Raw genomic sequence first — 144,179 nt, 5'->3', positions numbered from 1 at the left:
TTAACCTTTAATTGGCTCGCTACCCAAGATCCTAAAATGTCAAGTTGATTGATGACTTAATGCAACATGCTGAGTTGCACGTAGCAGCTTTGACCTGGGGTCTGTGAATTTTCACAGCCTGTCTGAATGCAGCCTGTTTGAATTCTCTATCAATGAGTTTATGACCTGTAATGGCATCAAGCATGTCAGGTCTGCCCCTTTCAAACCCGCGTCTAACGGGCAAGCGGAGCGGGCTGTCTAAACCATTAAGCAAAGCCTAAAACGCATGACTCACGGCTCGCTACAGACCCGCTTGTCCCGCATTCTGCTCAGTACCGGACGAGACCCCACTCGCTCACCGGGGTCCCTCCTGCCGAGCTGTTAATGAGGAGAGGCCTCAAAACCAGGCTCTCCCTTGTACACCCGGATCTCAATGATCATGTCGAAACCAGAAGGCAACTGCAGCAATGGTACCATGATCGCGTGGCCTTATCACGTGACATTGCTGTTCATGACCCTGTGTTTGTCCTGAGTTATGGTCATGGTCCAAAGTGGGTTGCTGGCACGGTTTTGGCCAAGGAGGGGAACAGGGTGTTTGTAGTCAAACTGTTAAATGGCCAAACGTGCAAAAGGCACATTGACCAAACCAAACTGTGATTCATAGACAACCCAGAACAAATTGAAGATGACATCATTATCGACCAACCAACACACATCCAACCATCAGTTGATCTTTGTGTCATTCATGAAGACGAACTTACCATCATCGACAGTCCTTTAATGACCGACTGCTCTGCAATGCAGCAATGGTCCTACTAACTCACCCAAGCTTGGTTTCGAACTGAGAAGATCAACCAGGGAGTGGAAGGCCCCGGACCGTCTCAACTTGTAAATAGAACCTGTACCAAGGACTTTGGGGGGAATGATGTTATGTATGTTAACTGGGTTTTACCTGCCACCAGAGGGCGCGACTGTCTGAGTCCTAATGGTCACTGGCAGACAGGTGCAAGCCGTGTATATAATGTTGGCAGCCATGTTGAATCCTCACTTTGAGAATAAATCAACTGGAGTAAGGTCATGCCTGAACTAGCTCACCGTACTTAGCCATATGGAGTTATTTGATACTTAACAGATATGAGGGGAAATTGCTTCACCAGAGGGTGGTGGGGGTCTGGAACTCACTGCCTGAAAGGATGGTAGATGCAGAAACCCTCACCACTTCTAAAAGATACAGGGCTATGGACCGAGAGCTGGAAAATGGGATTAGGCTGGATAGATCTTGGTCGGCCGCGCGGACACGATGGGCCGAAATGGCCTCCTTCAGTGCTGTAAAGTTCTATGATTCTATGATATTTATCCCTCAATCAACATCTCTAAAAAACAGATTACCTGGTCATTATCGCACTGCTGTTTGTGGGAGCTTGCTGTCTGCAAATTGGTTGCCGTGTTTCCGACATTGCAACAGTGACTACACTTCAAAAAGTACTTCATTGGCTGTAAAGTGCTTTGAGACGTTGAGTGGTTGTGAAAGGCGCTATATGAATGCAAGTTTTTGGTGGTGAAATTTGGTAGTGCCCCATTTGGGGCATTAACTTTGAAAAATTAGCGGCAGGTGCAAACAACTGTTAGTTTTTGATAAATTGGTCTTTAACGCCGCTGGAAGGAAGTGGGGTGGTAAATGAGGCGCTACTGACCTCAGTGGGGTGCTGCAGGGGCGTTAACAGCAGAGCGCTACCCAATTTCATCTGACTTGTATTCAGCAATCATCCTTCATTCCCTCACACTGGCTCATTTCAGCTCTTAAAGGGAAGTAATATCAAGCTGCAACTGCTCATTTTCAGCATTGCTGCATTTGAGGGAGACCTGTGAGCGACTGAGAGAACTTTGTGGGGTGGCTGGTGGAAATCCTGCTGCAAGGGAGAGGGCCAGGCACTTCAATGATGGGCAGTGGAGGGAGGGAGGGAATCGCTGTTCCCCACATCTGGAAGGAGGCCATTGCCCCATGTCTTCAGGGCCATGTGGAGAGAAGTGGCCGAGGAGGTGTCAGCCAGCACTGTTGTGGAACAAACCCCGACACAGTGCTGCAAGAAATTCAATGACCTCAGTCGGGTGGTGAAGGTGAGTATATAATTCCACACCTCCCACATACCAGCCTCTGAACCTCTGACTGTGCACACTGAGCAAAGCAGCACTCCCTCACCATTCAACCACCAAACATCTGCAGCTATTCAAACTCACATCCTCATCTCACGCCTTGCCTACATTCACAGCTGTTCAACCACAGCAGGCATAGCTCCCACATACATAGCTGGGCTCTTACTCACACAAGTTCCTTTCTTTTGCAGGCCAAAATGGCACATAATAGGAGGGAGCAGCAGAGGACTAGCAGGGATAAACCTCAATTGCAGGAGCTCTTGACTTGGAGGAGCGAGTGCTGCGGCTCATTGGCCCGCAGGTGTGGGCGCCATGGCTGGCGGAGATGTCAATCCCGTTGGGGGCAACAATGGTATCTTTATACCCTCTCTTTTTCTCATCCCACTCCCCCGTCACACCAAAAGGCTTTGATACTGTCCAGCTCCTGATACTGTCTGCACAGGACTCAGCTGAGGACCTCGAAGGGGGGGCATTCACAAGTAGAGTGATGGCCATGCACTCTGTCATGATAGGTGCCCGAGAGCCTCTTGGCTATGGTAAGGAGCATGGAGGAGTCCACCTCCGGCATTGCACAGAGCTCTGCGCACACCATGGAGCCCATCATTTCCAGTCTGCAGACGATAGTGGACTCCCAGAGAGACCGTGCGGATCCAGGCCTCATGACGCGTGTCATGGGTGACGTGGCAGCTTCCATTACAGCGCAGGCGGAAGCAACTCAACGTCTTTGTGCTGTCATGCAGTTAGTGACTGCTGGCATCAAGCCTCACACTGCTCACACGCAGCCTCAGCTGAATGCCACATATACTCTGACTGCTGCCATCGTCACTGGGTCCACCACAGTCCACCGGGGATCTCACGGTGTCGCAGCAGCCCACCCAACTGTGCTCCAGCAGACTGGTGGGGATGCTGAGGTGCTGCCCCGGGGGAGTGGTAGTGGGTCAGTGGAGCAGGAACCTGCTGTCCTCTCTCAGGACGACAGCATTCCTGAGTCCGCCACTGCCACTCCGCCACTGCACTTGTCGCTGCCTGTAACCCAGCCAGCCCAGACTGCCGCCGCCCAGCCTGCGGTGGTGCAGTCTACAGCCGGGCCTTCCAGGCCCAGAGCTGGTCGAGGGCATCCTGCAAGGCCATCTGTAGTCTCTGGCCCTGACACACAGCAGCCTTCCATCAGCCCTGCTGCAGCCACAGGGGACACAATGCGGAGGAGATGTAGAATAGTTAAACTGAGCGTGATTGTTAAATATATTTATTCTTTATGATCATGACGTATATTTGAATTGGAATGTTTCATCTGTGGTGCTGTCTCTCCTTTCAGTTTTGGGGCTGTGGTATGGAAGGGAAAATTGATGCGCTGATGGGGACACCCAGAGAAACCGGGAAGTGGGATGGAATTAAGTGGAACCGAAGTCTGATGCGACGGTCACGGACCGCCCTTACAGAATCGCGATTGTTTCCCTGCCTCCAAGGAGGCAGACAAAAAGCAGGAAACTATAGACCAGTAAGCCTAACATCTGCGGTTGGGAAAATGTTGGAGTCCATTATTAAAGGAGCAGGAAAAGCAAAATTCTGTCAGGCATAATCAGCATGGATTTATGAAGGGGAATTCATGTTTGACAAATTTGCTAGAATTCTTTGAGGATGTAATGGACAGGGTGGATAAAGAGGAACCAGTGGATGTGGTGTATTTAGACTTCCAGAAGGCATTTGACAAGGTGCCACATAAAAGGTTACTGCACAAGATAAAAATTCACAGGGTTAGGGGTAATATATTAGCATGAATAGAGGATTGGCTAACAAACAGAAAAGAGAGAGTAGGGATAAATGGTTCATTCTCGGGTTGGCAATCAGTAACCAGTGGTGTGCCGCAGGGATCAGTGCTGGGACCCCAACTATTTACAATCTATATTAACGACTTGGAAGAAGGGACTGAGTGTAACATAGCCAAGTTTGCTGACGATACAAAGATGGGAGGAAAAGCAATGTGTGAGGAGGACACACAAAATCTGAAAAAGGACATAGACAGGCTAAGTGAGTGAGCAAAAATTTGGCAGGTGGAGTATAATGTTGGACAGTGTGAGGTCATGCACTTTGGCAGAAAAAAATCAAAGAGCAAGTTATTATTTAAATGGAAAAAAATTGCAAAGTGCTGCAGTACAGCGGGACCTGGGGGTACTTGTGCATGAAACACAAAAGGTTAGTATGCAGGTACAGCAAGTGATCAGGAAGACCAATGGAATCTTGGCCTTTATTGCAAAGGGGATGGAGTATAAATGCGGGGAAGTCTTGCTACAGTTGTACAGGGTATTGGTGAGGCCACACCTGGAATACTGCTTGCAGTTTTAATTTCCATATTTACAAAAGGATATATTTGCTTTGGAGGCAGTTCAGAGAAGGTTCACAAGGTTGATTCCAGAGATGAGGGGATTGACTTTTGAGGATTGGAATTCAGAAGAATGAGAGGTGATCGAATCGAAACGTATAAGATTATGAGGGGGCTTGACAAGGTGGATGCAGAGAGGATGTTTCCATTGATAGGGGAGATTAGAACTAGAGGGCATGATCTTAGAATAACGTGCCGCCCATTTAAAACAGAGATGAGGAGAAATTTCTTCTCTCAGAGGGTTGTGGATCTGTGGAAATCGCTGGCTCAGAGAACTGTGGAAGCTGGGACATTGAATAAATTTAAGACAGAGATAGACAGTTTCTTAAACGATAATAGAATAAGAGGTTATGCAGTGCGGGGAGGGAAGTGGACCTGAGTCCATGATTGGATCAGCCATGATCGTATTAAATGGCGGAGCAGGCTCGAGGGGCCGTGTGGCCTTCTGCTGTTCCTATTTCTTATGTTCTTATGTTCCTCCATCACTGGTGTTGTTGCTCCTGCTCCTCTTCATCCTCCTCCTCCTCCTCCTCTTCGTCCGCCTCCAGCTCTTCCTCCTCCTGAGGTGGTGGTAATGGCTGCACCCTTATGATGGCCAGGTTGTGCAGCATGCAGCAGACACTGACAAATAGGGACACTCGTTCAGTCGAGTACTGGAGGACTCCTCCCGAGTGGTCAAGGCAGCGGAACCATTGCTTGACCACTCCGATGGTCTGCTCAGTGATGTTCCTGGTGGCAGCATGGCTTTCATTACATGAGTGCTGGGCAGGAGTGTTGGGGTTGTGGAGGGGAGTCATGAGCCAGGGGGAGAGCGGATAGCCCTTGTCTCCGACCAGCCAGCCGCGATCTTCATGTGATGGCTGGAAGAGAGTTGGCATACCGGTCTGGCGACACCAACTGCACATTCAGTGGGTGGTAACCTTGTGGTTACGGAATACCTCAGGACTGTGATGCGGTGCCCGCAAAGCGGCGTGGGTGCAGTCAATGGCGCTCTGCTCCGTGCGGAAGCCGCTATCCTGGCAAAGCCACATGCCGCTCGTGCTGCTTCTCTCTGGTGATGGGGAAGGAGATATAGTCCCTCCTCCTTCTGTACAGAGCATCTGTGACCTCGCGGATGGAGCAATGGACGGCAAACTGGGAGATGTTGGAGATGTCTCCTCTTTGCACACTGAAAGGGTCCATTGGTGTAGAAATTGAACATGATGATCACCTTGACTGAGGCTCGAGGTCTGGTTGCCGCCGATGGCAGAGCTCTGTGACCACGTCTTTGCTGAAGCGCAGCCTTCAAACACACCGTTCCTCAGTGAAATTGATGTAGGGGAACTGCTACCGGAATACCCTGGGAGGGTGAGGCCTCCTGTTGAGAGTCCTGTTGGTCCTCCTCTCTCTGGCCACATTTTACTATCGTTCTCCCTGCCTTTCTCCCTGCCTTTCTCTCTGCCTATATTGTCTCCGACAGTGATGTCGGAGTAGGAGTTCGAGTGTCAAAATGGCCCCCATGAAACGATATAAATGTTGTTGTTTCAAATCTGCCCTCAATGAAAGACAGGAAGGATTAAGAACCAGAACATTCCTTCAACTGCAAATCACTCAAATCTGTCAAACACCCTGTCTATTTATGTGTTAGTAAGCTGTAAACAATAATGGCCGACTAAACCTTTTGCTAAAGATGGCTGCTTTAAAAAGCGCTCCTCCAGCTGACTCCTGTCTGAAACTTGACAGCTGAAGCTGTCGTTGTCAGCACCAGGCGATAAGACCGAATTTAGCATCCGGGGCAATAACGGGGCGCTGTGCACGGCGATGACGTCATCATCGGGCGCTAACGAGAGGCGCAAAGTACCCAAATTTCAGCCCCTTTATTTTTTCTTTTTCTATGGTGTACTATCCTCTCACACGATGCTTTTATCTAACTAAGATGGCTTGTACTTTTTTTAATGATCTGATTAAAGGAGAGGTCCTTCCCATGAAAGATTGTTTCTCTTTAATAAGAGAAGATGCATAATTTCCTGAACTTTTGAGGCTCTAAATCACACTGCCTTGACCTTTCTAGTTAGAGACAAACATATTCACCGACCTATCTTTTTGCAGCTCATGTATTTTGACATTCAAGAGCATCCCTGTTTCATTTCACAATCATGGTACGGATGGATTATTGTGCGAAAGTCAATAGACAAAAATAAAAACAGAGTAAACTGTGGCATTAACTGACTAACCTGCCATTCAATAAGATCATAGCTGATTTTCGACCTCAACTCCAGTTTCCCGCCCGATCCCCATCTTTTGATTCCCTTAAGGTCCAAAGATCTATTGATCTCAGCACTGAATATAATCAACGACTGAGTATCCACTGCCCTCTGGGGTAGACAATGCCAAAGATTCACAACCCTCTCAGTGAAGACATTTCTCCTCCTCTCACCTAAATGGCCGACACCTTATCCTAAGACTATGCCACCTAGTTCTAGACTCTCCAGCCAGGAAAACAGCCTCTCAGCCTCTACCCTGTCAAGCCCTCTCATGTTCTTATGAAACAAATAAGATTCTAAGAAATAGGAGCAGGAGGCAAGTCATATGGCCCCTCGAGCCTGCTCCCCCATTTAATACGATTCATGGCTGATCTGATCATGGACTCAGATCCACTTCCCAGCCCGCTCCCCATAACCCCTTATCTCCTTATCGGTTAAGAAACTGTCTATTTCTGTCTTAAATTTATTCAATGTCCCAGCTTCCACAGTTCTCTGAGGCAGCGAATGCCACAGATCCACAACCCTCTGAGAAAAGAAATTTCTCCTCATCTCTGTTTTAAATGGGCGGCCCCTTATTCTAAGATTATGCCCTCGAGTTCTAGTCTCCCCCATCAGTGGAAACATCTTCTCTGCGTCCACCTTGTCAAGCCCCCTCATAATCTGATACATTTTGAGAAGATCACCTCTCATTCTTTTGAATTCCAATGAGTAGAGGCCCAACCTCCTCAACCTTTCCACATAAGTCAACTCCCTCATCTCCAGAATCAATCTAGTGAATCTTCTCTGAACTGCCTCCAAAGCAAGTATATCCTTTCGTAAATATGGAAATCAAAACTGTATGCAGTATTCTAGGTGTGGCCTCACCAATAACGTGTATAACTGTAGCAAGACTTCCCTGCTTTTATACTCCATCCCCTTTGCAATAAAGGCCAAGATTCCATTGGCCTTCCTGATCACTTGTTGTACCTGCATACTAACCTTTTGTTTTTCATGCACCAGAACCCCCAGGTCCCGCTGTACTGCAGCACTTTGCAATTTTTCTCCATTTAAATAATAACTTGCTCCGGTATTTTTCTGCCAAAGTGCATAACCTCACACTGTCCAACATTATACTCCATCTGCCAAATTTTTGCTCACTCACTTAGCCTGTCTGTGTCCTTTTGCAGATTTTTTGTATTCTTCTCACTCATTGCTTTTCCTCCCATCTTTATATTGTCAGCAAACTTGGCTACGTTACACTCAGTCCCTTCTTCCAAGTCATTAATATAGATTGTAAATAGTTGTGGTCCCAGCACTGATCCCTGCGGCACCCCACTGGTTACTGATTGCCAACTTGAGAATGAACCATTTATCCCGACTCTCTGTTTTCTGTTGGTTAGCCAATCCTCTATCCATGCTAATATATTACCCCCAACCCCGTTTGAATGAGATCACCTCTCATTCTTCTAAACTCCAGAGAGTATAGGCCCATTCTACACAATCTCTCCTCATAGGACAATCCTCACATCCCAGGAATCAATCTAGTGAACCTTTGGTGCATCCCCTTTAAAGCAAGTATATGCTTCCTTAGGTACAGAGACCAAACCTGTACATTATACTCCAGGTGTGGTCTCACTAAAGTCCTGTACGATTGCAGCAAGACTTCCTTACTCTTGTACTCTAATTCCCTTGCAATGAAGGCCAACATACCATTTGCCTTACTAATTGCTTGCTGTACCTGCATGCTGGCATCCTGTGTTTCATGTGCATGATCGCAAATTGTGCAACCCCTTACCTGCTTCAGTCTTCTCTTCCTCCAGGAACCCATCTTGGCCTCACCTATCCACTGCTTCTTTATTTATCTCATATTCTCTTCTACGCTTTGCAGCTGTGGCAATGTTCTGCTTCATGTCCCTTTATTCAGCTTCCTCAACAATGGAGAAAAAACAGCTGTAATGGATGACTTGTCTTTGATGTGACTGTACAACGCTGTTAATATTCCATTCGCGCACATTGTCAATCTTCACTATGTTGTGGGCACACTGGATGTGTGGCGGAACATAATAGACTAGAGTAGTGTTACTCATGTTCATGGCAAAGGCCAACCAATGATTTGCTGAGGGTCATTCTCAGGAGCACCATAGAATGATTACCCACATAGCGAGCTCCTGATTTCAATCGTCGCTGTGGCTGGTTGCCAAATGGAAGTCAAGCACTTCTCTATGAGGAGAAGGAATAAAAACACAGGAACCAACTTCAACAGAGTCCTTTCATGCAATAGGACACAGTGTGATGAGTCTTGATTTTAAGACAGTGAGAATAAATTGAGAAAAAGCAGTATGTAGGATGATATATTTGGAACTTTGGGCGAATAAGAAAGTTTGGCAGAGAATGACCATAATGGGGGTGATACATTAGCGAGGGAGGGGAAAGGGTTCAACAGAGAGAGGAAGAAAGGGTTCATTCATTATCTGAGGGAAGCTTTTGTTGTGCCTCGTTGTTACAAATTTAGATCTGCCATAGACACCTTTTCAGGTTCATTGGTGTCAGTCACTCCCATAACCTGTCTGACTGTCTTACTTTTATAGAATTTGACTAACACTTCCCTCTATCCACTTGCGGAGTGATTATTTGCAACAATTCTTTTGTGTCCTTCTGCGCATGTGCATCTTGGACTCCGTCCCCTTTTTGTGCATGCGCGGCTTGGACTCAAGGGGACCCAATCAGAGCATTTTGTTGTTGCAAATAAGCGTGTCCATTTACTTGTAATGTAGCAATACCTGATCCAGATATCCCTGTCCTTTGCATTTTAAAGGCTCCAAATGGTGGACAGGGTGGACATTAGATAAGACAAGCTTAGTTCAAATTTTCCCTGTTTTATTCCATAGTAAGCTGAATGTATAGAGCAATGGTCATGAACAGATTCACTTAGTTCAATTACTGCAACTTATCTCCATGCAATAACATGAAAATAGTATACACGTTACATCACCCACTTCAGCCGGTCATCTTGCTTGATGTAGATAGACTAACTCCTCTGAATTCTGCCTTTTTGAGCTTGCCTTTTCCAGCTTACGTTGCAAAAGCCAGACTGCATTTACTGTATCTGACGTTCTACTTTATTCCTGACTGTTCATTGTCAGTAAACACAATGGAGTAGATTTTGACTTTGTGCGCCAATGTAAAATGGATGTAGCAAGTCGGCAGCCCGTTTCACATTTCGACCTTTATTTCCATTGACGTCAATTGGGAGAAATTTAGAACACAGGAGAAGCCTATTTGCAACCTGCACAGCTCTCTGAAAAAAACATCTAAACCCCATTCCCCTGCCATTTCCTGATACCCTTTTACATTTTTCTTTCTCAAATATTTATCTACTTGCATTTTAAAACGAATGAAAGATTCTGCTCACATCTTCAGTTAGAGCATTCCATGTCCTAACAATTCTCCCAACCTCTCCCTGTTTCTTCTCACAACTAAAACCTCTAATCCTTAGAATCGTTTTAGTGAATCTCTTCTGTACCCTCTCTTTGACCTTGACATTCTTCCTAAAATTTAATTGAATCAAGGAAACCAAAATAATCAGCTTCATACGATAAAACCTTTGAACAGTTGAAGCAAATAGGTGTTGTGTGCCATAATAGTAATATGTTATATGATGTGCCTAGAATATACTGTGCCATGCAGATAAGGACCTAGAATTGACTATTCCGACGCACTCCTGGCCAGCCTCCCATGTTCTACCCACTGTAAACTTGAGGTCACCCAAAACTCTGCTGCCCATGTCCTAACTTGCACTAAGACCCCTCCCCTTCCCCCATATCCTTTCAATCCCTATTCCTTCATCCACCTCTGCAATCTAACCGAATGTTGACATACTTTTTGCCTCAATCATTAACCCTGGAAGTGAATTCCTCAGCCACAGAACTCTTTTATGTAAACAAGTTTCTCTTGCTCTCGTATCTAAATCTATTATATTTATTTTTTGCATCTATAGCCCCTTGTTCTTGACTACCATCTGCTTCTAACTACCCTTTCCCATCCTTCCATAATTTAAAATGCCTCTATCATATCACTCCATAATCTGCAGTGTTCTAATGAAAAACACCCAATTTTTCAAGTGGACTTCAGTTATGTGGATAGACTGGAGAAGCTAGGGTTGTTCTCCTTGGAGCAGTGAAGGTTGAGAGGAGATTTGATCGAGGTGTTCAAAAACATGAGAGGTCTGGACAGAGTAGATAGAGAGAAACTGTTCCCATTGGCGGAAGGGTCGAGAACCAGAGGTCACAGATTTAAGGCGATTGGCAAAAGAACCAAAGGCGACATGAGGAAAAACCTTTTTACGCAGCGAGTGGTTAGGATCTGGAATGCACTGCCTGAAAGGATGGTGGAGGCAGACTCAATCGTGGTTTTCAAAAGGGAATTGGATAAGTACCCGAAGGAAAAATATTTGCAGGGTTACGGGGAAAGAATGGGGAACTGAGACTAGTTGAAGTGCTCTTGCAGAGAGCCAGCACGGGCATGACGGGCCGATTGGCCTCGTTCTGTGCTGTAACCATTCTATGATTTTAAGTCTTTCTTCATATTTGTATTCCCTCATACCTAGCAGCATCATAGGGAATCTGCATCGTATCCTCACTAAAGCCTCTCTTCTTCCTATAGTGTGGAGTTCAATTCTATACAGAGTATTATAACCAAGTCTTATTAAGGTCCTATAAAGGCTTCTCATTACCTCGTGGCTGTAATATTCTATTCATCTTGGGCTAAAACCTAAATTCTGTTAGCTTTTTTACAACATTATCAACCTGAGGTGCTGCCTTTAATATCCCGCAAACCTGTATCCCCAAATCCCTCTGGTCTTCCACAACCCAAAGCCTACCTCCATTCAGAGTATAATTACTGCTGGGTTTTTAAAAAATCAAAATGCATTACCTCACACTTACAGACATTGAATACCACCTGCCACTTTTTATTCCATTCCCCCATCTTATCAATGTTCTCTTTGCAGCTTCTTTTGTTCTTCTATATAATTAACTATATCTCCTATTTTGATATTATCTGCAAATTATGATACCTCACCCACACAGGCTGTATCCAAATCATTGATCTACACAGTGAGCAGAAGTGGTCCCAGAACTGAAACCTACGGGACACTGCTACCCGCTTCCAAGCACTCTGAAAAACTGTCCTTAACTGGCCTCTCTGTTTTCTCCCAGCTGACAAATATGCGCTCCAATATTCAGTTCTCCACCTGTTTCCATACACCTTAAACTGAAGCACTGTCTACCTGTTCTGGCGGATGTGGCAATACGTGAAGAAAAGCAAGCAGTTCTTCTGATGTCTTGGCCAACATTCTTCACACAACCAACAGCATTGAAAACACATTAACTGGTCATTCAACTCATTTGCTTTCAGTCGATCTGTGCAGTGTGCAGATTGGCTACCATGTGTGCGTACATAACAACAGTGACTATACTTTGCGGTATTAAATTGGCTTTCAAGTGCTTTTGGATTTCCTGAGCATGTGGTAAGGTGTTATATAGAAAGAACTCACATTTATATAATGTTTATCACAACCTCAGGACGTCTCAAAGTTCTTTACAACCAATGGCAGTGGAGTCACTATCCAGGCATCATGAATGTGGAGAAGCCTTGATGGACCAACTGGTCTTTCCCTGCACATCATTTTCCTATGTTCGAATGTTGTTATGTAGGCAAACATAATAGCCAGTTATAAACTCAAGTTCCTTCTAATCAGTAAGACATTATTTAAATTCTACTTATTATTGATTCCAATCGGATATGAGAATCTCCCAACTTCTTTACCTGTGCAATATATAGTTGGTGCTACTCATTGCATACTAACCCAGTGTTAGGATGGTAGCCTCCATTTGACAACTGATTTGCATTTGTCGACACTCACTGCCTTCACTCGATTCTGGAGGCGACAGGCCGCAAACACAGACTGACACTTTTAAAAAAAGAGATAAATACTTTTAACAGATTAATACTTAATGGCCTTGTTGAACACCCAATAACTGACTGTGACTATATAATTACCATTTCATTCCTTGACTAAAACGGATTTTCTGAGAAAATGAGATGTCACCCAGAGAAGCCCCGATGTTCAAAACTCTTGGTTGTCTTGACAACCAACAATTGCAGAGAATAACAAGGTACTATAAATGCTACTTGAGACCTGCTTAACACCAGAATAAGATCCATATTCACTTAAAAGTTCATTGGAAGTAAGATATTTACTTTAAGCTCATCTGTAGGAATCCAGGGCCTTGTTTTTTCATGGCCAGCCTTAATTCATCCTCATTAAGAAAAGGCTGACATAGGTTTCACTTAAAACAGGTGTGATCATTAAACGGGCAGTCAGGCTGGAAAACAACATATGGAGGGCTTAATGTAAGTTAACACATGTCAAGTGCTAAATTGAAATTACGATAGATTTCTGAAGACAGACCTTGAATTTTTAACCGAAAGATTCAGGATTGATTCCTCACTGCTAATTTTCTTTCATTATCTTTGCTTCTTCCAACAGGAGCCACATTGAGACATCACTGTGGCAACTCGTACCCAAGGCTGAGATTCGTCATTTGTTTTCTTCCTTGCCTTCAGACCCTCTTTTCTCTCTTCCTCAAATGTTCCCGTTGCACGATCCCATATCCTGAATTCCAGCCCGCAGTTTTGCTGGTCAAAAGCTGGCCTAAGACACCTATCTCAGTGCATGGCCTCTTTCGATATATATTCATATTGTTTTCTTTGGTAAATAAAATGCCATAATGTTTCTTTTGCTGTTTGTATCTTAATTGTCTGCATTCCCATCCCCAGGACTTTGGCCAAAATTTGGGACCTGGCAACAAGCTGAAAGTATTCATTGATTCACCACGGGTGTGGGAGGGTGAAAGAGTTGCTCCATTATGGTGGATAACGGGTCTTTGACTGTAAATACCACACCAGCCATTTTCATTATCATGCACAGCAATGCAGTCTTCTCCCACCAACACACACACACACACAAACGCTATATTTTAATTGAGAAAATTTGGAAGAGGGCCAAGTTACAAAGTGCTCCTCAACTGTCCTGATTTCATTGGAACTCCGCCATTAAGAAGAAAACATCGAAGTTTATTTCAACTTGCCACCCAGGCATAAAACCATTGTTGTGGGTCAACTGCCCATTATAGAAACCATCCGATTTTCATTTCCATTGATCCCAGCTGATTCTCCAGTGCTGTACTGAGGGAGTGCTGCACTGTCAGAGGGGCAGTTTTGAGGGAACTCTGCACTGTTGTAGGGGCAGTACTGAAGGAGTGCTGCACTGTCGGAGAGGCAGTACTGAAGGAGCACTGCACTGTCGGAGGGGCAGTACTGAGGGAGCGCTGCACTGTCAGAGGGGCAGTACTGAGTGAGTGCTGCACTGTCAGCGGGGCAGTACTGAGGGAGCGCTGCACTGTTGGAGGGGCAGTACTGAGGGAGCACTGCACTGTCAGAGGGGCAGTACTGAGAGAGTGCTGCACTGTCAGAGGGGCAATACTGAGAGAGCGCTGCACTGTCAGAGGGGCAGTACTGAGGGTGTGCTGCACTGTCAGAGGGACAGTACTGAGGGAGCTCCGCTACACTGTCGGAGGGGCAGTACTGAGGGTGTGCTGCACAGTCGGAGGGGCAGTACTGAGGGAGCGCTGCACTGTCGGAGGGGCAGTACTAGGATGTACTGCACTGTCGGAGAGGTAGTACTGAGGGAGTGCTGCACTGTCAGAGGGGCAGTACTGAAGGAGTGTTGCACTGTCGGAGAGGCAGTATTGAGGGAGTGCTGCACTGTCAGAGGGGCAGTACTGAAGGAGCGTTGCACTGTCGGAGAGGCAGTATTGAGGGAGTGCTGCACTGTCAGAGGGGCAGTACTGAAGGAGTGTTGCACTGTCAGAGGGGCAGTATTGAGGGAACTCTGCACTGTCGTAGGGGCAGTACTGAGGGAGCGCTGCACTGTCGGAGATGCCGTCCTTCAGATGAGATGTTAAACCGGAACCCAGTCTGCTCTCTCAGGTGGACGTAAAAGATTTCATGGTATTATTTCGAAGAAGAGCAGGGGAGTTCTCCCCGGTGTCCCAGCCAATATTTATCCCTCAACTAACATAACTAAAACAGATTATCTGGTCATTATCTCATTGCTGTTTGTGGAACTTTGCTGCCATGTTTCCTATATTACAACAGTGACCACACTCCCAAAGTACTTCATATGAATGACTGAATGAGTGAGTGAGTGAGTGAGTGAGTAAGTGAGTGAATGAATGAATGCTTTCTTTCTTTCATCTTCTAATTATCAACAAAGTGACATTTTAGGACTATCCCTTCAAGAGAATCTGCCCTGCTTAGTCTGTTGGTAAATTTGAGGTAAATAAATAATTAAATTTTCAGCTAAATTCATCAGGTAGTACTTGTAGAGTTTTCATGACATCTACTATATTACTTACTGACATCTTGGCTTTCACCTAAAACAATATTGACTCACAGAGGTAAGTCAAATATGAGGAGGAATCAGCCATTTTCTTTATAGCAAACACATTTGGCCTTTCAAAGCAGATAGGTATGAAAGCAATCATGAACAAAGGTCACGATCCTACCTGAAACTGCTTTGTGCATTTGAAATAAAGAAAGACTTTCATTTATATAAGCCTAGAAATGATGGTGGGTGAAATTAGCAGATGAGCATTTAATATGTCGGCCATTTAAGACAGAGATGAGGAGGAATTTTTTTGGGTGCTGTTGACTGAGGAAGGACTTTAGGCCACGGTACCAGGCAGATTCCCCACTCTTCTTTCAATAGTGCCATGTGATCTTTAATGTCTGGCTGATTGCTAGTGAGTCACACATGCCCAAAAGCATGCACCTAAGGCTCTTTGGAATTCTCTACCCCAGAGGGCTGCGGATGTTCAGTCGCTGAGTATATTGAAAACTGCAATTGGCAGATTTTTGGACACTAAGACAATCAAGGGGTATGGGGATTGGGCGGGAAAGTGGAGTTGACGTAGCATATCAGCCATGATTTTATTGAATGGTGGAGCAGGCTCGAGGGGCTATATGGCCTATTCCTGCTCCTACATCTTATAGTCTTATTGGCTGAGGACAGGATTGGGATTGGCTGGGATCTCCCACCCTCTTCCACATGTCAAATAGCTGGTTCGTGCTCAATGATGCACAGAACTCACTTGAATGAAGCATTGCAGGGCTGTCGGTGCCCATGGAACCAAGTTTCAGAATAAGTCCCAGGGGAGGAACGGAAAAAAGAAACATTTTGCCGTGCGCTTTTCCCGTGACGTCAGTGCCCCTTTAAGTTATGTTCCTTCGCGGCTCCTACGCCTTTTGATGCGTACCATTGATGTTATCAAACATAATTGTGGGAGACGGTTGCATTAATCTGCTTTTGAAGTCTGTACACTGGACTGAAACAAGTGTAATAAGTAATTGTTAAACTCCAGGCTTCTACAGTTATCAGAACCAAGATTTATCATCACACCAGGCAATGCCATTGGTCGGAAATGTAATCACATTCACATAAAAAACAGAGGCAAACAGAGGATTTAATTGTGTTACAGTTATAAGGAAGCTCCAGATAAGATTAGGGAAATTGCATTTGTTGCCCAAAGGGTAAATCGAGTTTGCAATGGAGTTTAAATCTACTCAAGAAACAAGTATTTGAACTTTCCTGTTTGCACTTTAGTTGGCTGAAACTCATTTTGTGCATGTTAAGGTCCTTAGTTACCTATTCAACCTCTGGGCACTAAACCCGAATCCAGGTTAGCCAGCTGCTGTATAAGGTAGTGTCCAGCCAGGCATGATGTGACAGAACTCTGGTATAGATTGTTGGCCATGTATCGTCATGGCGACCAAGGTGATGCTGTAATAAAGAAAAGAAAGACTTGCATTTATATGGCGCCTATCATGACCACCGGATGCCCCAAAGTGCATTACAACCAATGAAGTACTTTTGTAGTAAAAACAGAAAATGCTCAAATCTCCACAGGTCTGGCAGTATCTATAGAGAGAAACAGAGTTAACGTTTCGGGTCGATGACCCTTCATCACAAACCTGAAACGTTAACTCTGTTTCTCTCCACAGATGCTGCCTGACCTGTGGAGATTTGCAGCTTTTTCTGCTTTTATTTCAGATTCCAGCATTCGCAGTATTTTGCTTTTGTATAAGTACTTTTGAAGTGTGGTCACTGTTGTCATTTAGGAAACGCGACAACCAATTTGCGCACAGCAACTCCTACAAACAGCAATGTGATAATTACCAGATAATCTGTTTTTGTTATGTTGATTGAGGGATAAATATTGGCCAGGACACCGGGGAAAACTTCCCTGCTCTTCTTCAAAATAGTGCCATGGGATCTTTTACGTCCACCTGAGAGAGCAGACGGGGCCTCGGTTTAACGTCTGATCCAAAAGGCGGCTCCTCCGACAGTGCAGCATTCCCTCAGCACTGCACTGGAGTGTCAGCCTAGATTTTGGTGCTCAAGTCTCTGGAGTGGGACTTCAACCCACAACCTTCGGACTGACAGGTGAGAGTGCGATCCACTGAGCCACAGCTGACACTTATGGCTGCAAAACTCAGGCCTCCCAATTCTCCTGCATTTGGTAGGAGTTTCACAGGGCAGATTGGGATCTCCCACCATCCTGGCTTTCGGACAGCGAACTCACGCCTGTCTGTGCTGGTCAAAGCCAGCATTTCTTCTGCTTTCTCTCAAAGGATAATTTCAATACAGGGTTTTCTTTACGATCTCGGGATATGTCTGCCCCCAGAGTTGCCTCTTGTTTTCTCTGATGCTCCATGTGACAATGACCAGATAATCTGTTTTTGTGATGTTGATTGAGGGATAAATATTGGCCAGGACACCAGGAAAAGCTCCCCTGCTCTTCTTCGAAATAGTGCCATGGGATCTTTTACATCCACTTGAGAGGGCAGACGGGGGCCTCGGTTTAACATCTGATCCAAAAGACAGCTCTGACAGTGCTTTTCTTCGAAATTCTGACTAGCACAGACAGGCGTGAGTTTCACTGTCCAAAAGGGAGCAAGAGACAGGGAAAAGATTCCAATACTGTGTGAGATCGCACATAATTTCGTGCTAGCACCCAATATGACAGATTTTCTTTAAATAATGCAGGTAATATAGAAGTGAATGGATTGGTAGCAGAGGTACTCACACGCTTATCTACCCGTGCAGTTAATTGTTGTTAGGAAATGGCAGGTAAAGATGTGGCTAAGGTTTAATCGGGTGAGGAACAGTCATGGAGGCTGTAGCAACTTTTTTGTAGAAGGTGATTCAGAAAAGTCAACATTTTTAAAATATGCATAATGTGATTTTTTGTGGTATGTGATTGGTGACACAACCAGTTAGAAAGCAGAAATAGCCAATTGGAAAGAGAACCCCCCCCCCCACCAGATATTAAAGACACTTAACCAATCAGAAAGAAGAAAAGTGCCCCCTTCAAAGGTAGCTTTTGAAACAACACTAATTTCAATAGTTGGATATGCTACGTATGCAACCTGAATCAGAATAGGCCACAACCTAGTAACCTGAGATACCCTTTGCGTGTGATGCCCAAGCTACGGCTGTGGATATATAACCTTGTAGTGTCAGCTGTGGCTCAGTGGGTAGCACACTTGCCTCTATATGTCAGAAAGTTGTGGGTTCAATTCCCACTCCAGGGCCTTGAGCACATACATCTAGGCTGACACTCTGCTGCAGTACTGAGGGGGTGCTGTCTTTTGGATGAGGCCCTGTCTACTCTCTCAGGTGGACATTAAAGATCCCCTGGCACACTATTTCGAAGAAGACCAGGGGAGTTATCCCCGGTGTCCTGGCCAAAATTTACCCCTCAACCAACATAACAAAAGCAGATTATCTGGTCATTATGTTGGTGGGAGCTTGCTGTGTGCAAATTGGCTGCCGCATTTCCAACATTACAACAGTGATTACATTCCAAAAGTACTACCATTGGTTCTAAACGCTTTGAGACTTCTGGCGGTTGTGAAAGGTGCTACATAAATGCAAGACTTTCTTTTCTTTTTCTTTCTTGCCATTAAGCCCATGAAGCTCAGACAATTCAGTTTCTTTGTGTGGTTGTATTTCTTACTCTGTTTATTTCTCCTGTTTGAATTTCATGAGCCTGAAGGTTTGGAAAGATTTGCTCACTGCCCTACCCACTCATTGGAGGATACATGCTAAATCAGAACACCAAGATCTACTCCTATTCGTAGCTGGAGATACATGCAAATTAATGAGAACATCTATTTAAAATGTTATATGTCGCCCACAGGGATCCATAAATGATTCATGATCACTCCTCCCCTATACATTGATCCTTATCTATCACAATCATAAGGCAAGAATTGTAGACCCACTGAACTTCCCCAGCCTCCAGACACAATAGAACGACTTTATTTCCCTTGGCAGCTAAGAATGGAAATATCTCTGAGCTCAGAACCAAGTGAGGTTTTGGTGCTGAGGGAGACAGAAAGCAGGAAACTATAGATCAGTTAGCCTAACTTCTGTCGTTTGGAAAATGATGGAGTCCATTATTAAGGAAGCAGTAGCAGGACATTTGGAAAAGCATAATACAGTCAAATAGAGTCAACATGGTTTTATGAAAGAGAAATCATGTTTGACAAATTTGCTGGAGTTCTTTGAGGATGTAACGAGCAGGGTGGATAAAGGGGAACCAGTGGATGTGGTGTATTTAGATTTCCAGAAGGCATTTGACAAGGTGCCACATAAAAGGTTACTGCACAAGATAAGAGCTCACAGAGTTGGGGATAATAATATCATAATTGGATAGAGGTTTGGCTAACTAACAGAAAACAGAGAGTCGGGATAAATGGGTCATTTTCCGGTTGGCAAACAATAACTAGTGGGGTGCCACAGGGATCAGTGCTGGGGCCTCAGGTATTTACAATCTATATTAAGGGACCAAGTGTAATGTAGCCAAGTTTGCTGATGATATAAAGATGGGTGGGAAGCAAATTGTGAGGAGGACACAAATAATCTGCAAAAGGATATAGACAGGCTAAGTGAGTGGGCAATACATTTGGCAGACGAAGTACAATGTGGGAAAAAGTGAGGTTATCCACTTTGGCACGAAAAATAAAAAAGCAAATTATTATTTAAATGGAGATTACAAAATGCTACAGTACAGAGGGACCTGGGAGTCCTTGTGCATGAAACACAAAAAGTTAATATGCAGGTACAGCAAGTAATCAGGAAGGCAAATGGAATGTTGGCCTTTATTGCAAGGGGGATGGAATATAAAAGCAAGGAAGTCCTGCTACAACCGTACAGGGTATTGGTGAGACCACACCTGGAGTACTGTGTACAGTTTTGGTCTCCTTATTTAAGGAGGGATATACTTGCATTGGAGGCAGTTCAGAGAAGGCTCATGATTCATGAAGGGGTTGACTTATGAAGATAGGTTGAGTAAGTTGGGCCTATACTCATTGGAGTTTAGAAGAATGAGAGGTGATCTTATTGAAACATATAAGATACTGAGGGGGCTCGACAAGGTAGATGCAGAGAGGATGTTTCCACTCATGGGGAATCTAGAAATAGGGGGCATAGTTTAAGAGTAAGGGGTTGCCCATTTAGAACTGAGATTAGGAGGAATTTCTTCTCTCAGAGGGTCGTAAATCTGTGGAATTCTCTGCCCCAGAGAGCTGTGGAGGCTGGGCCATTGAATATATTTACGGTGGCGATAGACAGATTTTTGAACGATAAGGGAGTCAAGGGTTATGGGGAGCGGGCGGGAAAGTGGAGTTGAAGCCAAGATCAGATCAGCCATGATCTTATTGAACGGCAGAGCAGGCTCGAGGGGCCAAATGGCCGACTCCTGCTCCTATTTCTTATGTTCTTATGACTCCTTACAACTCCTCAAATTCAGTGAGCTTCCATTTACTGGGTGGTTGTCCTCCTGCGTGCCCCAGTATATTTGATCTGTAACTATCAAAAGTGCTTGGATTTAGGTGACCTAATGTTTTTCTTTAGCTTTTCAAAAGAGCATAATTTCACATACAGTCCTGACCGTGACAAGTCTTTCCTCCTTTTACCCTTCAATGCAAAAGGTCTGATTGTCTATCAGTAGGAAAGGATGCCCCCACAGAAGATAATTACCTGGGCCACAATCATTAATCCCTTCAAGAAACACTCCATAGCTATTATATAGCTGCAGAGGAATGTGCTGACCTCATTCTCCAACCTGCTCCCCTGTAGATGAGAAGGAGACAGCATTTAATCAAACCCCTTCAAGCCTGTCATCTTTCTCGGTGGCACACTATAAGCAACTACCTGAGAGCAATTTTCCCATTTAGCTACATCCTTGAAGTTCAGAGCTGTACCAGAAAGATAGAAGTTAAAAAGCCCCAAGCTTGTGTGGTTCATGAATATTTCATCACTATACTTCTCAAGGTCCTTCCACACAATTTGAAGTCACCCACAGGCATGTTCCTTACTGTATCAAGGTAGGTTACTATACCGTAGCAGCTACCAAGCCACTTAGGTATAGATTCCAGGAATAGTACCATCTGATGCACAGACTGAGCAATTAATATATAGCACTAGTTATCGTGTGAGCTGGGTGCAGTGCCTGAGGCAGTAAAAAGTTATGCTGAGTGTTCTAGCTTGGAAGTAGAGGCAGTTACTTCTCATTTTCCCCTCCTATTTCTCATTTACTTGTTGCCCCTCGATGACATCATCCGGAAACACAGCATCAGTTTCCACATGTATGCTGATGACACCCAGCTCTACCTCACCACCACTTCTCTCCACCCCTCCACGGTCTCTGAATTGTCAGACTGTTTGTCCGACATCCAGTTCTGGATGGGCAGAGATTTTCTCCAGTTGAATATTGGGAAGACCGAAGCCATTGTTTTCGGTCCCCGACGCAAACGCCGTTCCCTAGACACTGACTCCATCCCTCTCCCCAACTTCTGTCTGAGGCTGAACCACACTGTTTGCAACCTCGGGGGCCAAAATTAATGAACTTACCGCCCACTGCGGCCGACTGCCGCCCACTACCGCCGACATTCTCGGGGCCTGGAGCGGGCGGGAGGGGAGAACCGCCGGGAAGCACTCGCCGACGTCAGCGGACGGCCGATGCGTATAGGTAGACTCCCGCCCGCCGAGATGCCAGGTTGGTGTGGGCGGGAGTCGGCGGTGGACCGCTGTGTGGAGGCTGCTCTGTCCTCAATGGCGAGTGTCAAGATCCTGTAAAAAAGGTAAGTGGAATGTTTTTAAAATTAGTTCTTTACAGGTACTTACCTGGATGGGGGTCCCCTGAAGGTCGTCAGATGTTTTTTGTTTGTTGGTGATGATTTTTATTTTGACCAATTCGACCCTCTGTGGGCCCGACTCCATCCTCGGCGGCACTTGAGCGGCAAGCACCTCTGCCGCCGAGAATGAGATCTCCCGCCTGCTGCCGCCCAGATTTGCCGCCCGCCGACCTTCGAGGGACTTCAGCGATGAAAACCCCGCTGAAAGTACCATCCGGTACCTCGGCGACCATTGGCGGCACTTTGGCCGGCACTTGGGCGGGCGGATCCCTTGAGCTTTCAACCACATATCCGCAGCATAACTAAGACCGCCTATTTCCACCTCAGTAACATTGCCCGTCTCTGCCCTTGCCTCAGCTTATCCACTGCTGAAGCCCTCATCCATGCCTTTGTTACCTCTAGACTTGACTATTCCAATGCACTCCTGGCTGGCCTCCCACATTCTACCCTACGTAAACTAGAGGTGATCCAACCCTCGTCTGCCCATGTCCTAACTCGCACCAAGTTCCACTCACCCATTAGTCCTGTGCTCGCTGACCTACATTGGCTCTCGGTTAAGCAACGCCTTGATTTCAAAATTCTTATCCTTATTTTAAAATCCCTCCATGGCCCTCGCCCCTCCCTATCTCTGTAATCTCCTTCGGCCCCACAATCCCCCGAGATGTCTGCGCACCTCTAATTCTGCCCTCTTGAGCATCCCTGATTATAATCTCTACCATTGGTGGCCGAGCCTTCTGTTGCCTAGGCCCCAAGCTCTGGAACTCCATGCCTAAACCTCTCCGCTTCTCCACCTCTCTTTCCTCCTTCAAGACGCTCCTTAAAACCTACCTCTTTGACCAAGCTTTTGGTTACCTGCACTAATTCCTACTTATGCGGCTAAGTATCAACTTGTTATTGTATAACACTCCTGTGAAGCACCTTGGGACATTTCATTACATTAAAGCCGCTATATAAATACAAGTTGCTGTTGTTGTTGAAATGTAACAAACCAGAGTGATAAAATACTTGCAGCCAGGTCTTGCCGTGTGGCACTGGAGAATGTTATCTCCATGGACACACCTCAGCGGTCTCAGTAACCAGTGCAATGCCTCAGACAAACCCCCAAAGTCCTGCAGGAGTTTCTGACAGGTTTAACCAATGATGTAATTTGTGTAAACACATATTTAAAAAAAAAAATATTTGTATAAAGTTATAAAATCAGAAGAAGCTTCCCAGATAGCTCATCCAGGCTAAGAGGCCAAGCCCGACAGAACAGGAAGGTGCCAGGGCACACTCTGATGTGTGATGGGACAAGTGATGGATACAATTGGCTCATCAGCCTGGGCTAAGGACAGGGAAAATATCAGCCAGGGTTCCCACTCCTAGTTACTATCCAGTGAACTTGTGATAAACTTGTATGAACAGTGTATATGAATGTTGGGTGTCAGCTGTGGCTCAGTGGGGAGCACTCTTACCTCTGGGTCAGAAGGTTGTGGGTTCAAGCCCCACTCCAGGGACTTGAATGCATAAAGGCTGACAATTCTGAGTAATATTGAGGGAGTGCTACACTGTTGTAGTGCTGTCTTTGCATGAGCTGTTAAACTGAGACCCTGCCTGTCCTCTTAGGTGAATGTCGAACCCATGGTACTATTCAAAGAAGAACAGGAGAGTTTGTCTGGTGTTCTTGCCAACATTTATCCCTCAACCAACACCTAATGACACCACCACAGATGATCTGTTCATTTATGTGTCTCTGTGGTGCAATCGGTTAGCGTGTTTGGCTGTTAACTGAAAGTTTGGTGGTTCAAGCACACCCAGGGATGGTGCATATTTCCAGGTTTTCAATATCTGTCATTTGGCTGCAAAAAAATGGGTGATAAACTGTGCCAGATGGAGTTCAATGGCGAAAAGTGTGAAATTTAACATTTGGATCAATGAAAGCCATTTTCAACAAAAGAGTTGTAAAGTGCAGGCAGACCCGACACTTGGGAAACTGACATGGAGGCGGGTTCACAACAGGATCCCGCCCCGCTGTCAATCTTTTATATTTTGACAGCAGACCCGCCCTCTGAGTGCCAGCAAAATTCCGGCCGAAGAGTCCACCTAGTCCTGCGCCACACAGCAGCCAGTGCTTGTTGAACAGAACTGCATCGCCCAGGGATCAAAAGTTTAATCATCCCCCGGTTAAACTCATCAGATATAATCACTTTTTTCCCAATATCTAAGGACCTGAGCAGTGTCGGGTAACTACAGCTGGGTTTTTGACTGAACCAATGTATTTGTGTTAAAAGGGCGCTAATCCTAACACTGAAGCCTTTGGCCTAAATCGCAAACCAATAGAGCTGCTCACTGTAGGGTTGTCTTCTGTAGCTGAGATGATTGATCTGCCAAAAGACTGCTCAAGTTCATTGAATTTAGGACCCTAATATTAAAATCCAACACATCACTAATTTTCCAGTGCACCTCCGCTAATCAACTCAAACACGTCACAACCCCTCTGCTGCCCAACTTATTACCCCCATGAACGGTCCACCACACTTTCTCTACCCAACTCTAACACACACTGACGCTCCAGTGTACCCCCACTACCCAACTCTAACACACACTGTGCTCCAGTGTACCCCCACTACCCAACTCTAACACACACTGTGCTCCACTGTACCCCCACTACCCAACTCCAACACACACTGACGCTCCAGTGTACCCCCACTACCCAACACCAACACACATTGACCCTCCACTGTACCCCCACTACCCAACTCCAACACACACTGACGTTCCAGTGTACCCCCACTACCCAACACCAACACACACTGACCCTCCACTGTACCCCCACTACCCAACTCCAACACACACTGACCCTCCACTGTACCCCCACTACACAACTCCAACACACACTGACCCTCCACTGTACCCCCACTACCCAACACCAACACACCACTAACACTCAGCAGAATTCTGCTGCCCAACATAAACATACTGCTAATCCTCCACTGCACCTCTGCCAGTGACTTCAGAAACATCACCATCCCTGCATTTTACCTCCATTACCAACTCAAACGGACCACTGCCCTCCACTCTTCCTCTGCTGCCCAACATAAATACACCACTAACCCTCCACTGCACCTCCGCTACCTAACTCAAACATACTACTACCCTCCACTCTACCTTTGTTACCCAACTGAAACACGCTACTACATTCAATTATTCCTGTGCGACCCAACTCATACATATTGTTGCACTGTACCTCTGCTAACCAGCTTAAAAACAGCACTCACCCTCAAATACCGCCCCACAAATGGCCGACTACCCAACTCAAATACCCTAGTAACCTTTCTTATCCCATCCAGACACCCCACAATCTTACAGCTACAGTGCCACTCCCTAGCTTTGCTAGTACACCGCTACACTACTGGTACCCAGACCCAAAACACTACTGACCCTACTCTGCACTCCTACTACCCATTGTGGACATCCGCCAATCCTTCACTAGACTCCTGCTACCCACCCTGGATACCTCGCTTACCCTAGTGTACATTGGCAGTACCAGAACCTCATGAATCTTCCTTTACCCTGCCACAGTCTATGCCCAGATACAACATTAGCCTTCTATTAACACAAAACCATCTCCATCTCCTCACCAGAATGAGAAAATCACTTGGCCTGGTTAATATTAATTCAAAAGGAAACATATTACACCTGCATGGGTCCGGAATTGTCCCTTTTCTTCGGGCCTGTTCCCACCACAAATCGGCAGCCACGCTGTGGAATGGAGTGCCCGGCGATTTTTCGTGGAATGGCTGCTGATAGCTCGACTGCTCTTCCAAGGTTTCCCTAGGTGCCCCGATTCTCACCCCCCCCCCCCCCACCGCTCTGCTGCTGCCGATCCGTGTTTACATCATCACCGTGCGCATCGCCGATCTACGACCCCCCCGCCCCCCCAATGACCCCTGACGGTGACATTCCCATCTGAAAATCTTCGGCCCGCCCGGTGGTGCCAAAACCTGTTTTTTCCCGGTGGTCCAGTGAGGCTGTGGCCTTCTACAACGGCGGTGCAGCTTCCCGTAAAGGGGAGGGCGCACTGCCGCGGCCGCCATGGTTTTTTTTGTTGGCCGACTGCCATGTCGGTCCGACAATTATGCTCCCGGGTTCGGCCGGGCCACTAACAGGCAACCTGGCACCCCCTCTTGAGTATCAGGCCACTGGCCCGGCCGAAACCCTCCCTGGTGGTCCTGCGGGCCGAAGTTTTAGAATCGTGGAGGCTCTCCCCTTTAAGTGTCGGGGGAGCCGTGGTGACACGGGGCCGTGATGACGTCATCGCGGCGGTCACTCCGCACCCGCCCCCCCCAACTTCCGCCCCTCGGGTGTTGCCACTGCCACGTATCCGCCCCTCTCGTGTAGTCACCGCCCCCATTAACAGCAACTTCTGGATCCGAATATAAAAAAAACAACAAAGAGCGGAATTTCGCTCAAGAGGTGACCCCCAAAGACAGCTGCAGTAAAAACCATTGAAACGGGGTGCATGTGCCCCGTTTCGGGCGGGGGGAAATTTCCACCCCCATGTTTTAAAAAAAAAATGACACTCATTCTTGGGACATGGGCGTGGCTAGCATTTATTGTCCATCCTTAGTCAGCTTGCCGATTGTTCGTTTATGGGGAACTGAAAACGTGCAGACAACGCATTGCACGTGATTGTGCTGCAATGAGCAGACAGATCTCACAGAGCATTTGCCAGATGGTCAGCCGTGTGTTTATGGGCTCAGGTTTGCTCCACGGACCAGTGATCACTGTGCTTCAGGCCCTCGTTCTTCTCTGGAACAAGAAGCTTTCGCAGTTGTATCTTCCAGCTATCACCCACCAGGGCCGTGCATGTCCCCGTTATAAGCTGGACAGATAATCTCCAGTGTGGGGGGTTTATAGTAATTGCTATAAGTGTTTGGACAAATGGAAAATGAATTTACACTTTGCAGATGCACCACTAGCTCTGAGGGTTAGAATGCAAAAATACAGAATCAACTCCATTTAATAAACTATTGTTAAAAACTGATGCAGAACATTCTGAGCAGCAGCCAATTTGAAAAGTGCTCAGTTATTACCCCCAGGGCCAAGAGCTAGTTTTCTGCTCGAAGAAACCTTGAAAAAGTTAGTGATAAAATGCTATTTTTTTTTCATCTCACTTCTGACTGCGTCAATTGCTTTCATTACTTTTGAGGTTTGCTGTGCCTGGTCACCTCTGACTCTTGTCAATTATTGTTCATTTCAGGCTTGTAGCTTTGGAGATTTGTACACCGCATGACTTGTGATAAGGAAATGCAATTGCTGCCCTTTTGTGTGCAGGGCCTCTTTCTTCTCTGCAACAACAAGCTTTCACAGTTGCGTCTTCCAGCTATTTTGAAATGGGAAGTGGCAGGGGTCACGGGGTGCCCGTGTATAGACTTACCGATGTGCTTCAGTGAGCAGTGTTTCTGCACACTCTGCGGATAAGTTATTCTTGTTCTCAGCGTGAATTCCGCTTATGACTTTGTGGCTCACACCTCGGGAGGAGGAACCCCGTGAGCTGAATTTCACAGTGAGCTGGGCAGTGAAGGATGGATGCGAATTTCGACCCACATTCATTCAAACTTCACAAAAATACGTCCCAGGCGCTGGTCGACAAGGAATGTTCCGGCAGATTTCAGACATCCGGGGGGGGCAGCTCTGCCACTGGCTCAGGGGTTAAATACCACCATCTGGTCAAATGACACTCACTTTCTGGGCGAGGTGACTGAGGTGCTGCTACCTACGTCAGCTGTGCCAAGAGGAAAATAAATTGCCGTGAGGTGCGATATTCATTGGTGCCCATGCTTAGCTCATCTTTTGCTTGCTTAATTTCTCCCCTTCTCTCTTCTCGTTTCCTCTTCTGTCCTGCCTGAATTGAGTCATACCAGGGTAAGGATTCGGTAGACATTGAGCCCAGCCAAGCCCAGTACAGCCCAACGAGGAGCAGTGCAAAATACCAAACGGCGTTTTGATTGAAACTCGGGATTCCCACTCACTAGCGCTAATTTTTTTGCTATTATTATTGTTAGAACTTATCAGTTCCCTTCTCCCCCCGCAATTTGTTCCATTTGCTTACAGGGGTTGAAGTTGCTGGGGCACAGCTCCACAAATGGCACTAAGGAGTGAAGTCTAAATATTGTGATTGATGTTAATTCATCACTGGCAGCACCAATGGTGTTAAAATACCATGGGGTGGAAATCTGGTCTGTGGCCACCTCTGTTCGCGGCCCAGAGGGGCGGTAATAGCGGCAGAAAGCATTTCCGGGGGTCGGCCAGCTTCCACCCCCCCCCCCCCCGGGGACATTAGGTGCCGGGTTTGCAGGGGCGCGGAGCAGTACCGCCCGGGAGAGGTGAGCTGGTGTATAACGCCCCCGGTTGTGACACCATTCTTAAATATGTTTCTGGGGGCCCCGTAGTGGCCCGTATCGCCCTCTAGTGGGGCGCCTGAGCTGTTCTGGCCGCAGTGAGGGAAGGAATGAATACCTGAGGTAGGTGTGAGTGTTTTTTATTTTTTCAATTTTGCGATGTATGTTTATGTGGCGTCAATAAGGAATGTTTTGGATGTTTTTGCTGATTTTTGTTTTCCCAGGGAAGCCTCTCTCAGGGCGCTCCAAGACCGGCTCTTTAGCTCGGGACTTTCAGTGGCTCAGCTGGCCTAGCGCCCTGAAAGAGGTGTGGAACGCCTCCTTTACCACTCCGCTCCACACTCTGGGCCCAGCTGATGAATTTTTGCGGCTGCCGACACAAACCATTTCCTGGCGCAAAATTTACCGCCCCGCCGCCGTTAGTGCCCGAATTAGCCCCCAGCCGAATTTCCACCCCCGGTGAGTTAGAAAGTCTAGGCCTGAATGTTAACAGGCTATTCAACTGTTGTGGGAAATCGCAGCCAAGTGCAATCGTGTCCTCATGTGACATCTACACCTGCACACTTTCCTACAGAACTCACTGGGATCAGGAATGGGAATCTTAGCTCCGTTTTCCCCTTCTAGCCCACAAACATCCAGCCCAGTGTCGTGCCTCCATCACCATGCCAGCTGAGATCAGCCAACTCTGGTCAAAGCTTGGATCAAAACTGGAGCCCCTTTCAGCTGCAGGGCTCCGCTGCTCACTGGGTGGTGCCTTTACCCACGGCTCAACCGCGAGAGGAACTGACTGCTGGAACTTTAAACACTACCTCCTGAATTTCAATTCAGTGCAGAGGCAGAGCTGCAACATCAGGGAGTGCTGCGGAGATAGGGATAACATGTCCAAGTCTCACTTTGTTCCTCTAAAACTAAACATTTCCGTTTGAGGAAAAAAAAGAACCTTCAAAACAAAAGAACCTTCCCCTCTCCTGAAATGGTCACTGGTCACCCTCCAGCATCTCGTCCAAGTGGCCATTAATCATGTGAGAGTTGACAGGCTATTTTACCGTGGACAGCATCACAATTGAGCCCAATCCTCTGCTCACCGGGTGCCCACAGTCATGCAATGCCAGTAGGAAGGTCACCAGCTAGTGATCAGGAGCAAGAACTGTGCCCAATTCTTCTCTCGCCTAACTTAGGGAATCCATAACCAAATGTAATCTAATCTGTAGCCTCGACTCGTATTCTCTTGAGTAAAGAAGATAAAGGGGTGATCTAATTGAGGTCGTTAAGATGATTAAAGGATTTGATAGAAACTATTTGCTGTGGTGTGGTAACAAGGGGGCATAACATTAGTTATCACTTCGAACAGTGCAGCACTCCTTCGGTAGCGCACTGATGTGTCAGCCTAGATTATGTCTTCTCTTCTTAGACAGTCCCTCGGAGCCGAGGATCACTTGCTTCCACACTAATATGAGTTCTAAGGTGCTTGGGTTGTTGTGCGCTCCTTCTGCTCTTTGCGCTTGGTTTCCGCGTGCTCCCGACGAAGATACTCGAGGTGTTCGGCGCCTTCCCGGATGCTTCTCCTCCACTTTGAGCGGTCTTGGGCCAGGGATTCCCAAGAGTCGGTGGGAATGTTACACTTTTTCCAAGGAGGTTTTGAGGGTGTCCTTGAAGGGTGTCCTTTTTCTCTGCCCTCCTGGGACTCACTTGCCGTGACATAGCTCGGAGTAGAGCGCTTGTTTCAGTGTAATCTAGAGTGCTAGATTATGTATTCAAGTCCTGGAGTGCGACTATGACGTTGCAACCTTCTCACTCGGAGGCGAGAGTGCTACTATTGAGCCAAGCTGATACTAAGCAGCTGCATTGCAAATTTATTATGGGACCTATTTGTATCCATTAAAACTTTGGAGGCAGTAATTAGGTCTGTGCAGACTTACAGCATGGCCTCAGAGTTCAGTGCCAAATATGCTTGGGCCTAGCTTTGTGATTCCATTGGCCTCACATACCCCAGATAGGAGGCCATTCATCAGTGAATTGGCTTTGTTAAGCCCAGACACATTGCAATCTAACGCATAGGCTGAGCAATTAACTTCATTCACACACCCCGCACCAGCCAATGTGACAGGGCTGCTCCTCGGTTCTTGGTTGAACTTCAGTCCCACGTTCCTGATCTTTGGGCACCCTGTCTGGGGGGAGGGGGGGGGAGTGGGCAGATCGTGGAACTTCTTCGTGGGACTGCTCCTGGGCCTGACCAAGATGACCATCAATAGGTTCAGGCAGCGGGGCAGTCGAGTGGGTCGTTCGGCCTGACTGAAGTGCGCCCTGACTTCTGTGCCTACATTCACGCCCGGGTGTCCCTGGAGATGGAGCACGTGGTGTCCATCGGCACGCTCAAGGCCTTCCACGACCGGTGGGCACCGGAGGGACTGGAGTGCATCATCACCCCAAGGAATAGTATTTTAATTTAATTTGTTAAGTTTCCTTTTAATTTTTTGTTAAGTTACAGTTTTTGTTGGTTGTACACCTCATGTTTAACTTTAAATAGGCAATTGCCCGATAGAAGAAGAGTCAGCCAATGTGACGCCTCTTGGGAGTAATGACTTTGAAATATAAGCTAAGGCTTTGTCACATCCATCTAAGGAAATGTAACTGGTACTCTGATGCACAACCATGTTGTATGTTCACACAACATCTCATGCTAGATCAGCTTGTGCACTAACATATTTAACGTGGGTTCATGTTTTTACTTATACATTATTATAACTAAGAGAAACAGTGCGATGTTTTATCAGGTGTAACCGTTAAGACTAATTGGCAAGGAAATTGAGTGCATTTGCTACCCAACCAATGACATCCAACTATTTTGTCATGAAGAAACCCAGTGAAGGCCAAGACCCAGAATGCAGGAACCTACCAAGGTCAAAAAGGGGAAAAATTGAGGTAAATCTTAAAAGAAAGACTTGCATTTATGTCGCGCCTGTCACGACCACTGGATGCCTCAAAGCGTTTTACAGCCAATGAAGTAGTTTTGGAATGTAGTCAGTGTTGTACCGTGGGAAACGCAGCAGCCAATTTACATGAACAGAGCATTTTTGCCAGAGGTTGGGATGGAAGTTGAATCATGTAAATGAATCAACTCAACAGCTCTGTGCAATTTTGCTTGACCTTTATGATCAGATTTTGATGGTTAACAGAGAAAAATACAAGGAAGGCGTGTTGAATGTGTGATACATGACAGAGAGCCCAAGCATGAATAATAACTCTCATTTATATAGTGCTTTTAATGTAATAAAATCTCCCAAAATTAAGTCAAGGAATTTCTGAAAGGATTGAACAAATTCTGGAGTCCCAAAGTCATACTTCAACAGCACCTTGGTCTTGTGAAGCTTGAGCAAGAACAGCCCAAGTGCCTAAACTATAAAGGAGTCTCAAGGAAGCACAAATATCTCAAAGATATAGGGGCTGAAATTCATCACCTCACCGCCCACCGCCCCCAACGTTCCTCGTCAAGATCCGCCCAGTGCCACTTTGGACGTGGGCTGGAGTGGGCGGGAGGGGAGAGCCGTCGGGAACCGTCCGCTGACATCAGCGGGCGGCCGAGTGGCACAACTAACCATATTCCTGCGGGCGGGAGTCGGCGGGACTCAGCGGCAGAACGGGGGGGGGGTGAACCGCTGGCAGGAGGCTGGTCTGTCCCAGGCGGTAACCCTGAAGAACCTGAAAAAAAGGTTAGTGAACATTTTATATATTTTTTTTCCACAGCGACTTATCTGGATGGGGTCCCCTGAAGGTCTTCCGCTAGCTTTTTTACTTTTTTTACTGTTAATTTTTTTTTTCAGGTCTTCGACCCTCCGTGGGCTCGACTCCATCCCCGCCGGCACTTGGGCGGCAAGCGCCTCTGCCGCCGAGAATGAGACCTCCCGCCCACTGCTGCCCAGATTGGTGGCGTACATCCTTCATTTGCCGCCCGTCGACCTTCGAGGGACCTTGGCCATGAATATCCCGCCCAAAGTACCGTCCGCTATCTCGGCGGCCATCGGCGGCACTTTGGGCGGCACTTGGGCGGGCGGGAGCCTTGCTGAAAATCGGCCCCATAAAGTCTTACGTCAAGACTGAAGATGGGCGAAAACATGGGTTTGGATGTCAAGCACCAAGTGGGAGCAGTGGGAGAAGGAGGACCTTGCCATCTGCGGGTTGGATTAGGAGCTGACAACATTAAGCAGGAGACATGTGAGTACGCCATTTAATGGGAATGGACATTGCCAGTATATTCATTCTAAAATATTAGCTACACGTGATTTATAACAGTGCAAAATGGAATAGAACAATATGTTACAAAAGCAAAATACCGCGGATGCTGGAATCTGGAATAAAAACAGAAAATGCTGGAAATCTCAGCGGGTCAGGCAGCATCTGTGGAGAGGAAACAGAGTTAACTGTAAAGTATGCAATAAAGTTTCAAACTGAGTACTGTTTAACTAAGCAAGGTACAACACTGGCTCTGCTTTATTTAGGCCCAAAGTGCCTGATTCTCAAAATGGCTGGCCTTTTATACCTGAGCAGCACCATGTGCGTGCTGCTCAGTGGCCTCCAACAATGACACCATCTGGTGGCTACAAGCAGAATGTACATACATGACATTAGCGTTTCGGGTCGATGAGGAAGCTGAGTTAATGTTTCGGGTCAATGACGCTGGGTCACAGACCCGAAACATTAACTCTGCTTCCCCTCCACAGATGCTGCCTGACCCGCTGAGATTTCCAGCATTTTCAGTTTTTATATTAGAACAGTATGTTACACAGTAATACATACAGGGGCCGAATTTGGTGGAAGTTGCACCCGTAGCCGCCCGAGGTTCCGCCGGCAATGTCGTTTTTTTGGGGGGGGCCGATTCCTCCGGAACCGCCCATCTACCTTCCACATCCCGCCCGGCGGGAGATTGGTCATGGTGGTTCCGCCAACATCACGTCCTGCCACCCGCCCGTGCCGGAGGCTGGAAATCCAGCATGTTTCTCAGGGTTGATGGACTCAGGTCGACTAGCCGCCCGCCAGAAGGACCGCTGACTAAAAGCAGGTGTGAGCTGGCTGTGAGTCGAGTGGCACGGAGAAGGGCTCCGAGTGCTGCAGCGCTGCACATCGCGGGTATCGAGCACATGCTGCAGCTTTATCAGTGGCACTGTTAGAAAAAACTTTGTTGGGTGTTGTTTTATTTTATTGGTAATGCTTTTGTTTTAAGTGGTATCTGATAAAGGCAACTAACATGTGTGTAAGCTCAAGGTAGCCATTTTTTTTTGTCACCTTGCTGAAACATCTTCATTTAAAACCACAATGGCCAAGGCCAAATAATGACCAATAACAGAAAAGTATGCAGCATGTCACATTTTGTCAAGCCAAGCTCATTAATAAATTCTGTGACACAGTCATTGTAAGAGTTCTCAGAGAAGAACTAAAGATAACATAGAAGGTCAGAGGCACAGACTTAGAATGATCTATTGTAAGCATGAGACAGCTGCAGACTCTCACAACATTTGTATGGGAGGGAAAGGGTATAAAAAGTTACAGCTATTCGACTTTGGAGGTAGCACCAGTACGGAGGAATTTGAGGAAGGACTACTGTGAACAGAACACAGCAATAGACAAGCAGTGACTCAGTGGCCTACCGTTGAGGTTTCAATGAATATACTGTCACTATTGCCTTGTTAAGTTTTATTTCTTTGTACTGCAAGGAAACTACTTATTAAAATCTGTTCTGCTTAATCACAAAATGCCCAGCGTGATTTGTTGTGGTCACGGACATAGTCTATTCTGAGAGATGTAATAAATCTGACAGATCGACTAACCCTCACAGCATATAAAGAGTAATGTGATGGACCTTAACCCGCACAGAAAGAGTTCAGAAATGTTATTCCATCATCATAGGCAGTCCCTTGCAATCAAGAAAGACTTGCTTCCACTCTAAACATGAGTTCTTAGGTGACGGTACAGTCCAATACAAGAGCCACAGTTCCTGTCACAGGTGGGACAGACAGTCGTTGAGGGAAAGGGAGGGTGGGACAGGTTTGCCACACGCTCCTTCCGCTGCCTGCGCTTGATTTTTGCACGCTCTCGTGATGAGACTCAAGGTCTTTGGCCAGGGACTCCCAGGTGTCAGTGGGGATGTTGCACTTTATCAGGGAGGCTTTGAGGGTGTCCTTGAAACGTTTTCTCTGTCCACCTTTGGCTCGTTTGCCGTGAAAGAGTTCCGAGTAGAGCGCTTGCTTTGGGAATCTCATGTCTGGCATGCGAACAATGTGGCCTGCCTAGCGGAACTGATTGAGTGTGGTCAGTGCTTCAATGCTGGGGCTGTTGGCCTGGTCGAGGACGCTAATGTTTGTGCGTCTGTCCTCCCAGGGAATTTGTAGGATCTTGCGGAGACATCGTTGGTGGTATTTCTCCAGCGACTTGAGGTGTCTACTGTACATGGTCCATGTCTCTGAGCCATACAGGAGGGCGGGTATTACTACAGCCCTGTAGACCATGAGATTGGTAGTTACTCCACATGACTCCATGGAAGGAAAGGTGTGGTAGAGGAAGCAGCAATGAGTAGCGAAAGATGGTAACGGCTCAATGGAGATGCCCTCCAAGAGTTTTGAGAGCATTTAATGCGGGACATATTTAGGGACATATTGTGACTGCGCAGATGGTATGGGATTATGTCAGGGTGAATAAGTGAAAGTTAGAAAATGTAAAGATATGGCACCTCGCTGTAACTGATAGTCAGAAGAGCATTACATGAGGTATGAAAGATGGGAAAATACATTTAACGGAATGCAATGTAACTGATCACCATGTCCTCAGGGGTGGCACTGCCATGTTTGGCTTTGGAAAAAGTGGGTTGAAGTACAAGCCTTAAGGTCTGCCCTGCAAGTAGGTAAAGTGAGTGTCATTGAATGGCAGCCTTCCTGCATTGGTGACCCTTCCTTGTCGTGTTGCAATGGCCTGATGACAGGATCCATTATACAGTGCAGTCAGATGTGGATGGGAAGATATTTGTGATAAAGCTGATTACCTGAGAGACAGATGTGTGTTTCTCACAAGGCACCACACATGACGTCAAAATGGGACACTGACAAGGAGAGGGTGAACAAGGTGAGTGTATTTACAAGTGCAGAGTTACAAAGGTTACATAACATTATAACATTTAGGAACGTTTACACCACCAACACCCACCCCTCTACCCAGCACCACCACCTCTCTCCCCCACCCTTGAAGCGAGGCCCAAGCTCCTCTTCGCCTCGCCTACAACACGACGTCCCGCTCCCCTGCCCCTCACTGCCTCTGGTTGACGAGGTTGTGCAGGAGGGCAGCGGGATGTCTGCAGACATGTGCGTATTGGCGAGAAGGCAGCGGGTGTGACTGAAGGTGCCGAAATCTCCTGCTCCTCAGGATCTGTCTGCTTGAGGGCGTAGGGTCAGGGGCTTGCACTACGCGGCCAGAAGCCATCTCTTGCCTCATCGCCTCCACAGACTCGGTCGTGTGCTCCAACACAGTGATGAGCCGATCCAGCCTGTCATCATGCTGCTGGGTGAAGGTAGCAATGCTGCCAGCTATCCCAGCCATGGTCAAGAGCATATCGCGACCTATGTCCACGCTCGTCCTGGATAGCTGGACCATCTGAGTAGCTGAGAGCCCTCCTGCACCCTCAGCTGGTTGCTCGGTCCTGCTGGGTTCCAGGCGCCTTGGTTGCCTTCGCGCCACGGCCTCTGCGCTTGGAAACGCTTTCTCATGTGATCCGTTCCAAACCCCATGAACTTGGAGCCCGACGCTGAGGGTCTCCGGGCAGTTGGCACTCATGGCAGGAGGCTGGTGTCATCGTCTTCCAGCTCCTCAAGTTCAAGGGGCTCAAACACGGGCCCTCCGTCCTCCTCTCGTCTTCTTCGTGGCTCTGGGTGGCGGCGTTGGGAGCGGTGGATATGGGTGATTGGTGGGTGGGTGTGGATGAAGGACTTGCTGACTTGGGGCTGGGGACAACGCTGTGTTGGGGCCTGACGGCTCCTTTGAATGCCAGAGGTGGATGGTGTGCCTTGATTCGTGCTGTCCGACTCATTACCTGCAAGTAGCAGACGACATTTCAGTCTGTGGGGGGGAGGGGGAGGGAGGGGGGTGGTGCTGGTCAAGCTGACATGTGAGCCATGCCATCTCACATTGTGCCAGCAAGGAGTTCCATCTCTACATGGGCACATCAATAATGGCCAACAAAGTGAGCGTAAAACCGCGAGTGCATTAGCATTTGCATGATCTTTCATGCCATGAGCGTTGCTCACACCGGAGATTAGTTTAACCTTACCATGCTGTGGCACCGGATCTGCATCATCCTTTGTGGTGGCACAACAATGGTCACCCACCAATGCCAGCGCACGCTCTTCCAGGCTGCTCAATTCTATCACCTCTGCTGGGCCCTCTCCCGTGGCACTCAGGCTTGCTGCCTTGGATGTATTTTTCTACTGCACAAAGAAACGTTGCAGCCTTTAGCCCCTTTGCTGATGCCCCCCACACACACTCCCACACACACACACACATCAGGCGCACAAACTTTTTGGAGTTGGACAGGAGGGGCGCAGTAAATTTGTACTCACTCTTGCTGACACCGCCAAATCGTTCCAACGTTTCCTGCATTGGTCACCATTCCGTACAATGTTGCCCGTTGAGGACACCCCCTTACCAATCTCCCTCCAAATGCGTCTGTATTAGGGTGGTGGAGGCTTTCCGCAACCATCCCGGGTGAAGTCTTTATGTCTGCGTTCCACCACCGATAATGGCTCCTCCAATTCCTCCTCATTAAACCAGGGAGCTCTGGGCCTGGTTTCGACAGTCTTCATTGAAGCGTTTTTCCCCACTCATCCTCAATGATCAAAGGAATGGCTGCTGAAGACTTTGTGGCTCTCAATTTGCACATTCTCCCCTCTCCAGCTCGCAGGTGTAGGAGAGTGCTGTGCCTTTAAGTGCATGCGCAGATGTCCCATGAGCCTCAAACACGGCCAATCTCCGAAATGCTCCGATTCAAGAGGCCTGCAACTGCCGCCCAGTTCTGCTGAATTTTGGTGGGGGTCATGAAACAGGCGTTAGGCCCTTCATTAGCATATGCAAAGGACCGCATGCCTGTTTCAGGTGGCTGCCAGTGATGTCTAGGTATTACCCGAACCAATATGGTGTCCCGTACTCCAGGTGCCATTTGAGAGTGGGACGGAGCATTGCCACATTGGTACCTTATGCCCCTGTTTTGCACCCGAAAGATGGACAGAACGCTTCCTTTGTTTCTTGTCCATCAACCAACTTCCTACCAAATCTGCAACTTATTTTATTCCAGCTGAGCCATTGACAGAACAAAACAGAGATGATTTTTAATAAATGTTATGTGGGAGGTAGAAAGACGACACACTGTCGGCTGAAATTACATCTCAGACAATACCCAGCCCCTCGAAAGGAGATGATTTCCTTTGTGAGCTATCTGCAGCAAAATCGTAAACATGTCCTATCCAAGTGGGCTTACAATTTCATTATCCAGAGGGAACCTTCGTCCTGAATTTTATAATGTCTTCTGGCAGGCAGCCCTTGATTTAACGGCAATCGGCTGCATTCGTCCAGCAACTCAGCTGCTTGTACTGACACCTGGTGGTGAATGTCAGTCATAGCGCGTGCAAGGCAACATGAATAAAGGGATATGTTTTTTGTCCCAGGCCTTTGCTGCACGAATACTTAAATAGACTAAATCCTACTGTGTGCTTTTTTAAACTCAGGCATCAATTTGTGTATTTGACTTATATGAGTGCTGCACAGTCAGAGGTGCCGTCTTTCAGATGAGATGTTAAACTGAGGACCCGTCTGCCCTCTCAGGTGGATGTATAAGATCCCATGGTGCTATTTCGAAGAAGAGCAGGGGAGTTCTCCCCCTGGTGTCCAAGTCAATATTCATCCCTCAATCAACGTCATTAAAACAGATTATCTGGTCAGTGCCGCTTATGGGAGCCTGCTGTGCACAAATTGGCTGTCATGTTTCCTACATTGCAACAGTGACTACACTTCAAAAATACGAAGTACGTCATTGGGACATCCCGAGGTTGTGAAAAGTGCTATAAAAATGCAAGTCTTTGTTTCTAGAGAGGGAGTTAATACAAACATGTTAAGTTTTCATGTTCACACTGTGCTGGCTGCACAATACACAGCCAAGTCTGCAATGCTTGTCAGCACCTTGTGCTGATATCTCCTCCTGATGTTTTCTGGAAGACATTTTTGATATTGTGCCAAATTCTCCACAGACACTCCTGTGTGATTCCCACTATTTGTGTAACGTTCGGAATAATTCTGTGCTCGGGCTCTTCCAGCGGTGGGCTGAAGCTCGTGGGGAGCAGCACTCTGCGGAACCATATTGCTGGAAATTGCAGGTGTGCAGGCATTGTCTTTCCATTTTTCCCCGTGCTCCCCATTGAGAGCGTCAGAGCAAGGAAGCATCCCTTCGTGAGCATCATTTCCTCACCAAAACTCACTATATTTTAATTTTCCACTTTCTCTTCTCCAGGGTACCTCACAGAGTAAACATTCTTCATGTTCAGAAAGTTGTGGGTTCGAGCCCCACTCCAGGGACTTGAGCGCAAAAAATCTAGGCAGACACTCGAGTGGACCTCTGACACTGACAGATGAGACGTTAAAGCGAGGCCCCGTCTGCCCTCTCAGGTGGACGTAAAAGATCCCATGGTTCTATTTCACAGAAGAGCAGGGGAGTTATCCCCAGTGTCCTGGCCAATATTTATCCCTCAAGCAACATAACAAAAACGGATTATCTGGTCATTGTCACATTGCTGTTTGTGGGAGCTTGCTGCCGTGTCTCCCACATTGCAACAGTGACAACACTTCAAAAAGTACTTCATTGGCTGCAAAGCGCTTTGGGACGTCCAGTGGTCGTGAAAGGCGCTATATAAATGTATGTCTTTCTTTCTTTATGTGTGAGCCCAGACAGTGTTCACACTTGCGTGTACACACACACACACACACACCCGTACACACATTCACACATAGCGCATGCCACTCCGCTATTTAAGAAAGCTGAGAGAGGGAAACCAGGTAATTATAAAGCAGTTAGGCTAACGTCTGTTGTCAGGAAATTACTGAAGTCTATAGCCGAATATAGAAAGGATAACTCAGTGTCGACCGCAGATCAAACACGAGACGTTTCTGGGCTGTGTGGGTCAGTTACTCACTGAATAAACTTGCTGGGCTTTCCGTGGAACTCCCGTATTTGTTGAAGGCTTCAGGTTTCCTTCACCATGCAGCTGCGATGGCCGAATGGATAAGGTGTTGGACTTGAAATCTTCTGGGGTTTCCCCGCGTAGGTTCGAACTCTGCTCACAGCGGATCTACTCAGTGTTACACGCAATGCTTCAAATCGTTCGTAGGGATGGGCAATAAATGCCCACATCCCAGGAACAAATTTTTAAAAAACCTCTTGAAAGTTTTCTCTTGCAACGTTTCCACTTTTTGGTTGATATTTCTAAATATCGCGTCTTTATTGAATTGTGCCAGGCTTTCAGGAATTCTTGGATCACAGCACATTCCACACTAACTGCTAACTTGCAGTTACATTGAGGATCTCACTTTGACTTGGCAGCAACAGGAAATCAGAAGCTAAGTGTAAAATAGAGCTTCCCCCTAGTGGATTACTGTGGTAATGCAACGACTGATGTAAATAATAACAGGATCTTGTGGCAAAGTCACATGATGACAGGGTTTCCATATTAGATCCATCTTGTACAGCGTGTGTGCTAATGATGTCGTAAGGATATATCACACTGGCGAACGAGGATAGGATTTCTGGATTTTCCAGCTGAAATTTTTGTTGGTGGATAATCCAGCCAACCGACAGAGAGACTGTGAGAGGTTCTTTGTTTTGCAGAACAGCTAAAACTCCAAGGTAAATTTCAATCACACTTGGCTGAACTGTTGACATTGCCAGAGTCCTATGGCTATGGGAATAATAGGGCGCTTGGGTGAGTTCCAACATGACCGAGAGACTTTCAGAGCATATATGGAGCGGCTAGAAATATTTTTCACTATAGAGTGTGTTAGTTAGTGATGTAGTAAGAATATATCACACTAAGCACACAAGCTGTTATCTGTAGGGACCACAGGTCATGGGTCAATGCGTCACGTGATGTTACTACACCTGACACGACAGCGAAATCCATGGTTCCACCACGCGGCTGTGCTGAGTTACGGCTGCAGTTAAGGTGCTACACTAAACCGCAATGCTCCTGGGCCGGGGAGGGGAACGAGCAGCCCAGCCGGATTACTGCTCTTGACGGATAATGGATTTTGAGCGAGGTTAGGGTTGGGCTCGGTTATGAAGGCCTCCCCCCCCCGTGGTCGAATATCCGGCCAGCGCTCGCCATCGAGGCTCACACATGACGAAAAGCCTCAACTTCACTTTCCCGCCCGATCCCCATATTCCTTGATTCCACTGGAGCTCAAAATGCAGCCCTGAATATACTCAACGACTGAGCATCCACAGCTCTTTGGAGCAGAGAATTCCAAAGATTCACAACCCTCTGAGTGAAGATATTCCTCCTCATCTCAGTTTTAAAAGCCCTTATCCTGAGACTATGCCCCTACTTCTAGATTCTCTAGCCAGGGCAAGCAATCTCTCAGCATCTACCTTGTCAATCCCCCTCAGAATCTAATATGTTTATGTATGGATCTGTAATAAGAGCATTGAGGAAGGTTGGTTAAAGATGGGAACCCAATCAATGATTGCTTAGAGGCACTGGACAAGGTGCAAAAAGGATGTACAAAGATGATACCAAAACTGACAGGTTATAACTATCAGGAAAGACTAGAAAAGAGAAAGGGTGAGCTAAAAAAAAAAGGCCTTTGAGATTAAGAAGGGGTTTGATAGAGTCGATGTCGAGAAGTTGCTTCCACTTGTGGGGAGTCCAAATAGAAGATAAGTCCAATAAGGAATTCAGGAGGAATGTGTTTATCCAGAGAGGGTTAGAATGTGGATTTGCTATCACATGGAATGGTTGAGGCTAACAGCAAAGAGGGGTTGAAACTGGGTTTTGTACGTTGCCCATTACCGCGGTGGAAGGCAGATAACGGGTGGCAAAGGCCTAACATAGAAACATAGAAAATAGGTGCAGGAGTAGGCCATTCGGCCCTTCTAGACTGCACTGCCATTCAATGAGTTCATGGCTGAACATGCAACTTCAGTACCCCAGTCCTGCTTTCTCGCCATACCCCTTGATCCCCCTAGTAGTAAGGACTTCATCTAACTCCTTTTTGAATATATTTAGTGAATTGGCCTCAACAACTTTCTGTGGTAGAGAATTCCACAGGTTCACCACTCTCTGGGTGAAGAAGTTTCTCCTCATCTCGGTCCTAAATGGCTTACCCCTTATCCTTAGACTGTGACCCCTGGTTCTGGACTTCCCCAACATTGGAAACATTCTTCCTGCATCCAACCTGTCTAACGTTGGCGGAGATGCCAAGAGGTAACGCTGTGCCAGCTAACACCACCCCCGTGGTGACGCCATCCAGCGTGCAATGCCTCTTTGACGCGACATTTGCTTTGTACGGCTGCAGTAGCGACGGGTGGCCGTACAGCCAGGAAAAAGTGGTCGGTAAAGAGCGGACCTCAGGAGGAATCGCCCAGAAAGGAAGGTAAGTTTTTCCTTTTATTTATTTCTGCATGTTTTCATTAGTTTTAAGAGTGGGGAAGTGTGTGTGTTGGATCAGAAAACTTTTAATTCTTTTTTTTCCTTCCTGTTTTTTTTCCAGCATGGCGGCAGCCTCCCGACGGGAAATTCAGTCGGCCTCCTGAGCTCCCGCCCGAGGATGAGTGCGCAACGCCACTTTTTAGCGCTGCTCTCTCATCTTTGGGCGTCAAAACTGAATTTGGCAGCTGGAGCCTGCACCGAACGCCCGGCGGTAAAATCAGCACTCAGGCGGTTGACACCGCCCCAAAAACGGCGGGACCGAATTGCGACCCCAGAGTTTTAAGGGGAAGCTGGATAAACACACGAGGGAGAAAGGAATTGAAGGATATGCCGATAGGGTGAGATGAAGTAAGGTGAGAGAAGCCTCGTGAGGAGCATAAGCACCAGCATAGATCAGTTGGGCCGAATGTGCTGTACATTCGATGTAAAACTGGACCAATACCTGCATTAAACAAGCTCCACCTTCTCAGTGGAGTGAGCGTCCAAAGGATACAGAACTGATATTTTCCACGGTGACCTACCCCTGACATGGTGGCCTGGATTTCTTTTTGCTACAGGTGGAGTTCAGACCTGAATGGCAGGCGGCAGGTTTCAGACGGTTGGTGTTTGCACAGTAAGCCCTCACTGCAAAAACTCAAGGGGATAACCGGTGTAGGCATGTACATAGAGTACTTGCACCTGGCTGCACCTCCGGCCCCAGGATTGGGTTTCGGACATTGCTGCATTAGCAGTCACGTGAATGGACCTCCCTCCCCCTTTAAAGAAAAATCTAGCAGGAGCAATTTTAAACTGACTCACCCATCGGGAACCTCAAGTGTTCAGGTGGAACGCTGGGTTACACCCCACCCAATATTACCGGCGGAGCGCAAAACCAAGGTTGTACCCGATCCCGTCAGTTCCCCGACAGGCGGGTTAGTTTAGAGTTACCCCCCACTCTAGAATAACATGTTTCGGAGAGAGCAGGTTATTCAATCCTGAATAGAATGTTAAAAGCAGACAGGACGTCGTGCTGCTCAGTAACTGGGTTGGGGGCCAAGTAGCCGATAAAGACATGCCTGGATTGGAACTGGACTGCCTGATTTGTGGGTGGTTAGACTGGAATTTGTTTCAAAAAGTAAACCAGAAAGTTTTTTAAAAAATACCACCCTTTATTTCCAATTATTCCTGCGTCCCATGACGTGGAGACATTATTATGGTTTTCAATGGATTGTCACGGCAGCTAACCTCAGAACGACTCTGTTTGCTGGACTTGGCAAAAGGTGCTGCCTCAGTACTGCACTGGCGAGTCGGCCTACGTTATGTGTTGGAGGAGGGGGAGAAGTCTGCTGTTGCTAAACAACAACAAAAACTTCATTTATACAGCAACTTTACGACAGTAAAATGTCCCAAGGGACTTCACAGGAGCATTATAAAACAAAATTTGACACAAACCACATAAAGAGATAGTAAAGTTAACGTTTCGGGTCGATGACCTTTCGTCGGAACTGGAGAAAGTTCGGAAAGTACACATTCTTAACAGGCACTGAAAAGGGAGGGGAAGAAAGAACAAAAGGAATGGTCTGTGACAGGTTGGAAGACAGGAGAGATTAGAGAAACAAAAGGGATGATGGCCCAAATTCAAATGGTAATGCCAGGAGTTAGAAAACCATTCGTCACTCTCCAGTTCTGATGAAGGGTCATCAACCTGAAACGTTAACTCTGCTTCTCTCCACAGATGCTGCCTGACCTGCTGAGATTTCCAGCATTTTCTGTTTTTATTCCAAATTCCAGCCTTCACAGTATTTTGCTTTTGTAAGGAGATATTAGGGCAGGTGACCAAAAGCTTGGTCAAAAGAGGTAGGTTTTAAAGAGCACCTTAAAGGAGGAAAGAGAGGTAGAGAGGGGGAGAGATTAAGGAAGGGAATTCCAGAGCTTGGGGCCTTGGCAGCTGAAGGCATGATCAACAATGGTGGAGCCTATTGAAATCAGGGATGTGCAAGAGGCCAGGATTAGAGGAGTGCAGATATCTCAGAGTGTTATGGGGCTGGAGGAGATTACAGGAATAGGGAGGGACGAGACCATGGAGGGATTTGAAGACAAGGATGAGAATTTTTAAATTGAGGCGTTGTTTAGCCAGGAGCCAATGTAGGTCAGCGAACACAAGGGTGATGGCTGAACAGGACTTGGTGTGAGTTAGGACATGGGCAACAGAGTTTTAGATGACCTTAAGTTTACGTAGGATAGAATGTGGGAGGCCAGCCTGGAGTACATTTAATAGTCAAGTCTAGAGGTAACAAAGGCATGGATGAGGGCTTCAGCAATGGAATCGGGCGATGTTGCGGAGGTGGAAATAGGCAGTAATGGTGATAGGGCCGATATGTGGCCGGAAACTCATCTCAGGATCTAATATGACACCAACGTTGCGAACAGTCTAGTTCAGTGTCAGACAGTTGCCAGGGCGAGGGATAGAGTCGCTGGCTAGGGAATGGAATAGCCAACTCAGACTGTGGCTGCGGAACCTCTGTAGTCAGTTCAGACGTTACCCTTGGGCCTCAGCACCAGCAGGCTGCAATCTCCCACTTAACTTTATTTGGCAGCTCATCTCCTTTCAGCGCCGGGGAATCTAATGGTCTAATGCTGCCTCTCATTAAGACTTCATTAGAATTTCGGACAAGCACCTGTGACACAGCGAAGTTCAGAGACAGTCGAATAGGCGACTTCTTTCAAAAGCAATCATCTTGTAATCAGGCTGTCCACTAGCTGCTTATATCAAAGAGAGAAAGACAGGTTGGGAATATTCATGCTGAGTCCCTGCGCCAAGCTGAATCTGAGCCCAGTGCACCTTATTATCTCAATTATGGGCTATATTTCTAACTGGGGCAGTTCTCATACAAACTCAGAATGCACTCGGACTAAGTTGCTCCGTGTGCTTTTTAATGCCGGTATGAAACTATTTAAAATAGCTTCAACTGTTAAATAAACACGCTGAGCAAATTAGTGCAAGCACTGAAGAGTTCATATTGGAACAGTGACAGTTCAAAGTGTATCCCGTGGTGTTTGATATCAAGTTGTTAGCAGATCAAACATGATCGACTTGTGCTGGTTAGACGATGAAATGGAGAATGGAAACATGAAGGAACCAACGAGGCAAACTCCCACAAACAGCAATGGGATAATGACCAGATAATCTGTTTTAGTGTTGTTGGTTGAGGGATAAATATTGGCCAGCACAGCGGGGCGAGCTCTACTCCTGCTCCTATTTCTTATGTTCTTATGTTCTTTGAATCGTGCGGTGGGATCTTTTATGTCCACTTGAGAGGGCAGACAGGGCTCGGTTTAACATCTCATCTGAAAGGCGATGTGCTGAATTTTCAACTTTTGATGTTTTGGGGGCGGTAATGACGGTGGGGCAGGAAAGTTAGCGGCCGGGAATAGTTTGCGCCTCAGTAGGTAAGTTTGGGCAGCTGGGCTCTGAGTCAGGGGGCGCAGCGCTAAGGGAGGCATTGTACATCTCTCCCGAGCTAAAGAGCCAGGCCGGGAGTGCTCCGAGAGACGCCTGGGGTGGGGTGGGTGGGGGGCCAATACCTAAAACAAATACCACAAAAACATTCCCAAAACATTTCCCATGCCGCCGCAACACAAATCAGAAGAAAAATTAAAAGAAAAACCAATCACACTTACCTCAGGAGTCCATTGCTCACCTCTTCGCCGACAGGATGGTAGGACCGCCCTGATTTCCCAGGCGGTGCGGGGCGTACGGGTCGGGCAACAGTCCAAACTCGCGCCGGCGTCACAACCAGGGGCGTTGCACACCGGGCACAGCTCTTGCGGGCGGTGCTGCTCCGCGCCGCCACCAAACCGGACCCAAGGATCGCCGCGGGGCGCTGGAGGCTGACCGCCCGGCCAGAACACCTCACCACCGCCATTGCCGCCGCTCCGGGCGAAAAACGGAGCGGAGAAGGCCCGAAAATCCAGCCCCACATCTCTGACAGTGCAGCACTGCCTTATATTCCACTGGAGTGTCAGCCTGGATTATGCCTTCAAGTCTGTGGAGTGGGACGGGAGCCCCTGACCATCTGACTTAAAGGTGTGAGTGCTATAAACTGAGTCAGAAAAAGATCAGAGGTAAAAGCAGAACACTCCAGAAGGACACAGCAGTTCCATCTGAAAAATGAAGACAGGTTAAAGCTTTAGGTGTGGACCTTGCGTCGGCATTTTTAAGTGAAGCTCCCTCCACTTTGTGCCTCAGAGGAACATAGCCACCTGCAGCTTCTGGCTTGCTCCTGTTATGTATGTATGTATGTAGGCCTTACCCAAATGTAAGACTTGCCACCAGGGGGCACACCTGTGGGAGACCTAAGGGTCACCTGTGCACCCTGGGGCAAGCAGGTATAAAAGGTGATTCACCACGCTGCTTCCTCACTCTGGAGTCTGAATAAAGAGACCATGGTCACAACAGTTTGAGCTTGCAATATAGTCCTGTGAATTTATTCTGAACATAACAGTTCCCAATTGCCAGAGGGAAGATGGTGCCTCTGGATACATTCCCCAGTACTAATCAGGAGTGGTGATAGGAAAATTAGAGGTTCTGAAGTTACTGCTAAGCTTTTATACCGTGCTGAGAGTGTGTGATTGGTGCTGGCTCCCAATGCACAGGCCTTGTGCAATCAGGACCTAAACCTGCAGCGATTCGCTAAGGCCGGTGGCCGGATAAACTCGGAATTCAGTCGGGAAGTCATGAATGGAACTCTGGACAAAGTCTTCCGCAGTAAACACAAACCAAAATGGCACAGCTTTTGTGAAGCAATCTTTGTCAATCCATTTTCTTCAAGAGCCAGGAGAGCCAGTGGTCTTTGACATATGAAAAATGATGGATAGGAAAAGACCTGAGACGTCTTGCACATCATAATACCGAAACTACTCACCCCACCCAGAGCCATGTAATCTCTTGGGGGAAGCAAAAAACAAAGAAATACTCAGGCCAATTAAGGAAATAAATCTGGAAAATTTCTCTCCAGCCCCCTTCAGCAATCAAAACTAGTCCAGGAGATCATTCTGGCTCTGAATAATGTCTTACAGCACCGAGCTCCTGTACAAGGTGAAATCCTCCCAGCAAGAAACAGGTCCAACTCTCACTTGAAGGAATTCAGTGAATCAGCATTCATCGCAAGAGCCAGCAGCCTGTTCTAGAGACCCACTATTCTCTCCTCACACCCTGTTGCGGACTTAGCTTGAGACTTCTGGTCCTCCCTAACCTATTTAGTTGAAACAATTTGTCTACACAAACACAATCTAATTCCTTCATCATTGCATAAATCTCAATCAAATCACACCTAAGTTGACGCTTCTCAAAAGCTTCTCTGTGAGTCTATCTGGGCACTGAGATGCTTTAGACATCATGCACAAAAATAAGGAATACTGAGAGAGGCCATCTAGTTCATTCTTCCATGGAAACCCTTCTTCCCCATCACAGTACCACACTGCCTCTGAAATGATTGGAATGTTTTTGCCTCACACTCTACTCAGAAGACCATTTCTGATATTAGTTACTGTTTGCCTGAAGAGTGTGTGAACTGCTGTGTAAAAAGAAGAATTTTACAAGGACCCATTAAGGAGACGGATACACTTCCGGTGTCCCTGACGACTACGTGTGTGGGAAGTGTATCTGCCTCCAGCTCCTGACAGTCCGCGTTGCGGAATTGGAGCTGAGGGTGGATTCACTCTGGAGCATCCACGATGCTGAGAATGACGTGAGTAGCACATGTAGCGAGTTGGTCTTACCGCAGGTGAAAGGTCCACAGCCAGATAGGGAATGGAAGACCAGCAGGAAGAGCAGTGCAAGGAAGGTAGTGCAGGGGTCCCCTGCGGTCATTCCCCTGCAAAACAGATACATCGCTTTGAGTACTGTTGAGGGGAATGACTCATCAGGGGAGGGCAGCAGCAGCCAAGTTCATGGCACTGTGGCTGCCTCTGCTGCACAGGAGGGCAGGAAAAAGAGTGGGAGAGCGATAGTGATAGGGGATTCAATTGTAAGGGGAATAGATAGGCGTTTCTGCGGCCGCAACCGAGTCACCAGGATGGTATGTTGCCTCCCTGGTGCAAGGGTCAAGGATGTCTCAGAGCGGGTGCAGGACATTCTGCAAAGGGAGGGTAACCAGCCAGTTGTCGTGGTGCACATTGGTACCAACGATATAGGTAAAAAAAGGGATGAGGTCCTACGAGACGAATTTAAGGAGCTAGGAGCTAAATTAAAAAGTAGGACCTCAAAAGTAGTTATCTCAGGATTGCTACCAGTGCCATGTGCTAGTCAGAGTAGGAATCGCAGGATAGCGATGAATATGTGGCTTGAGCAGTGGTGCAGCAGGGAGGGATTCAAATTCCTGGGGCATTGGAACCGGTTCTGGGGGAGGTGGGACCAGTACAAACCGGACAGCCTGCACCTAGGCAGGACCGGAACCAATGTCCTAGGGGGAGTGTTTGCTAGTGCTGTTGGGGAGGAGTTAAACTAATATGGCAGGGGGATGGGAACCAATGCAGGCAGACAGAGGGAAACAAAATGGAGACAGAAGTAAAAGACAGAAAGGAGATGAGTAAAAGTGGAGGGCAGAGAAACACAAAGCAAAATTCTAAAGGGTCAAAGTGTAATAAAAAGGCAAGCCTGAAAGCTCGGTGCCTCAATGCGAGGAGTATTCGGAACCCAGGAGAGGGCTCTGAGCTAGTTAGAGTGGGTGAGAGCTCAGATGAACAGGACCCCAAGAAAGAATGCAAAAGGCAGGAGGCAACAGAGCAGAGTAGCACAAGGGTAAGTGTAAACCACAAGGTGATAGGAAGGGACAATATGTATGAATATAAAGGGGCTGCAGGAGAGGGGTCAAAACTAAAAGTCATGCTTTAAAAACTAGTATTAAAACACTCTACCTAAACGTACGCAGCATTCAAAATAAAGTAAATGAGTTGACGGCACAAATCATTACAAATGGTTATGATTTGGTGGCCATTACAGAAACGTGGTTGCAGGGTGGCCAAGACTGGGAATTAAACATACAGGGGTATCTGACAATTCGGAAAGATAGACAAGAAGGGAAAGGAGGTGGGGTAGCTCTGTTAATAAAGGATGATATCAGGGCAGTTGTGAGAGATGATATTGGCTCTAATGAACAAAATGTTGAATCATTGTGGGTGGAGATGAGAGATAGTAAGGGGAAAAAGTCACTGGTGGGCGTAGTTTATAGGCCCCCAAATAATAACTTCACGGTGGGGCGGGCAATAATCAAGGGAATAATGGAGGCATGTGAAAAAGGAACGGCAGCAATCATGGGGGATTTTAACCGACATATCGATTGGTCAAATCAAATCGCACGGGGTAGCCTTGAGGAGGAATTCATAGAATGCATACGGGATTGTTTCTTAGAACAGTATGTTACAGAACCTACAAGGGAGCAATCTATCTTAGATCTGGTCCTGTGTAATGAGACAGGAATAATAAACGATCTCCTTGTAAAAGATCCTCTCGGAACGAGTGATCACAGTATGGTTGAATTTGTAATACAGATTGAGGGTGAGGAAGTAGTGTCTCAAACGAGCGTACTATGCTTAAACAAAGGGGACTACAGTGGGATGAGGGCAGAGTTGGCTAAAGTAGACTGGGATCACAGACTAAATGGTGGCACAATTGAGGAACAGTGGAGGACTTTTAAGGAGCTCTTTCATAGTGGTCAACAAAAATATATTCCAGTGAAAAAGAAGGGCGGTAAGAGAAGGGATAACCAGCCGTGGATAACCAAGGAAACAAAGGAGAGTATCAAATTAAAAACCAATGCGTATAAGGTGGCCAAGGTTAGTGGGAAACTAGAAGATTGGGAAAATTTTAAACGACAGCAAAGAATGACTAAAAAAGCAATAAAGAAAGGAAAGATAAATTACGAAAGTAAACTTGCGCAAAACATAAAAACAGATAGTAAAAGCTTTTACCGATATATAAAACGGAAAAGAGTGACTAAAGTAAATGTTGGTCCCTTAGAAGTTGAGAAGGGGGAGTTAATAATGGGAAATGTGGAAATGGCTGAGACCTTAAACAATTATTTTGCTTCCGTCTTCACAGTGGAAGACATAAAAACCATGCCAAAAATTGCTGGTCACGGGAATGTGGGAAGGGAGGACCTTGAGACAATCACTATCACTAGGGGGTAGTGCTGAACAGGCTAATGGGACTCAAGGTAGACAAGTCCCCTGGTCCTGATGAAATGCATCCCAGGGTATTAAAAGAGATGGCGGAAGTTATAGCAGATGTATTCGTTATAATCTACCAAAATTCTCTGGACTCTGGGGAGGTACCAGCGGATTGGAGAGCAGCTAATGTAACGCCTCTGTTTAAAAAATGGGGCAGACAAAAGGCAGGTAACTATAGGCCGGTTAGTTTAACATCTGTAGTGGGGAAAATACTTGAAGCTATCATTAAGGAAGAAATAGCGGGACATCTAGATAGGAATAGTGCAATCAAGCAGACGCAACATGGATTCATGAAGGGGAAATCATGTTTAACTAATTTATTGGAATTCTTTGAGGATAGAGGTGTACCGATGGATGTGGTGTATTTAGATTTCCAAAAGGCATTCGATAAGGTGCCACACAAAAGGTTACTGCAGAAGATAAAGGTACGCGGAGTCAGAGGAAATGTATTAGCATGGATCGAGAATTGGCTGGCGAACAGAAAGCAGAGAGTCGGGATAAATGAGTCCTTTTCGGGTTGGAAATCGGTGGTTAGTGGTGTGCCACAGGGATCGGTGCTGGGACCACAACTGTTTACAATATGCATAGATGACCTGGAAGAGGGGACAGAGTGTAGTGTAACAAAATTTGCAGATGACACAAAGATTAGTGGGAAAGCAAGTTGTGTAGAGGACACAGAGAGGCTGCAAAGAGACTAAGATAGGTTAAGCGAATGGGCTAAGGTTTGGCAGATGGAATACAATGTCGGAAAATGTGAGGTCATCCACCTTGGGAAATAAAACAGTAAAAGGGAATATTATTTGAATGGGGAGAAATTACAACATGCTGTGGTGCAGAGGGACCTGGGGGTCCTTGTGCATGAATCCCAAAATGTTAGTTTGCAGGTGCAGCAGGTAATCAGGAAGGCGAATGGAATGTTGGCCTTCATTGCGAGAGGGATGGAGTACAAAAGCAGGGAGGTCTTGCTGCAACTGTACAAGGTATTGGTGAGGCCGCACCTGGAGTACTGCATGCAGTTTTGGTCACCTTACTTAAGGAAGGATATACTAGCTTTGGAGAGGATACAGAGACGATTCACTAGGCTGATTCCGGAGATGAGGGGGTTACCTTATGATGATAGATTGAGTAGACTGGGTCTTTACTTGTTGGAGTTCAGAAGGATGTGGGGTGATCTTATAGAAACATTTAAAATAATGAAAGGGATAAACAAGATAGAGGCAGAGAGATTGTTTCCACTGGTAGGGGAGACTAGAACTCGGGGGCACAGCCTCAAAATACAGGGGAGCCAATTTAAAATTGAGTTGAGAAGGAATTTCTTCTCCCAGAGGGTTGTGAATCTGTGGAATTCTCTGCCCAAGGAAGCAGTTGAGGCTAGCTCATTGAATGTATTCAAGTCACAGATAGATAGATTTTTAATCAATAAGGGAATTAAGGGTTATGGGGAGTGGGCGGGTAAGTGGAGCTGAGTCCATGGCCAGATCAGCCATGATCTTGTTGAATGGCGGAGCAGGCTCGAGGGGCTAGATGGCCTACTCCTGTTCCTAATTCTTATGTTCTTATGTTCTAAACTAGTGCACTAGTAGAGGAAATTAATCCTCCAGGAAGGCAGTGGAAGAGAAAAGGGAAGTGTTAAAGGGGAATTCTATAGGAACCTATATTACAACAGGCAGAGGTAAAGGTTAAAACAAAATGGGGGGCCGATGAAAAACAGGAAAGAAGGGGGTTTTCACAAGGAAATATAGAAAGACTGCAAGGACTGATTGAAGGATTTAAAGGGGCAGTGTCTTCAATGAAAGTGTTTGACAAATCTATTATTTGGGAGAGAGAATCAGAATAGCTGTGTGCATTTTTTTGTTACATTATGCATAAGGTGTACCATGTTGCATTTTAACATGAATTATGTAATTGTGCTTATAAACAATTGAGAGGAGGCTTACTGAGGACAAGAAGGCAGTGCCCCTTTAAGGAGGCCCACTGCTGTGTTTACAGGGGAGGTGATAGTGGGGTTCAGTAACCTCAGGTACAGCAGCAAAAGGTTAATCGGACAGTAAACAATTTCACCACTTTTGTTAATGTGCACACATCACAGGGACTCACGGAAACCGGGGGTCTAGCAATGATGAGGAGAAAAATGCAGAAATCTCTGACAGTGGGGTAAGTGAAGCAGAGGCAACATTAACAGGGCAAGAGTGGTCAGTAAAACTGCACATCAACGGACAGGGTCTGAGCTGGAAGGAATTGCAGGCTTAAAATAAAACGTTGATTTTAAATCTCGTGCAAAAATCAATCTGTAAACGGATTTTTTTCTCTCTCTCTCTCGTTACAACACTAAACTAATTGTATTTACTGGGAACTGTCCGGTAGCACGAGTTAGAAAATTGGAATTTCACCTTGCTGGCCTGGTTTGAGTCGAACCCAGATGGATGGTGTTAAGTCTGCAATTACCATCGACTAACCCCATGAGGCCTTGTACTGTGGGTAAGAGCTGTGTGACTTCAGCCCAGTTAATGTGAATGTAAAGTGAGGGGAAGCATGGCTGACTGCTTTTTATATTCCCCTGCACACCTGGGCAAGTAATCCCTGGGTCCTCCAACAGCAGCGCCCTCAGGTGGTACATCGTACATAGTTACATAGTTAATACAAAGAGTTTGCATACATGACAGATGGGACAGGGGAATGACCCGGGGGGGGGGGGGGGGTGGGGGGGGGATTACTAATTTGATAGCTCTTTCACAGAGTTGGCACGAGCACAATGGATGAAATGGCCTTTGTTCTGTGCTGTATAGTTCTCTGCAGTAGTTGGTATTCCTCTTAGATTTGGGTAAGGAACGTTAATGAAGCAGAGGGAGCTTTACATTAGACCATTAAAGCTTGGTGCTGGCACTGGATGCCAAAACTGGAAAAGTACTTCATTCCCAGTCTTCAATCTAATGAACAACAGAAACAACAACTTGCATTTATATAGCGCCTTTAATGTAGTAATACAACAACATCAACTTGTATTTATATAGTGCCTTTAATGTAGTGAAATGTCCCAAGGTGCGTCACAGGAGTTTTATGCGATAAAAATTTGACACCGAGCCGCATAAGTAGAAATTAGCGCAGGTGACCAAAAGCTTGGTTAAAGAGGTAGGTTTTAAGGAGCGTCTTGAAAGAGGAAAGAGAGGTAGAGCTGTAGAGAGGTTTAGGGAGGGAGTTCCAGGCAGCTGAGGCCACGGCCACCGATGATTGAGCGATTACAATCAGGGATGCTCAGAAGGGCAGAATTAGAGGACGCAGACATCCCGGGGGGTTGCGGGGCTGGAGGAGATTACAAATATAGGGTGGGGCAAGGCCATGGAGGGAATCGGAAATAAAGATGAGAATTTTGAAATCGAGGCGCTGCTTAACCGGAAGCCAGTGTAGGTCAGCGAGCACAGGGCTGATGGGTGAGCGGGACTTGGTGCAAGTTAGGACACGGGCAGCCGAGTTTTGAATCGTTCCAAGGCACTTCAGAGGAGTATTATTAGACAAAATTTGACACCGAGCCACATCAGGCGATATTCAGACTGTGACCAAAAGCTGGGTCACAGAGGTAGGTTTTAAGGAGCGTCTTAAGGGAGGAGAGCAAGGTGGCGAGATTTAGAGAGGGAATTCCAGAGTTTAGGGCCCAGGCAGCTGAAGGCACGGCCACAAGTGGTGAGAAAAAGAAAACCGGGGATGTGTAAGAGGCCAGAATTGGAGGAGCGCAGAGCTCTTGGAGGGTTGTAGGGCTGGAGGTGGTTACAGAGATAACGAGAGGTGAGGGCAAACATTTATCAAAGCTAGTTTCTCCCATTCCAATTGCTACCGCCTATCAAAGCTAAGTGGCACACTCAGTTATGTTCATTCTTTCTTCCCAGGCTACTCCTGTGGGTCTTGGCCCTGCTTCCAGCAGCTTTTGGCTTTCAGTTGAATGACATGTTTGGGGAATTCCAATCTCCTGGTTTTCCAGCAGCATATGGAGACAATATCTACCAGACCTGGAACATCTGTGTTCCCAGTGGATTTGCGATAAAACTGTATTTCTCACATTTCAGCCTTGAACCATCCTACCGCTGTGACTATGACTACATTAAGGTATCACTACTTTAGTTGAATAAAATGAATTTACTCCAAATAACAAACAAAATATTGGGCCAACCAAATTAAACACGGATCATTCACGTCTGGCGGATGATAGGACAAAAGTCTTGTCCACCTGCCGATTGTGAAGGTTCTGTGAAATATCTCGGAGCAGCTTCAATCCAGTTCCCAATGGGCATGGGCTTATAGCACAAAACGGCCCTAAGGACTTTGTGTTAAATTGGCAGTCTCACTCAGAGAGGTGACAAAATGACCATTGGGGAAATGGGAAGTATCGCATTGGCAAAATAGGAACTCTGTCCTAAAGTTGGATTCAGGGGTGATTTTTAATGTAAGAACATAAGAAATAGGAGCAGGAGTAGGCCATTTAGCCCCTCGAACCTGCTCCACCATTTAATAAGATCATGGCTGATCCGATCATGGACTCAGCTCCACTTCCCTGCCCGCTCCCCATAACCCTTTATTCCCTTATCGCTCAAAAATCTGTCTATCTCCGCCTTAAATATATTCAATGACCCAGCCTCCACAGCTCTCTGGGACAGAGAATTCCACAGATTTACAACCTTCTGAGAGAAGAAATTTCTCCTCATCTCAGTTTTAAATGAGCAGCCCCTTATTCTAAGACTATGTCCCCTTGTTTTAGTTTCCCCTATGAGTGGAAATATCCTCTCTGCATCCACCTTGTCGAGCCCCCTCATTATCTTATAAGTTTCAATAAGATCACCTCTCATTCTTCTGAACTCCAATGTTTATAGGCCCACCCTACTCAACCTATCCTCATAAGTCAACTCCCTCATCTCCGGAATCAACCTAGTGAACCTTCTCTGAACAGCCTCTAATGCAAATATATCCTTCCTTAAATACGGAGACCAAAACTGTACGCAGAATTGAGAGCGAGTTTCGGGTGGGCGGGGTAGAGGGAGTGGGGTGACGGTCGGGTGAGTGTCAAACACGCCCAACATCATCAGTTTGAAGCCCAGGCAATTTTAACTCCCCGGGACTCATTTGCATTCCACCGGCCAGCTGCCTGCCCAAAACAGGCAGGAAGAGTCAGCTGGCCAGGTCAAAATAGCGGGGCCTGGAGGCCACCTGCTGAGGCCAAGGTAGTTCAGAAAGGGGCAAAATCTGGGCTGCTTTGTGGATGGGCATGGGGGTGAGCTCGGGCCAGCAGAGGCCAGACTCTCCTTGTGGGACCCGATGCAGCACGCTTGCTCCTCCTGGTCCCACTAAGGAAAGTCTTTGACTTACTTTTGAGGGCCTTCTCTTCTTCCCCTCACAACATAGGCTTGGATATATTTATAATAAAACTTTATTGTCTGATTATTCAGCTTTCGATGAGGGGGTCCCTCTGCACCAGGCCTTTGAAATGCCACTGGCGTCCTAATGACATCCTCGGACCCTGATTTGCATGTATTAATGAGGCACTTGCCTAAGTCAGGAGGGCAGCTCTTTAGCCTAAAGAAAGGGGCCAGTTATGATGGCGACAGGCAGGAATCGAGCGGAAAGGGAATGGTAAATCTTTGCACAACTATTTTAATTGCGTATTGGACAGAGTGGGTTTAATTTCCCCCCAGTGGGGCAGGATAGAAGAAACTTTATTTTGGATGTACCAAACCTGGGAGTGCTGAATTTTGCTAGGTGGTTGGGATAGTAAGTGTTCCATTCATCAGCGCTGGCACTCCTCAACTTCTGTATTCAAAAAAGCTAAATATTATTTTAACAATGATCTATATATAGTGCGTTCTATAAAGACAGACAGCTACAAATCCTCTGCCTGTCTGAATGTAAATCCAGTCACTGTCCTTCCTCCACAATATGTTTCTTCAAATATCGGTATAGTGGAATATCTTTTTACATTTGGTCACCAAATAACAAGATCCAGCATTTCCAGGCTGAGCTGAGCAGAAGCCCAACGGTGTATCTCAGACCCAGCTAGAGGAGAGTGTCCCTCCCCATGGTGACGTTTTCCATTTGCCTCACCAAGTATCCTTTAGTTCTCACTAAAACAAAAGCCAATTACTGCGGAGGCTGGAAATCCAAAATAAAAACACAAAATGTTGGAAATACTCAGCAGGTCACACTAGCATCTGTGGAGAGAGAAACAGAGTTAACAGGGGGCATTTTTAACCCTACTCGCTCAGCTGAAACCTGGCAGGTGGGCAGTTAAAATCGCCCTGGGCTCTTACCTGTCTGAAAGCCACCATGCGATTTTAACCTGCTCTCCTGAGCAGGCAGCAAAGACGGGCGCCCGGAGCCAACGGGGTCCTTCTCTACGTGTTGCGGCTCGATGACATCAATGAGACCTGGCTATAATTTTAACTCAGGCCTGAGCGGGGAATCCGCCTGGAGTTAAAATCAGGTCCTGTTTCAGGTCGATGTGCTTTCTGAGCTATCAATTTGGTGCAAACATTTTCATCGACTGTCAGTAATTTGGGGTTGTGCATTAGGGTGCAGTAGGAACAGGCTGAGACTGTAAACTCATTCCACTAAAGGCTCTTACAGCCAGCAGAGAGTGGAGAGTTATCCGGTCAGTCTGGGCTGGATTTCTAACCTAGATACCAGTGGCGAAAATGAAATGTTCTTAATATGTCCTTACTATACAGTATAAATGCACACGAGGCCCATACTTGAGAGAGGGTCACTCTGTGACCAGTAACCTTTATTAGCCAGCACTGAAGTGATGAAGGTGGGTGGAGTTTCCCCTTTTATACCTGAAAGTCCAGGTTAGGAGTGTCTCCCACAAGTTCACCACCTAGTGGCCAATGTTCTCACGGTGTACAACTTAGCTTAGTTTATACATGGGTTACAATGACAGTTGAATACATGACATCACCTCCTCCCAAAGTCTTATTGGGATCACAGGTTAAGTCTCTCTGGTGGTTTACGCTCCCTTGTAGAGCGCCTGAGTTGGGGCTCCGGTTGTTGGGCGCTGGCCTGAGTGTCTGCTGTTTGCAGTGCCTCAGGCCTGTCCGGACTGCCCACAGTGACTGGGCTCTCCTCCACTTGGTTCGACTGTTCGGTCACCTGTGGTGGAGTAAACTCTACATCGTGTTCTTCCTCTGCTTCGTCTATGGGGTTGCTGAACCTCCTTTTTGTTTGATCCACGTGTTTGCGGCAGATTTGTCCATTGGTAAGTTTAACTACCAGAATCCTATTCCCCTCTTTGGCAAACACAGTGCCTGTGAGCCATTTGGGCCCTGCAGCGTAGTTGAGGACAAAGACAGGGTCATTGACATCAATACATCGCGCCCTCGCATTCCTGTCATGGTAGTCACATTGTGACTGGCGCCTGCTCTCAACAATTTCTTTCATGATGGGGTGTATAAGGGATAACCTGGTTTTGAGCGTCCTTTTCATTAGCAGCTCTGCTGGTGGAACCCCTGTGAGCGAGTGTGGTCAGGATCTATTGGCCAACAGGAGGCGTGATAAGCGGCTTTGTAGGGAACCCCCTTGGATTCTGAGCATCCCCTGTTTGATTATCTGCACTGCTTGTTCCGCCAGGCCGTTTGAGGCCGACTTGAACGGTGCCGTTCTGACATGGTTGATACCATTTCCTGCCATGAAGTCCTGGAATTCAATGCTTGTAAAGCACGGGCCATTGTCGCTGACCAAGACGTCCGGTAGACCATGGGCAGCGAACATTACCCTTAGACTTTCTACCGTGGCAGAGGATGTGCTTGAATTAAGAATGTCACACTCGATCCATTTGGAGTAGGCGTCTACTACAACCAAAAACATTTTTCCCATGAAAGGACCTGCGTAGTCCACATGGATGCGTGACCATGGCTTGGCGGGCCAGGACCAGGGGCTAAGGGGGGGCTTCCCTGGGCGCATTGCCCAGCTGGGCACACGTGTTGCACCTGCAAACACAAAGTTCCAGGTCTGCATCTATCCCTGGCCACCAAACGTGTGACCTGGCAATTGTCTTCATCATGACAATGTCCGGGTGCTCATTGTGGAGTTCTCTGATGAACACCTCTCTGCCCACCTGGGGCATGACTACTCGGTTACCCCATAGTAGACAATCGGCCTGAATCGAGAGTTCATCCTTGCACCTGTGAAATGGTTTAAATTCCTCAGGGCATGCCCCGTACGTGGTTGCCCAGTCCCCATTCAGGATACATTTCTTGACTAAAGACAGTAGCGGGTCTCTATTTGTCCAGACTTTGATCTGACAGGCTGTCACGGGTGAGCCTTCGCTTTCGAAAGCTTCAACAGCCATGACCATCTCAGCAGCATGCTCGGTTGCCCCCTCGGTGGTGGCTACTGGGAGCCTGCTGAGTGCATCGGCACAGTTTTCAGTGCCCGGTCTGTGCCGAATTGTATAGTCATAGGCGGCTAACGTGAGTGCTCACCTCTATATGCGGGGCGATGCATTTGCATTTATGGCCTTGTTGTCGGCCAAAAGGGACGTTAGGGGTTTGTGATCTGTCTCCAGCTCAAATTTCCTGCCAAACAGGTACTGGTGCATTTTTTTTACTTCATATACACATGCAAGCGCTTCCTTTTCTACCATCCCGTAGCCCCTTTCTGCCTGGGACAGACTTCTGAAGGCATAAGCTACCGGCTGTAACTGATCCTTGGCATTAACATGCTGCGACACACACCCGACCCCATAGGACGACGCATTGCACGTTAAAACAAGTTTCTTACATGGGTCATATTGCGTTACCAGATTGTTGGAGCATAACAAATTGCGTGCTCTATCAAAAGCCCTTTCCTGGCTGTCCCCCCAGACCCAATCGCGACCTTTGCATAGGAGCACGTGTAGCGGCTCTAACAGCGTGCTCAATTTGGGAAGAAAGTTACCAAAATAGTTCAGGAGCCCCAGGAACGAACGCAGCTCCGTCGTGTTACGGGGTTTGGGTGCTCTCTGGATCGCTTCCGTTTTGGACGCAGTAGGTCTGATCCTGTCTGCTGCTACCCTCATCCCCAGGAATTCTACCTCTGGAGCTAGGAAGACACACTTCGCCTTTTTCAGTCGCAGCCCTACCCGGTCCAGTCTGTGTAGCACCTCCTCCATGTTGTGGAGGTGTTCTTCAGTATCGCAACCCATGATGAGGAGGTCGTCTTGAAAAACCACCATCCTTGGAATTGACTTGAGGAGGCTTTCCATATTTCGTTGAAAGATCGCAGCGGCCGAGCGAATCCCGAATGGACATCTGTTGTACTCAAACAACCCCTTGTGTGTCGTGATGGTGGTCAGCTTCTTCGACTCACTTGCCAGCTCCTGGGTCATGTAAGCTGAGGTCAGGTCCAATTTTGAAAATAGTTTGCCACTGGATAGCGTCGCAAAGAGGTCCTCTGCTCTCGGTAGCGGGTACTGGTCTTGGAGTGACACCCGATTGATGGTGGCCTTGTAATCACCACATATCCTGACCGACTTTCCGCCTTGAGCACCGGCACAATCGGGCTCGCCCAGTCACTGAATTCGACTGGCGAGATGATACCTTCCCTCAGCAGGCGGTCCAATTCACCTTCTATCTTTTCCCTCATCACGTACGGCACTGCTCTGGCCTTGTGGTGTACTGGCCTGGCATCGTGGTTTATGTGAATCACTACTTTGGTCCCCATGAAAGTGCCAATGCCGGGTTGAAATAATGAGTCAAATTTGTCCAGAACCTGTGAGCATGATACTCGCTCCACAGAAGAAATTGCATTGACATCGCCCCATTTCCAGTTCATGACAGCAAGCCAACTTCTCCCCAGTAGTGCTGGATCGTCCCCTGGGACAAGCCAGCGTGGCAACTTGTTCTCCGAATCTTTGTGGGTCACGACTACCGTGGCGCTGCCTAGCACCAGAATGATCTCCTTTGCATATGTCCGTAGCTGTGCGTCAATCGGCAATAATTTTGGCCTCCTGGCCTTGGACGCCCACAATTTGTCGAATTGTTTGATGCTCATCAGGGACTGGCTGGCCCCTGTGTCTAGCTCCATTGATACTGGGATGCCATTGAGGAGCACTTTCATCATTATCGGTGGCGTCCTGGTGTATGAACTGTATATGTGCTCCATATGAACTCGCTGAACTTCAGCTTCCAGCGATTTCCCCCAGTGCTTATTTGGCCTCGTAAGGCTTACGTCGGGCCCGTCCTCCTCGTACATCAACCTGGCTGCAGGCTTCCTGCAAATATGCGCCAAGTGACCGCTGACGTTGCAGTTTCTGCAGGTATATTGCTGATACCTGCAAGCTCTGGCTGGGTGTTTGCCTCCACACCTCCAACATGAGCCATTGTTGGAAACAAAAGGTCCATTACCAGTTGATCGTCTTTGACTGTCTCTGTAATTGTCCTTAAGCGCACCATTAACAGGTGTTGATGGCCCCATTACTGGCCACATTGTCCCTTGTGATGGCATGAATCGCCGTTCAGCTAGCCATTGTCTTTGTTGAATTCCCCCTTTGGATTCGACTACATGCTCGGGCATGTCCGATTGCCCTTGCCTGCCTGGAGAACTGTGTGCCGCGTTAACAATGTTGACTCCCTGTCAATTTGCTGCATTTAAACCAAGATTTTTGTCAGACATCATTCTTGTCTCTTTCTCCCCTGAGATAAACGTCTGGGCCATTAAAGCCGCCGTTTCCAGGGTCAAGTCTTTGGTCTCAATCAGTTTCCTGAAAACCCCAGCGTGCCCGATGCCCTCAATAAAAAAGTCTTGCAGCATCTCCGCTCTGCATGTACCTGGGAACTTACATAGGCTCGCCAGTCGCCGGGATCTTTTACATCCACCTGGGAGGAGACGGGGCCTCGGTTTAATGTCTCATCTAAAAGACGGCACCTCCGACAGTGCAGCACTCCCTCAGCACTGCACTGGAGTGTCAGCCTAGATTTTTGTGCTGAAGTCTCTGGAGTGGGACTCGAAGCCACAACCTTTTCATAGAATCATAGAAATTTACAGCATGGAAGGAGGCCATTTCGGCCCATCGTGTCTGCGCCGGCTGACCAAGAGCTCTCCAAACTAATCCCACTTTCCAGCTCTCGGTCTGTAGCCCTGTAGGTTACGGCACTTTAAGTGCATGTCCAAGTCTTTTTTTAATGTGGTGAGGGTTTCTGCCTCTACCACCCTTTCAGGCAGTGAGTTCCAGACCCCCACCACCCTCTGGGTGAAGAAATTTCCCCTCATATCTCCTCTAAACCTCCTCCCAATTACTTTAAATCTATGTCCTCTGGCAGTTGACCTCTCTGCCAAGAGAAGCAGGTCCTTCCTATCCACTCTATCCAGGCCCCTCATAATTTTATACACCTCAATAAAGTCTCCCCTCAGCCTCCTCTGTTCCAAAGAAGTAAGACCCAACATCTCCAATCTTTCCTCATAGCCAAAATTCTTCAGTCCAGGCAACATTCTTGTAACTCTCCTCTGCACACTTTCCGGTGCAATCACATCTTTCCTGTAATGTGGTGACCAGAACTGCACACAGTACTCCAGCTGCGACATAACCAGTGTTTTGTACAGTTCAAGCATAACCTCCTTGCTCTTGTATTCCATGCCTCGACTAATAAAGGCAAGTATTCCATATGCCTTCTTAACCACCTTATCTACCTGGCCTGCTACCTTCAGGGATCTGTGCACCTGCACTCCAATGTCCCTTTGTTCCTCTACACTTTTCAGTGTCGTACCGTTTAATGTGTATTCCCTTGCCTTGTTAGACCTCCCCAAATGCATTACCTCACACTTATCCAGATTGAATTCCATTTGCCACTGTTCTGCCCACCTGACCAGTACATTGATATGTTTCTGCAGTCCGAGGCTTTCTTCTTCATTATCAACCATATGGCCTATTTTAGTGTCATGCGCAAACTTCTTAATCATACCCCCAACATTCAAGTCCAAGTCATTGATATATACCACAAAAAGCAAGGGACCCAGCACTGAGCCCTGCGGAACTCCACTGGAAACAGCCTTCCGGTCATAAAAACACCCATCAACCATTACCCTTTGCTTCCTGCCTCTGAGCCACTTTTGGATCCAACTTGCCACTTTGCCCTGGATCCCATGAGCTTTTACTTTTGTGACCAGTCTGCCATGTGGGACCCTATCAAAAGCCTTGCTAAAATCTTCTCACTCAGAGCTGAGAGTGCTACCCACTGAGCCACCGCTGACTTTGGGGGCAGGCGGGAGAAGAACTTTCCAGAAACCAGCCTGGAACAACATTGGTGTAAGAATTAATCTGGTCTGTGTAGTAACGTCAGAACTCCATTTATGAAGAATTCCTCTGTAGTAATTGCGAACAAAATTTTAAAAACATTGTAAAAAAAAATGTTTATGATTTAACTAGAAATAGAAAGGAAATCTCCAAATAGATTTCTGATACTGTATCACTATACAGGGCACTATAGAGGATACAGAGGAGATTTACGAGGATGTTGCCTGGACTGGAGAATTTTAGCTATGAGGAAAGATTGGATAGGCTGGGGTTGTTTTCTTTGGAACAGAGGAGGCTGAGGGGAGATCTTATTGAGGTGTATAAAATGATGAGGGGGCCTAGATAGAGTGGATAGGAAGGAGCTATTTCCCCTAGCAGAGGGGTCAACAACCAGAGGGCATAGATTTAAAGTAATTAGTAAAAGGATTTGAGGGGAAATTATTTCACCCAGAGGCTGGGGGGGGTCTGGAACTCACTGCCTGAAAGGGTGGTAGAGGCAGAAACCCTCACCACATTTAAAAAGTACTTGGATGTGTAATTGAAGTGCCGTAACCTACAGGGCTGCGGACTAAGAGCTGGAAAGTGGGATTCGGCTGGATAGCTCTTTGTCGGCCGGCATGGACGCGATGGGCTGAAATGGCCTTCTCCCGTGCTGTAAATTTCTATGATTCTATGATCTCCCCCCTGTTACTGTCGAGGGCGAGGTGCACTGAAGTCGTACTTCCACGTGGTTGTAAATTAAATAACTCCCAGCAGCAGATGCAGTGATCCAACTGGTGACGTAGATTGTTTCATGTCAACCTCGAAAGTGCTTACATTACACCAGAATGATTGAAGGCTGCAGTGCTGGCAATCAGGAGCTGCTTATTCCACCAAACAGGTCCAGAATGAAAGCTGACATCCCATTAAGCTGCTCGGTGGAGAGTATCGAGCAGAGAATAGAATATTGGCCAACCTCAGTGTAAAAATACACATAAATTATAAAAGTATAAAAGACAAAATGAGCCAGGAAAGGAATGCATTGAAATTGTGCTGTCAAATGTTAGTGAGTAAAAAGTGTTCACATGTTTGAATAAAATTTCTCTGTTCAATATTTAAAATGGGTTCGTAACTTTGTTAAAATAGTGGATAGAGGTATTTGATAATGTGCATTTTGTAAGCACAGTGCGATTTTAATCCTGAAACCAACAAGGAAAATAAAGATAGGCTTAAGATAACAGGTGAGAGAAAAAGGAGGTTAATCAAAAAAGAATGTCAAACATTTGCTTTGAATTATGCTCAGATCCTGATGGAGGATGAAGTCCTGGCCCAGCTCTGTAGTGAGAGCAGCACAGATACAGAAGAGGCTCCGGGTGACAAAGAGTTCTATTCCATAGGGAACAACATGACAGTGATATTCAGAACTGATTACTCAAATGAGAAGAATTTCACTGGATTTGCTGCACATTTTGCAGCTGTAGGTAAGGTTCTACTTTACACCTGAATCTATATGCAAGTGGGGGTCATCGTTTCAGAGTTGGGAAGAGCTGGTATGGAACAGACGACAGAAAATATCACCCTCCAACCTTGCCAAGCCCTGCTGGCTATCTGTACCCGAATGGATTGATTATAAGATCCTTGTCCTTTTTTTCAAATCCCTCCATGACCTTGCCTCAACCCAGCTCCATGAGTGCATCAACCATAAGTCCATGAATACACCTTCCACTGCTTTGGCACTGGTATATTTCTTTGTCCCCACTCCCTCTGCTCTACCATCAGTGACCATTCCTTCAGACACTGCTCTGCCTCTGGAACTCCCTTTCAAAATCGCTCCACCTGCGACCTCCCGTTCTACTTTCAAAAGGTTCCTTAAAACCCTAATTTTTGACCATTCTATTGGCATCCCATAACACCATTACCACCTCCATTTTCTCTCTTTGCTTGGTGTCCACTATAATGTATTTGCTTCATGGGTTCTTTGCTTAAGAATTTATAGTAACACATTGCTATTAAGAACTAGTTGATTTATAAACAAAGGTTTAACAATCACATTACCAGTTCATCCACTAGGCTCACAACTGCATACCTCATCGTGGATGACCTAGACCCAACTGACTGGGGTTTTATTGAGTCTTGTGGACATCACATGGGTGGCTAAGCCACTCACAATGCAACAGCTCAACAACTCCTTTTGGCTGTAAAACAATAAATCAATTAAATCAAGTGCCCCCTGATTAAAGGGTGGGGCGGGGGGAGGAACACTCCAAACAGTCTTCAAGTGCCCTTTTTTGTTTTTTGGGGTTTTTTGGGTGCTTTTTTGTGTGTTTTTTTGGGAGGGCACTAACCAACAGCTCTGCAACTCTTTTGGTTGTAAACAAATAAACAATTAGTTCAAGTGCCCCCTGAATAAAGGGGGGGGGGGGCAACAGCTCTACAAACCTGTGAGCATACTCACAGGTGCATACTTTACATCCACCTTCCTATAAATTGCTCTAGGATGTCGTACTAAGTCCCGCTCACCCATCAGCCCTGTGCTCACTGACCTGCATTGGCATCCGGTCTGGCAAAGGCTCAAATTAAAAATTTTCATCTTTGTGTTCAAATCCCTCCATTCCCTCCCTATCTCTGTAACCTCCTTCAGCCCTACAACACTCCGAGATCTCTGCGTTCCTCCAATTCAGGCCTCTGGTGCATCCCCGATTTCTATCACCCCACGATTGCCGGCTGTGCCTTCAGCTGCCTAGCCTCTAATTCCCTCCTTAAACCTCTCCGCTTCTCTACCTCTCTCTCCTCCTTTAAGATACTGCTTAAAATCTACCGCTTCGACCAAGCTTTTGGTCACCTGTCCTAATATCTTTATATGTGGCTCCATGTCAAATTTTGTTTGATAACACTCCTGTGACGTGCCTTGGGATGTTTTACTATATTAAATGAGCTATATAAATGCAAGTTGTTGCTCCCTACGTGAAGAGCACTATTAAATTGTAAGTTGGTGTTGAAGTAGTTCTTTACACGGAGCATGATGAACTACTGGAGCAGGTTGTTAAGAAGGGTGATTGATGCTAGGACATTGCACTCACTTAAGGCACAGCTAGATGCTGTAATGGGAAGGTAATAGGTTTGGTATTCAGGAAAAATGGCACAACATGGGAAGGAACATAGCAACAGGGAGATCTGTATCTTAACTCCACCTACCTGCTATAGGTCAGTAACCCTTAATACCCTTGCCTAACAAGATTCTGTCAATCTCAGTTTTCAATTTTTTAATTGACCTCCAGCCTCAGCAGCTTTTTGGGGGAGAGTTCCACATTCCGACTACCTTTTGTGTGAAGACGTTTTTCTGATATCAGAATGGCCTAGCTTTAATTTTAAGGTTATGCCCTCTTGTTCTGGACTCTCCCTCCAGAGGGAATAATTTCTCTCTATCTATCCTATCATTGATCAACCCTTAATCTTTTATACTCAAGGGAATACAAGCCTAGTTAAAACAATCTGTCCTTATAATTTAAGCTTTTAGGCAATGACCCAAGGCCAATATATCCTTCCTGAGGCATGGTGCCCAGAACTGAACACAGTACCAGAGCTCTGTACAGCTGTAACGTGAATTCCACACCCTTGTATTTCAGCCCCTTTGAAATAAAGGCTAAACTTCCATTAACTTTTTTTATTTTTTTTGTATCTGTCCTCTAGCGTGCAGTAATTTCGGTACGTGGACCCTTAAATCTCTCTGCTCCTCCATAGTTCTTAGCTTCTCGCCATTTAGAACATTTCCCACATTAAACTCCATCTGCCACAGTTTTGCCCACTCACCTAATCTATCAATGGCCCTTTGCAACTTTCTGCTCCCATCTATACTATTTGCTGTGCCATCTAACTTTCTACTGTCTCTCTATTCCTTCATCCAAATCATTTATAAATATAATGAAAAGCTGAGACCCCAGTGCAGATCCCGAATGGACACCATTAATCACATCCTGCCAAATTGAGTACATACAAATTATCACTTTGCTCTGTCTCCTACCTCCTGACCAATTTGCTATCCAAGCCAATAGATTGCCTCTAATTCCATGCACTCTCACTTTTGTTAACAGTCTCTTTTGTGGAACTCTGTTGAATGCCTTCTGGATGTCCATATAAATAACATCCACAGACACTCCCATAGGCAAATAGGAACAGGAGCAGGCCATTTAGCCCCTCGAGCCTATTCTACCATTCAATGACATCATGGCTGATCTGCGACCTAACTCCATAAACCCCTTTGTTCCATATCCCTTAATATCATCAATCTCAGATTTAAAATTAACAATTGATTTAGCACCAACTGCCATTTGTGGAAGAGAGTTCCACCCTTTGGCTGGAATCTTACCAGCCCTGGGAGTGCGAGTTTGGAGGTGGGCCCGCTGTCAAAATGGCTGTGATTGACAGCTAATGAGAGGCGCAAACACCTCGAATTTCTCCCCTTATATCTCTCCCAGTCCATGGGATCTCTACTGTTCTTTATCTTCGTATAACCCCTTTCTTTTAAGCTTATACTCTCTCTCAGTTCCCTTGCTAACCTAGGATATTTAATTCCACACGTAGAGCTCTTGCCCTTTATGGGTATGTACAGGTCTTATATTCCACCAAATACTTATTTGAACATCTCCCATTGTTCATCCATAGTTTTATCCATTAATAGTTCTGCCTAGTCAATTGTGCTCAACTCCTGCCTTATTCCTCCAAATTTTCCTTATCTAAATTTAAAACCTTTGTTCGTGACTTACCGATCTCCCTCTCAAATCTAAGGTGAATTCTATCTTATTCTGGTCACTGTTAGTTAGGTGTCCCCTTACCATTAGATTATTGACTAAATCCGACTAAATCTAAGTGGCCAGGAAATCGGTCATAATGGGGGCGGAGGTGCGATGCTAAGTGCTGTTGAGGTGCGTGTAAAGTCCTGTCCCCTCAGTACAGATTCACACGAGGCATGTAGTGAAGTCAAGGTCACTCTGGACCTGCACCTTTATTTCACAGCTCTGCAGATAGCTCATGTATGCGCCTGTGAAAGGGTTTTAATTCCCCGGGGCAGGCATCACGAGCCTCTGCCCAGTCACCGGTTAGGACACATCTTTTTACTAAGGATAATGTGGGTCACTGGCCGTCCAGGCTCTGATTTGGCGAGCTGTCATGGGCGAACCTGTGGACTCAAAGGCATTGATTGCCATGACTATCTCACAGTCCTGTTCGTCAGACCCTTCCGTGGTCGCCAGGGGTAGCCTGCTGAGCGCGTCGGCACAGTTGTCTGTGCCTGGTCTGTGCCTTATGGTATAGTCGTAGGACGCCAGCATGAATTCGCGCCGAGACGTTGCCGTTTATTGCCTTGCTCTCGGATAGGAGGGACGTGAGGGGCTTGTGGTCGGTTTCTAACGCGAACTTGGCCCCAAAAAGGTATTGGTGCATCTTTTTGACACTATACATGCACGCGAGCGCCTCCTTCTCTACCATTCCGTACCCACGCTCCGCCCGCAAAAGTGACCTGGAGGCATAAGCTATGGGTTGTAATTTGTCCGCACTATTGACATGTTGCAAAACGCACCCGACCCCATACGCGGACGCATCGCATGTGAGAACTAGCTTTTTACTTGGATCAAAGAAAGTCAAAACACTGTTGGAACACAGAAGGTTGCGTGCCTTATTGAAGGCGCGTTCCTGGGCGTCCCCCCAAAACCAATCACACCCCTTCCTGAGTAGCACGTGGAGAGGCTCCAGCAGCGTGCTTAAGTTCTGCATAAAGTTCTCAAAGTAATTGAGTAGCCCGAGAAAGGCGCGCAGTTCTGAGACATTCCGGGGCCTGGGTGGCAGGCAAATTGCTTCTGTTTTGGACTCTGTTGGGCGGATTCCATCAGCGGCAATCCTTCTGCCCAAAAATTCAACCTCGGGTGCGAGAAACAGGCACTTGGATTTCTTGACTCGTAGGCCTACCCGATCCAACCGCTTTAGTACTTCCTCCAAATTACGGAGATGGGAGTCGGTGTCCCTGCCCGTGATAAGTATGTCGTCTTGAAATACAACTGTCCCCGGGATGGACTTGAGCAGACTCTCCATGTTGCACTGGAATATGGCAGCTGCCGACCTGATGCCGAATGGGCATCGATTGTACATGAAAAGGCCTCGATGTGTGTTGATGGTGGTGAGTAGCTTGGATTCCTCAGTCAATTCTTGCGTCATATGTGAGGTCTAGTTTTGAGAAAAGTTTACCTCCAGCCAATGTGGCAAATAAGTCCTCTGCTCTGGGCAGCGGGTACTGGTCCTGTAGGGAGACTCTGTTTATGATAGATTTGTAGTCCCCACAGATTCGTACGGATCCATCAGGCTTCATGACTGGGACGATGGGACTTGCCCAGTCGCTAAATTCCACGGGTGATATAATGCCTTCCCGCAGAAGCCTGTCTAGTTCGTGTTCAATCTTTTCCCTCATCACATAGGGTACAGCTCTGGTCTTGTGATAGACCGGTCTAGCATCCTGTGTGATATAGATTTTGACTTTAGCCCCTTTGAAAGTGCCCACACCTGGCTGAAAGAGATGTTCAAATTGCTTTATAACTGTTGAGCAGGAGGTCCATTCCTCTAATGACATGGCATGGACATCATCCCATTTCCAGTTTAGTTTTGCCAGCCAGCTTCTCCCCAGCAGTGCTGGGGGGTCTCCGGGGACAATCCACAGGGGAAGTCGGTTCACTGTCCCTTTGTGTGTGACAGAGAGCATGGCGCTGCCAAGGACTGGTACAATTTCTTTGGTATAGGTCCTCAGTTTGGTGTCGACCCTTGTGAGTTTTGGTCTGTCTCTTTTATGCGACCACAGTTGTTGAAATTGTTGAGCGCCCATGAGAGATTGACTCGCTCCCGTATCCAGCTCCATGTTGACAGGTATCCCGTTGAGTAGGACCCTCATCATTATAGGAGGCATCCTGTTGTAGGAGCAGCGGCCATTGATCGTGTTGACCCGCTGTACATCGGTGTCCCGGGTACTGTCCCCACCGTCTTCTGCTCCGCTTTCCGACCCATCCAATTCGTATACCAGCCAAGCTGCCGTTTTTTTGCACATGCGGGCCAAATGCCCTGTATATTCACAGTTTCTGCAAACAGCCTGCTGAAATCGACATCCCCTTGACGAGTGCCCACCCCCACACCTCCAGCACAGACTGCTTCCATTGTTCCCAAAGCTGCGTCTGGCCTGATTGATCTCTTTTGAGCTTCTCTCAGTTTGTAGTTGATTGCTCGCATTGTGGGTTGATGAGGTGTGATAGCTTCTGTGGCCCTTGATGGCTTCTGGCACCACTGCCTGCTGTCGAGAGCCTGTTCTCCCGGTTTTGTCTGTGTGTGGGGGTAGCAGCTTGTTTAATGCTGTGAACTTCTTGTTCCGATATTTCGTTAGTTGTCGTACCTGCATTGTAAATCAACCTCGTTTCTTCTTCCCCTGCTGCCTCTAAGGTCAGGTTCTTGGTCTCTATAAGCTTTCGGAATATGCCTGCGTGGCCTATTCCTTCAATGAAAAAGTCTCTCAGCATTTCTCTCCTCAGTTCATCGGAGAACTCACATAAACTAGCCAACCTCCGAAGTTCCGCCACGAAGTCGGGTATGCTCTGGCCCACACAGCGTCTGTAGTTGTAGAACCTGTGTCTGGCCATGTGTAGGTTGCTCGCTGGCTTCAGGTGGTCTCTTACCAGTGTGTTCAATTCTTCAAATGACTTGCTTGCTGGTTTCTCGGGTGCCAGCAAATCCTTCATTAAAGCGTATGTTTTCGAGCCACAGCTGGTCAAGAGATGGGTCTTCTCTTGTCTGCTTTGTCGTCTCCTAACCAGTCTTTGGTTACAAAGCTTTGCTGGAGCCTTTCTATAAAGTCCTCCCAATTGTCTCCAGCATTGTACTTTTCATCTGATCCGTTGTTCGCCATTCTGTGGATTCTGTAATCCCGTAACTCGTCGCCACTGTAAAGTCCTGTCCCCTCAGTACAGATTCACACGAGGCATGTAGTGAAGTCAAGGTCACTCTGGACCTGCACCTTTATTTCACAGCTCTGGAATGCTGCAGTTGCCTGAGACCTGTCCTTATATACCTGTCTCTTGCAAGTGCACCCCTGGTGGTAAGGTATGCTGGTGGTTACAGGTCATATCTTATTACAGTCATGTATAGCATGTTAGGCTATAGTTATATATAATAATACATGACAGGGCGGAAGTGGAGGCGGGACGGATTCTCAGCGGAGCAGTGATGACATCATTGCGCGTCTGCGTCGCCACATCTCTCACCTCCGTTAAAGGGGAGAGAATCGTCCATCAGTCGCGATTGGACACTGGGCCACCAGGGAGGGTTTCGGCCGGGCCAGTGGCCTGGCTCCCAGGAGTGGGTGCCAAGCTGCCTGTTGATGGCCCGGCCGAACCTGGGGGCACAATAGTCCGGCCGGCATGGAAGTTAGCCGGGAAAAAAAATTAAATGGCAGCCGTGGTAGTGGGCCCTCGCCTCTAATGGCTAGCATGCAGCCAGGGCTCGTAGAGACAATACAAGTTACACCGACAGAAAAGGCTGGGTGGGCATTAGATTTTTGAGCCTAAATTTTGCTGGAGTTAGGGGGTCCCGGCGGTGCGCGCACTGCTGATGCACTTAAAGCCGCTCAGCAGTGGCGGGGCGGAAGTGGGGACCGCCAGAAAACCCCCGGTACTGAATTTTGTTGCCGGCGGCCATTCGATCACAAATCTGTAGCCATTGGATTCCGCTGCCTGGCCGCTGCATTCTGGCAGGAATGGGCCTTATCAGGGGCTGAATTTTGGCCCCATTGAGTGTTGGCAGATTGATCAACTAAGCCATTGGGGTAGCTTTTGCGACTTTCAAACAACTGAGTATGTACAAGCCTTTAAAGGCGCTCCTCTAATATAAATGCAGCATAAAGTTCCTTTGAAGGCTCCATGGTCAAAGCACTGCCTGGTATGGTAAAGACAGAGAAAGAAAGATCTTGCATTTTTATAACTGTTCAGCTGCCTGGGCGCCAAGCTCTGGAACTCCCCCCCTAAGCCTCTCCACCCCTCTACCTCTCTTTCCTCCTTTAAGACGCTCCTTAAAACCTACCTCTTTAACCAAGCTTTTGGTCACCTGCGCTAATTTCTTCTTATGTGGCTCGATGTCAAATGGATCTGTTTTGTCTTAAAATACTCCTGTGAGGCGCCTTGGGACATTTTACTATGTTAAAGGTGCTATATAAATATTAATTGTTGCTGTTATATAGCACTGTTCAGGATGTCCCAAAGCACGTCACAGCCAATAAAGTACCATTGAAGTGTAATCACTGTGGGGAAACAAAGTACTAAATCAGATGGGCCAGCAAGATCCCAGGTTTGATTTTCAATCTGTGCTGAGTTGGCTACTCTGAGCTGGAGATCGGTTAACTACAGTTGGCTTCAGAGACCCTGGGCCAAGCGGGGCGATGGAAGAAGAACCAGTCAGGGTTCCCTTGATTGCTGTCCAAGTACCTCCCACTCGAAGTGCGTTGGTGCGGTCAGGGGTAGACACAGATGTAATGCTCTCCCATGGATGATTAGCCTGCAGATACTTGCTGCAACATACTTGATGGATGGCCACTTGGATGAGGTACTGAAGGGCTGTCCCTGTCCATGGAACCATACCCAGTATGAGACAGCAACAAAACAAAGGGAGACAAATCTGCCGATTTAAGCTTTGACCTTCTGTCACATCTTGCTTTATCAGATATTGACGAATGTGATCAGACAGCTTTGAAAGAGCCAATCTGCGACCATCATTGTCACAACTACCTGGGTGGGTACTACTGCTCCTGTAAGCTGGGGTACCTTCTCGATTACGATAACACAATCTGCAGAGGTAAGAAAGTCAAAAATGTTATTGTGCAGCTCAGAGATAAACCTCTATACAATGTTATTGTGCAGCTCAGAGATAAACCTCTATACAATGTTATTGTGCAGCTCAGACATGAACCTCTATCCATAGGATTACACAGGATAATCGGCACAGAAACAGGCTATTCGGCCCAAACCAGTCGCTACCAGTGTTTATGCTCCACTCGAGCCTCCTCCCATCTTTCCTCATCTAACTCTATCAGCATAACCCTCTATTCCTTTCTCCCTCATAAGCTTGTCTAGCCTCCCCTTAAATGCATCGATACTATTTGCCTCAACTACTCCCTGTGGTAGCGAGTTCCACATTCTCACCATTCTTTGGGTAAAGAATGTTATTGTGTGACTCAGAGATGAACCTCTATCCAATGTTACTAAAACAAAAGCAAAATACTGCGGACGCTGGAAATCTGAAATGAAAACATAAAATGCTGGATTCTGGTGAAAGGTCATCGCCCTGGAATTCCGGTCGCAGGATTCTTTCGGACGAACGCCTCCGACCCGAGAATTTTTACGAAATTACCTGGTGGTGCCGGAGGCGCCTGCGATTCCGGTGGGGAGGCCTTCTCTTCCCGCGCTGCAGCGCGCGCTCCCGTCCTCCAGGTTCCAACGCAGACAGTGCGGTCACGTGTGACTGCTCAACCAATCAGGTACAGTATTCTCAATATAGCAATGGGAACTCCGTATCCACAAGTTCTCATTGCTATTAATGAGAAAAAAAACACACTGAACACAACATAAAAAACAAAAAACACACCTCACATAATTAAAATGAATTGAAATTAAAATTAATAAATGTCTTCGAAAAAATATATATTTTTTCTGATTTTTTTTTAAGTTTTGTAATTAGGGGTTAGAATAAACTAACCTTAGTGAGCAGGGTTTTTAACATAAAAATGTGTTTAAAAATTTTTTTTAATATGTTTTAAAACTCTTACGCTGGTAAAAGTAGGCTATGTGCCAGCTTTTACCAGGCGCAAGAGTTTGAAGGACATTCGCTGGGCAAGAGATGGGCAAACACCGCAATCTTGCCCGCGTGAATGTCCTGGCTGTGGGGATACAGAGGATCTGTCAAACCAGAGCTTGACAGATCAGAAAAGCCGGTTTTTGGCGCATCACTCGCCAAAAAACAGCTTTTGCGAAGCCTTCCCGGGTCCGTACACACTCCGTACGGACCTGGGGAGGCCAAGATTTCAGGCCCATTAACTCTGTTTCTCTGGCCACAACTGCTGCCTGACCTACTGAGTGTTTTCAGCATGTTCTCCTTTTTATCTCTATCCAATGCCATTGTGTGGCTCAGGGATCAATGTTACTGACCATTGTACACTGCACCACTGAGTGATGGGACACAGAACTGTACCAGTGATTCCCCACATACTGAGCTATTCATTCCAATCATGCCACTGACAAGTGGCGAGCAGGTACTTTCCAACGGGAAGAAGGAAAAAAGAACAACTACAGAGTCGATGGTTCTATTTTAACACGAGCCTTTAACTTGTTCTGTGGAAGCTGGGATAATGCTGCCTCCCAGTGGCACTCTCTTGCCTTCCCTTAACAGAGAAGCAAGAACAGGAGATTCTAGCAAGCGTACAGCAAAAAGGGAGATGAGCTGCAAATGTCCTCCAGGCTCCATTATGAATATTACTACACTGCGTCAATTATTTTATTTTATTGTGGAATATTGCAATTAGTCAAATGATTAGTAAAACAAAATTAATCTATTTGAAGAAATAGTACCATTTGTTTTTCTTGTGTTTTCTTCCCTCCCTGTATATTTATCACATTACTGCTTTTTAAAATTTGTTCATGTGGGCGTCGCTGGAAAAGTCGGCATTTATTGCCCATCCCTAATTGCCCTTGAGAAGGTGGTGGTGAGCCGCCTTCTTCAACCGCAGCAGTGCGTGTGGTGAAGGTACTTCCACAGTGCTGTTAGGGAGGGAGTTCCAGGATTTTGACCCAGCGACAGTGAAGGAAAGGCGATTTATTTTCAAGTCAGGATGGTGTGTGACTTGGAGGGGAACGTGGAGGTGGTGGTGTTCCCATGCGCCTGCTGCCCTTGTCCTTCTAGGTGGTAGAGGTCGCGGGTTTGGGAGGTGCTACATTCTGTTCCACACGCCACCTTATAATAATTAATCTTCGAGCTTGCTTTTATCTGTTGCTGAGCTCTGTTGCCTTATTTGTGTTCTCACAGACTCCTTGTTCTATTGATTACATCAATATACTAAGTCCCGCAGCCATCATTTACTCTGCCATTTAACCTGTTCATTGGTCCTGCAACCTTAGCCTTATTCCAGGATATAAAGGAACATGTGCTAAGTGAAGCAGTGAGATCTAGAGATTATCAGTGTAGATATTCTAATTGGCAAAGTTCACGCCTATACATGACACACTTGTGCTATATTTCTATATGTACTATTGTTATGCAGGCATTGACCCATTTATCTTAAATGTTTGTATGTAAACTTCACCGATCAGAAATTCTACCTTATATTGGTTAAAACTATCAAACTATTAGCACAGAGCTTAGCTCCAGTAAAATAAAATCACTTAAGGCACTGGGTTACATTAGCAAAGGTATAGGGTATCTAAATCAAGGATAATATTATCCAGGAATTATCCATCATCCCAGATGCTGCCTGACCCGCTGAGATTTCCAGCATTTTCTGTTTTTATTTCAGATCCCCAATATTTTGCTTTTGTAATAATATTATCCATGTTGTGAACTGTCCCTCATTGCTCTATTTTTCATACGGATCATGTCTTTTACATTTTTAATCAAATTCAGGAACGTGTGTGCGCTTTCATAGTAGAATACTGGTTACATAATACACACAGATACATACATTGGGACGATTAGATATGTTCATACAGTATAACTATTTTACTTCACTTTTTTAACAGACGTCTGGCAAGCCCCGCCTCCTGTCACGCTCCCCCCGCGCCCCCCCCCACCCCGGGCACCGAATCATTCCCTCCACGTGGTGCCAAGAAGCAGGACCTGAGGCCCCAACTCTCTTTGCCTGCTCAGGCCCCAGCCCCGACTCTCTCCCACCACCCCCCCCCCAACTCCCCCCCCCCCCCCCCCACTCCCCCACACGCACCCAGTCCAACCCCGACCCCCCTCGGGGGGGGGGGGCGAGAGGGCCCATGGGTGGCCGAGAGCAGTGGGCGGGGGGGCCGAGAGGGAGAGAGAGATTGGGGGGCAGAGAGAGAGGCTGTGGGGAGAGTGAGAGAGACTGGGAGAGGGAGAGATTGGGGAAGAGAGGCGCTGGGGGAGAGAGAGAGGCTGGGGGAGAGGAGAGAGGCTGGGGGAGAGAGAGAGAGGCTGGGGAAAAGAGAGGCTGGGAGAGAGAGAGGTTGGGGGGAGAGGGAGAGACTAGGGGAGAGAGAGAGGCTGGGGCGGGAGGGGGGAGAGAGAGAGGCTGGTGGGGAGAGAGAGACTGGGGGGAGAGGGAGAGACGGGGAGAGAGAGAGGCTAAGGGGGAGAGAGAGAGGTTGCGGGGGGAGAGAAAGGCTGGGGGGTTGGAGAGAGGGAGAGAGAGAGGCTGGGATAGAGAGAGAGGCTGGGTGGGAGAGTGAGAGAGACTGGGGGGAAGAGGGAAAGAAGCTGCAGGAGAGAGAGACTGGGAGAGAGAGAGGTTGGGGGGAGAGTGAGAGACTGGGGGAGAGAGAGAGGCTGGGGAGAGAGAGGCACGGGTGGGGGGATCAGAGGAGAGAGAGGGAACTGAGGGAAGACGGATCACGTTCGTTGGAATGGATGATATCCAGAAGTCACGAAACTGTCACTATCCACTTCATACCCAATCAACCTGTTAACAATCCACACACAATTCCCCATCTATGGTGGGGTGGGGTGTGGCGAGGCATGCACTTGTGCTGGGTATGGCAACTCGGCTGGCCCTTGCTGTCTTCTGGGGAGCTCTGTCCTCTGTCGCTTCAGGAAGTCAAAGTGGATCGAGTTACAATTTGCAAAGTCAGTGAGACCTTGGGATAGGCGGTTCCAGTTACACATTTCTGTGAAATGTCAGGGTGTGGCTTATCCTCCAAAGGGACCAATCATAGACAAAGGGTGGAGTATGTTGGCCATTTTTGCAGTACAAATAAGTGCATCCATTTTCATAGTGCTAGGTTTTGAGGGTTGACAGGGTTGAGGACATTCTTGGTAGACATAGAGCACTGGGCATGATGTGATACGGATAATGTGTAGTCTCTGAAAGAAAGAATTTGTATTTATATAGCACCGGTTACATCCTAAGCAGAGGATTGTTTTTTAAATGCAGTCACTGTTATATAGGCAAATGCACGGCAAATGTGGAGGGTTTCACAAACAGTGATTGAATGAATTATTAGATCATCTGTTTTTGGAGGGAGAAATGCTGACCAGGACACAGGGGGAGCTCATGTTCCTCATGTAGTCCCACGGGATATTTTACGACTGTGTGAGCAGACAGACAGGGCCTTGGTTTAACATCTCATTCGAAAGTATTGATAGATATATTGGGATGCTGGGACTCTGGGGACATCCGGTGGTCCTCACCCCTCTCTGGCTGTGTAAAGTCAGGCGTGACGTGGGCCAGTGAAAAGGACGCCATCACCTCCCGGTGTTTCGGCAACTCCGGGCACAGCGATGCACCACCCATGGTTGATAAATGTCCCGTTGTTACCTTGTCTAAATGTCTGATGCGAGGGCTGTCAGGCTGTGCCACATCTGGGGGAGGCACCAGCTCACTACTCGAAGTGAGAACTAATATAGCTTCTGCCATACAAAAAAATCTAGTGCGGTGCTGAGGGAGCGCTGCACTGTCGGAGCTGGCGTCTTTCAGATCAAACGTTCAACTGAGGCCCCCATCTGCTCTCTCAGGTGGACGTAATGGATCCCATGGCACTATTTCGAAGAAGAGTAGGGCAGTTATCCCCAGTGTCCTGGCCAATATTTATCCCTCAATCAACATAACAAAAACAGATTATCTGGTCATTATCACATTGCTGTTTGTGGGAGCTTGCTGTGCGCAAGTTGGCTGCCGCGTTTCCCACATCACAACAGTGACCACACTCCAAAGGTATTTCATTGGCTGTAAAGCACTTGGAGACGTCTGGTGGTCGTGAAAGGCGCTATATAAATGCAAGTCTTTCTTTCTTTCTTTCTAGCTGCAGGGGCTCCTTGCCCTTTTGGCAACGTGTTGAGTAGGCAGTTAGCTCGGTCAGGGTTAAATATTCTGTACCAATTGACTTGTGCTCTGTTCAGAGTTACTGCCATTTCATGTATTAATTTGTTTTGGACAACATTGAGATTTGGGTGATCTTTACTTTGTGTGTTTAGCACTTGTCAGTCACCATAGTTCTGCCTTCCCTCAATCTATATTACATGTTTCTGGGGAAAGAATCATTTGTATCACAAAAAATAACATCCAGCGATTTTATAACCTTACTCAAGTGTGATGTGTTAGAAAAAAATAGACTTATATTTCATCTCAGGTGAATCTGGGACTGACAACCAATTACATCAAATAAAGCATCACATATGGAAAACCTTTTTATATGGGGGGGTCAGTAATATTCACTCAGCTTTAGGGGAGAGTTGTGAGGCCTCAATATACGTCTTCATTCATCTGACTCTTTGCAACTTTAATCACTGGAATTGCTCAGTGAAAAGTTTTGGCAAAACTGAGGTCACTGACAGCCCAGGGGTAAACCCCCCCAGTGGCTCGAGTCATACCTGACACACAGGAAGATGGTCATGGTTGCCAGAGGTCAATCACTTGGGACATTGCTGCCGAGTTCCTCAGAGCAATGTCCCCGGCCTATTCATCTTCAATTATGTCATCAATGACCTTTCACCTGTCATAAGATCACAAGTGGGGCTGTTCACTGATGATTCTGTAGTGTTCAGCTCCATTCACAACCCCAACAGTATTGATGAACCAATGAGAGCCTACAGCAGGACCTGTACAATATCCAGGCTTGGGCTGATGAGTGACACATAACATTCGTATCAGGCAATGACCATCTTCAAAAATAAAAGGCCTAACCACCTCACTCTGACCTTTAACAGCACCACCATCACCAAGTCCTCCACTATCAATATCCTGGGGTTACGATTGACCAGAATCCTAACTGGACCATATAAAAACCATGACCAGGGCAGAGGCTGAGTATTTTGCAACAAATGGTTCACCTCCTCACCCCTCTATACTTCTTCACCACCTACTAGGCTCAAGTCAGGAGTGTGATGGAATACTTACCATTCATATAATGGGTGTCAGCAACAACACATGAATCTTCATGCCATCCAAGACAAAGCAATTCACCTGACTGACAACCAAGCCACTGAATGCAATATCGACCCCCTACACTGTTGGTGCACTGTGACGACAGTACTTACTATCTACAGCATAGATGTAGCAACTCACCAAGTATACTTTGGCAACACCTCCCAGCCCTGTGATGTATATCACTAAGAAGGACAAGCAATGTCTTGGGAACACCATTATCTCCAAGTTCCCCTCCAAGTCAAAAATCATCCTGAATTGGGCATTATTTTTTATATTCATTCTTAGGATCTGGGCATCGCTGGCAAGACTAGCATTTATTGCCCATCCCTAATTGTCCTTAAAAAGGTAGTGGTGAGCCACCTTCTTGAACCGCTGCAGTCCGTGTGGTGAAGGTACTCCCACTGTTAGGGAGGGAGTTCCAGGATTTTGACCCAGTGACAATGACGGAATGGCGATATATTTCCAAGTCAGGGTGGTGTGTAACTGGGAGGAGAATTTGCAGGTGATGGTGTTCGCCTGCGCTTGCTGCCCTTGTCCTTCTAGGTGATAGTGGTAGAGGTCGAGGGTTTGGGAGGTGCTGTTGAAGAAGCCTTGGCGAGTTGCTGCAGTGCATCTTGTGGATGGTATACACTGCAGCCGCGGTGGGTGCGCCGGTGGTGGAGGGAATGAATGCTAAAGGTGGTGGATGGGGGTGCCAATCATGCAGGCTGCTTTGTCCTGGATGGTGTTGAGCTTTGTGAGTGTTGTTGGAGCTGCAATCGTCTAGACAAATGGAGAGTATGCCATCACACTCCTGACTTATGCCTTATAGATGGTGGAAGGGCTTTGGGGAAGTCAGGAGGTGAGACACTTGTCACAGAATATCCAGCTTCTGACCAGCTCTTGTAGCTACAGTATTTATGTGGCTGGTCCAGTCAAGTTTCTGGTCAATGGTGAACCCCAGGCTGTTGATGCCATTGAATGGTAATGCCATTGAGTGCCAAGGGACGATGGTTAGAATCTCGCTTGTTGGAGATGGTCATTGCCTGCCACTTTTGTGGCGCGAATGTTACTTGCCACTTCCAAGTCAGGATGGTGTGTGACTTGGAGCTGGACATGGAGGTGATGGTGTTCCCATGTGCCTGCTGCCCTTGTCCTTTTAGGTGGTAGAGATTGTGGGTTTGAGAGGTGCTGCCGAAGAAGCCTTGGCAGTGCATCTTGTAGATGGTATACACTGCAGTCACGGTATGCCAGTAGTGGAGGAAGTGAATGTTTAAAGTGGTGGATTGGGTGCCAATCAAGCAGCTGCTTTGTCCTGGACGGTGTCGAGCATCTTGAGTGTTGTTGGAGCTGCACTCATCCAGGCAAGTGGGGAGTATTCTATCACACTCCTGACTTGTGCCTTGTAGATGGTGGAAAGGCTTTGGGGAGTCAGGAGGTGAGACACTTGCCACAGAATACCCAGCCTCTTATCTGCTCTTGTAGCCACAGTGTTTATGTGGCTGGTCCACTTAAGTTTCTGGTCAATGGTGACCCCTAAGATGTTGATGGTGGGGGATTTGGTGATGGTAATGCCATTGAATGCCAAGGGGTGGTGGTTAGACTCTCGCTTGTTGGAGATAATCTTTGCCTGGCACATGTGTGGCGTGAATGTTACTTGCTACTTATCAGCCCAAACCTGAATATCGTCCAAGTCTTGCTGCATGTGGGCATGGATTGCTTCATTATCTGAGGAGTTGCAAATGGCACTGAACACTGTGCAGTCATCAGTGAACATCTCCACTTCTGATCTTATGATGGAGGGACGGTCATTGATGAAGCAGCTGAAGATGATTGGGCCTAGGATACTGCCCTGAGGAACTTCTGCAGCGATGTCCTGGGGCTGAAATGATTGATCTCCAACCACCACAACCATCCTCCTTTGTGCTAGGTATGACTCTAGCCAGTGGGGAGTTTTCCCCCTGATTCCCATTGACTTCAGTTTTACTAGGGCTCCTTGATGTCACACTCGGTCAAATGCTGCCTCAATGTCAAGGGCAGTCACTCTCCCCTCACCTCTGGAATTCAGCTCTTTTGTCATTTGGACCAAGCCTGTAATGAGGTCTGGAGCCAAGTGGTCCTGGTGGAAGCCAAACTGGGCATCGGTGAGCAGGTTATTGGTGAGTAAGTGCCACTTGAGAGCACTGTCAACGACACTTTCCATCACTTTGCTGATGATTGAGAGTGGACTGATGGGGCGGTAATGGGGTGGGTTGGATTTGTCCTGCTTTTTGTGGACAGGACATACCTGGGCAGTTTCCTACATTGTCGGATAGATGCCAGTGTTGTAACTGTACATTGGAATTCAGAAGAATGAGAGCTGATCTTTTTGAAACATATAAGATTATGAGGGGGCTTGACAAAGTGGATGCAGAGAGGATGTTTCCACTGATAGGGGAGACTAGAACTAGGGGGCATAATCTTAGAATAAGGGGCCGCCCATTTAAAACTGAGATGAGGAGGAATTTCTTCTCTCAGAGGGTTGTAAATCTGTGGAACTCACTGCCTCAGAGAGCTGTGGAAGCTGGGTCATTGAATAAATTTAAGACAGAGATAGACAGTTTTTTAACCGATAAGGGAATAAGGGTTATGGGGAGTGGGCAGGGAAGTGGACCTGAGTCCATGATCGGATCAGCCATGATCGTATTAAATGGTGGAGTAGGCTTGAGGGGCCGTATGACATACTTCTGCTCCAATTTCTTATGTTCTTATGTTCTTATAACAGCTTGGCTTGAGGCGCGGCTAGTTCTGGAGCACAAGTCTTTAGCATGACAGCTGGTATGTTGTTGGGGCCCATAGCCTTTGCTGTATCCACTGAGCAAAGCCGTTTCTTGATATCACATGGAGTAAATCGAGTTGGCTGAACATTGGCTTCTGTGATGGTGGGTACTTCAGGAGGAGGCTGATATGGATCATCCACTCGGCACTTCTGGCTGAAGATGGTTGCAAACGCTTCAGCCTTGTCCTTTGCACTCACGTGCTGGTCTCCGCCATCATTGAGGATGGGGATAATCATGGAGCCTCCTGTTGCCGTTAGTTGTTTAATAGTCCACCACCATTCACGACTGGATGTGGCAGGACTGCAGAGCTTTGATGTGATCCGTTGATTGTGGGATCACTTAGTCCTGTCTATGGCCTGCTGCTTCCGCTGTTTCTGCTTTTAGTAGTCCTGTTTTGCAGCTTCCCTGGTTGGTACCTCATTTTTAGATACGACTGGTGCTGCTCCTGGCATGCGCTTCTACACTCCTCATTGAACCACAGTTGGTCCCCTGGCTTGATGTTAATGGTAGAGTGATGTCCCAGGCCTGCCATTCCAGCTCTTTAATAGCCCGACCTGCGTAGCTGTTCTTTTGCAGGTCGGGGGGGCCTTGCAAGAAGCACTGAGATTAGCAAGGGCAAAGAATGTACTCTGGGTGGGTGACTTCAATGTCTATCACCAAGAGTGGCTCCAATACTACTGACCGAGCTGGCCGTGTCCTGAAGGACATAGCTGCCAGACTGGACCTGCAGCAGGTGATGAGAGAAAAACCTCGTCCTCACCAATCTACCTGTCTCAGATGCATCTGTCCATGACAGCATTGGTAGCAGTGACCAGCGCACAGTCATTGTGGAGACTATGCCGGGCCATGAGGTTAAAGATTGTGGTGGAATACAATTCTGCTGCTGCTGCTAGATCTGTTTGGAATCTATCCCATTTAGCATGGTGGTAGTGCCACACAACATGATGGAGGGTGTCCTAATGTGAAGACGGGACTTAGTCTCCACAATGACTGTGCGCTGGTCACTGCTACCAATGCTGTCATGGACAGATGCATCTGAGACAGGTAGATTGGTGAGGACGAGGTTTTTCTCTCATCACCTGCTGCAGGTCCAGTCTGGCAGCTATGTCCTTCAGGACACGGCCAGCTCGGTCAGTAGTATTGGAGCCACTCTTGGTGATAGACATTGAAGTCACCCACCCAGAGTACATTCTTTGCCCTTGCTAATCTCAGTGCTTCTTGCAAGGCCCCCCCAACCTGCAAAAGAACAGCTACGCAGGTCGGGCTATTAAAGAGCTGGAATGGCAGGCCTGGGACATCGTGGCCTCCCGACCTGCGAGAGAACAGCTCTGCAGGTCGGGCTATAAAAGAGCTGGAGCGGTATACCACTTCAACCTCCAGCGCGAGCTGCTCCAAGTGTGCGACAATTTTGAGATGGGTGACGTCATCAAAACCCTGGTCGCCGTTTTGGAGCGTGGGCAGGAACATTGGCCGGACCCAGGTACAGAGGAGTGGGAAGGTCGGGTTGGATGAGCGGCAAGTGTTTGTGGTAAGATGCAGTGAATGTTTATGGCGGAGGAGTGGCGATGCTGCAGATGAAGGTACGGGGCCCAGAAGAGCCGAGGGCCCTGGGGCAGCACGGGCCCAGCCCAAACTGCGATATGTATGCGCACTAGGTCCGTGCAGCAGAGCAGGTCTCCAGTCGTCCTGGTTAATCCTTGCCACTGGACCAAGACCTAGCTCTGTCAAGCCCGTGTGGTGGCTGGTGTGCAATGGTCACCACACATTAAAAAAATTCACACACAGGCATCTTCCACCCCCTCAATTGGAGTTCAGGACCTGGAACATCAGGTCCTTCATCAAAACACCTGTGAACTCGTGGAAGCAAGTCATCCTCGTGCAAGGAACCGCTTATGATGATGATGCTTCTTCTAAGTGGTGTTCAACATGGAGGGACAGGACATACCCAGGAATGGTGATGGAGGACTCTGGGACATTGGCTGAAAGGTATGATTCTGTGAGTATAACTATCAGACTATTGCTTGACTAGTCTGTAGGACAGCTCTCCCAATTTTGGCACGTTGGTGAGGAGGACCTTGCAGGGTCAACTGGACATGCCATTGTCGCGTCTGTAGCCAGTGCCGAGGTCAATACTGGGTGGTCAGTCCGGTTTTATTCTTCGATGTAATTATTTGTACTGCACTTTTTTTGACAGACAGGCGTCCCTCTGCCCGTACTGCACTTTTTTGACTAACATGCGACAAGCCCCACCCCGTCAAGCTCTGCCCTGCTCCCGACCTGAATCATTCCATGTGCGTAGTGCCGAGAAGCAGGACCTGAGTTCCGACTCTCTCTCCGGCCGGGCAGGTCCTGGAGACCGACGGCATAGGGCCGAGAGCGAGAGGCTGGGGAGAGAAAGTGTGGGTGGGGGGAGGGGAGAGAGGCTGAGGGGAGAGAGACACTGGGGATGGGAGAGAGGGGCTGGGAGGAGAGAGACTGGGAGGGAGAGAAAGGCAGGCGGGGAGGGGGGTTGGTGAGAGAGGCTGGGGGAGGGGAGAGAGAGGCTGGTGGGGGAAGAGAGACACAGGTGGGGTGGGGCGAGGCGGATCACGTTCTTCCAACTCCCTACAAGGGACATTGTTGGAGTGGATGATATCCAAAGGCACGACAATGTCATTAGTCACTTCATACCCAATAAACCTGTTAACAATCCGTACACAATACCTGCTCCATCTATGGTGGGGTGGGGCAAAGGCGGTACTTGCATGGGATAAGGCATTTCGGCTGTGGGGAAGGATGTACTTGGACTGGAGTAAGGCACTTCAGCTGGGGGAGGAATATATTTGCACTGGGGCAAGGCACTTTGGCTGTGGGGAGGGATGTACTTGCCCTGGGGTAAGTCACTTTGGTTGACACTTGCTGTCTTCTGGCGAGCTCTGTCCTCTTGTTGCTTCAGGAAGTCAAAGTGGATCGACTTACAATTTGCAAAGTCAGTGAGACCTTGGGATGGGCGGTTCCAGTTACACATTCCTGTGAAACTTCAGGATGTGGCTTATCCTCCAAGAGGACCAATCAGCAACAAAGGGTGGAGCATGTTGGCCATTTTTGCAGTACAAATAAGGCCGTCCTTTTATAAATGTATCTATTTTTAATATTTTGAGGAAGTACATGCCTGTGCACTGTGTATGTTTAAAATTTGCAAGTGAAGAGCACCCTCCTAGCCAGGAAGGTCAGATTCACAAAATGACAGTACAAATCAGGTATTGGCCATGCAAGTCAGCGACTAGCTGATGACACTCATACCTCACTATCACTTCTCTCAACTCCTCCACAGTCTCTAAATTGTCAGACTGCTTGTCTGACATCCAGTTCTGGATGAGCAGAAATTTTCTCCAATAAATATCGGGAAGACCGAAGCCATTGTTTTCAGCCCCCGCCACAATCTCCGTTCCTGAGCCACTGACTCCATCCCTCGCCCCAACACCTGTCTGAGGCTGACCCAAACTGTTCACAACCTTGGTGTCATAGTTGACTCTGAAATTAGCTTTCGACCACATATCCGCAACGTAACTAAGACCGCCTATTTCCACCTCTGTAACATTGCCCACCTCCACGCTTGCCTCAGCTCATCCCCTGCTGAAACCCTCATTCATGCCTTTGTTACCTCTAGACTTGACTATTCTAACACAATCCTGGCTAGCTTCCCACATTCTACCCTGCATAAACTAGAGGTGATCCAAAACTCGGCTGCCCGTGTCCTAACTTGCACCAAGTCCCGCTTACCCATCACCCCTGTGCTCGCTGATCTACATTGGCTTCTGGTTAAGCAATGCCTCGATTTCAAAATTCCCATCTTTATTTTCAAATCCCTCCATGGTCTCGCCCCTCCCTAACTCCTCCAGCCCCACAACTCGCTGAGGTGTCTGCACTCCTAAGCTTTCCTAATTATAATCGCTCAATCATTGGTGGCCGTGCCTTCAGTTGCCTAAGCTCCAAGCTCTGGAACTCCCTACCTAAACCTCTCTGCCTTTCTACTTCTTCTCCTCCTTCAAGACGTTCCTTCAATACCTCTTTGAGCAAGCTTTTAGTCACCTTCCTTGATTTGTCTTTTTGTGGCTCGGTGTTCAATTTTTTATGTCATAATACTTCTGTGAAGTGCCTTGGGACGTTTCTGTTATGTCTATAATGCACATGAATGACTCCACGAGGCAATGTGCTGTACTCAAACTGTAGTGACCTTGGTCCTTTATTCGTAACTCCAGAGTGAGGCACAAGCATGGTGAGCAACCTTTTGTACTGGGCCCTGCACACCTATGCAGGTGACCCTCAGGTCTCCCACCGCAGTGCCCTCTGGTGGACAGCCTCTGCCACAGGGGCAGGAAACCCCAGTCTCCACCAGTTGCAACTATACAGTGACTACACAGAGAATATATCTAGTCTGCATATATAACGGTTTCACTATGTTAAAGGCGCCATATAAATACAAGTTGTTGTAGCCATGCAAATCAGATACTGGCTGTGCAAATCACGGATTAGCCGTGCAAATTTTCACTAATTTCCACTTGGGTTCTCTGCTTCTACTTTCAACAACAACTTCCATTTATGTAGTGCCATTTTTGTAGTAAAATGTCCCTAGGTGCTTCACAGGAGCGTTATCAAACACAATTTGACACCGAGCCACAGGAAATATTAGGATAGATGACCAGAGGCTTGGGCAAAGCGGTAGGTTTTAAGGAATATGCTAAAGGAGGAGACAGAGGTAGAGAAGCAGAAAGGTTTAGGGAGGAAATTCCAGAGTTTAGGGCCTTTGCAGCTGAAGACATGGCTGGCAATGGTGGGGCAATTAAGATTGAGGATGCGTAAGAAGCCCGAATTGGAGCAGTGCAGAGATCTTGGTGGATTGTAGGGCTGGAGGTTATAGACATAGGGAAGGACGAGGCCGTGGAGGGATTTGAATACAAGAATGGGTATTTTAAAATTGAGGTGTTGCTGGACCAGGAGTCAGTGTGTCAATGAGCACAGGGGTGATGGCTGAACAGGACTTGCTATGATTTAGGATATGATCAGCAGGAATATTACAGTAACGGAGCTGTTCCTGGTATTTGAGTAGCTTTAGTACTGTAATATTAGCAATTGTTCCAGCATCAAAGCAGATGAGCTGGAACTTGGCTGGCTCAGGAAGACAGTCATTTCTCTGGATCTGCTGGAAGTCTAGAACTTAATATTGGCCACCTCAAGTATTTGTTTAGACAAAAAGTTCAGTATTTTTTAAAGATTCTAAGATCAATCTTTTTTCCTCTTCTAGTCCGCAAGGCGTAACTATGTGTCCACAATCCAAAAGCCAGCCTTGGTACATCACGAAATGGGAAGGCAATTTCCCACTAATCAGACATGCCGTGTAACACTGTACTGCTTTATGTGAATAAAACATACTGAACAACATTGTTTGTTGTTTGCTTTGCTTTAATTGAGACTGTGATGTGAAGGGTCAAAGCTTTTGGTATAGGCCACCTAGAGCTGAAAGAACTAGGACAAAAGTAGGATTGGTCACGTCGCTGGTTTTGAAATGGAAGATTGGATTTTAGGGAATATTTCCTTGACATTGACAAATAGAAACCAAACAAAGTCCTGTTTTAATTGCTGCATGTAAAAACAACACTTGTTCAGGAATGTGTAACCCACTTTTTCATTGGCACATTGTGTAAGCAGACCTGTTCTGGATATGCACAATTTCTTTTTAAAGTACAGCCCTACTCCCATGCAGTTTTAGCCCAGACAAATGGTGACACTCAAGTTAAGACAAGTAATAGTAGTTTTTTTTATTCGTTCATGGGATGTGGGCGTCGCTGGCAAGGCCGGCATTTATTGCTCATCCCTAATCGCCCTTGAGAAGATGGTGGTGAGCTGCCTTCTTGAACCGCTGCAGTCCATGTGGGCAGGCAAAGTCAAAGCTGAGTTTTAAAAGCCTGTTGACTGTAGGAGGAAGATTGAGGGAGGTGAGAGTTCAACAGGTTTAAGATCCTGGGAACAAACAGATTAGAGTTGGAGATGGTGTGAGGAGTTTCCATTTCAATATAATGCTTGGGAGGAGGAAGAGCCAATAGGATTATGTTTTTGCAATTTAGGATCAACAAAAGAGAAGAGGAAACAATTGGACTTGATAGTAAGTTCAGATTTATACTTCGCCATAAACTAAGATAGTATAGCCTGAGAAAAACAGATTATTTGTAGTGCTAAGGGAATTCCAACTAGAACTGAATCAGACCCCGAGCTTCCGGTTGCCTGTCACTTTAATTCCCCGCTCCACTCCCACTCTGGCCTCTCTGTCCTCATCCTCCTACATCATCACAGGCGGTCCCTTGAACGAGGATGACTTGCTTCCACAAGAGTTCACAGATGTTTCAATGAAGAACCCGATTTTCCAGTCCTGAACTCCAGTTGAGGGGGTGGAAGATGCCTGTGCATGGATTTTTAAAGAAAGTGTGGTGACCATTGCACATCAGCCACCACACAGGCTTTGCAGAACAAGGGTCTTTATCCAGTGGCAAGGGTTAACCAGGACGACTGGAGACCTGCTCTGCTGCACGAACCTAGTGCACACACATATCGCAGTGTGAGCTGGGCCGTGCTGCCCCTGAGCCCTCGGCTCTTCTGGGCCCTGTACCCACATTCGCCGCACCTTCGCCCACGATGTTGCAGGGCCCAGCGCTCCAGCTCTATTTTGGCCTCCTACACTGTTCCAATGAAGCTCAATGTAAGCTCGAGGAACAGCATCGCATTTTTTGTTTAGGCACTTTACAGCTTTCTGGACTCAACATAGAGTTCAACAATTTCAGACCATAACCTCTGCCCATAATTTTTTTTTTTCTTTCCTCCTTTTTTTCCTTTCCCAGGGCAGCTGGTGATGATACCGCCATTCACATCCTCTCGAGACTCATTTTGTTTCCTAACTTGTTCCATTACCATCTCATTTTTGCCCACCATCCCTTTTGTCTCTCTAATCGCTCCTGCCCTCCACCCCATCACAGACCTTCCCTTTTGTTCTTTCCTCCCCTCCCCCTCTCACTGCTCTTGCACTTCCTTAAAAATCTGTTACATCTCAAAAACGTTTCCAGTTCTGACGCAGGGTCACAGACCCGAAACTTTAACTCTCTGTTTCTCTTCACAGATGCTGCCTGACCCGCTGCGATTTCCAGCATTTTCTCTTTTTATGTTAGATCTGAATCGGACTCGGGCAAAACACTACAGTGGGTGAATTTAGATAAATGTGGCAGTCAGTTTTTCTTTATTTTTTTCTCTCCCTATCCATATGCAGAACCACACAGGTCAATGAGAGTTTAATAACTTAATATGAAGCTGCAGTTGCAGAATAATTGTTATTTTTCAGCTCTATTAGGATGAAACAGTTTGCTGACCCCATGATTCTCAGACTATCTGCTAGACTCCTATGTGTAAACAGATTTGCAGAGAACCAATGACCCTGCGGATCTATGAATCTGTCACCTGTTACAGTAGGGAGCTTGTTCGCTTTTTTTTGCAATCTCAAGGAATCAAGGCAAATGGGAGAATGTTGAATGCAGGATATGATCCATTTCTTAAGGTGATTTGTCTTTACCTCGCACCCATATCACTAACATTTTCCCTTCCCCTTCCATGGAAAAATCAAAGTAAAAATCATACAACAAAAGACTGGCATTTATATAGTGACATATTATGTCTCTCATCTTCTCACACATAATGAAATGTGGTGATTGTTGTTATGTAGATTGCCATTTTGCACATAGCAACATCCCACAAGCAGCACTGTAGAGTAATGAATAGTGACTCTGTTTTTGGTGTTTGATTGAGAAGGGAATGCTGACCAGGATACCAGAAGTCCCTGCTCATTTTTGAATAGTGCCATGGGATTTTTTTTTTTTTAAATACACCTCGACAGGCAGATAGGGTCTCATCTCATCTGAAAGGTGGCACACCTCTGTCATTTAGACTCAGAGACAAGAGTTCTACCTCCTGAAAAACAAATCATTTTGTTAACAAAAATTGAATATTAATATATTTACTGAGAAAACATAAAATGTGGCTTAAATTCCACTCATAAGGACAGCCATTAAATGAAATGGTGTGAATACTATCATAAGAACACAACATAAGAATTAGGAGCAGGAGTAGGCCTTTCAGCCCCTCGAGTCTGCTCCACCATTCAATGAGATCATGGCTGATCTTCTAACTCAACTCCACTTCCCTGCTATGTCCCCATATCCCTTGATTCCCTTAATATTCAAAAATCTATCGATCTGTCTTGAATATACTCAAGGACTGAGCCTCCACAGCCCTCTGGGGTACAGAATTCCAGAGATTCACCACCCTCTGAGTGAAAAAGTTTCTCCTCATCTCAGTCCTAAATGGCTGACCCCTTATTCTAGACTCCTCAGCCAGAGGAAACATCCTCCCTGCATCTACCCTGTCAAGCCCTGTAAGAATTTTGTATGTTTCTATGAAATCACCTCTCATTCTTCTAAACTCTAGAGAATATAGGCCTAGTCTACTTAATCTCTCCTCATTAGGACAATCTCCCCATCTCAGGAATCAGTCTGGTGAACCTTCGTTGCACTCCCTCTATGACAAGTATATCGTTCCTGAGGTAAGGAGACCAAAACTGTACACAATATTCCAGGTGCAGTCTCACAAGGGCCCTATATAATTGCAGTAATACATCTTTACTCTTATACTCAAATCCTCTTGTAATAAAGGCCAACAGACCATTTGCTTTCTTAATTGCTTGCTGTACCTGCTTGTTAACTTTCAATGATTCGTGTACAAGGACACCTAGGGCCCCCTGAACACCAACACTTCCCAGTCTCTTACCATTTAAATACTCTGCTTTTCTATTTTTCCTACCAAAGAGGATAACTTCACATTTCTCCACCTTATATTCCATTTGCCATGTTCTTGCCCACTCACTTAGCCTGTCTATATCCCCTTGAAGTTTCTTTGCATCCTCCTCACAATTTACATTCCCACCTAGCTTTGTATCATCCAAATCATTGATATAGATTGTGAATATCTGGGGCCCAAGCACCGATCCTTGCAGCACCCCACTAGTTCCAGCCTGCCAACCTGAAAATGACCCGTTTATTCCTACTCTGTTTTCTGTCCATTAATTAATCCTCAATCCATGCTAGTATATTACCCCCAATCCCATGAGCCCCAACCTCTTGTGTCGTACCTTATCGAATGCTTTCTGAAAATCCAAATACACCACATCCATTCGATTTGTTACAACTTCAAAAAACTCGAATAGATTTGTCAAACATGATTTCCTTTTCATAAATCCGTGTTGACTCTGCCTAATCCTATTATTCTTTTCTAAGTGCCCTGTTACCACATCAATAAAAAATTCTAGCATTTTCCCAACTACTGATGTCAGGCTAACAGGTTTGTAGTTGCCCCTTTTCTCTCTCCCTCCTTTCTTAAATAGTGGGGTTACATTAGCTACCTGCTAATATTGGTACTTTGACTGCTTGCATTCCATTAGCCTTTGATTATTTTCTGTACCTGTTCATGACATTTTAATGCCCTATGTACCTGGACCCCCAAGTCTCTTTGGACCTCTACTGTTTTTAGCTTTCCACCATTTAGAACGTACCCTGTTCCATCTTTTTTAGGTCCAAAGTGGATGACCTCACATTTGCCTACATTGAAATCCATTTGCCACAGTTTTCCCATTCACTTCATCTATCAATATCTCTGTAATGTTATGCTTTCATCTAAGCTGCCTACAATGATGCCTATCTTTGTGTCATCAGAAGATTTGGATATATGGTTTTCTATCCCATCATCTAAGTCATTAATAAATGCAGTGACTAGGTGAGGCCCCAACATAGATCCCTTTGGGACACCACTAGTCACATCCTGCCAATTAGAGTACCTACCATTATCCCTACTCACTGTCTCCTGCCGCTCAGCCAATTTCCTAACGATATCAATAATCTGCCTTCATTTCCATGGGCTTCAACCTCAGTTAACAGTCTCTTATGAGGGACTTTATCAAATGCCTTCTGGAAGTCCATAATAACAACATCCATAGACATTCTCCTGTCCACTACTTTAGTTGCTCTTCAAAAGAAATTCAATCAGGTTCATCAAGCATGACCTACCTTTTACAAACTCATGCTGGTTCACTGATGAGCTGAAAATTTTTAAGATGTTCGGTCACCCTATCCTGAATTATAGACTCGAGTAATTTCCCGACAACAGATGTTAGGCTAACTGGTCTATAATTCCCAATTTTCCTCTCACCATTCTTAAATAGCAAAGTGACATGCTCACTTTTCCAATCTAAAGGAACGGCTCCTGTATCGTATATATTAATAATTAATATTAATCTTACACAACCAGAAAACAATTTTAACTTGGGATATTATTTTTAATTGATACTCCCTAATTCTGAAGTGGGTTTTTTCTCTTTAACATAAGAGTGCAAGTGAAATTCCTCTTTAACAATGCAGAAAGCCTGTTTTTATTCATCAACAATTCAGCTTGTGTGAATGTGTTTTGATTAAAAGAATAATTTCACCTCCATCACAACTCATTAATTTCTTTGCAAAAATTAGCCACTGATTTTTGACCAATTAAGAGTGCTTCTAATCCCTCCATGACCTTGCCCTTCCCTATCTCTGTAACCTTCTCCTGCCCTATAACCCTCCGAGATCTCTCTGCTCCTCCAATTCTGCCATCTTGCGTAACCCCTATTTTTAATCGCTCCACCATTGGTGGCCATGTTTCCACCTGCCTCGGCCCTAAACTCTGGAATTCCTTGTAATATTTTAAGTAAATCCCACCTTAATTGTTCTGCAATTTATTGTCATTAAACAGTACAATGCAGTGGCAATATCTTCACGGAGAGATCAGGAGAGTTCTCAAGTCCGAACTATCCCATGTCTTATGCCAAAAGCTCCAAGTGCGATTATAGAATTGAAGTGGAGGATGGGTTCAGCATTGTCCTTGAATTTGTGGAATCCTTTGATGTGGAATCTCACCCTGATGTCCCATGTCCTTACGATGCTCTAAAGGTTTGTAACTACTTTGGCTTCATGTACAACCCCCTTATTTCTCATCCCCCTCTGCACTTTGGTTCTCCTCTTCTTCTGAAGGCACTATATCCTGCTGGCTTACAGTTCAACGGGCACCAACAATCCTCCGATACATAGAAAATAGGTGCAGGAGTAGGCCATTTGGCCCTTCGAGTCTGCACCACCATTCAGTAAGATCATGGCTGATCATTCACCTCAGTACCCCTTTCCTGCTTTCTCTCCATACCCCTTGATCCCCTTAGCCATAAGGGCCATATCTAACTCCCTCTTGAATATATCCATCAGCCATTATTCGTCTGGAAACCTTTAATTGTTGGTAGGCCCTTAAACAGTGGGAGACATTTCAGCTGTGCAGGTGCAGTCCCTTACCTAACGGACTTGTCAGCAGTGATTCGGATTAGTAGGAGTGGGAATCTTGGCTGAATTCCACCCCCTTCTTAGCACAAGAGTGTTGAAGATCAATTCTAGCACAGCTATTACAATTCGAGCTAGATCAACGAACTCAGAGACCCATTGGAACCCGTGACCTTTCTGGTGTGTATGGCTCGACTCCAAACTGGACTTTCCAACCGAGCCATCAGGCAGCAACCGTCTTGGTCTTAGTTTAAATCTAAGAATTCTAGTAGTATTTTGCAATTTAGCAAAAACACTGCAGAACAAAATTGGAATTGGTTTCTGGAAAAATGCTATTTTTAGATGTGCTACGCAGTTCTTAACCATCTTACACAATTTCTAGAGTAAAATTATTTATTTTCAAATAACTTTCACCAATAGCACATCCTCTATCTTTTCTCTGTTTCCCTTGCCTGTTTTTAAATCGCTCTATATTCATATCAAAGTCTATTTTTACAATCAGTTATTCTGTCTGTGTGCAATATCTAATCTTCTTCTCCCTGATTGGTTACTTTCCTACTTTCTAAATGGTTATCTCACTGCCCACATTCCACAAAACAACCAATTGTACAGATCTACTGATATACACAGATCATATTTTGAAATGCCTAAAGCTGCCTACATTGTAAGCAAACATTCATTTTTTCTTCTCTTTACCTGTCAATTTTCTCCCATTCTCTTAATTTGCAAATCGTTGTTGCTGCATCAGATGCTTTCCATTTATCAGTCTGGTTTGCAAGGTGGAACCCTTATTTTGTACTATAGGACCGATGATGATCTTTATATGAAAAGTTTAAAACACAATGCTGCCTGTCAGAGATGTACTTAATGGCAGACGGCAATTGTCATCTTTGGACAGAAGCTCAAATAAATTAAATCAGCTTTAATTCTGCCTTTTTGCCTCATTTTTCATTGTAGATCACTACACCTAAAAAGAAATATGAATCGTTTTGTGGGGACCAGTTGCCAGGAAACATTACCACATTGAGTAACACAGTCGACATTATATTCAGCACCGATTCATCGGGAGAAAACACTGGCTGGAAAATACAATACACCACAACAGGTGAGAAGTAACACCCAGAATTTAGGGCTTTCCTAGTTACGTAGCAGTCTTACACTTTTACCATATTAATGTTAATAATTTTTTTTTTTTTAAAAGGAGCGGTTCAGGCTCATTCGAAGGGTAGCAAAAGCATAGTTAACCCTCTCAGAGCCAATTGACTGGAAAAGCCAGGCATTTACTCTGTGCAAGCAATACCCAAGTAGAGGAAGATTAGCTGATTAATAAGATCACAAACATGTTCTTTTTGAACTTATTTACAATGTTAATGTTTGAGCCTTACTGATCTCAATATTACCTGAGTTTTACCTTAATCATTTTCTGAGACTGAGCAGTATAAATTCTGCACAATGATAGTACAGTTTTAGGTTTTTCTAACTCACCTTCATTTCTCGGCAATTACTCACACTTTTCTAATGTACATAAAATCATCTCATTATTTGGTTTATTGATTTTTAAAAAAATATTCGTTCGTGGGATATGGATGTTGCTGGCAAGGCCGGTGTTTATTGCCCATTCCCAATTGACCTTGAGATGGTGGTGGTGAGGCTCCTTCTTGCGGGTTTGGAGGCGGGCCTGCTGTCAAAGTGGCTTTGATTGACAGCAGGTGGGGATCCCACTGTAAACCCGCCTCCGTGTGAGTTTCTCAGATGACAGGCGTGCCGATCGCAAACCTGACAGCAAGCTGTGGACCACTAAATTAAGGTCAAGAGGTAGTTGAATGCTGCTTGAGAGGGTTAAAAGCAGGCACTTAAAGATGGTAAAATTGTATGTCTGGTTTTCTGTCCCTCTGAGAACATGCCAGGTAAGTGGAGTCGGGTTCAGTGACTCTTCATTGCTTTGGCAAGTTGACATCTGCAGAAGTGATATAAAAGCTACCATTGCAGTTGTTCACTTTCCAATGTGATAAGCTGAAGCCTTCAGGATTTGGAAGAAACTTCAGCTGTATGCAGTTTGAAAGTGTTTGCAGTGAACTCTCTATTCACTGTCACCTCCTTGGAGCAACCTCTCTCATCATTGACAGATCGCTTCTATCATTTCAACCTCACCTACCATCTATTCCAGCAGCATTGGTGCCCTTGAGAAAATCTCACTTTGCTCCTCAGAATGCCACCACGATCAGCCCCAACACCAGCATCACTAAACTCACCTGCATCACCAATCACAACACCAACCTTCTCCGCAATCATCTGATGCTGCACAGGACACAGGGCATCAGCACCCCACCACATTGTTGTCCGGAGGGTCAGGGATGACCTCATCATGGCTACATTTACTTCACTTGATGCTGTGCACCCTGGCTGCCACATGATGACCTAGGTTAGCACCACCTCATACTGTCACCATAAAGCAACCCTGCATTGCCCAAACCATTCCTTCCACACTCATCATCATTGTGCAGGATTCCCTTATGTCTGACCATTCACTACAACTCAGTAAGCCACTTCCAAAAGGTGCACAAAAATCTGTCCAAGAACACAAAGTGTTCAACATAAAGATTTCAATGTTTGACAACACATTAGCAGAAACTCTACATGAATATTGGCTAAAACCCAAGTGCCTTCTCTTGCGTGTTATTAGTTGGTATGATTGGAACAGGATGAGGGTGAGTGTGAGGGGTGGCTAGTAAGATTGGGAAGCAATAATGTAGATAGCGAGGGATGGGTGGAGGTGCAAGGTAAGTTGGTGTGAGTAAGGATGTGCAGGAGTAGGGTAGGGAGGGCAGAGTGATGGGGATGTGATGAGTGGCATAGCAGGATGATATGGAGTGTAGCTTTGCAATAACGTTTTGTGATCTACTGAGATAATTGAAAGGTTTGTGCCACTGCAGCCAGGTCCTCCTGACCACATCCCTGCTTGTGCCCTCCTGTGCAATGTGCAATCAGGCTGTGTTGGTGTCCTAGGGAAGTCTCTTCCATCCATTGGAAGTGAAGAGGGCCTCTCTGTGTGCTGTGACTCCCTCCATAATCATCTGGAGGGAACCATGGGAGAGGCTGGATGCAGCCGTGCACCTCTGTGCAGTGCTTGTCAGTGTCAGTGCCAGCAGCAGCTCAATGCTATACAACACTGACCATGTTGGCCATGGTCCCTTTAAGAAAACCGGCTGATGACGTGTCTTCAGACGAGGTCATCAGATCGGCTTCTTGTTAATTGGTCGGGAACCCCGCAATTAACAAACCCAATCATCGGAAGATTGCTGTTGGAGGGCAGGCTGCAGCTGGGAACGCATTCCCCACACTCCACCAATGCCACCTGCCCCCAACTTGTACCAGTTAGCGAAATCGCGGCACACTTCTCTCCAGGACCTGATTCCAAACTTGCATCACCATTTTTGCATTACTAGTGAGGACTTTACAGCATTACATAATGAATACACATTAAGTATGGATCATTATGAAGAATGCCTGAAAGAATTCACAAAGGCCTAAAGTTATTTTTTCAATCTCATACAGCAACTCCTTGTCCATATCCTATAGTACCTGAGAGAGGTCAGATAACACCCGAGAAATCCCAATTCGTTTTCAAAGACAAGTTCAACCTTACCTGTGACACTGGCTACGAGATAATGCAGGTAGGTTACTTACTATTTATTATCTTATCACAGCATTATAGAATGGTTACAGCATGGAAGGAGGCCAGGTACCTTCAGGTACTTATCCAACTCCCTTTTGAAAGTGGTGATTGAGTCTGCCTCCACCATACTTTCAGGCCGTGTATTCCAGATCCTAACCACTCGCTGCGTAAAAAAGTTTTTTCTTGTGCTGCCTTTGGTTCTTTTGCCAATCACCTTAAGTCTGCGTCCTCTGGTTCTCGATCCTCCTGCCAATGGGAACAGTTTCTCTCTCTCTACTCTGTCCAGACCCCTCCTGATTTTGAACACCTCTATCAAATCTCCTCTCAAGTTTCCTGCTCTAAGGAGAACAACCCCAACTTCTCCAGTCTACCCACAAAACTGAAGTCCCTCAACTCTGGAATCATTCTCGTAAATCTTTTCTGCCTTCACATCCTTCCTAAAGTGCGGTGCCCAGAATTGGACACAATACTGCAGCTGAGGCCGAACCAGTGTTTTATACAGGTTCATCATAATGTCCACACTTTTGTACTTTATACCTCTATTCATGAAGCCCAGGATCCTGTAAGCTTTTTTAACCGCTTTCTCAACCTGCTCTGCCACATTCAATGCTTTTTGCATACATACCCCCAGGTCTCTGTTCATGCACCCCCTTTAGGGTTGTACCCTTTAGGGAGACAGAGGGAAACAAAAAGGAGGCAAAAGCAAAAGACAGAAAGGAGATGAGGAAAAGTGGAGGGCAGAGAAACCCAAGGCAAAGAACAAAAAGGGCCATTGTACAGCAAAATTCTAAAAGGACAAAGGGTGTTAACAAAACAAGCCTGAAGGCTTTGTGTCTTAATGCAAGGAGTATCCACAATAAGGTGAATGAATTAACTGTGCAAATAGATGTTAACAAATATGATGTGATTGGGATTACGGAGACGTGGCTCCAGGATGATCAGGGCTGGGAACTCAACATCCAGGGGTATTCAACATTCAGGAAAGATAGAACAAAAGGAAAAGGAGGTGGGGTAGCATTGCTGGTTAAGGAGGAAATTAAGGCAATAGTTCGGAAGGACATTAGCTTGGATGATGTGGAATCTATATGGGTAGAGCTGCAGAATACCAAAGGGCAAAAAACGTTAATGGGAGTTGTGTACAGACCTCCAAACAGTAGTAGTGATGTTGGGGAGGGCATCAAACATGAAATTAGAGGTGCGTGCAATAAAGGTGCAGCAGTTATAATGGGTGACTTTAATATGCACATAGATTGGGTTAACCAAACTGGAAGCAATACGGTGGAGGAGAATTTCCTGGAGTGCATAATAGAAACATAGAAAATAGGTGCAGGAGTAGGCCATTCGGCCCTTCTAGCCTGCACCGCCATTCAATGAGTTCATGGCTGAACATGCAACTTCAGTACCCCATTCCTGCTTTCTCACCATACCCCTTGATTCCCCTAGTAGTAAGGACTTCATCTAACTCCTTTTTGAATATATTTAGTGAATTGGCCTCAACAACTTTCTGTGGTAGAGAATTCCACAGGTTCACCACTCTCTGGGTGAAGAAATTCCTCCTCATCTCGGTCCTAAATGGCTTCCCCCTTATCCTTAGACTGTGTCCCCTGGTTCTGGACTTCCCCAACATTGGGAACATTCTTCCTGCATCTAACCTGTCTAACCCCGTCAGAATTTTAAACGTTTCTATGAGGTCCCCTCTCATTCTTCTGAACTCCAGTGAATACAAGCCCAGTTGATCCAGTCTTTCTTGATAGGTCAGTCCCGCCATCCCGGGAATCAGTCTAAGGGATGGTTTTTTAGACCAATATGTTGAGGAACCAACTAGGGGGGAGGCCATCTTAGACTGGGTGTTGTGTAATGAGAGAGGATTAATTAGCAATCTCGTTGTGTGAGGCCCCTTGGGGAAGAGTGACCATAATGTAGTGGAATTCTGCATTAGGATGGAGAATGAAACAGTTAATTCATGGTCCAGAACTTAAAGAAGGGTACTTTGAAGGTATGAGGCGTGAATTGGCTAGGATAGATTGGCGAATGATACTGAAGGGGTTGACTGTGGATGGGCAATGGCAGACATTTAGAGATCGCATGGATGAACTACAACAATTGTACATTCCTGTCTGGCGTAAAAATAAAAAAGGGAAGGTGGCTCAACCGTAGCTATCAAGGGAAATCAGGGATAGTATTAAAGCCAAGGAAGTGGCATACAAATTGGCCAGAAATAGCAGCGAACCCAGGGACTGGGAGAAATTTAGAACTCAGCAGAGGAGGACAAAGGGTTTGATTAGGGCAGGGAAAATGGAGTACGAGAAGAAGCTTGCAGGGAACATTAAGACGGATTGCAAAAGTTTCTATAGATATGTAAAGAGAAAAAGGTTAGTAAAGACAAACATAGGTCCCCTGCAGTCAGAATCAGGGGAAGTCATAACGGGGAACAAAGAAATGGCGGACCAATTGAACAAGTACTTTGGTTCGGTATTCACTGAGGAGGACACAAACAACCTTCCGGATATAAAAGGGGTCGGAGGGTCTAGTGAGGAGGAACTGAGGGAAATCCTTATTAGTCGGGAAATTGTATTGGGGAAATTGATGGGATTGAAGGCCGATAAATCTCCAGGGCCTGATGGACTGCATCCCAGAGTACTTAAGGAGGTGGCCTTGGAAATAGTGGATGCAGTCATTTTCCAACATTCTATTGACTCTGGATCAGTTCCTATGGAGTGGGGGGTAGCCAATGTAACCCCACTTTTTAAAAAAGGAGGGAGAGATAACAGGGAATTATAGACCGGTCAGCCTGACATCGGTATTGGGTAAAATGATGGAATCAATTATTAAGGATGTCATAGCAGTGCATTTGGAAAGAGGTGATATGATAGGTCCAAGTCAGCATGGATTTGTGAAAGGGAAATCATGCTTGACAAATCTTCTGGAATTTTTTGAGGATGTTTCCAGTAGAGTGGACAAGGGAGAACCAGTTGATGTGGTATATTTGGACTTTCAGAAGGCTATCAACAAGGTCCCACACAAGAGATTAATGTGCAAAGTTAAAGCACATGGGATTGGGGGTAGTGTGGTGACATGGATTGAGAACTGGTTGTCAGACAGGAAGCAAAGAGTAGGAGTAAATGGGGACTTTTCAGAATGGCAGGCAGTGACTAGTGGGGTACCGCAAGGTTCTGTGCTGGGGCCCCAGCTGTTTACACTGTACATTAATGATTTAGACGAGGGGATTAAATGTAGTATCTCCAAATTTGCGGATGACACTAAGTTGGGTGGCAGTGTGAGCTGCGAGGAGGATGCTATGAGGCTGCAGAGCGACTTGGATAGGTTAGGTGAGTGGGCAAATGCATGGCAGATGAAGTATAATGTGGATAAAGGTGAGGTTATCCACTTTGGTGGTAAAAACAGAGAGACAGACTATTATCTGAATGGTGACAGATTAGGAAAAGGGGAGGTGCAAAGAGACCTGGGTGTCATGATACATTAGTCACTGAAGGTTGGCATGCAGGTACAGCAGGTGGTTAAGAAAGCAAATAGCATGTTGGCCTTCATAGCGAGGGGATTTGAGTACAGGGGCAGGGAGGTGTTGCTACAGTTGTACAGGGCCTTGGTGAGGCCACACCTGGAGTATTGTGTACAGTTTTGGTCTCCTAACCTGAGGAAGGACATTCTTGCTATTGAGGGAGTGCAGCGAAGGTTCACCAGACTGATTCCCGGGATGGCGGGACTGACCTATCAAGAAAGACTGGATCAACTGGGCTTGTATTCACTGGAGTTCAGAAAAATGAGAGGGGACCTCATAGAAACGTTTAAAATTCTGACGGGGTTAGACAGGTTAGATGCAGGAAGAATGTTCCCAATGTTGGGGAAGTCCAGAACCAGGGGTCACAGGATAAGGGGTAAGCCATTTAGGACCGAGATGAGGAGGAATTTCTTCACCCAGAGAGTGGTGAACCTGTGGAATTCTCTACCACAGAAAGTTGTTGAGGCCAATTCACTAAATATATTCAAAAAGGAGTTAGATGAAGTCCTTACTACTAGGGGGATCAAGGGGTATGGTGAGAAAGCAGGAATGGGGTACTGAAGTTGCATGTTCAGCCATGAACTCATTGAATGGTGGTGCAGGCTAGAAGGGCCGAATGGCCTACTCCTGCACCTATTTTCTATGTTTAGTTTATATTTCCTCTCATTCTTTCTACCAAAATGTATCACCGCACTTTTCTGCGTTAAATTTCATCTGCCACGTGTCCGCCCATTCCACTAGCCCGTCTATGTCCGCTTAAAGTCCATCACTATCCTCCTCACTGTTCCCTGTACTTCCAAGTTTGTCATCTGCAAATTTTGAAATTGTGCCCTGTACACCCACATCCAAGTCATTAAAGTTTAACATCTTTCAATGGTTATTTATCATAGGATGTTCCAACAGAAAGACACTGCAGGACCAAACATGCAACTAGCACAGTTCTATTTGGTTTAATTCACTTACACTTGAATGGATAAGCCTGAACTTTTTGCGGCATTTTTCGTGGGTAATTACCGCAACTTTATGCCCTTACATGTATTACAATGCCAAGTCTCTCTGCGCGATACTGGTGTAGCGAAGCTTGTGGAGGAGCAGTGTTTTTTCTATAGACATGCTTATTTGTAACATTGAAAAGCTCTGATTGGGACCCCTTGATCACATGAACTGATTGCTGATTGGTCCCCTTGGAGGACAAGACACACCCAGAAGTTTCTCTGGAATGTGTAATTAAAACCGCATTGCCTACATAATCAGTGACTTTGCAAAGTGTAATTCTGACTGCCGACTCCAGACAGAAGGGAGCTCACTTTGAACAGCCAGGGCCCACTTATGGGTTAAAACCTTCTCCCACCCAATTGCCTGACCTTACCCCCCTCCCCCGCCCGTTTCTGACATCCCCCCAAAGTTCCTGACCTGCTCCCCTTGCCCAAGTTCCTCCCCCATAGAATCATGACCTTGTCCCCCTAACAAGTTCCTGACCTTACCCTTCCCTGCCCTGCACCATAGATGGGGCATTGTGTGTGGGCCGTGGATTGTTAACAGGTTTATTGGGTGTGAAGTGAAGTGAATAGTGACAGTTCCGTGAATTCTGGATTTCGTCCGCTCCAATGTCACTTGTCACACACGCACCGAGTTTTACGAAAAATCAACTAGGTGTAAAGAGAGGAGAGGGAGATTGTGGTGTGGGTGTAAAGGAGGTGGGGTTGGAAGAATGTGATCCATCTTTCCTGAATTCCCTCTCTCCCCTTTGATCCCCCCCAGTCTCTCTCCCCCCAGTCTTTCTCTCCCCGCAGTCTCTCTTCCCCCCCCCTCCCCCACCTGCCAATCTCTCTCTCAGCCCCAGTCTTTCCCTCTCTGTCTCAGTCTCTTTCTCTCCCATCTCTGATTTCCTTTCTCTTTCAGAAGGCTGCAAGACTGTTTGTGCAAATAATCACAGTGATATTCTAGCCAAAGGTCCTGGAGATAACCCCAAAGCCCTAGAAGCAGCTCCAGTGGCAATGAACTCCACACAATTCATGGTTGGGCCGCACTTCCAGCTTGCTTGTATATCACACTGCGCATGCGTGCTTTGGATTCCGCCCCCTTTTGCACAGGCTCGATCCAGTCGAGCATGTGCAAAAAGGGGGCGGAGTCCAAGGCACACATGCACAGAAGGACACAAAAAAGTTGTTGCAAATAATCACTCCATATATATATACATACATAAGAACATAATAAATAGGAGCAGGAGTAGGCCACCTGGCCCCTTGAGCCTGCTCCACCATTTAATAAGACCGTGGCTGATCTGATCATGGACTCAGCTCCACTTCCCTGCCCACTCCCCATATCGCTCAAAAATCTGTCAACTCCACCTTAAATATATTCAATGACCCAGCCTCCACAGCTTTCTGGGACAGAGAATTCCAACCCTTAGAGAAGAAATTCCTCCTCATCTCAGTTTTAAATGGGCTGCCCATTATTCTCTGATTATGTCTCCTAGTTTTAGTTTCCCCTGAGTGGAAATATCCTTTCTGCATCCACCTTGTCTAGCCCTCTCATTACCTTATATGTTTCAATAAGATCACCTCTCATTCTTCTGAACTCTAATGAGTATAGGCCCAACCTACTCACCGATCTTCATAAGTCAACACCCTTCTCTGAACAGCCTCCAATGCAAATATATACTTCCTTAAATATGGTGACCAAAACTGTATGCAGTACTCTACATATGGCCTCACCAATACCCTGTACAGTTGCACGACTTCTCTGCTTTTATACTCTATCCCCCTTGCAATAAAGGCCAACATTCCATTTGTCTTCCTGACTACTTGCTGTACCTGCATACTAACTTTTTGTGCTTCAAGCAAAAGGACCCCCAGGTCACTCTGTACTGCAGCACTTTGCAATTTTTTTCCATTTAAATTATAATTTGATTTTCTATTATTTCTGCCAAAGTGGATAACCTCATTTTCCCACATTATACTCCATCTGCCAAATTTTTGCCGACTCACTATATCCCTTTGCAGATTTTGTGTCCTCCTCACAATTTGCTTTCCCACCCATCTTTGTATCATCAGCAAACTTGGCAACATTACACTTGGTCCCTTCATCGAAGTAATTAATATAGATTGTAAATAGTTGAGGACCCAGCACCGATCCCTGCGGCACCCCACTAGTTACTGATTGCTAACCGGAAAATGACCCATTTATCCCGACTCTCTATTTTCTGTTAGTTAGCCAATTCTCTATCCATGCTAATATATTACCCCCAGCCCGTGAACTTTTATCTTGTGCAGTAACCTTTTATGTAACAGCTTATTGAATGCGTTCTGGAAATCCAAATACAGCACATCCACTGGTTTCTCCTTATCCATCCTGCTCATTACATCCTCAAAGCACTCCAACAAATTTGTCAAACGTGATTTCCCTTTCATAATACCATGCTGAATCTGCTTAATTGAAGTATGCTTTTCCAAATGCCCTGCTACTGCTTCCTTAATAATGGACTCCAGCATTTTCCCAATGACAGATGTTAGGCTAATTGGTCTATAGTTTCCTGCTTTCTGTTTGCCTTTTTTTTTTTAAAATAGGAGTTACATTTGCGGTTTTCCAATCCACTGGAACCTCTCCAGAATCGAGGGAATTTTGGTAGATCACAACCAATACATCCACTATCTCTGTAGTCACTTCTTTTATGACCCTAGGATGCAAGCCTTCAGGTCCAGGGGACTTGTCCACCTTTAATCCCATTATTTTACCAAGAACTTTTTCTTTAGAGATAGTGATTATTTTAAGTTACTCCCTCCCTATAGCCCCTTATCCTTTATTGGGATGTTTTTAGTCTCTTTTACCGTGAAGACCGATACAAAATATTTGTTCAAATTCTCTGCCATTTCCCTGTTCCCAATTATTAATTCCCCAGTCTCATCCTATAAGGGACCAATGTGTATTTTAGCTATTCTCTTCCTTTTTATATACCTGTAGAAACTCTTATTATCTATTTTTATATGTCTTGCTAGTTTACTCTCAAACTATCTTCCCTCTCTATTTTTTTTTTAGTCGTCCTTTGCCGTTTTTTTTTTAAATTCCCAATCCTCTGGCCTCCCACTAATCTTGGTCACTTTGTATGCCATTGTTTTCAATTTGATACCATCCTTTACTTCCTTAGTTAGCCAGATGGTTCTCCCTTCTCTTAAAGTCTTTCCTTCTCACCGAAATATATTTTTGTTGAGAGTTATGAAATATCTCCTTAAATATCTGCCACTGCTCATCAACCATCTTACACTTTAATCTATTTTCCCAGTCCACTTCAGCCAACTCTGCTTTCATACCTTTGTAATCGCCTTTATTTAAAATCAGGACACTGGTTTGAGATCCTACTTTCTCACCCTCCAACTGAATTTGAAATTCAACCATGCTATGATCACTCTTTCATAGAGGATCCTTTACTATGAGATCATTAATCCTGTCTCATTACACAGTATCAGATCTAAGATAGCCTGTTCCCTTGTTGGTTTCGCAACATACTGTTCAAGGAAACCATCCCGGATACACTCTATAAACTCTTCCTCAAAGCTACCTTGGCCAATTTGATTTGTCCAATCAACAAGAAGATTAAAATTGCCCATGATTATTGCCGTACCTTTCTTACAAGCCTCCATTATTTCTTCATTATACTCCGTCCAAGTGAAGCTACTCTTAGGGGGCCAATAGACTATGCCCACCAGTGACTTCTTTCTCTTATCTCCACCCAAACTGATTCTACATCTTGAGCTTCTGAGCCAATATCATTTCTCACTACTGCACTGATCTCATCCTTTATTAACAGAGCTACCCCACTTCCTTTTCCTTTCTGTCTATCCTTCCGAATTGTTAAATACCCCTGAATATTCAGTTCCGAGCCTTGGTCACCTTGCAACCACATCCCTGAAATGGCTATCAGATCATATCCATTTGTGCCGTCAACTCATCTGTCTTGTTACAAATGCTGCGTGCATTCAGATAAAGAGCTTTTAATTTTGTCTTTTTACCATTTTTCCCTGCTTTGACCCCACTTTCTGACACTCTTATTTTTATACATTCTGTCCCTTCCTATCACACTTCGGTTATCATTTCCTCCACCACTACCCTGCTCTATTGCCTTCTCCTTGTTCTTTGACTTTTTAAACTTCCACTCAATTGAACCCTCCCACCCACTATTTTGTTTAAAGCCTTCTTTACAGCCCTAGGTATTCGATTCACCAGGACACTAGCACCAGCCTGGCTCAAGTGAAGCCCGTCCCAACAGAACAGCTCCCTCTTACTCCAGTACTGGTGCTAGTGCTCCATGAATCGAAACCCATTTTTCTCACACCAGTCTTTGAGCCACATGTTCATCTCTCTGATCTTATTTATCCTACGCAAATTTGCTTGTGGCTCAGGTAGTAATCCAGAGATTCTTACCTTTGTCGTTCTGCTTTTTAAGTTAGCACCTAACTGCTCATAATCCCTCAGCAGAACCTCTTTCTTTGTTCTATGTCATTCGTACCTACCTGGACCACGACAACTGGATCGTCCCCTCTCCAGCCCAGAGGAGATGTCCTTAACCCTGGCACGGGCAGGCAACACAGCCTTCGGGACTAATGCTCTCATCTGCAGAGAACAGTATCTATCCCCCTAACTATACTGTCCCCTACCACTACAACATTTCTTTTTACTCCCCCCACTTGAATGGCCCACTGTGCCATGATGCTGTGGTCAGTTTGCTCATCCTCCCCGCAGTCCCTGCTCTCGTCCAAACAGGGAGCAAGAATCTCGTACCTGTTGGACAAGAGCAAGGGCTGAGGCTCCTCCATCACTACCTCCTGGGTCCCCATACCTGCCTCGCTTGTAGTCACACCCTCCGGTCCCTGACAACGGACTAAATTTGAATTAATGAATCTAACGAATGTGACTGCCTCCTGGAACAGTGTCTAGGTAACTCTCCCCTTCCTTGATGTGTCGCAATGTCCGCAACTCGAACTACAACTCATCAACACGGAGCTGAAGTTCCTTGGGCTGCAGATGTGGTCGCCGTGGACCTCAATGGGGTCAACCAACTTCGACATGCAACAGCAGTAACACATCGCCTGCCCTGCCATGTATTTAATTGAGTTGTCAAGTTTTGATTTTTAATCCCAGCTCTTAATTTAAACAAATGTCCAAGAGAGAAAAACTGACTAACCAATCACTTCCCTGCTTTCCAGTGACATCACATTTTGAATCTTTTGACTTCTTATCCTCCCAGGTCAGTTGGTGCTGGTTGGGCTGGCTGACTTGCGCCCTTTGTAGTGTCGCCGCTACTCCCATTTGCGTTGTTTCTGGTCCCACTGCTCGTCTGACTCGCGCCCTTTGAAGTGTCGTCACTCCCGTGTTGTTGCTTGCATGGAAAGTTGCTGGGGGAAAAGGAGCGGGTATTGGAAGAGTAGGTGAGGCTGTCACGAAGGGAATTGTCCCTTCAGAATGCTAAAAAGGGGGGCAAAATGTGTTTGGTGGTGACATTGCGCTGGAGGTGGCAGAAGATGATTTGTTGAATGTGGCAAGGTGAGGACGAGGGGGCCCTATTGCAGTTCTGGGAAGGAGTGGAAAGGATAAGGGCAGAAGTGCAGGAAATGGGACAGGTACAGTTGAGGGCCTCGTCAACCATGGTGTAGGGGAATCCTCAGTTTTGGAAAAAGGAAAACATATAAGCACTAGTGTGGAAAGTGGCATCACCAGAACAGATGTGACGGACACATCGAAACTGGGAGAATGGAATGGAGTCCTTAAAGGAAGCGGGGTGTGAAGAAATGCAATCAAGGTAGCTGTGGGAGTTGGTAGGTCTATAGTAGGTATTGGTGGACAGCCTATCCCCAGAAATATAGAAAAGTCAAAGAAGGAAAGAGTCTGTAATGGGCCACGTGAAGGGTGGAAATTGTAAGCAAAGTTGATTATATTTTCCAGTTTGGGCGAGAGCAGGAAGCGGTACCAACGCAATCATTAAATGTACCGGTAAAAGAAATGAAGGAGGGGACCCGAGTAGGACTGGAACAAAGAATGTTTCACATATCCCATGAAAGAGCAGGCAGAGCTCGGACCCATGCGAGTTCCCATAGCGACACAGTAAAAGTTGTTCAATACAAGTTCAACCAGGTGGAGGAGGGTGATGGATGGGGATTGGTTGGGCCTCCATTCAATGAAGAAACATGGTCTACAGACCATCTTGGAGAGGAATGGAGGTGTAGAAGGACTAGATGTCCATGGTGAAAAGGAGACATTAGGGCCAGGAAACTGGAAATAGTTAAAGTGGCGGAGGGTGTTGGAAGAGTCGTGGATATAGGTCGAATGAGAGAGGACAAGGGGAGAAAAAGGAGTCAAAGAAATTTTGTGTGACAGGAACAGGCCGTAACGATGGGTCTACCAGGACAGCCCTGTATGCCGATCTTGGGAAGGAGGTCGAAGCGGTTGGACTGTGTGGGAAAGACTATAAACTTGGAAGCCATCGGGGATTGGAAGATCTCCAGAGGGTAGATAAAGTACAACTGGCCTCAGCATTCAGGGCCCGTAGGGCAGCAGTACTGTCCAGTGACTTCTGCTGACAACTTGTGTGTTTGCACATGCACTTGTATATCTATTTCTAACAGAGGAGTGGGAAGGTTGGGACGGATTAGCGGCGAGATGCGGTGAATGTTTATGGCGGAGGAGTGGCGAGAGATCATGGTGGATATGCGACAGATGAGGGCCCAGGGCGATGTAAGCGCGCACTATGTCCATACAGTCGTCTTGGTTAATCCTTGCCACTAGACCAAGACCTAGATCTGTCAAGTCCGCGTGGTGGCTGGTGTGCAACAGTCACCACTCATTAAAAAAATTCACGCACAGGCATCTTCCACCCCCTCAATTGGAGTTCAGGACTAGAACATCGGGTCCTTCATCAAAACACCTGTGAACTCGTGGAAGCATGCCATCCTCGTTCGAGGAATCGCCTATGATGATGCTTACATATTCCTGTTAGGTGAGGATAGAATTGGGTTCGCTATGTGAAAATGTCCACTTTGGGAACATAACAAAAAGGCAACTGCTGCGATGGAACTATACTCCATAAATGAGTCAGTGCCTTCCATGTAGCAAAAAAGAAATACATCTGGCCTATTGTTATGTGCAGCTGTATGGAGTTTTTTAAAAAAAAAATTGGTCAGCAGATGCCATAGCCAACAGGGATGGCCAGAATATAGCTGATATAGGATAGCATCCTTGCAGAGATTAAAGTACCACACTTCTTTAACGACAGTGGATTACTAAAAATCAAACTGTTCCATATTGAATACTAGCAGACATTTGCAGTCAGCAGTACTTATTTAGACTGTTATCTTCTTCGTCTATAGAATCAACGCTGATGTCCTCCCTGCCCTCCTTTCTCTCCCACCGCTCCCGCTGCGCACTCCTCTCGGCTCCGCAGCAGCGCCCGGGGAGGCCTCCCTCCCCCACCCCATCTATTGCCGCCTCATTGGAGCAGACCCAGCGTCAACGAAACTTTTAGAATTTGCGCCATCACTCCCTGCCCTGATTGCCCATTGGCTGGTGCAACTGTCACTCAGTCCCGACCACGTGCTTCCAGCCCTGCCCCAGGACAGACAAAAACAGACTTATTATTATTATAGATATACCATCAACATTGATAATTACTGGAATGTGCTTGAAAATGTGAAAACTGGTACTCGAGATATAGCATGGTTATATACAAAGTAAAACTCCCTCCATTTCTCTCCAATGTGCCTCAGTGCTAACATCAGAAAAGTTCCTCAACTGTATCAGTGTAACATTTACATTTCTCACTGTGGCTATCCTGTAGCCAGTTGTAAAATTGTTAATTTGCCTTTTAAGCCTTGTTCATGTGGTCATTCTTTATTTCTGACCCTGAATGGTAAGCACTGGAGAGCTATTCAACTTTGTGACAGGGGTAGGGCAGAAATCAAAGATAAGCCTAAGCTTGGCCACATCAGATGTTCACAGGTCAAGTTACAGCAGAGAACACAAGATAGCATTTTGGAGTTACTATCTCCCTCCTGATGAGCTTAATTTCACTCCCCTTCCCCCCCACTTCAACCACCATTCCAGTTTGAGATCAACTAACTTGAACAGACCACTGATCAAACCTAGGACTTTCCTGGTCTGCGTGGTTCAGTAACTCAGCACAGAATGAATCTGTTCACTTATTGAGAATTAACAGTCCTGCAATTCTTTATATTTTTCTCCTCCAGGATGATAAAGGGTTACCATCGTTCATTGCTATTTGTCAGAAAGATGGAACATGGAACAAAGACATGCCTGAATGCAAGCGTAAGTAAGGAAAAGAAAGTCACTAAACTTTGGTTTCTCACTCCCTATTACTGTGTAGAAGTTTCGACTGCAAATTGCATGTCTGCACATTGGCTGAAAGCACAAAGTGCCTCGACTATGATGACCCAGTAACTGAGCAGCCTGCTGGTACTTACTGTTTAGGCTTACACATGAAGGCCACATCGGTGAGGTACAGAAAAGTGACTAGCTCTCATGAAACTATAACCCAGCAGATGTCGGTGTCGAACGGAAAGGGGGAAAATGAGGAGAGAAAACTATTAAAACAGGACCATCCATTTCACTCCAGGGATCTATGCTTCTTCACCCACAAAAAGACATCAGAAACCATTAAAGAGTTCACAGAATGATACTACACAGGAGGCCATCCGGCCCATTGTGCATCTTTGGTAGTTATCCAATTAATGCCACTTCCCTGCACTTTCCCCATAGCCTGTAAAGTTTTTCCCTTCTTTATCCAATTTTCTTTAGAAAGTTACCATTGAATCTGCTTCCACCACCCTTTCAGGCAGTGCATCCCAGATCACAACTCACTGCGTAATTGTCCTCATGTTACCTCTGGTTCTTTTGCCAATCACCTAAATCTGTGTCCTCAACCCTGCTGCCACTAGAATCAGTTTCTCCTTATTTACTTTATCAAAACCATTCATGATTTTTAACACCTCTATCAAATCTCCACCAAGAACAACCCCAGCTTCTCCATATAACTGAAGTCCCTCATCCCTGGTACCATCCTAGTAAATCTCTCCATGGCCTTAGCATTCTTTCTAAAATACGGTGCCAAGAAATGAACACAATACTCCAGCTGAGGCCTAACCAGTGGTTTATAAAGGTTTAGCATAAGTTATTTGCTTTTGTACTCTATACCTCTAGTATGAAAGCCAAGGATCCCATACGCTTTTTACAGTCTTCTCAACTTGTCCTGCCATCAAAGATTTGTGTACTTACACCCCCAGATCTCGGTTCCTGCATCTCCTTTAAAATTGTATCAATTGCGTTCATTTTTCCTTCCAAAATGTATCACGTCACACTTCTCTCCATTAAATTCCATGTGGCACATGTATGTGCACTTTACCAGTCTATGTAATCCTGAAGTCTGATACTATCCTCCTCATTGTTTACTACACGAGTTTCGAATCAGCTGCAAACTTTGAAATGATGCCCTATATATCCAAAGTCCAGATCATTAATATATACCAAAAAGAAGAGTGTTCCCAATACCAATCCCTGGGGAACACCACTGTTTTATTCCTCCAGTCTGAAAAACAACTCTTCACCACCACTCTTTGCTTTCTGCCCCTAAGCCAATTTTGAATCTATGTTGCCACTGTCCCTTTAATTTTGCTAACAAGTCTATGATATGGTACTTTGTTGAACACCTTTTGAAAGTTCATGTACACATCAACCATCTCCACTATTTCAAAGAGTCAAAATTTGCCTCTAACAAATCCATGTTGACTTTCATTGATTACATTACATAGGATATACAACACGGGAACAGGCCATTCAACCCAACCAGTTCATGCCGGCGGTTATGCTCCACTCGAGCCTCCTCCCATCTATCAGCATAACCCTCTATTCCCTTCTCCCTCATATGCTTGTCTAGCCTCCCCTATACTATTCACTTCAACTACTCCTTGTGGTAGCGAGTTCCACATTCTCACCACTCTTTGGGTAAAGACATTTCTTCTGAATTCCCGATTGGATTTTTTGGTGGCTATCTTATATTGATGGCCTCTATTTAGGCTCTTTCCCAAAGTGGAAACATTCTCTCTCTATCCACTCTTTATCAAAACCGTTCATAATTTTAAAGACTTGTATTAGGTCACTCCTTAGCTTTCTTTTTTCCAAGAGACTCAGCCCGTTCATATTTTCCTGATATGTATACCCTCACATTTCTGGTATCATCCTTGTAAATCGTCTCTGCACCTTCTCCAGTGCCTCTATAACCTTTTTATATGGTGACCAGAACTGTACAGTATTCTAAATGTGATCTAACCAAGGTTCAATACAGGTTTAGCATAAATTCCCTACTTTTCCAATTCTATCCCACTAGAAATAAATCCTAGTGTTTGGTTTGCTTTTTTTTAATGGCCTTGCAAACCTGTCGCAACTTTGTGATGTGTGTATTTGTACTCAAGAGATCCCTTTGTTCCTTTACCCCACCTAAACTCGCACCCTCTAAGTAATAAGTGACCTCCCTATTCTTCCCACCAAAATGTAATACATTTGTATGTGTTGAACTTCATTTGCCAATTATATGCCCATTCTGCAAGTTTATGAATGTCCTCCTGTAATTTGTTGCAGCCCTCCTCGGTATTGACTATCTCCCATTTTGATGTCATCTGCAAATTTAGAAATTGTGTTTTTGATTCCAAAGTCTAAATCGTTAATATAAGTTGTGAACTACAGTGGTCCCAGCACCGATCCTTGTGGAACACCGCTACCCATGTCCTGCAACTGTGAACCTTTTACCCCTATCTACTTTTTGTCTTGAAGTCAGCTAGCTATCCATTCTGTTACTTGTTCCCTGACTCCACATTCTCTGACCTTATTCAAGTCTATCATGGGGTACCTTATTGAAGGCCTTTTGAAAATCTAAATAAATTGTATCTACTGCATTACCATTGTCTACTCCGTTACCTCTTCAAAAAATTCAGTAAGGTTGGTCAAGCAAAACTTTCTCTTTTGAAATCTATGCTGACTATTCATTACTATATTTTTGGTTTCTAGATGTTCTTCTATTTCCCCCTTTAGTAGGGATTCCATTATTTTTCCTGCCACTGATGTTAAGATGACTGTGGTCTATAATTCTCTGGACATGTTTTATCCCCCTTCTTAAATATTAGGTATTACATTACATTTCCGTCAGTCCTATAGCACTGCACCTTTTTCTAACAAATTAATATGTATAGTAATGCCTCTGCTATCTCTTCCTTAGATTCTTTTGAAATGCATGGATACAATCCATCCAGGCCAGGATTTTATCCTGTTTGATTAGTTTAATATATCCCCTTTTTATTTTAAATGTACTTATCTCATTATCCAATGTTATGTCCACCTGTTTTATGTCCATGGCAAATAGTGAAGCAAAATAATTATTTAATCTCTGCCATCGTGGTATTATCCTGTCAATCTCTTAATGGGCCTATTCCCATCCCAACCTTCCTCTTTTTTTAAAAAATTGATGTGCCTGTAAAATATTTTACTATTTTATGTTCCTTGATAATTTCATAGTTCCTCTTTGCCTTCCTAATTGTTTTTTTTAAACTCTCAATCTTTTCGTATTCTCCCTTATCATACACTCCCATTTTCTTTGCTTGCCCTCAATTGTTCCCTTTTGGCTGTATTCATCCATGGAGTCTCATTAAATTAGTTTGCTCTTTCCTTTTAGCGGAATATATTGTTCCTGCACTGTTGAACACAGTTTTAAATGTTTCCCATTGCTGTTTTACATTGTTTTTTTGCCAATATTATTGCCCATTTGATTTTCCCCAAGTTCTATTCTCCGATTAACCTATGCTTTTCCAAATACCAATTAGTTTTGTCCCAGATTATTGTCAACAGTTGACGTTAGACTGACTGACCTGTAGTTGCCCTTTTTATCACTCTCCCTTTTTTTTTTTAAATCGGGGGTGTAACATTTGCAAACCTCCAGCACCACCCCATATGCAATAAGGATTGTAAGATTGTGGCCAGAGCCTCCAACATTTCCAGCCTCACTTCTCTCAGCAACCAAGGATGCACCCCACTGGACCAGGTGACTTCTACTTTTGAGGGCTGCCAACCTTTTAAGTACCTCCTCTATCTATTTTTATCCTATCGATTATAGCTATTGCCTCCCCCTTTACCGATAAAACAGCCACAACCTTTTTAGTGAATGCAGATGCAAAATACTCATTTAGTGCCTCTACAAGATCTCCTTTTTGGTCCCCAGTCAGCTTCACCATTCTTTTGGCTGCTTATAAAATAATTTTGGTTTGACTTTTATGTTAGCCTCTATTCTCACTCTCCCTTTGCCCCTTACTCCTTTTCTCTGTACTCTTATATTCAGCTTGGTTCTCTACTGTATTAACTTTACAATTGTCATAAACCTTTTTCTGTCTCATTTTGACCTCTATCTCTTTAGTCATCCAGGGAGCTCTAGCTTTGGATGACCTCCTTTCCTCCCTCATGGGAATATGTCTACTCTGTAATCGAACCATCTCCTCAAAAGACTTCCTCTCATTGTTCAAGTACTGTTCATGGAGCGTTGCCAAAGCCCTTCAGTGATCTCCCCTCAGAGACTTGATGACCAATGGTGAAATGCTTTAAGAACTGTGACATATGGAATCCATTACATACAGAGAACCCACAATACAACCTGAAGGATCAAACCTTCCTCACAAACAATGGACAGCTATCAACTGCCTCAGAACCAGTCATGGTCGATGCTGCCACCTTCTCCATGGGTGGAAGATTAAAACATCCCCATCCCGCAATTGTGGAGCTCCTAATCCGACCCTGAAGCACATCATTGAGCACTGCCCTCAGAGGAAATTTGTAGGCGGTCTCTAAGATATCCACATGGTTATACCAGAAGCTTTGGCCTGGATCTCTAATTTATTGGTATTTGATTAGTTGCTGCTGTACGAAAGAAGTGGTTGATTTCAATCCACCTGCGCCAGACCCCTTTTCAACTCACTGAAGTTAGCCCTCCTAACAGTTAACTACTTTTACGCTTGATTACATCATGTCCTTTTCAATAATTATTTAAAACCCAATATGATCATTGTTCCACAAATGCTCTCCCACTTCATTCCCCAGAACTAGATCCAGCACTACATCCTTCCTTGTTGGGCTGGAAACATACTGATCAAGAAAATTCTTTGACACATTTCAGGATTCCTCCCCCTTTTTATATTATCCCAGTTTATATTAGGATAATTGAGGTCTTTCATTTTTACTGCTCTAATTTGCACCTCTCTCCTTCCCACTATTTCACTGTCTATAGTATACACCCAGTAGGGTAATAGTTCTATTGTTCCTCAATTCTAACCAAACATCTTTGATCCCTCAACTACATCAGTGCTATGTTTCTTTGAACAAAACTGCCACCCCTTGAACACATTCCCATCTTTTGAAAATACTTTGTAACCAGGAATATTAAGTCCCCAATCTTCCTCTTTGAGCCAGATCTTATTGCCACTTTATCATAGTCCCAAGTGGCAACTTGTGCCTCCAGCTCACCAACCAGATTTACCACAATCCATCTTTACATTTGCCCTGTTTGATTCCTCATATTACTTATGTATTTGCCTCTCCCAGTCCTCTGTGCATTGTCTTTTTCCCTTCTAATATTTCATCCTGGTGCCAATGTCCCAGCCAAATTAGTTCAAACCTATTTGCGCTTGACCGGTCCCTCCTGTCCCAGAACTGGTCCCAATTTCCTCACAGTAGTACAATATGATTTGGATGGGGAAGAAAATATGTAAAGAACATGTTGCAAAATGAATTATTTGTTTAATTTAGGTCAGGCTGTATCCTTTCAAAGATCAAATGGGCTTGTTTTCCTGAATCAACAAATGTTCTTTGATGATATTTTTTTAAAAAAAGCAAGTATGTTGTTGCATCATCTATTTGTCAATGTGTATAAAGGTTTGCTTAATTGCTGTAGTAGTCACCAGATATTGTTTGATGAAAACTGCAAAAGCACATCTAAGACATACTTGATTCAGCACCTTTAGGGTTAAATAACAGCTTTGAGACATTTTTGTTGTTGAAATATATGAAGTCTCAAGGAGGTCCAGTTTGAAGACACAACAAAGATAAAGATAGATGAGAAGCTAAATAATACATGCCAGAAACAAAGATTTCAAATCTAGGTATTTTAGCCATACTTATGAAGGGCAATTAACCCACTACAGATTTGATTTGTATGTTTATCTATTGAAGCATGTCAAGTAGGTGCTGCTTTAGTTTGTAATCCTGGTTGACATGTAATAGTCACCACTTTAAAGCAAGCTTGGTAGTTTTGCATGGGCCATTGTTAAATCCAGCAAAATTACTGCAAAGAATAATTTGGTTTGCTAAGGGAAGGTAGAGCATCTGGATCCTATATAACAAAGCTTGGTTAGAAAAGACTTACTGCTGAATAATAGGACATACACAACTGTCATTACATGTAGGTTTCATCAATTGAGTTTATCATCTTTATTCAATATTACATTGTTTGCATTGAGATTTTTTTGACCAAATTATTTTCAGTTATTGACTGTGCAAAACCTGATGAACTAGCCAATGGAAATTTTACATATACTTCAACGCCACCAGAAACCATCTACTTGTCTACTGTTCAGTACAGCTGCACTGAATATTACAAAATGAAAGCTGGAAAAAATGGTAAGTGCAACAGATTACTGGTCACTCTTAATCAAACTCAAAATATAAAGCCAAACGTTTGTTCTTTTTCAGAATAAGAGTGATCCTGCTGGCCAGTACAACTGAAAAGAAAAATGGCTTCTAAACTGCTCTATAGTTCTTAGCAGTTTTGTAGTAAGGGCGAATATTGTGTCATTCACCCTCATAATAGTCACTTGCAGATAATGCAAGAGAGATATTTTGAGCTCCCCTGATTGCTCAGTAGAATATTGCACGGCCCAGAATCCAGGCTCTGGTCTGTACTGAGTTCGCTGATCTCAGTTGTAAAGTGCGACAATTGGCTTCAACATTCTCGAGGATTGACGCGAGTGCAGAGGTGGCGGGGGAAAAAAAGTCCGATAAAGTTTCTGCCTCTGATCATTATCCATCGATTTCTCCTGTATACATTTCAAAGATGACAGAGGGGAACAATCAGCCCAAGTTCTTACCCACGATTGCTGTATAGTGACCCTTCCAGTGATACACCAATGGTTAAAAAAGCTTGCTGAGGGGACAAATGGCACAGGAGATTTTTTTTAAATATTTTTGACTAGAAACTGGATTGTCTACTACAATGCATTATAACTTTCACAACTGTAGACAATAAGAGGCATTTTGGTGATAATGATTAGATTTTGCAGGGTATAGGCATTTATATTTATTTTAGCTGTTTGGCTAAACTATTAATTAATATCAAGGCAAATATTAATTCCCTTACTTGAGGGTAGCTCACCTATCTGAACAATTATAAAATATTTTATGGTAGTTAAAAAACAGGTTTTAACTCAAAGCTTAAGAGGGCATGTCAGTTCTGGATTCATTGATATGCTGCCATTCAGATACCGCATCAGGTAATGTCAAAGATAGAAAATTGCAGTGATGGTGATTGTCCGTATCTTGGGAAGAAGAAACCAGATTAGAGCTGGTCAAACTAGAGCATCATGCAGCAAGCTGGGCAAGGAAAGGAACGATGGGAAACATTGAGTGGGGGCAGAAACCAAAATTGAGTAAACAAATGGGAAGTAGTGAAGACACATGGCATGGAAAAAAAAAAAGAGTGGTTGTATCTTAAAGTACTCAACCACAAATACAGTTTCCCACCCATTAGCTCCCCATATCTACTAGGTTTCAGTTTTCTCCACCATACATCAAACCCACTCAATAATAATGGTATTTCTGAGGGGGCAGAGCTGATCATGCCATGATGCCAAATAAAATGGTTCATACTGTAACCAGAGTTTTGTTAACTCTAGGTATATACACATGTGCAGCAAATGGGTACTGGGAGGATGAGAATGGCAAACAGCTTCCCATCTGTGAACCAGGTAAGAAAGCAATGCTAAGAATTTTTAAAATGCAAATTATATTTCTTGAATTAAAATAGAAAGGGCACAGAAAATTACACATTAATGTATTTTTCCAACTTGGAAAGTTTCTTTCATCACATTTCTTAAGGTTGCTAGACTTTAGTTGCAGAGGGTAGCCCAGACTACCTCCCTCTCCATTTGATAATGCCAACTTTGTATGAAACTACAAGTTTGAGGGGAATTTTTGGGAGTCTAGATACACTGGCATTGAACATCCCAATACTTAAGTTTCTAGGCAATGGTATTTTGATTGTGTAATGGTTTGACACTTAATATTCAACAGCCAGTCAATTGAAGGCTAGTTGAGAAAGGTGTGTTAATTTGCCAGTTGCACAAATCAGGATGAGCTTAGTGGCTTTAGGTCATAAATGGAGCACTCAATTATACTGGCTTACTCAACTAGATCTTTGAGAATTTTAGCTATTACTATTAAAAGTACATGAAGGAACTTTTGGTTAATGGATTGAAGAATTCCACAAATACCCAACTGTACCCAAGAAAATCTAAATGTTTTCCAGATATTCAAAAAGGGAGCCTGGCATAATTCTGGGAGTTATGCCTGAACCAGTTATTCAGAAAGAAATTCCAAAATAATTTATAGACTAACCCCTTTTCTGACCTACATGACTACACTATGCGATGACTCCTTAATAGCTAAAGTGGCCGTAAACCATCAGTTATACAACTGATTTGGCAACTACAATGGACAATAAATGACTGCCAGCTTTGCCAGATCCCAAGAATAAAACCATTTTAAGACTAGAACATTTAAGGAAGTCAGCATGGAGTTAGAAGCAACATGCGTCTTCACACATCTACTGGAATCAGAGGTGCCTCGATTGGTTGACAAAAGGCAATCTAATCCCTATACTCTACATCTTGAATAGGCTGGTGTCAAATTTTCATAAAGGCTCAGAAATGATGGTAAAAAAAATACAAATCCACTGGATCAAACATTGGCTTAACAGTAGAAAGGTGATGAAAAATAGAAAGGGCTGAGATAGGGGAAAGGCTAGTGATTGATTGCCTTTCTGTTCTGAAGGGATTTGGGTCACCTATCGTTGACACAAATGTAATAAAATTTACTTATGACACCAATATGACCAGATGATAAATCAGTAGCGAGGCAATATTTGCAATACAATGTGCACTTGATACTACCATCAAAAGGACAATGTGCTGGAGAGATTGGCCAGGATAAAAGGCTCTTAAACAGAACTAAACTCATTTTCACTTAGCTACAGGAGACACATTGCATTCAGGTTGAGTGTGTTAAGAGGTGGAAGTATATTTTGATTTACCTGGAGCAGAGAAGCCTGAAGAACCTTACCTCAAAATAGCCACAGGCAAGAGTGGCCTAGATGTTGTCTTCCAAGTGAGGATCCATTCATGAAGGCAATACAATTGCTCAAAGTCTGTATTATCCATTCTAAGTACAGGGTAGCTGTTTATTTGAACAGCACAACTTTAGATATGCTGAACTGCTAAAAACATCAATTTTGCTTTGGGTTATCTATATTCAGGTGAAACCTTTTTGCCCAATTATCACAAGACTATTTTACACTGTTGGGAGATGATCCTACACAGGTATACTAGGGCGAGTTATTTGAAGCATCACTAGAGACTGCCGATGCTCACTTAAGTTTCGTAGGTCCTTGGCCATAGACTGGATGGGAGTACTTCTTGGTTGCAGACTTTCAATCTCTCTGGGGCCAGGGCAGGGAGACCACAATTGGACAATCACAAAGCTGCATAGACAGCAGTTGATGAAGTTGTGCAGCCCACTATCCTCTTCGCCCTAGAGGAAACATAAGCATTATAGCAGATAGCAAATTATCAGTCTGAAAGAGTAAACAGATCCATGAAAAACATTTATTTTATGCTCCTCTGCAGTATGTGGAAAGCCAGTGACAGGATCATTTTTACGCATCTTTGGTGGATTTACAGCTGAAAAAGGAGAATTTCCCTGGCAAGCCCTAATACGTACGGCAGATAGTTTTGGCGGTGGAGCACTGCTTTACGATAACTGGATTCTAACTGCTGCACATGTAGTATATGGCTATGCAAATAGTGTGGAAATCTCAGTAGTACTGGGAACACTGTGGCAAAATGCTCATCCTGCAGTGGAAGTTATTTCAGAAAATGTAATCATTCATGAAGGATACAAAGGCGAGAATTTAAACTTTGATAATGATATTGCTTTAATAAAATTAAATCGCAGAGTTAGTCTAGGACAGAATATTTTACCAATTTGCCTGCCAGGCACAGAAGAAAGATATATTGTTAAAGAAGGCGATAGGGGGTATGTATCTGGCTGGGGACTAACAGAAAGAAAAGTTATCTCACGGAAGCTTAAATATGTTGATGTGGCTGTTGGGAATCACAGTGTGTGTAAAGAAGTTTACAGCAAGCAAATTCGTGAAGGCATCCCTCTTAATGTAACTGATAACATGTTTTGTGGTGGAGAAAAACAAGGTGGGAAAGACTCCTGTGCAGGAGATAGTGGGGGAGCTTATGTTTTTTATGACCCAATTTTACAACGGTGGTACGTCGCAGGCATCGTCTCCTGGGGGCTGGAGAATTGTGGCCAGGCAGGCTTTTATGGAGTGTATACAAATGTGCTCAATTACATTTCTTGGATTGAAGAAACCATATCAACACACTAGTAAAGCACCTATTCCTTTTCATTTGTGCTTCAAGGTTATGAAGTATTTTTTATACATTATTCCTAGTTTCCTGTGTGGCATTTGAGCTATTAAAATATTGCCTCATTGCCCCTTGAATTGTTCTGATGATTTTTTCTTAAACCAGCACATAAAATGGACCTTACATCAGTGCTTCAAACTATTGAGCGCAGTGATTATGATGGGAAACATGCCTATATTTGAATACTTACTAACTGCAATTATAGAATTGAGATACAACAGCCATGAAAGCTTCACATTTAATGACTACATACACAAGAGTTTGCAACCAAATACTGCCACTAAGGGCTGGATAGTCTACTTCCTTCAATATTCTCCATCAGTATATTGCACCTTTCATGTCCTTGGTATGTCTCAAAATTCAAAGCCAATGAATTACTTTCAATACATAACCACTGTATACAAGTAAACACTGCAGCCAGTGTGCACAGCAAATAGAAAAGAACCAACCAGTTATATTTCATTAGTGGTGTTGGTTGAGGGATACATTTTGGCCAGGACACTGCCCTTCTTTGATAGTACCAGTGTCTCACATCCAGCTAGATATCTCATCCAAAGTACTGTGAGTTTCTTTGGTTTTGGAGCCTCACTACTCCGTTATGAGAGAATGAAGATTTCAATAAAGATCAATACCTTGCTTCCCATTAGCATGCACTTACATTTTGACAACAGTATTTTGGCATCTACCATTTTTAAATGGTCACTAGACCTTTAAAATTAAGCTGTCTTGCTATTGTCAAACTACCTGAAACATGCACAACTGTGTAATTGCACTGCATCAAATTAATAAATTATTTGAACAATGCTTTGAGTGTGGTTTGTTTCATCATTCCAGTTTTCTGAAAATAAATTAGTATTTATACAGCAGGGTCAGCAACTGGTCTGTTGATCCCTTGTTTTTCTGCAGTGGGGGCTGAGGGGGGGGGGGGAAAGTAAACAGGAAAGAGATTCTGTTCACTCATTGAAACGTAAAAATTCCAAACCCATTAGATGTGATGGAATGTTACACATTTTCCCCCACCACTTCTGCAAATCCTGAATACAAACCTGATGTGCTATTTTCAAACTACTTTAGCTGGGAACAGCCATGACTGAAATCAAGGTTAGTTAAACTGCTCCAAGTCTAAATTATTTCTCAGACCCAGGAAAGCATAGGTTGAATTGACTTTTCAATTAAAAAGTTAGTGTAGAAGCATGAGGTGATATTGCCTTGAAGTTTGTTTGTCAATGGTCTCATCCAGCCTCTTACTTTGCTGGCTTTCCCAGGAACCAACAGGTTTCCACTACTTCACCCAAATGGCCATCTTTACAAGACTAGACAGAGTATAGGCAGGTCCTGCCAGTGTGGGGTCATGATGCCAAGCCTACCTTGCACAACCTATATATGCACTTTCCAGCAGGAATTACAGGATGTCACTCAGGAACAGAAATGGTGGCTGATTTGCCCTCCTCATGCAGTTGGTGTTCCTGCTATTAATGGCATACTGCTTTTTAAAGTGTCAGAATAATTGGGGTAGCAGTAATAATCATTTCTGCCAGCTTTTCTAATCAAGGCAAAATGATCAGGAAGGACACATTAATCTTTTGAGTTAATGTCACTCGAAAGCTCTAGCATTTAGAATTCCAACCCAGTTAGAAAATTGAAATCCAGCTTCAATCAATGCCATTAGCCTCAGGATGATCTGGTCCTGGCTGCAACTAAATTTATTTTACATGTTTGATCAATTCTGTAACTTTTTCTAAGTAACACATTCTACCAATAGAAATCAGAAATGGTAGTTTACTTCTAGTCTTTGCTTAATAAGTTAATAGATGCCCCACACTTGGAATCCAGGAGACATCCAAGTAAAATTAATAGTAATGGCATCAGAATAAGGTTCATGGCTCAATTTTAGCATCTTAAAAAGGGGGTAACCATATTTATGGAAAACTGCCTATTACCAATTTAGTAACAAAACTCAAAAGCATTAGCAGTAATGATCAAATATGATGTGCGTTCAAGTAGAGTAACAGACCAAACGTCTCGGGTCAAATCCTCAAGCTGCAAATAAGTCAGCCCAGGATTTCAAATTGTATTAACCACTAACATGCCAGGGAGATCAGAATTAGGCTTGGCTGTGATTCATATAGCCACCCTCCCAAAAGTCAAGCAATCTAGGCACTCACCACCCACTAACAAGAAAAAGAGATAGGATGCTCACTTGGATGATATGCCAGAGGGCTGGGAGCACCCATGGAAACTATACCTCAGCATAATACATTACACCATTAGAGGGGAGAAAATGGAATGCCCCATTTAACTTTCTGGTGGAAACAGGCTTGTAGGAACTATTAAACGGAAAGTTTTGGCGGTACCTATAAATGCTCAACTATATGATGGAATTTGTTTTTGACAACACAAAAACTTCTGAAATACAAAAAATCCATCAACATTTGTAAGAGACAGGTTAATATTCTGGATGTAGACCCTTCATCAGAACTGAGAAATCTGTACTTCAGCAGTGCATCATTAAAAATTTCCAGTTTTGATAGCTATCATTCCCTCCCCCCCCCCCCCAAGTTTGTTTTGCGGCTTTTCCCATTTTACGTCAGGATGCAGAGACAAGAACATTTAGTCAAGTCAAGTTTTTATTAAGAATTCCCTACAATGACATGTAAAAAAAAAAGGGCTTCAAAACACACTTAACTCAAGCAATCATTTATTAAGCCCTGCATTCGCAATAAACTCGCAGAAAACAGACAAACGTACACTCTTGTTCGAGATGGACACTGAGCTCACCCAAGTCATCTCTGGCAGGCAGCAATGCCACAATACACTCCACAAAATATTATTCCTTCATAACTCCACATCATATCACTTATCCACACTTACATATCAGTAATACAAAAATACATCACCAACCATTCGGCGCACACACAGGTAACAGGAAGGGAAGGGGAAAGGAAGATACAAAAAATATTCAGGGGTTGAAACTAATTTTTAAAAAGTATAGATGGTCCAACTTGTAGCCTGTTTTAGGAACTGACTGGATAACATCTTAATTGCAGGTTGATTTATAGTGTAAAGCATTACAAATTCTTTATGCACACTTTTCCCACTTTTAATACTGCATTTTCAACTACAAAATCAATTATTTGCAAATTATCTAATTCTTATCCTTAACTTCTTAAAACTTAAATAAGAAAATTGAACTAATTTTTAGTAACTTGTGGAGCCCAAATGTTCCTTGGTTTCAACCCCTGGAGATATTCAGTTCACTGAACACATCCAACATTTTTCCAATTACTCAGGTTACAAGCAAGTATCACCACTCGAGTCTTTTTCCCTCATCAGCCACGGACGTCCTTTGTGAATGCAAGAAAAAAAAAACCCATTCGTACCGTATCCCACTTCTCCTCTGCATTCTCTCACCATGCCAAGGGATTGAGAGCCACATCTTGCCATGTATAAAAATGCCATAATGCACCACCAGGTCTCTGCACGCGCTCTCCTTCCGCGCTCATACTCGCCCTCTCATTCGTCGGCACCACCATAGCATCAATCCCACACCAGGCTTCAAATTAAGTCATCACAGCTCTGTCACATCATCTGGTTTCATAGCGCTGATAAACGAATCCATGAAAAGAACAGTAGAGGACAAAAATGGAACACCCACCGTGGTCCCTTCGATAGAACCTGCAACTCCATGTAGCTTGAAGCAATGCAGTGAGATGGTTTAGAGAAAGCATTTTCTATACAGCATGTAGGTGCTCATGCTCGGACATCCAGACCACTCCCCTTAAAAAGACATTTCAATTTTTGAAAAATCTACACAATACGCCATTAAACATATTCCAGCCTTAAATTTTTTTTGCAATTTATATATTTATAATAAAGTTCTTGCACAATATAGCTCTATATCCATTTCCTAACTGCATCTACCTGTACGGAGATACTATGGACACGCTTCTGTATCTATCCTTCCTTCACCTAGCAGTGCTAGCAAACAGACTACTATTGACAGTGAGGGGCTAGTTCTCTAAATTTTAAGATGGATAGAATGTGGGTGAAACTGTATTAACAAGCGTGCACATGGATTCATTTCTAGGCACGGATGAGACTATTCTGTGCGAAGATCAATCTAAACTGGAATGCCAGCAGCTCACTAAATTTATTAACACGAGAATAATTCAATTAAGAGTCTTTTCAGGTTTTCCACACTTTGTATAGAAAAAATTGTTAGCACATGCTGCTTGATGTCCAATATAGAATTCCAGTGTTATTTGCTAATATACAAGGAGGCCAAGAAATGTTTGAAAGAATGTTATGTAGATTTGACAGTAAAACTGTTTTACAATCCTTTGTGTTAGCCTGCAGTCCATTCATGCCTTAGAAAAGCAAGTATTATAGATGAAATTTGCACATCTCAACCCTAAACAAATACTTTAAATTGAGAAATCAAAAAGCATACTAGCCTTTAGCCATAGCACACTAGCATTTTATGGATAATTGCAAACTTAGTTGCAAGTCAAAACACAAAGGATACCAGTTTTCAGCACCACAATACAATCTCTTTAAATGGAATGCTCCTTCTAATCATATTGGGAATATGAAGGTACACTGCCAATGGTATTTTCATCAATGCAAGGAAAGAAATAGCACTGGAAAAGACATGGAAGGAGCTAGCTAGATTCTCCAAACTGGAGGTCAAATCAGTGGAATCTGAAAACAAGGCATGATTAAAGATAAAATAGTGAAAGCCATGTAGTTTCTGCAAGACGATATCCTTCTGCTGGTCAAACCTTCGAACTACACTATATATGTATACAAAGGTAGAAGTGTCGTCATTCCCCCATCCCTTTTGTGGCAGAAGTTTGCATTCAATTAATATGTTTTAAAGGGATACAAGTAAAACCTTAACCATGGGGTGAAGGCTCCATTATAAGTATGCAATGGTTACAAATCAAGCTCCGCAATGCATGTTTTAGTGAAGGGACCGTGGACAGATGCAAAATTCTAATGTGAACAGGTTACATAAAACTGGTTCCCGACAGGTTACTCTTTGGAATGTCTTTCCACCAACTCCCTCCTTCACTGCACCATGTGGTTTAATGGGCTGGTTTGGAACAATGACTTTCGACTACAATGGGAAATAAGCCAACACAGCCCAAATATTAGTCCACCAGCAGTCAGAAGTATTCACAACAGGCACAATGTTAAGCTGATCAATTTAGGCACAACTGTACTCTGCTGTTACTTTCATACGAGTCATAGTATGGGATTTAAGAGGGATTAGTGAGGTTGTTTGGTCTGCACATTGGGACACCACATCAGACTTTGAATTTTTTTTCGAATACCTGAATATTTTCTCTTAACTACAGCACTTTCAGATAAATACAAAATATAGCCTGGTTAGGACATGGATATTGTCTTCCAGAAACTTGACTTCAAAAGAGCAGAGAAAAATCTAGTTTTGTTGTTAGACAGTAACATTAGATGAAAAAAAAGGTAGAAACCTTCCTGTGCACTTTGTATGTACAGCATTTGGAGTTAAGTTGCACTTGACTCGAGAACATTACTGCAACTTTGATTAATAGAAGCCACAGCTTCATAACCTGCAGTGAGAATGAAAAAGCTGAAGGTACCCATGCTGTTCAACTCTCAACTTGGACATATGTCTTATTTCACTAAAACCCTCAACACAACTTGGGAGGCCGGGGAGGGGGAGGGCGCTCAGGGAGCAGGAATAACAAATTGTGCGCGCACACAGTTTATAAATCATTAGTTTAAGGATTTAAACTCATGACAAGAACTGCACACTGCAATGTGTCAGGGACAAGCAGTTTCAAAATGCAAGTTACACTTCTCACTGCAGCAGCATTCAAAATTCACCTGTCAGTGTCTTGAATGACATCACAAAAGACAACCACTTTAAAAAATAATTTTCTTCAATTATGTTGCAAGAAAAAAAAGTCGGTGTGGAAAAACTATTATTTTTACTTACCATTATTACAACTCTAAACTCCTTCTGCACATTTGCTAAGCATCTACAACTCTTTACATTCCCCACCCTGACGATTTGGACTCCATGCTAGATCCAAAACCAGAACTAAACCCAGGACCACCCCCTCCCGAGTTGGATGTTGACCCCCAGCCTAATGCACCGGAATTTGAGCTGTATGAATTATTATTTGTTCCAAATGGCTGATTCTGTTCCCGTGGTACATTTCCCTGATTTTGTTGTTGTGGGTTTGCCCCTGCTGCACCCGATTGGCTCTGTTGACTGGCTAGCATTCCCATCATTCCCCAGCTGCTCTGTAGGGCTGCCTGGGCAGCAGCCATCATAGCTGGGTTGATGCTGAAAGCCCCAAAATTCATTCCACCTCCACTCATGTTACTGTTTGGACTGCCACCTAATCCCCCTCCACCACCTCTGTTGTTTCCAAACCCACCCTGATTGCCAAAGCCTCCCTGGCTGTTACTGAATCGTCCTCTATCTATCTGTTGCCTAGCATTCAGATGCTTAGGTTCTGCATTGGAAATGTGCACGCTGACCCCCTTAATGATCAGATCTTCACCACACAGAGACTGGGCAACCTGTGAAAGAAAGCAAACCATAATGAAATTATACAAGCAAGGCAGCAATTACTACTCAGTAAACACTAACCCAACTACATTTAGCTCTCTGGGATGCAGCGTCCCTCATGAAGTTATGTCAAGGAATTTGTTCCAATTTAATTAGTACAGACATATTGGAATAGGTAAAGCAAGTTATCCTATTCATTAGTCTTAGTATTGTACCAATTGACTGGAGAAGTGAAGGACTTAAAGTATATTGACTTATCAAAATTATTCCTACCAGTGCTGCACCAACAGATTAGTCTTTATGTTACACAGCTCAAAATTCTTACTCTAAACTAACTACATGGCATTTCCCCCACGTTTCAAATTGGCAAAGTACAAAAACCATCACACTTTACTGAAACTCAAATAAATCGGCTGAAATTATAAGTTATATTTATTAAAATCCCAGTGGCATACTAACATATTTACCACAGATGGTCAAGTTATTTATCCAGTACTTTACACCAACTTGGAACATGGCTGAATGGTCTGAAAATGTCTGACAGTTTTAATGCCACCTTTGAGCATATTAACTGTTTTTTTAAAAACCATGTTAGTGAAATGACTAGGCAAGTAATGTGAATTATCTTTGGCCAAAGCTGGAGTCAACAGATTGACAAGGGACAGAGTCAGGCATACCAGAAGTCAGCCTCAGCACCCTTCAGGGTTTTATCCACAATTTCTATCTAGCAATCCCCTACTGCAAGTCCCACTTCAGACATTAGTTTGAGGGGACAGACAGGTACAGCTGTGATGCACCTCATTGGAGTAACCTGCCAACACACCCAATAATTGTAAAACATGCCCCAGCAAAGGGTTTGGGACAGCAGATGGAAGAAAATTGACAGGAAAAAAAAAACAAAGAAAAAGTTTGTTCTTCTCCAGAGATCTCATCAACTAACTACATTTAAATAATCCAATTCAAAACTAGTCATCTGACAAAAATCACACCCATACATGCCTAATCAAATGCCAGTTTCTTAAAACTTACAGGCTACATGATAATACACATGATGCTAGAATGAGGGACCCAATATATTGGGACTGGGACTTTGAACTGGTTCTGGTTCATAAGTGGCTGGCCCCTACTTTGGGGACGGTATGTAGAGGTTAAGTGTGATAACCAGGCAAGGTGACAAATTACAGCTTCCTTCACTGGTGGCCATTTACATTTACTGCTACAACTGTCTTGCATGGTTTGGTTCCCGCCCACTCCACCAACCACAAATGCATGGATTCGTTTATTTTAGTGTTAGCCTCCAAACACACCCTAAAAATGGATGATAGGGTGCACAGGCAGAATTGCCAATACTTCCACTATACATTATAAATCTTTCATGGTATACACACTTCCAGGCATTTCGTGTTCCGTTTTGCTTTGTCAACACAAATGTAGTTTCAGGCTTTGGCCACTAGGTAGGTAGATGAGCAAGTTTCTGGTCTATTTTACTAACTCCACTGCCACCTTGCACATCATTTAATGATCTGTCCATGGGCAATTTACTCACCTTGGAAAACCAAAGCCAACCTAAAAGAAAGGTTATAATTTTACTATTTTATAAAAGAAACATACCTGGTCATCAGCAAATGTGACAAAAGCAAAAGCACGGAAAGGTTTAGGGATAAATACATCAGTCACATCTCCAAACTGGGCAAAGAACTGACGAAGTTCATCAGCACTCATGTCCTCAGTGCAGCGACCCACAAACACTTTTCTGCTTCTCAATGGCTCGTCGGCATTTTGCTACAAAAAGAAAATTCACAATTTATATTAATTGCTACGAGATTGAAGTGTTCCTTCTTGGTGAAAAGAGATTTGCTGCATAAGCAATTTAAATTTGATGGGTGTCTTGCATTTATTCACCATCACATTTCAAATACATTTACTTTGAAATGCAGTTATTGGCTTGTTTGACAACACTCCTGTGAAGTTCCTAGTGGGGCTTATTGCGTAAAAGGCACTATATAAATTCCAGCAGTTATATATAGAAAACAAAGCCTGAACTTACCACTGGACTAAGGCCAGCACAGCTTTGTATATTAAGCCCATCAAATACTTTGCTTCTTTTTGGGCTACAGAAATACTTTATGGTCCACTGACTGAAATTACAGTTCATGAACTGGCTCAATGGGCAACATCATATACATTTAAACTCAAAAAAGATATATTCAGAGCGCCAAATAAAATCTGACACCAAGCCATACAAGGACGGGGTGAGGCCATGGATGGATTTGAAAACCAGAATGAAAGTTTTAAAATTGAGGCATTGCCAGCAGGACCAGGAGCCAATTAGGCACTTGTGAAAAATCTGCCACATGAATTTGCAGGCACTAAGATACTAAATACTTTATAAAAGTGGTTTTGCTTTCTTCTCTTCCTTACCCAAATTTTTTCCCACCTCAGAAAAAAATGCCATTGTGAACCAGCCAGAAATTTGGTGAAAGAAAAATAAAACCTCCATACCTTGGAATTGGGGAGTTTGCAGTCACACCATCGCCCATCAATCATGTGTCGTTGTGACATCACTTTAACTTGTGTTTCATATTCTGTGAATCTGACAAAACCAAACCCTTTGGAGTTCCCAGTCTTGGTGTCTCTCTTCACCTGTGAATGTGCGATAAGAGAATGGGTTTCAAAAGGGATAAAATACAACAGTGAAAGGTCACCTATTAAAAAAACCCTCTATGTACAGTGGAAGACTCCATATTCGCTACTCTAGCTCAATCAGCCTTGTATCCAAAATGTTTGTTGAAAGTGAGGACTAGGAAGCTCCACACCAAAAGTGAGATTGCAACTTCACCACTGTCAAGCACCCCAACCATTTGTATAAAAGTTATTTGAGCTAGAGATTTGTTCAGCCAAAAAAAACTTTCCCTGTACTACGTTTGCCTGAACCACAGACGATGAAAGTATTTACATCCAAAATACTTCAAAAGCCCAGCAATCTCATCCATCTGTTAGTAATCTGAAGTCAGAATTAAAGAATGTCCAATTGCTACTAAGAAAAGCAACAACTGGACTTGGAAATTCCACTTAAAAGCATTTTAAAATTCAACACCCCTATATCCCTGTGTCAAGGACAAGAAAAGTTTGCAACTGGAATTATAGTCTACCAGTTACAAATATCCTTAATTTGCATAAACAAACTTCAAATACTATCTGATGGTACAGTACAAAAATAACAGCAAATGTTAATGTCGTGGCATCCTTGCTCATTTATGCTACATCCTGATGAATTTAGACAGGTTATGGGAGTCTTAATTAAATTTATCAGTGCTAATTCTCTACTGCAAAGTCAGCCCAAGTTCAAATATAGGTTCCAGCAAAATTGATTTTATTGTTGAGGCTTGCGTTTGGTGGTTACTATACAGTTGGTGTCTTCAACATACGATTTAGCTATAAATAGAACGTCACCTGCACCATAATCACTTCTCCAAAAGTACTGAAGTAATCTTTTAAGTCTTGTTCTGACGTCTTCCAGGGAAGTCCAAGAACAATGAGGTCCGATGTCTTCTGGACCCCTCTCTTCACCTTCACAGCTGAAGAGGCATCAGTTTCATCCATTTTTCTTTTGTTGTCTGGATATAATGACAAAACAGTAGCCACCATTTAAACCATCGTATTGTGCATCAGCATTACAAGAACATTGAACTGTACAGCATTCAATGTACTTAATTGCTGAGAAAATATGTTATTTCCAATGGCACAGAATACAGCATTGCACCAATGTTCAAAGCAAAATGCATCAGTACAGCATCAAATGTGCAAAATGTTCAATTAAAATTACACAACTACACATCTACTGCAGACCGATATCCAAACTCACATTTTCACTCCTGTAACACCAAAGCTGGATATTGCATCCCCCCCCAATAAGTAGAGATGTTTTAAATCAGCAAAATGCTACTGTTGATCAGTGCAGAATTAAGTTACTGAATCTGCTAGAGCAACACATTAGACAGCAATGTTGATGCACCCATCACCCTGTCCTGCACTCCCAAATAAGAGTTGAGAGACGAGGGAAAGACTTGAATACTGCTCAGTCTTGCCTTTTTTTAAACATATGCAACTATTTTAGTAATTGATTTTAAAGACCAAAGTTTTAGCAATTAATTTTAACATAAAAAGGTTGCAGTACTACACACATTGTCACAAATGAAGATGTTCCACCCAGAAACTTCAATGGTCACTAGTGGTCTTATGGGCAGATGGGGACTTTACCCAACAGTGGCAAAATAGAAATATTGTAATAGAGCAAGGAATTATGAACGTAAGTCACCAGGTAACAATATTTACAACACTACACTGTTGCAACTGGTTACTTTAACCAGAGAAAAAGCATATGGTACCTCAGAACTATACTAGGTATAGAAATAAAATCTAAATGTATTTTGGAATTAAGATCAAGGTTACCCACAGGCAATTCAGTTACCCGATTACAAACACGGGACACATCGCAACAGGGAAATTTGTTAGAGAACTCACGGGGCCCTACTAGAAAAGTTCACTTGTACTAAGGGCGCAATAGATCTCGACTGTAATGTCCGTCACGATAGAATAGAAACATAGAAAATAGGTGCAGCAGTAGGCCATTCGGCCCTTCTAGCCTGCACCGCCATTCAATGAGTTCATGGCTGAACATGGAACTTCAGTACCCCATACCCCTTGATCCCCCTAGTGGTAAGGACTTCATCTAACTCCTTTTTGAATATATTTAGTGAATTGGCCTCAACAACTTTGTGGTAGAGAATTCCACAGGTTCACCACTCTCTGGGTGAAGAAGTTTCTCCTCATCTCAGTCCTAAATGGCTTACCCCTTATCCTTAGACTGTAACCCCTGGTTCTGGACTTCCCCAACATTGGGAACATTCTTCCTGCATCTAACCTGTCTGAACCCATCAGAATTTTAAACGTTTCTATGAGGTCCCCTCTCATTCTTCTGAACTCCAGTGAATACAAGCCCAATAGCCCACCAATGTGCACTATCCTGACATCAAGCCTGGTTGTTTGGGCTAGGGATCAGGACAAACTGTGTCCAGACACAGAACCAGTACCTTACAAGGCAATAAAATTAGAAGGCTACCTAGTTAATGTTTTACACGCACTTTTCGAAATGCTAGTTCAAAAACTTGGGAGTTTCTCTGTTCCCCCCACACAAATGCTGGGCGATGCAATAATAGACTGGACAAACCGCAAATATCTGCGTGTGCAATCAGCCAGCACAATAAAAGCCAGTGGGTTTAAAAGCGGCTGGTGCAAACACCCAATTCCGCAAGAGCCTCACATTAACGGCTCCACATCCAGTGATACACTTCAAAAGTGCTTTATTGGCTGTAATGCGCTTTGGGTCACCTGGTGGTCGTGAAAGGAGTTACATAAATGAAATTTTTTTTTTAAATGCTTAAGAAACAATGGGGACTGGCCCGAAGGCACAAACATGGGGCACAGCCATTTTAAAACGAACGCAATTCTCCTCCATTACAGCAGCGACTACATTTCAAAAAGTGCTTTGAACTTCGGATGCTGGTGAAATGCGCTGTATGAATACAAGTCTTTCTTTTAAAAAAATACCGCTTAAAAATAAAATGGCGGGCTGTTCCTGTGGTTATCGGTGGCCGTGGCATCAAAAAATGGTGGGGCGCAGCCATTTTAAAAATGAGCGCAATTTTCCTACATTGCAGCAGCGACTGTACCTGAAGTGCCTCATCGGTTGCAGAGCGCTTTGGGGCGTCCCGCTGTCGCAAAAGGAGGCGGACATCAATACAAGTCTCTCCTTTAGGGAGCGGCTCCGATTAGTTTTCTTTCCCGACCCCACAATATAAATAAATGTACATCTTTTCTTTGTTATAGTGCGGCGTGCACCACGCTTCCCCGCCCCCACACTCGTTCCTAGCAGACCCATCTCCCCCCCCCCCACACACAGACCCATCTCTCTTTCCCCCCCCCCCACGCACAGACCCATCTCTCTTCCCCCCCCCCCCACGCACAGACCCATCTCTCTTCCCCCCCCCCCCACGCACAGACCCATCTCTCTTCCCCCCCCCCCCACGCACAGACCCATCTCTCTTCCCCCCCCCACGCACAGACCCATCTCTCTTTCCCCCCCCCACGCACAGACCCATCTCTCTTCCCCCCCCCCCCCACGCACAGACCCATCTCTCTTCCCCCCCCCCCACGCACAGACCCATCTCTCTTCCCCCCCCCCCCACGCACAGACCCATCTCTCTTCCCCCCCCCCCCCACGCACAGACCCATCTCTCTTCCCCCCCCCCCCCACGCACAGACCCATCTCTCTTCCACCCCCCCCCACGCACAGACCCATCTCTCTTCCCCCCCCCCACGCACAGACCCATCTCTCTTCCCCCCCCCACACACAGACCCATCTCTCTTCCCCCCCCCACACACAGACCCATCTCTCTTCCCCCCCCCCACGCACAGACCCATCTCTCTTCCCCCCCCCCACGCACAGACCCATCTCTCTTCCCCCCCCCCACGCACAGACCCATCTCTCTTCCCCCCCCCACGCACAGACCCATCTCTCTTCCCCCCCACACACAGACCCATCTCTCCCCCCCCCACGCACAGACCCATCTCTCCCCCCCCCACGCACAGACCCATCTCTCCCCCCCCCACGCACAGACCCATCTCTCCCCCCCCCACGCACAGACCCATCTCTCCCCCCCCCCCCCACACACAGACCCATCTCTTTCCCCCCCCCCACACACACAGACCCATCTCTTTCCCCCCCCCCCACACACACACAGACCCATCTCTTTCCCCCCCCCCACACACACAGACCCATCTCTCCCCCCCCCCCCACACACAGACCCATCTCTCCCCCCCCCCACACACAGACCCATCTCTCCCCCCCCCCCACACACAGACCCATCTCTTCTCTCCCCCCCCACACACAGACCCATCTCTTCCCCCCCCCACACACAGACCCATCTCTTCCCCCCCCCACACACAGACCCATCTCTTCCCCCCCCCCACACACAGACCCATCTCTTCCCCCCCCCCACACACAGACCCATCTCTTCCCCCCCCCCACACACAGACCCATCTCTTCCCCCCCCCACACACAGACCCATCTCTCCCCCCCCCCACACACAGACCCATCTCTCCCCCCCCCCACACACAGACCCATCTCTCCCCCCCCCACACACAGACCCATCTCTCCCCCCCCCCACACACAGACCCATCTCTCCCCCCCCCCACACACAGACCCATCTCTCCCCCCCCCCACACACAGACCCATCTCTCCCCCCCCCCCCACACAGACCCATCTCTCCCCCCCCCCCCACACACAGACCCATCTCTTCCCCCCCCCCCACACACAGACCCATCTCTTCCCCCCCCCCCACACACAGACCCATCTCTTCCCCCCCCCCCCACACACAGACCCATCTCTTCCCCCCCCCCACACACAGACCCATCTCTTCCCCCCCCCCCCACACACAGACCCATCTCTTCCCCCCCCCCCACACACAGACCCATCTCTTCCCCCCCCCACACACAGACCCATCTCTTCCCCCCCCCCACACACAGACCCATCTCTTCCCCCCCCCCCCCCAACACAGACCCATCTCTCCACCCCCCCACCAACACAGACCCATCTCTTCCCCCCCCCCCACACACAGACCCATCTCTTCCCCCCCCCCCCCCAACACAGACCCATCTCTTCCCCCCCCCCCACCAACACAGACCCATCTCTCCACCCCCCCCCCCAACACAGACCCATCTCTCCACCCCCCCCCACAGACCCACCTTTCGGGTAGTTGACCACGTACACCAGGTTGCCCCAGCCATTGTCGGGCGCGTGCAGGATGCCCTCCACCAGGCGCACGCCGCGCATACACTGGTTGTCGGGGTTGCGGTACCGCAGGCCGCACGCGCCCGGGAACTGCGCGGTGACGGTGGAGAGCAGCACCGTGCCGTCATCCTCGGACGGGATCTCCATCGGCTCCTCCGACTCCTCTTCGGCCACGCGGATATACTCTGCCATCGCCACGGTGAAATCGGGGGGGGTTTCCACACAAAAATAAAGAAATCAAAATTTGAAGCCGGCCGGGGCTGTTGAACTCTTGTTTCGCTCAAGAAGCTTTTAAAAACACGACGACAGCGAGCTGCACCTTCTCGCAAAGAAAGTCCAGCACAAAATGGTGGCAGCTCGCTCTCCACATGGGCTTTCAACCGCTTCTGAGTGCACCGTCATCAGTTCGCGAGCACATCGTCCGCAGATTCTACGCTCACCGTCACCAGTTGTTCCGTCCAACGTCATCAAACGCGGCTCACCCGCCTCCCGTGTGCTTGCGCTCCGCCTCTTCCATTTCTCACTGCAGGGGAGTCAATGTATAGATTTTTAACTTCACTTCTCCTGCGTGCTTGATGTGCACTGCACCATTGTAACTTGGTAAATTAGCCGTACCAATCATTAATTATTGATGCGTAGAGGGGGAAAATCTTGCACCTGCTTGGTATTTGTTGATGTCCTCATTTGACAGATTACCCCCTGCATTAGGATGGGAGCGCCGGCTTGATGGGGGACGAGGGAATTTGAAATGGCCTCCTCTTTCAAAAGATAGATCAGACAGTAGCTTTAGAGAATTTAAATACTCTAACTCCTGTTCTGCGGGAAATAAGCAGAACAGTCATGCAGAATAATTGTGCATGGTTGTTTTGCCAGATGGCTGTACATTTAAGTCTCATGCCACCACTTCAGCCCATAGTCCAGCATGGATTCTAACAATAAAAACTGAGATAAGCTGACATTACAAAACGACTGCTGCTACTGAATTAGTTATATTTTGCTTCTGGAGGGGGAAAAACTGAATTGTGCAAAAGTGCAAATTGTTTTGCAATGGAAGATACACAACAGGGACTTGCATTTATACAAGCATCTTTAACGTCCCAAGGCGCCCCACAGGAGCGATTATCAAAATAAAATTTGACACTGAGTCACAAAAGGAGATATTAGGACAGGTGACCAAAAGCTTGGTCAAAAAGGTTGGTTTTAAGGAGCATCTTAAAGGAAGAGAAAGGCAGAGAGGTTTAGGGAGGGAATTCCGGAGCTTAAGGCCAAAGCAGCTGAAGGCAGGGCCGCCAGTGGCGAAGCGATTAAAATTGGGGATGCGCTAGAGACCGGAATTGGAGGAGTGCGGAGCTCTCGGAGGGTTGTGTGCAATGTTTCCATTTAACTGTTCGGCTGCGCCGCTGTCTGAAGCTCCCACGCAGGCTGCTTGCCGATTGTAGCGCTGGAGAAGCTTACAGAGATAGGGAGGGGTGAGGCCACTGAGGGATTTGAAAACGACGACGAAAATTAAAACATTTATGGCATTGCCGGACTGGGAGCCAATTAGGAGTGATGGGTGAGCGGGACTTGGTGCGAGTTATGATACGGGTAGCAGAGTTTTGGATGAGCTCAAGCTTAAGAGGGGCGCACGGTGGGAGGCCAGCCAGGAGAGCATTGGAATAGCCGTGTCCAGAGGTAAAAGGGCATGCATGAGGGTTACAGCAGCAGATGAACTAAGGCAAGGGCGGAATCGGGTGATGTTACAGCAATGGAAGTATGCGGTCTTTGTGATGGAGAGGATGAGGAGTGCAATGTTTACTTCTGATGGGTGCAAACTCCAGCAGTATATTTTGATTTTGGATAATTTTGTTGCATTTTGAAATGTGATTCAGTGTTTAGAGCCAAAAAGCATGTACTCCTGAGTGTTTGCATATATTTTACTGGAAGTAGTTGGTAAGAGCCACAACTGATTCTTTACGTACCATTAGGAAGTATTGGTGAGTATAACATATTGTTGAACGCCACTGTTATTTCTGAAAGTACAACCCTGAGCTTACGATCGATTGCCATTTAAATTCTACATCCCATTAGTATTTTCAGTATTTCCCTTATCCTCTGCTGTCCGCTGTAACCATTCACACATCCTCTGGGTCTCACATACATCTTTTATTTCTCTAATTCTCTCATTATTGCCTCCTTTTGCTAGACCATTATCACTTCTGTCATATCTCTGCCCTCCACCTCATCAGACTATTCTTTTTCTTCCTCTGCATTCCCTTTTTTATCTGGCTTTTTTCCTTCGAATAAGCTGTTTATTTGTAACATCCCCCGGTTCTGCTGAAAGATAATTGATTTGAAACGTTAACTCTACCTTTCTCTCTCCACAGATGCTGCGTAACCTGCTGAGTATTTCCAGCATTTTAGGTTTTTCTTTCTACCCAGAGTTGTTCAATCTGTAGCTTTCTATGCACCACAAGATCAACTTTTTTATACCTCCCAGGTGTCCCCGATGTATAAGGCTACACCACCTTTTTTGTGCGCTCTGACTTCTTAAAATACTCTATACCCCTGACTGTTACATTTATTTTGCATCCCATGCAAGTGCAGAAGGTGCAATTCCTGGCCTTTTACCTCCTCCCTTCCCACCATTCAGGGCCCCAAACACTCCTTCCAGGTGAAACAGCGATTTACTTGTACGTCTTTCAATTTAGTATACAGTACTGTATTTGCTGCTCACGATGTGATCGCCTCTGCACTGGGGAGACCAAACCCAGATTGGGTGACCGCTTTGGCAAACCTCCATTCTTCAGTCTGCAAGTGTGACCCTGAGCTTCCGGTTGCCTGTCATTTTAATTTTTTGCTCCACTCCCACTCTGACATTTCTGTCCTCGGCCTCCTGTTCCAATGAAGCTTAGCGTAAGCTCGAGGAACAGCACCTCATCTTTCGATTAGGTTGTAGAATCATATAATCGTTACAGCACAGTAGGAGGCCATTTGACCCGTCGAGCCCGTGCCGGCTCTTGCAAGAACACTTCAGCTAGTCCCAATTCTCCACCCTTTTTTTATTCTTTTCCCTTTTGAAAGCTATGATTCAATCTGCCTCCACCACCCTTGCAGGCAATGGATTCCAGATCATTAGTGTCATGTATCCTACATGGCTACTGTTGGTACTATCACAAGGTGTGCCACCAGAGGGCACAGCAGTGGGAGACTCGTAGGTTACCTGTACAGGTGTGCCTGGCCTAGTATAAAAGGCAGGCCACCAGGTGTGATCCTCACTCTGGAGTTAACTAATAAAGGACTAAGGTCACTACAGTTCAAGTACAACACACTGCCTCGTGGAGTCATTACTAGAGCATCCAAGAATACTACAAATAGGACTTGACATCGAGCTCATCACTTTCAGATCATAAACTCTGCCCCCATTTTTCGGACGGCAGCTGTTACTGATAATGCTAATATTCCCATTTACACCTCCTCTATTCTCATCACTTGTTTTTTTACTTGTGCCATTACCATCTCGTTTTGCCTCACACCATCATCCCTTTTCTCATTTAATCTCTCCTGTCTTCCACCCTATCACTGATTTTCGCTTTTGTTCTTTTCTCCCCTCACCACCACACATTCTGAGCCTCTGTACTTGTTTAAAACCTGTTGCATTCAATGTTCACCCAAAGGTGCATGGGCGTACGGCCGCGCGTCGGTCAGGAGCTCCCGCACAGGCTGCTCACGAGCTGTTGGAAAAGATGCCGCGCAGCAAATTCAAAGGGCCTGCGCATGAAAAAAAATTAGAGCTAACATTACATAAGAGAATAAGAAATAGGAGCAGGAGTAGATCATTTGGCTTCTCGAGCCTGCTCCACCATTCAATGAGATCATGGCTGATCTTCTACCTCAACTCCACTTACCTGCACTATCCTCATATCCCTTGATTCCTTAATATCCAAAAATCTATCGATCTCTGTCTTGAATATACTCAACGATTGAGCATCCACAGCCCTCTGGGTTAGAGAATTCCAAAGATTCATCACCCTCTGAGTGAAGAAATTTCTCCTCATCTCAGTCCTAAATAGCTGACCCTTTATTCTGAGACTGTGACCCCTGGTTCTAGACTCCTCAGCCAGAGGAAACATCCTCCCTGCATCTACCCTGTCAAGAATTTTGTATGTTTCAATGAGATCACCTCAGTCTTCTAAACTCTAGAGAATATAGGCCTATTCCACTCAATCTCTCCTCATAGGACAATCCATCCATCCCAGGAATCAATCTGGTGAACCTTCCTGGCACTCCCTCTATGACAAGTATATCCTTCCTGAGGTAAGGAGACCAAAACTGTACACAATACTCCAGGTGAGGTCTCACCAGGGCCCTATATAATTGCAGTAAGACATCTTTACTCTTATACTCAAATCCTCTTGTAATAAAGTCCAACATTTGCTTTCTTAATTGCTTGCTGTACCTGCATGCTAACTTTCAGTGATTTGTGTAGAAGGACACGCAGGTCCCTCTGAACACCAACATTTCTCAATCTCTCACCATTTAAAAAATACTCTGCTTTTCTATTTTTCCTACCAAAGTGGATAACTTCACATTTCTCCACATTATATTCCATTTGCCATAATCTTGGCCACGCACTTAACCTGTCTATATCCCCTTGAAGTCTCTTTAGATCATCCTCACAAGTTACATTCCCACCTACCAATATAAACTTGGATATATTACATCTGGTCCCCTCATAAATCATTGATATATATTGTGAATAGCTGAGGCCCAAGCACTGATCCTTGCGGCACCCCACTAGTTACAGCCTGCCAACCCGAAAATGACCCTTCTAATCCTACTCTCTGTTTTCTGTCTGTTAACCAATCCTCAATCCATGCTAGTATATTACCCCCAATCCCATGAGCCCTAATTTTGGTTAATAACCTCTTGTGAGGCAACTTATTGAATGCCATCTGAAAATCTAAATAGCCCACTTCCACTGGTTCCCCTTTTATCTATTCTGCTAGTTACAACTTCAAAAAACTCTTAACACATTTGTCAAGCATGATTTCACTTTCATAAATCCATATTGACACTGCCCAATCCTATTATTATTTTCTAAGTCTACCAAGTCCTTAATAATAGATTCTTGCATTTTCCTATTACTTATGTCAGGCTAACTGGTCTGTAGTACCCCGTTTTCTCTCCCTCTTTTGTTAAATAGTGGGGTTACATTAGCTACCTTCCAATTAGCAGGAACCATTCTAGAACTTATGGAATTTTGGAAGATGACAACCAATGCATCCACTATCTCTATCGCCAGCTTTTTCAAAACCTTAGGATATGAGCCATCAGGTCCAGGGGATTTATTGGCTTTCAGTCCCATTAATTTCTCCATTAATTTTCTTTTACTAATACTAATTTCTTTCAGTTCCTCATTCTTACTAGATCCTTGGTTCCCCACTAATTCCAGGAGATTTTTGGCGTCTTCTTCCGTGAAGACAGACACCTGAAAGGCGCTAGAAATTTGGTATCGCCCATTTTCAGGCAATAAGCCCGGCTGGTTGGTAAGTCTGGCGCCTTATGAAAGTTAACACAGTCTACTGTGAAATTCGGTTTCAGTGCCCCAAGAAGGAAATGGATCAGCAAATCAGTCGTTGCACAATTCTCTTCGGGTGGTGAGGCCGAAAATCGTTGCGATAAATTCCGAGAGTGAATGTGGATGAGGCGATGGTCATTTGACATTCCGACACTAGCCGCTTCTTAAAGGGGAGGTAAGATGAGTCCGTGCAGGTGCAGTTTCACCATCGCAGTGTGATCAGAGTGGGAAGGTGGCTGAGGGTGGAACTTGGCAGCGTGCCCACCGCTTTACCACCGCGGCCCTAGAGGCATTAATTGAGGCTGTGGAGAGGTGATGGGATGTCCTGCAGCTTGAGAGAGGTAGGAGGCCACGTCCTGGTGTTTATCGATGGTTGTGGAGGGAGGCGGCACAGCACGTGTTGGCCAGGAGCACGGTGGCCAGATCTGTGACACAATGTTGCAAGAAGTTCATCAACCTCAGTGGAGTCGTCAGGGTGAGTATCCTTACCATGAACGTTACGATGCCATAATGTGAACCTCACTATCTCACACAATGTACAGTCTGTGCAGTCACCATCATCATCATAGGTAGTCCCTCGGAATCGAGGAAGACTTGCTTCCACTCTAAAAATGAGTCCTTAGGTGGATGTACAGTTCAATATGAGAGCCACAGTCTCTGTCACAGGTGGGACAGATAGTCGTTGAGAGAAGGGGTTTGTGGGACAGGTTTGCCGCACGCTCTTTGCGCTGCCTGCGCTTGATTTCTGCATGCTCTCGGCGACGAGAGTCGAGGTGCTCAGTGCCCTCACGGATGCACTTCCTCCACTTAGGGCGGTCTTTGGCCAGGGACTCCCAGGTGTCAGTGGGGATGTTGCACTTTATTAGGGAGGCTTTGAGGGTGTCCCTGTAACATTTCCTCTGCCTACCTTTGACTCATTTGTCGTGAAGGAGTTCCGAGTAGAGCACTTGTGCAGTACCTGCTCCTTCACTATGTGTACCAGCCCATGGTCTTTGTTGCTGAAGAAAGCTGCAATGTTCCGCCTCAGTTCAGCAGCCATGCTCAGGCCATCCAAGCGTAGCACACCACCTTGTTCCGTACTCAGCCTCACCCTTCCTCTTACTATCCTTTCACTCTTTATATGCATTTGCAAAACTTCAACCTTACCCTTAATCCCAACGCTCGCACAGCCACTTTGCGCAGCTACTGATGTAGATACTGGATTCTTTTCCCTTCAATCTGTTTCAGCGAATTCACTGACACACGAACACTTTTAGTCTTAGCAACATAAGACCTTTATTCTTTTCTCCGGCCGGGACCTGTTAAGATAAAGGGAACACCCTCGATTTGAGCCTGTCCACCTCTCTCTTGACAAGTCCCGTAACAGTACAAAAGCTCAATTTTTATACATTGTTACAGCAGAACACATTTGAGTGACACTCAGTTTATACAATCATTGGTCGACTTCCCCCATAGCATACCCAATTGCAGGCTAACAACTCTCCAAATAGGGCGGGCTCCAGGGATGTGTTTATAGTTTCGATTTTTCATAGCATTTCCTTATTTTATGGCTGGTTATTAGCAGCCCCTCGTCTGTCTCATGCCTGACTTTGCTTTTTCGCGTAACTCGTGTTTGACCACAACTCTGAGTAACCCCTTTTTGTGTCGACATTGCAAATATCTCAGCTTGACATTTTCTTTTAGCCATTTTCCCATGATCCTATTCAACTGACACATTCACAACTCTTCTATTCACATTCTCACTGAGAGTCAACGGGACATCTGCACACTTCCATACAGTCGCAGCTATTCAACTCTGCAAGGCACATGTGGCAGACGATCAGCTGTACATTTACTCACACCTTCTCCTGTTTGTTATTGCAGGCGAAACTCGCTCACCACAGGCGTGAACAACTGGAGCAGGGGAGCCAGACCTCCACGCCCTCATTGGGGTGGAAGAGCAAGTGGCCGCCCTCTTGTGCGCACAAAGTGGGTGCGGTAGGGTTCGGGGAAGCTGATCCTCCTGGGGACAGTGATGGTATGTTCATCCCCTTTCCCTTGTATAGGAAACCATTTAACCCTGAAACACATGCCTTTGCCACTTTACATATAAATGTCCTATGTCACATCCTTCTTCCCTTCCTGCCCCCTCCCTTGCTGCTAACCACACTTCTGTCTCTTTGTGCTTACAAATAATGAGCCAGAAGCGCAACAGCCTGTCCGTGAGGCGTCCACATCCAACGACGGGGGAGGCGAGGATGAAAGGGGACGACAGTTCTGTGCCAGTCCGGCAGGATCCATCTGCTGCAGACAGTGGGGGCACCACCTCGGTGGACGAGCCGATCTTCCTGGGACTTGATGAGCCTGAGGTTCCTGGACACAGTGGCCTGTAGCAATGGCATGTGGGAGGGGAAGTTTGGGGCCAGCTCCCTGGAGGGTGAGTCGGTGCCTGAGTCCTGCTGAGCGTGACTCAGATGGGTACCTGGATTTGGAGGCAATGGCGTCAGAGTCGCTGGGAATGCACCGCGAGCTTATGGGTGCATGGGTGAGGGTCCCACAGAGCATGGACGCACTTGCTGTGAGGTTGGGGCATAGCCTGTGCCTTTGAGCATCCCATCGAGCCCATCCTCGGCAAGTACCAAAGGATGTTGGAGTCGACGAGCGACCATGGGGACCCAGAGGTGATGGCGCGTGCCATGGCTGATGTGGCAGCAGCAATCACAGCACAGGCCGAAGCTACGCAAGGCCTTCGTGATGTGATGTAGTCACTGGTTGCTGGGAACCATACCCCGAGAGGTAACTCAGAGACATGATAGCTTTGCATTATTACTGGTGCAAGGAGCAGGCCGGTGCCTGCGAGAACCATCGGAGCAGGCCGGGGAGCGGAAGGAGCAGCGTGCCAGGTAGCAGCACATGCTGGAGCAGGAGAGCGACGGCAGTGAAGAGGGATGTCACCAAGATCCAGATCGGTGATTGGAGCGTGGGCAGATACAGCAGGAGCGGCGAGGTCGGGGCGATGGAGCGGCGAGAGATTGTAGAGGGACGTGATCGGGACCCAGGTGAGGTGTGCGTTCGGGGCCCGGACAAGGCGAGGGCCCAGGGGCAGCACGGGCCAGCCCACACTGCGATTATGTGCGCGCACTAGGTCCGTGCAGCAGAGCTGGTCTCCAGTCGTCTTGGTTAATCCTTGCCACTGGACCAGGACCTAGCTCTGTCAAGCCCGTGTGGTGGCTGGTATGCAACGGCCACCCTACGTTTAAACAATCCACACACAGGCATCTCCCTCCCTTCAACATGTAGTTCGGGACCTGGAATGTTAGGTCCTTCATTGAAACACCTGCAAACTTTTTGATGTGGAAACAAGTCATCCTCGACTCGAGAGACTGCCTATGATGATGATGGTTGCTGGCATGAATTCTCAGCCTGCTGCGTTGCAGACTCAGTCTACTCTGATGCAGACTCAGATTGGTGCCATGCAAACACTGACTGCTGCCATCCTCTCTGGATTCCCCACAGTCCAACGGGAAACTGACGGTGCCAAAGCAGGCCAGCAATCTGTGTTCCAACCGATCTGTGCTGCCGCCCATGCTGAGGTGGTGCAGTCTGCAGCTGGGCCTTCAGCTGTTCCAGGGCGTCCAGCTAGGCCATCTGCAGTTTCTGCCTCACAGACACAGCAGCCTTCAAGCAGCCTTGCTATTAAGGAGGAGCACTTGACGTGGGAGGGGGGAATAGGGAAGGGGTGGGAAATATGTGAGCAAGTCCAAATAAGGACTTTTTCGACCATGACCAGATGTCCACATCTTGTAAATATAGTTGTACATATGTCGTTGCTGATGTTTGTCGCCTGTTATTTGTGGAAGGGCCTTGGCATAATATGACCCATGGGAGCTGGTCTTGCATTTCAGATGTGAGTGATGTTTGCATATGTATTCCTGAAGTTGATTGTGTGTTATGCTGTTTCAAGGGCATTTGTTACATTCTTTATTAGTTGCTGATGAAGGGGTATTGGTGTGCTGCTTCAGGCACACTCTTGTTTGAGAGAATAAAATGTTGATTTGACTGTTTACACAGCCGTCATGTGTATTAATGGAGAATGTCACGGAGCTGTGCCATGAGCCTAGCACATAGCGAGGTGACTATCAGGACCAGTCATCATCTGGTCGCTGATTAATTGGAATCGATGAAGGATGATGCGCTGATGTGTGGCCATTGCAACGG

General features: G+C 45.6%; 3 protein-coding genes across 9 annotated transcripts; 2 read left to right on the top strand and 1 right to left on the bottom strand.

Annotated features, from left to right (window-relative positions):
• Positions 1 to 41,937: 41,937 nt before the first annotated feature.
• Positions 41,938 to 116,038, top strand: LOC139229059 (mannan-binding lectin serine protease 2-like). The gene is made up of 10 exons (XM_070860717.1): positions 41,938 to 42,116; positions 54,262 to 54,478; positions 63,910 to 64,087; positions 72,345 to 72,476; positions 92,433 to 92,629; positions 93,962 to 94,109; positions 96,560 to 96,678; positions 109,437 to 109,515; positions 115,780 to 115,870; positions 115,987 to 116,038. The coding sequence occupies exons 1-10, from the start codon at positions 41,938 to 41,940 to the stop codon at positions 116,036 to 116,038; spliced, it is 1,392 nt and encodes a 463-aa protein (XP_070716818.1).
• On the bottom strand, positions 115,699 to 134,801 carry tardbpa (TAR DNA binding protein a). Of its 7 annotated transcripts, none has more exons than XR_011587620.1 (8): positions 134,377 to 134,800; positions 130,024 to 130,187; positions 129,073 to 129,213; positions 128,182 to 128,352; positions 126,437 to 126,581; positions 123,661 to 123,782; positions 118,630 to 119,097; positions 115,699 to 116,437 (listed from the first exon to the last, which is right to left on the bottom strand). XR_011587620.1 is itself a non-coding variant. In XM_070860154.1 (6 exons), the coding sequence occupies exons 1-6, from the start codon at positions 134,612 to 134,614 to the stop codon at positions 119,084 to 119,086; spliced, it is 873 nt and encodes a 290-aa protein (XP_070716255.1). In that variant the 5' UTR covers positions 134,615 to 134,799; the 3' UTR covers positions 116,917 to 119,083. The 7 variants fall into 7 exon arrangements, 3 of the variants coding, with proteins under 3 accessions (XP_070716255.1, XP_070716254.1, XP_070716253.1); XR_011587621.1 differs by having other exon boundaries at positions 115,700 to 116,330; XR_011587622.1 differs by having other exon boundaries at positions 115,700 to 116,437; positions 118,938 to 119,097.
• On the top strand, positions 119,222 to 119,965 carry LOC139229352 (mannan-binding lectin serine protease 2-like; the record flags this gene model as incomplete). The annotated part of the gene is made up of 1 exon (XM_070861057.1): positions 119,222 to 119,965. A coding segment is annotated over one exon (744 nt), but the record flags the coding sequence as incomplete, so codon positions are not given.
• Positions 134,802 to 144,179: the final 9,378 nt, after the last annotated feature.

This window comes from Pristiophorus japonicus, chromosome 18, assembly GCF_044704955.1.
Source record: "Pristiophorus japonicus isolate sPriJap1 chromosome 18, sPriJap1.hap1, whole genome shotgun sequence".
NCBI classification, from domain to species: domain Eukaryota; kingdom Metazoa; phylum Chordata; class Chondrichthyes; family Pristiophoridae; genus Pristiophorus; species Pristiophorus japonicus.
This window is presented reverse-complemented; position numbering and strand designations above follow the sequence as displayed.

Coding starts and splice junctions, on each gene's coding strand:
- LOC139229059 (XM_070860717.1), top strand. CDS start 41,938: ATGCCAAGAGGTAACGCTGTGCCAGCTAACACCACCCCCGTGGTGACG. Junction 54,479..63,909: donor GTGACTATGACTACATTAAG/GTATCACTACTT, acceptor AATTATGCTCAG/ATCCTGATGGAGGATGAAGT. Junction 109,516..115,779: donor AGACATGCCTGAATGCAAGC/GTAAGTAAGGAA, acceptor AATTATTTTCAG/TTATTGACTGTGCAAAACCT.
- tardbpa (XM_070860152.1), bottom strand. CDS start 134,614: ATGGCAGAGTATATCCGCGTGGCCGAAGAGGAGTCGGAGGAGCCGATG. Junction 130,188..134,376: donor CGTGGTCAACTACCCGAAAG/GTGGGTCTGTGG, acceptor CATTATATCCAG/ACAACAAAAGAAAAATGGAT. Junction 128,353..129,072: donor GCAAACTCCCCAATTCCAAG/GTATGGAGGTTT, acceptor TTCTTTTTGTAG/CAAAATGCCGACGAGCCATT.